Source organism: Asterias rubens, chromosome 6 (assembly GCF_902459465.1).
Source record: "Asterias rubens chromosome 6, eAstRub1.3, whole genome shotgun sequence".
NCBI classification, from domain to species: Eukaryota; Metazoa; Echinodermata; class Asteroidea; order Forcipulatida; family Asteriidae; genus Asterias; species Asterias rubens.
Genome location: NC_047067.1, coordinates 39,937 through 184,115, shown reverse-complemented (window position 1 = coordinate 184,115; position 144,179 = coordinate 39,937). Strand labels below are relative to the sequence as shown.

Sequence of the window (144,179 nt, the reverse complement as noted above, 5' to 3'; positions counted from 1 at the left end):
TTATTATTATTATTATTATTATTATTATTATTATTATTATTATTATTATTATTATTATTATTATTATTATTATTATTATTATTATTATTATTATTATTATTATTATTATTATTATTATTATTATTATTATTTCATTTTATCACAGCATGCAAAAGAAAGATCTCATTTTCCTTTGTGCCGGTAACTCCTCGAGCCAGGCTACGTCCCGTAGCCTTAGATCTCAAGGGTCTTTCTCAGGATCCTCGCTGTTCCCAAAAGCGCTGCCTTCTGTAATAGATCTAACCTCACATTTGTCCCTATTTCATCTAGATGTTTCCCCAGTGCTTTGGGAATGGTGCCAAGTGCTCCAACCACCACGGGGACTGCTTTTACCTTTACCTGCCAATCTTACGAAGTTCCCTGGCCAGGTCCTGGTACTTCTAATTATTATTATTATTATTATTATCATTATTATTATTATTATTATTATTATTATACAGAGACCCACCTCATCAAAGATCTCCAAGTAGAGTGATTCTACACCAGGCTGCACATTACATTGTATTGTTTTATTCCATCTTGGACTCTTGGATCCATTCAGATCAGTGGGGGTTTCAAAGACGGCATGACCAACACGAATACGACAATAAGGGTCCATCCGTGTCATGCCGTAGTTCTTTGCAAGCTTGGCCTGTAAAGAAAAAAAACGGTAAAGAATATAAATACTTCATGTTTTAGTTGATGTAGTCTCTATGCTTTACAGTACATTATGTGCAAATCTTCCCGTTCTCCTTCTCCACATTGACTCATTTGGACTCAGATAAAAGTGGAAATGTGATGCCTGACCCTATGATAAGCAATGGGCCTATAGTCCAAAGTCCTTATGAATCCTTCAGTAGGTGAATGGAAACAGAAGGAACTGGGACTGTAAGCTCGGTTTTTGAAAACTTTATGGGAAATCGGATAACCAAGCATGTTTGTTTTGCATCATGACAAGCCATTTGCCAATTAGATTTTATCAAAGTTTGGTACAATGACTTGTTTAGAGACAGCTGTATAGCAACCTCCAGTAGAGCAAACCCTGGAAACAGTACAAACCAAATTTACCTGTACAATTGGGCGATATCTCGATATAATCGAATATCACACGATGTCTTCCCTAATTGAGACGTCTTGCAACCAGAATGGGCCGTTTAAAAAAGTAATGTAAAGTCCCACAACCAACCGAAAGATTCCCCAATTGAAAAAAAATAACATCAAAGACTTGAGGCGCCCAGGCGATCTCCCACAGACCAGACACTTCAGAAGTAACACAATGTATCAATGGACCCTTCCCATGAAATATGCTAATTACATTCACGCATGTGTACAAACCCTGTTGGTTGGCAAACGCCATAGAGTTGTGCACTGAGCAGACGCGCAATCGCGTCTGCGTCACGCAGCCGTAAGTCGTGTACAACACAGCGCGATGTTCCCTCATTTTGCCAACCAAAACGTTTGTGCGCACGCGCTACGTGCAATTTACATATTTCATGGGAAGGGTCTATTACCTCCCCTGTGTGGGAGCGGGAACCTTGTGTGCCGCCTCACCGCCTAACTGCAGACCACAATGGGATCATATTACACAAACCACAGCCCATCCACAACGTTTTATGAATGAGAGGCCACCCCATATGCATTATGGATGCTTATTGGTTAGCTACAAATATTAATTAAGCTTATAACCTGGAGTAGATTTAACTTGAGTAAAAGCCGAGTCACACTGCAGCAATTACGATAACGATAACGGCGCATAGAGAACGCATTCTTTTGGTTGAATTGCTCCACGCAGAATACGCCAGCGCCTTGTTCAACCAATCGAGGGTGTGCATTTTTTAATGTTCTCGTTTTCGTTCGTGTTATTGAGGCCTATGTGACCGGCCGTCGTTTTCACAAAACTCTTCCTAGCTTAGGATTAATCTTATGACTTATGACGAGTCCCAACCCTGCACTGTAGCATGCATACCTTAAGATTAACATTAGGACGAGTTACTCGTCCTAACTCGAGATAAGACGAGTCCTAACTCTTTGTGAAATCGACGGCGGGCCTTTAGGATGAGTTACTTGTCTTAACTTAGGACTAGCCTTAAGTTTTGAATAACTCCTAAAGAGTCCTAGGACTAGTCCTAAGTTGGGACTATCTTTGTGAAATCGACCTCAGGTAATGGATTTGAATGAAAGGGTTAACAACTCTAAAACTGCGTCTGTAAACATTTCAACTTTGTTCTTTTTTTCTTTTCTCGTCTTGCTGTTCAATGTATGCATGAATTCTACTTTAGTCTGATTTGTCAAATTTTCGCTTAGATCTTGGAAAAAAATTGTGGTTAATAGCCTGGGGAGGCAGCTGTCCTAGGAGATGGAAAACTTCGACTTCAAACCAACCGTCTTGGGAGAGGAGTTGCGACCACCCAAGTACTACCTCCGCAATTGAAAAGCCTGAACATGAATTGTAATCCATTGATGAATCGTATACATGTACTTCCAGCGGCCGGAGTCCGCAGGAACTTAGCTGAGGGGATTCGAGCACACTCGCCCTGTGAGCATGATGAAGACGTTCCTTTAAACCCCAATGTATCATCTTTGGGGAGGGGGGCGGCTGATGGGTGCCAGAGAACCAACGCGCTACTTAGATGTAAGAAGAGTACGTCTATTGCCACCATGAATGTTCGTACAATCAGAGAGGATAGGAGTGCCAAGGACAGGACTAGGACTAGTGGACAGGATGAGGAAGTACAGAGTGGCTGTGTGTGGGATCCAGGAACATAGGAGGGTGCACACTGATGACATGAAGGAAACGGTGGTAACCAAGATGATCGAGGATTACTACCTTGTTACAACATCGGCTTGGAGAAACGAAGCCCAGGCAGCAACTGGTGGTGTTGGACTCATGCTCAGCAGGGACGCACAGAAGACGCTTATCAGTGTTACCCGGTCTTCTGATAGGGTAATTACTGCCTCCTTCAAGGGAAACCCAGTTCTAACAACCATTGTGGCTTATGCGCCAACCCTTCAAGCACAGGAAGATGAAAAGGTAGCATTTTATAATGCTCTGAGACAAGCAGTTGAGGCTGTCCCTCAGCATCACTTTCTTGCCATCCTTGGTGACTTCAATGCCCGTTTAGGACTGGGGGATGCTCCTTTCACCTACCATCAAGTTGCCAATGACAATGGTAAGCGTCTGATAGAGCTGATTGAGGACTACTCTCTTCTCGCCAATAACACCCAGTTTGAAAAGCGTAAGGGAAGGCTCTGGACATGGTTGTCTCCATCAGGTTCAAAGGCCCAGATTGACTTCATCCTTACCAGGCGCAAATGGAGGAACAGCGTACTTGACTCTTGTGCCCACAATACTTTCTCTACAGTTGGTTCAGACCATAGAGTTGTGGTGACAAAGGTGCGCCTTAGTCTCAGATCTCCACGTAAGGCAGCCACTGGAAGGGTTCAGTATGATTGGGGGAAACTCCGAGGAGACAGTAATCTACAGGAGAGGTACGCCATTGAAGTCCACAATCGGTTCCAGGTACTGACTGAGGATGAGGAATCTGCAACCTGCCGCTACGGGAAATTCGTTGAAGCAAATAAGGAGGCTGCAGAGATCTGCATGGACAAGGTTCCTAAGATGAAAAAGAGGGCAAAAGCCTCAAGGGATCCCCGTGTCGTCATAGCAAGAGAGGAGATGCAAGTGGCCTATAATTCACTAGTAGCAGATTACAGCTGCAACAAACAAGAACAATATGCTAGCAAGAAAAAGGCTTTAGCTGAAACCTACGACCGTATAGAGGAGGTACTATTCCAGAAAATCAGTGAAGTGGAACAGGCCCACGTTTACCAAAAACATGCATTGAGCTGGAAACTGATCAACGAGATCACTGGTACAAAGACATCCAAGCCCTCTCAGATCAAGGGAGACACAGATGAGCAACGGGTAGACGCATGGTATCGTCACTTCAAAAACCTACTTGGAGACGCACCAGCTGTGCTTGAAGCTCAGGGGAGGTAGAACAAATGTTCATTGATCTTGACATAGAGGATAGTCCCTTCAGCCAGGAAGAGTATGCCAAAGCACTGAACAGTCTCAAGAGTGGAAAGGCCTGCGGTGAGGATGGTGTTGTCCCAGAAGTCCTAAAGCATGTCCCCATCAACGACATCATGCTTGATTTCATCAACTGTGCAATGAGAAGGGAGAAGCACCAGATCAGTGGAGCACAATCAATATCATCCCGGTTCCACAGTCTGGTGACCTCACTTGCACGGACAACTACCGAGGAATAAGTCTCACCTCTTTTGTCTCCAAAACCTTTAACCGCATGTTACTTAACCGGATACGGCCAGTGCTAGACCCGCTCTTAAGGGCAGAGCAGAATGGGTTCCGGCAAGAGAGGTCAACGGTGGGGCACATCATCGCGCTGAGGAGAATCGTTGAAGGAGTCAGGCACAAACATCTTCCTGCAGTCATCACTTTTATCGACTTCCGTAAGGCGTTTGACACAATCCACCGGGACAAGATGATGAACATCCTCAATGCCTATGGGATCCCAAACAGGCTAGTTGAAGTGATCGGGTCAACATATGGAAACACTAAAGCAAAGGTCACTTCACCAGATGGGGTCACCGACTTCTTCGACATCCGAGCTGGAGTACTCCAGGGTGACACCTTGGCCCCCTTCCTCTTCACCATTGTCCTTGACCATGCCCTGAGAAAGGCAATTAGATAGATAGATAGATAGATAAAAGGTTTATTGACAATAGCCATCACAGCACAAAACTGAATTGCAACTATGATACAATATTTTAAAAAGATTAAAAGGACATCATTAAGAGAACAACAATTAATATACAAATTTTTTTTTTATAAAATACACAAGCAAAAAGGGGAATAAAATTAAACAGCAACCACACACCTTTGGCAAGACACACACCACACCAGCACACACAAAAAGGAACAAAAACACATGTACACACTTGGACTAAACAAAAACAGCATTTAACAAGAACTCTGCAACACAAACAAGACCAAAAGAGCTTTATAAAACGGAATGCAATAAAAAATCAATTAATATTGTACAAATCGAACCAGGTAACAAAATACAACAAGCCATGAGTCATAAGCACAGGCCGGAGAACTATGGGGTCCGGATGGGAAAAAAAAAAAAAAACATTTGAAAAATAAATCAAAGTCAAACAGAACTGTTGTTCCACATATTAGCCATATATATGAGAGGGTTTTTCTGACAGCGAGTTGTTCTACATCTAGGAACGGACAGTTTGTTTGAGTTCCTTAGGTCTCTATTGTGGATGGTACTCTTCTTTGGAGGGACCCAACTATGGAAACGCTCTGATTTCATTAGTGATTTGAAGAAATTAAGGCAAAGCTGTTCTCGTCTATCAAACAATGTGGATAACTTACAGAGTTCAAGTGCCTCATCATACTGTGTGTACTGATTGCCAAGGATGATCTTACAAGCCCTTCTCTGAACTCGTTCCAGTGCAGCGCTCTCCTTGGCAGTAAGACCAGGATGCCACACAGGGGCAGCATATTCTGCCAGGGGACGTACGAAACCAGAGAAGATGGTGATAAGATCATCCATTGGCAATTTGAAGCGCTTAAGAAGTTTCAGTAGATACAATCTGTCATTAGCCTTTTTAAGCATTTCTGCAATCTGACTATCCCATTTTAAATCAGACCGTATGTGAACACCTAGAATTTTTGCAACTTCCACAGTCTGTAAAGTAACATTGGCAATTTTGGGAGATTGTTGAACGGGGCTGTGTTTCATGAAAGATACTTGCATGGAAGCACATTTCTCAGGATTAAGTTTCATATGGTTCACTGCGGCCCAGTTCTCAAGTTCATCCAGATGATCTTGCATGACAGATGGTTCTTTATGCACTCGTGTCTCAATCAAGGTTAGATCATCAACGTACTTCAGGGATGTAAGGGAGGTATCAGAGGCTGCATCATTCACCATGGTTACAAAACCAAGTGGGCCAATGCGAGTGCCTTGGGGTACTCCACCATTTAACTTGATCCAATCGCTGGTTTCACCTTGGTAGCGAACACATTGTTCTCTTTCGGTGAGAAAACTGGCAACCCACGTAACAACCGATGGCCGAACGTCGAGGGAGATGAGTTTTCTCAGGAGAACATTATGGTCAACTAGATCGAAGGCCTTGCTAAAATCAGTGATAACAACAGAGCTTACGTGACCAGGCTTATCAGAATTCATGAGCAAAGTGTCCATAAGTTTCGCCAGGTAATGAGTGGTAGAGACTCCCCTACAATTACTGTACTGGTTGGGGTCTATAGATTTATCCAAGTCCTTGCGCAGCCACTTAGCCATGAAGCCTTCCGCAACTTTCGCAAAGTGGTCAGTCAGGGATATTGGTCTTAACTTGTCCCAAGTCGCTGGTTTAGATTTGGGAATAGGGACGACCACAGCTCTCTTCCATCGAGGTGGGACAATACCTTCATGGTAGGATTGATTGAGGATGCTCGAGAGGGGTTTGCTAAGTTCGTACGCGAACTCTCTGATTAACCGTGCAGATATACCATCAGGTCCAGGGGCTTTCCCTGGCTTTGTCTTCCTCAACATGTCGTAAACTTCGTAGTCCTGAACAATGGGACAGGGATGTTGATCAGGTCGATACACAGGGAGTTGAGAATTGTCGAGGGCTTCCAGATCGGCAGAGAAGAAGAGCAGGGAGGAGTGCCTGAAAGTTGGCCTACAGCTGAACACAGAAAAGACCCAGGTGATAGCTTACAACATCAGTGACCCTCCTGTCCACACGAGGGATGGCACAACTCTTCGTTTTTGAATCTGACTTCAAATACCTTGGATCCTGGATCAACTCCAGTGAAAAAGACCTGAAGATACGAAAAGGACAGGCGGGGTCCGTGCTTCATAGCATGAAAAAGGTGTGGTCATCAACGCTGAGTGCCCGGCTGAAAAGATCACTATTTGTCGCAACAGTGGAGTCAGTGCTACTATACGGAGCTGAGACCTGGACCCTCACCACCAGTATGGAGAAGTCTCTGGATGGTTGCTACACCAGGATGCTGCGTATGGCCCTAAACATCCCCTGGCAGGACCACATGAGAAACTCCAACCTGTATGCTGGCTGGCCAAAGGCCACAGAGAAGATCCGTGAACGCCGCCTCAAGCTCGCTGGGCACTGTGTCCGCCACTCGGAGCTTGCCGCTTGCCCAACCATCCTCTGGGAGCCCACCAAAGGCAAGGCCTCGCGTGGGAGAAGATGTCTCTCCTTTGTAGACACACTAAAACGAGACACCGGCTTGACCAGCGCTGAGGAACTTCGCTCTTGCATGCTGGACCGGAACATCTGGAGAAAAATCACTGGGCAGGCTCGAGCTTCTAGATGGCGCTCAACATGATGATGACATTTTAGGATGAAATGGTCAGGATATACACACATGTAAGAACAGTCATGCGCAGTAGACACTTTGAAAGACACTTTATGTGTGTAACTCATAGAGCTATAACACCATGGGTAGACAGTACACCTCACAGATCCATACCTCGATTTGTTTAGAATGTTGCAGCATGAAAATTAACCATGGTAAAACGTCAGAAGCTAAGACTTCAAATATAAATCGCGATTTAATCGAATATCGCGATACTTTTTTGACAATATATCATGGGATAATAAAAACAATTGTAATGTCAAGTCTTGCAACACACGGCCCAGCAGTAGAAACCATTTACCTGTACAATTGTAATGCTAAGTCTTGCAACACACAGCCCAGCAGTAGAAACCATTTACCTGTACAATTGTAATGGTAAGTCTTCCAACACATGGCCCAGCAGTAGAAACCATTTACCTGTACAATTGTAATGCTAAGTCTTCCAACACACGGCCCATCAGTAGAAACCATTTACCTGTACAATTGTAATGCTAAGTCTTGCAACACATGGCCCAGCAGAAGAAACCATTTACCTGTACAATTGTAATGCTAAGTCTTCCAACACACGGCCCAGCAGTAGAAACCATTTACCTGTACAATTGTAATGCTAAGTCTTGCAACACACGGCCCAGCAGAAGAAACCATTTACCTGTACAATTGTAATGCTAAGTCTTCCAACACACGGCCCAGCAGTAGAAACCATTTACCTGTACAATTGTAATGCTAAGTCTTGCAACACACGGCCCAGCAGAAGAAACCATTTACCTGTACAATTGTAATGCTAAGTCTTGCAACACACGGCCCAGCAGTAGAAACCATTTACCTGTACAATTGTAATGCTAAGTCTTCCAACACATGGCCCAGCAGTAGAAACCATTTACCTGTACAATTGTAATGCTAAGTCTTGCAACACACGGCCCAGCAGTAGAAACCATTTACCTGTACAATTGTAATGCTAAGTCTTGCAACACACGGCCCAGCAGAAGAAACCATTTACCTGTACAATTGTAATGCTAAGTCTTCCAACACACGGCCCAGCAGTAGAAACCATTTACCTGTACAATTGTAATGCCAAGTCTTGCAACACACGGCCCAGCAGTAGAAACCATTTACCTGTACAATTGTAATGCCAAGTCTTCCAACACATGGCCCATCAGTAGAAACCATTTACCTGTACAATTGTAATGCTAAGTCTTCCAACACACGGCCCAGCAGCAGCAACCTGTGAACCAATTTGACCTCCATACTGTAGCGCCCTCGCTGTCTGCTCATCAGATGATATCTGTAGATTACTTGGTGTACTTGGGGCTGAGTTTACTCCTTCAATTCTCAGGAAATCTGCAGGCAACTCGCCAATTAAGACCTAGAAATAGAATAAAAGATACCATAAATAGAGAAAGCTAGTTTGCCATAATAATAAAAAAATATTTATGGAGTGCCTCATGAGAGGAGATAAAGGTGCATCTTCACAAATAAAAACAGGAGAAAAACAATGTGTATAAAAACCATTGTAGGCACCTCTAAACGCCAATAGTAATTACACTGTGCAGTGATGAGAATATTTTCATGAGTTGAAAGATAGAATGGTCTAATCAAGGCAAAGCCAAGTTGAACAGAGTATTTCATCTATCAAGGACTATTTTTAAAACATATAGCGAGACCCAAAATGGTTGAGTCCTTTATCAGGTTTCATGGGAGCCTTATTAGTAGGCCTATTTACAAATGCCTGATAGGGTCTACAAGACATCACAGGTACCCATTTACTCCTATAGGTGGTGATTAATGAGATGCAAAATGATCACTAAGTGTCCAGACCAGGCTTTGAACCAACACTCCAATGACTCATCCAGACTGAGCTTCGAACCAACACTCCAATGACTCATCCAGACTGAGCTTCGAACCAACACTCCAATGACTCATCCATACTGAGCTTCGAACCAACACTCCAATGACTCATCCAGACCGGGCTTCGAACCAACACTCCAATGACTCATCCATACTGAGCTTCGAACCAACACTTCAACAACTAATCCAGACAGGCCGATGACGTCATGCTGATTCGCATATTCCAAGATGGCTACGCCGTGCACGAATCGATGAAATTAGAGTCGGCAAAGGTAGCAAAGTTATCGTAAAAAATTTCTTTTTAACATTCTATTTGTTTCACTTTTCAATACGCACAAAGCAAGCTAAGAGTTAGGTGAACACATTCAGCCGGTTTATACTGCCGGATGGCTTGAGATATGGCACCAGAATTTTTTTATTTCTTAGCTGCATGAGGAAATGGTGTGGACTCGGACAGTGGACGTGTGGCTAAGGATTCAGCTATCCTTGGCCACACAAGTAGGGCTAGGGTGCGTTATGGTTTCTAGAAGTACTGTGAAAGGTGCAAAGTTGGTACAACTATAGAATCCAGGGCAACTCCACAATACGTCAACGCATCCAAGGATGCGTGGATGCCCAGTCAGCCACAACGGACTGGCCTACCCACTTCGCATCCACACATCCGCGCATCCCCAGTCATCCAGACTCCCATTTCTCACTACTCCTCACCGCTACCTCTATATATATACATATATTCCCTATTTATGCAAATGTTCCCTATTCAAGGATTATATTTTAAAGGAAAAGAAAGCCCGAATTTAATTTACTTAACATTTATTGCCGCTATGCAAATGTTCCACATTCAAGGATTATTTTAAAAAGAGAAAGAAAGCCCAAATTCCATTATCGTAATATTTATTGCCGCTATGCAAATGTTCCACATTCAAGGATTATTTTAAAAAGGGAAAGAAAGCCCGAATTCCAATAACTTAATATTTATTGCCGCTATGCAAATGTTCCCCATTGAAGGATTATTTTAAGAAGGGAAAGAAAGCCCGAATTCCATTTACTTAATATATATTGCCGTTATGCAAATGTTCCTCATTTAAGGATTATTTTATAAAGGGAAATAAAGCCCGAATTCCATTTACATAATATTTATTGCCGCTATGCAAATGTTCCACATTCAAGGATTATTTTAAAAAGGGAAAGCCCGAATTCCAATAACTTAATATTTATTGCCGCTATGCAAATGTTCCCCATTCAAGGATTATTTTTAAAAGGGAAAGAAAGCCCGAATTCCAATTACATAATATTTATTGCCGCTATGCAAATGTTCCCCATCCCTCTATTATTGAAGTTCCCTTCTTTGCCTGCCCACTTCGCATCCTTGCATCCGCGCATCCAGTCATTCAGACTCCAATCTCTTCTCACTACTCCCCACCGCCACCTCTATTAAATTCCCCATTGAAAATACTGCCCTCTAAGTTAATGGAAGTTCCCTTCTTCGGCTGCCCACTTCGCATCCGCGCATCTGCGCATCCAGGCTCCCATCTCTTCTCACTGCTTCCGACATCAACAAACTTTGCAACTGGGAATCGACCTGGCAGATGAAATTTAATGTCAGCAAATGTTACGCAATGCACATTACGCATAAGAAAAAACCACTCCAGTCAACATACATAATGAACGATGAACCACTACAGTCTGTTAAAAGACACACCTACCTGGGCGTAGAGATAAATCATAACCTGAACTGGGCAAGTCACATTTCCAACATCACCTCTAAATCTTATCAAGTCCTGGGATTACTGCGCAGAAATCTATACAACTGCTCTTCACATGTAAAGGAGCTGCCTATAAAACCCTGGTCAGACCCAAGCTTGAGTACTGCGCTAGTGTATGGGACCCGCACCATCAAGAACACAAAAATAGACTGGAAGCGGTACAGCGTAGAGCAGCTAGATTTGTATGCAAAGACTCCCGTCGTTAGAGTAGCGTCTCCTCAATGATCAGTAGATTGCAATGGAAAACCTTGGAGGAACGTAGAGCAATCTCCAGGCTAACACTCTTATATAAATCGGTTCATCATAAAACTGCTATCAACACGGACCAGTACCAACTCAAACCACAGGGAAACCAAACTCTCACTAGGAAATCTTCATCAATTTCGTTCACCCACCCTTCAACCAATAAGGACTGCTACAAATTTTCCTTTGTTCCAAGAACACTCGTTGAATGGAACTGCCTACCAGTGTGTATAAGAGAAGCTCCTTCAATAGACTCATTCAAAACTAGTCTAGATAAAATCCAAATGACCACTTTCATAAGGGGAGCTCACCACTAATTTTTGTCCACTCGCCACACCACACCTGCAACTTATCCTGTGATGTGAGGAGTTTGTTGCAGTATTCGACAGATACAGATACAGATACAGACCGTTACCTCTTTATAAAAGAGCCTCTACTATAGTACTACTACTACACTTCATGTCATGATGCCTAACCTAGTCCCTACCCCTAGTAATATACGTAGCTCAGCTTTATTTAGTACTAGAGTAGTAGTAGTAAGTAGTATGTAATCAGGTAAGCCTCTATGATATTATTCCCCATTTTATTTGGAAATACCGCCCTCTAATATAATGAAAGTACTAATTGTATTGCTCGACACTTTGCCATATTTCCCACTCGTCACATCGCATCAAACTGCATTAAAAAACCTGTCGCCGAAAGTGGCCCTGCATTCTATAGTTACTCCGCAAAGTGCGCGACCAGGAACACGAAATCCTGCTTCTAAACTGCTCCATAGTTTGGGCGGTCACGGCTGATGCTGGCAGGTTGTTCCACAGGTAAATTAGCTGGTCACGCTGCTGTTCTGATTGATCAAATAAGAAAACACTTTCCCAAGACAGCATATAAAACAAAACACATGTCAAACTGTGAAATAATGTATTTAATCTTACATTTTGCCTCGACGGTCTCGAAGTTACTTCAGTCGCCATTTTCACGATTTGTTGATGTAATGTGAAGCTGGTTCCCTAATCGCATGTTTCTATATAACGCACTGAAAGAACAGTAGGATACACGCAAGATTACGTCTTGTTTATTTGTTAGCAATGACATCATGGTATACCGCCCTCTGTAGTCCAGCTTCGTCATACAGCATTACAGGCGGTGGATGGGGCGGGGGGGGGGGGTAGTCTTGGTTCAAGACTCTCCTGGATTTGTCACAACAGGGCGCGCTATTATGGGCGGCCAAAAGGGCCAAAACTAATAAATTTATAAACTAAAGGACAAAACAATAATCAAAGAAAGAAACTGTTCAACAAACACCAAGTAGAAACTAAGGTAACAAAACTCAACAACAATCAAAGAAAATTGTTTTCAAACAATGAACAATTCCCCAATCAAGCTTTAAAGCGCAACAACAATCAAACACTTGTTTTTTAACAAGAAGTACTCTGAATCAAACTAATAAAACAAAACGCAATCAAAAATAAAATAAAAACAAAACAAAAACCGCCAAACGCTTAAAGAATGAATCCTTACAAAAAACAAACACAGACACTAAAACGTCAAATCGGGACGAATACTAACACAGTAAAAATAAAGAGAAATCATCAATCGGCTATCGTTGAAAACGAAAATCAAACTAACTATTACAAAATGTTGAGGGCGGTTGTCAAAGCTAAGGACAAAATGCAAACCGTATCAGTCTCCTGAGCATGTAATCAACATTTACGACAAACTAAGGACTGACTGAAAATCATCGTTGGTGGCGTATGTACATGTACAGTTGTGACTTTTGTTGTAGGGCCCCGGGTATAGACGATGTGAACTGTGTCGTCACATGTTTACAAAACAGCCACAGAGTCTGGACTTCCTGCAGGCGCATTGTACCATAGAGTATGATTGTACACAGATCAACTGAAGAAAATAACAAATCTTATGTTTTATGGAGATTGCATTGTCTGATTTTTCTCAACTTTTGATATGAAGAAAGGGGGCACATCTTAAAAACTGTACAGGTTGCTTTTGTAAATTTTGAATTTATGTGAAAATTACAAAATTTAATTTTTCCCATAGCCTGTGTGTAGTATGCCCCCTCCAGGAAACGCTTTAGCATGTACAAGGTCACCATGTAAACAAAGGTAGCATGGTCTATTGCAAGGCTGTGATGTGGTATAATCATGGGAAATGGTTTAGTTCTGATAACACGAGACCATGACGAGACCAAGTGTGACGACCACTAAATGTGTTTTGATGCCATCGCAGATAATAAATATTAATGTGACGATGTAACGCAGGAAATAATGTTCTTGAATGCTAATTCTCCACCAGAGTGAATGTTGGGCAGAGCTTATAATAGGGTTTTGGTAGTGGGGGAACTCTAAATTTAGAAATGATATAAGATTGGTGACACCTAGATTCTAGAAGTGAGATGATGTAATGTTCAACGGGGGGTTAAGGGTGGGAGGTCAGGAATGTTAGGGGGGGGGGGCTAATACTGGACATGGGCTTACAGAGGATATGGGCCACCTGTTGAAGTGTGAACAACCATAGAGAAAGGACAATGGAACGATTTGAGAATTCTACTCTAGAGATAAAATAGTGGGAAATCATCCTTACCCAGTGGCTTGGGAAAGTGCTTTTGTTTTTTGTGTAAAATTGGGGTTGAGACTTGTCATGATTTGTGCCACTTGTTATATGGATGTTTACAAATACTGCTGGGAATTCTTCCTCACATTACATTTATCTGGGGGAATGAAATTGCCCTATTTTTAAGTTGTTAAAGTGAAATTATACAACTTACCGTTAATCATCAAAAAGAGCAATAGTCATAAAATCAATAAACTACGCAAATTTGTGCAAGTAAAATGTATCACGATAAAAGTGACAAAATGGAATTGTGAGATCATCAATCACAGTTCAAGAAGTCCAACCGAAGTTGTACATAATATATGAATTAACAGAAGTATAGTGAAAATTACAATACAGTTTTAGAAAAAGCAAACATTTATGGAAAGACAATTTTTAAGAACAACTAAAAAAACATCGCAAAAAATTAATGTCACTTGGATCTTGCCACGCTATAACAAGATTTCCAATGCATACGGGTAATTAGCTCCATTAAGTTTTCCCGTGTTTTGTCTAAAAAAACTCGGAATGTATCCCCCTTCTTTTTCAGCTCGAGGGTGTTTTTATATTGACATCCTTGTTGAACTATTTCTACCTCCTAGGTTGAATCGTAGAGCTAGGGTTGAATCAACAAACTGGATGAGCAGTAATCCTGCAGTCAGCAACAAACTGGCTGGCGGTTTTTAAATAATAATTATCACATGGAACTAGTAGGTTATAACAATGTTAAACCATGGTAAAAACCCACAAATGTTTTCATATACTGTGCACGAAGATTCAATTATAGATCAGAGTCCACTGTTTGGAAAAGGAGATAACAGGCAAGGCTGTATAACTCCGGCCTCTTTTTTCACTGGATGTTTAGTCATTCCTCCTAATTATAAGGGTTACACAATAGACTGACGGTCATAATGAACGGCTGTGGTCCTAAATGTTTTTTGATGAAATTACAAACAGCACTTATACATCTGGAAGCACACAAAATTATGCAACAAAATTAATGTGTTTTTTGTTCACAGGTTTGTTATTTTATGCGTGTTGGGATACATCAAGTGAAAATACTGGTCTTCGACAATAATTACCAAATGTGTCCAGTTTAAAAAATAATTGCTTTTTTGTAGACCATGGATGGTATATCTCCATGGTTAGCGATGGAGGAAGAAATAGGAGGTAGACTGGTTCATCACAACCAGCCTTGTACACCATTGTGTGAAGCGATAGTAGAAGAAAAGCAGGTTGTGTGTTCCCCATTTATTTCTCATCCATGCAACAACTATTTTCATTCCACATACCACCAGTGGCCAAAGGTCCCTTGCGGTCATCACTAATTAAGTTCGTGCATGCGCGAGAGTATTTTTCGGCCAAAAACACGCCCATTTTATGTAAATTTCCCACGTTCGGCCGGGTCTCAATCACAACTGTAACCCTTATAATTAGGAGGAATGACTAAACACTTTTCCAAACAGTGGACTCTGATCTATAATTGAATCTTCGTGCACAGTATATGAAAACATTTTGTGGGTTTTTACCATGGTTTAACATTGTTATAACCTATTAGTTCCATGTGATAATTATTATTTAAAAACCGCCAGCCAGTTTGTTGCTGACTGCAGGATTACTGCTCATCCAGTTTGTTGATTCAACCCTAGCTCTACGATTCAACCTAGGAGGTAGAAATAGTTCAACAAGGATGTCAATATAAAAACACCCTCGAGCTGAAAAAGAAGGGGGATACATTCCGAGTTTTTTTAGACAAAACACGGGAAAACTTAATGGAGCTAATTACCCGTATGCATTGGAAATCTTGTTATAGCGTGGCAAGATCCAAGTGACATTAATTTTTTGCGATGTTTTTTTAGTTGTTCTTAAAAATTGTCTTTCCATAAATGTTTGCTTTTTCTAAAACTGTATTGTAATTTTCACTATACTTCTGTTAATTCATATATTATGTACAACTTCGGTTGGACTTCTTGAACTGTGATTGATGATCTCACAATTCCATTTTGTCACTTTTATCGTGATACATTTTACTTGCACAAATTTGCGTAGTTTATTGATTTTATGACTATTGCTCTTTTTGATGATTAACGGTAAGTTGTATAATTTCACTTTAACAACTTAAAAATAGGGCAATTTCATTCCCCCAGATAAATGTAATGTGAGGAAGAATTCCCAGCAGTATTTGTAAACATCCATATAACAAGTGGCACAAATCATGACAAGTCTCAACCCCAATTTTACACAAAAAACAAAAGCACTTTCCCAAGCCACTGGGTAAGGATGATTTCCCACTATTTTATCTCTAGAGTAGAATTCTCAAATCGTTCCATTGTCCTTTCTCTATGGTTGTTCACACTTCAACAGGTGGCCCATATCCTCTGTAAGCCCATGTCCAGTATTAGCCCCCCCCCCTAACATTCCTGACCTCCCACCCTTAATCCCCCGTTGAACATTACATCATCTCACTTCTAGAATCTAGGTGTCACCAATCTTATATCATTTCTAAATTTAGAGTTCCCCCACTACCAAAACCCTATTATAAGCTCTGCCCAACATTCACTCTGGTGGAGAATTAGCATTCAAGAACATTATTTCCTGCGTTACATCGTCACATTAATATTTATTATCTGCGATGGCATCAAAACACATTTAGTGGTCGTCACACTTGGTCTCGTCATGGTCTCGTGTTATCAGAACTAAACCATTTCCCATGATTATACCACATCACAGCCTTGCAATAGACCATGCTACCTTTGTTTACATGGTGACCTTGTACATGCTAAAGCGTTTCCTGGAGGGGGCATACTACACACAGGCTATGGGAAAAATTAAATTTTGTAATTTTCACATAAATTCAAAATTTACAAAAGCAACCTGTACAGTTTTTAAGATGTGCCCCCTTTCTTCATATCAAAAGTTGAGAAAAATCAGACAATGCAATCTCCATAAAACATAAGATTTGTTATTTTCTTCAGTTGATATGTGTACAATCATACTCTATGGTACAATGCGCCTGCAGGAAGTCCAGACTCTGTGGCTGTTTTGTAAACATGTGACGACACAGTTCACATCGTCTATACCCGGGGCCCTACAACAAAAGTCACAACTGTACATGTACATACGCCACCAACGATGATTTTCAGTCAGTCCTTAGTTTGTCGTAAATGTTGATTACATGCTCAGAAGACTGATACGGTTTGCATTTTGTCCTTAGCTTTGACAACCGCCCTCAACATTTTGTAATAGTTAGTTTGATTTTCGTTTTCAACGATAGCCGATTGATGATTTCTCTTTATTTTTACTGTGTTAGTATTCGTCCCGATTTGACGTTTTAGTGTCTGTGTTTGTTTTTTGTAAGGATTCATTCTTTAAGCGTTTGGCGGTTTTTGTTTTGTTTTTATTTTATTTTTGATTGCGTTTTGTTTTATTAGTTTGATTCAGAGTACTTCTTGTTAAAAAACAAGTGTTTGATTGTTGTTGCGCTTTAAAGCTTGATTGGGGAATTGTTCATTGTTTGAAAACAATTTTCTTTGATTGTTGTTGAGTTTTGTTACCTTAGTTTCTACTTGGTGTTTGTTGAACAGTTTCTTTCTTTGATTATTGTTTTGTCCTTTAGTTTATAAATTTATTAGTTTTGGCCCTTTTGGCCGCCCATACGCTATCACCCCCAACGCGCTATCAACCACTAACCGCTATCACCCGAGAACCGCTATCACAGGAGAGTCTTGGCACATTCGTTAAATCTCCCCCCCCCAAAAAAAAAGGGGCGGGCTCTGCGGGAAACCTACGCACGCGCATTATGTTTCCCCCCGATTTTTGGGGGAGATTTAACGAATGTTCCAAGACTCTCCTGATAGCGGTTCGTGGTTGATAGCGCGTTGGGGGCGATAGCGCGCTTTCTTGTTACAAATCCAGGAGAGTCCTGAACCAAGACGGGGGGGGGGGGGGGGGGGGGGGTATACCGGTCGCTTTTTGCAAGGATCGGAACTTTTATCTATTTTTTTTATCACGAACAAAAGAATGAAGCAATAATTAGTTATTACTGAGCCTGCAGATCATTGATGTTTCTCCACCGGAACACATAATAATGTCATTATCGGGCGGCCTCGTAGACTTGTGGAAAAGTCGTTAAATCGGCCCCACGCGCTGAGATAGTGGTCTCGCGAGATCACTGCTCTCGCGCAAACTGATGGCTCCCCGATTTCGACTCCTCGAGGAGTCGAAATCGGGGAGCCATCAGTTCGCGCGAGAGCAGTGATCTCGCGAGACCACTATCTCAGCGCGTGGGGCCGATTTAACGACTTGTCCACAAGTCTAGCGGCCTCGAGGTCTGCATACATTCAGTAAAACTACTGACCGATAACATTTCTAAAAAACATGTTTGAATTTAAAGCCCTGCTTCATCTACAGACAGTCCAATTTCACATGAGCAAAAACTGTTGCTAAAAATAGGGTGTAATTCTTCCATAAAGAAAGGTAAAAACGTTCTTTGTAGAAGCACTGGCAGGGGAAGCACGGGGGGGTCACTACAATAGCTGTTAAGAGACGATTTCCTATGCGGAATGTCCTTTTAGATAGAGAATGATTCAAAATCATTTTCATCACGAGAAACGTTTACGTTTCTGCATGAAACTATCCGTAGTTACAGTACGGATCATTATTGTTTTCCTACATGTACATCTTTTTCACATGCACATCGGTCAGCTCAGCCAGCAGATTTTCGGCGATGACCTAAACAAATAAGACCACTGGTTGAAATTAATTTTTCACTGGTTAGTTTTATTGCCCGAATAAAACAATTGATCGGATTCTAAACCGAAGGTAGAGTACTTCTCGTATAACCGTCTACCGCAGAAACTGGGGAGGTTTACCAGCATTATAGATGCATCCAAGAACAAGTATTAATCATCCCTGGCAGATGTATCCAAGGCTTATATTATGGAAGCAGTCGAGGGAGCAGTACCTTGAAAGGCACAGTCTCCATTAAGACGTGTTCTGTCCAACTTATGATGAGCAGGTGGCACAAACAGATATTATTGAAAAGATGAGCCGAATTTTACCCGAATGTTATGTGAAACGGGTTTGTGTATACAACTTTGGTAAGGGTGGATGATGATCTATAGTTGGGCATTCTGGTTTGACAAGGAGCCTCAAAAACAATCCTGGGTTGTTCATCGGCGTTTCCTAAATTGATGCCTTGCAAACGTGTGAACTTGACTCTCACCTGATCGGATTATTGATCACAGTTTGCGGAGGGATGGTCTAAATCAGACCGTATCAATGGCGGATCTGATCCCTCTATACAGGTTGGCGAATCATGGCAGATGTCTTCACAGCTCTCTGTGTCAGTACCTCGTTCTATAAGTAGCCCAATTCCATCAAATTACTGATTAATCTTATCCTCATTCGGACACAATTGGTGTCTAATCAATAGTGTGACTCACATTTTAAATGTATATAATTTTTATAAATCCAATGAACATTATTTTCAAAGATGTTCCATAAAATCTAAGGCCTAAAATAAAAAATTAATTATTGTCAGGAGCCAGCATTATCTGACATCAATAAAGCAGTTATATTCGTAATTGTGTGCATTATGCTTGGATTAGAAGAAAGTTGGTTATGCTTTACGTTAACAACATCAACTGTCAAAAGTAATTCAGTGAACAAAATCTTTATAAAAGAAACTGCAAAAATCGGACAATGCAACTTTAAATAACGCACATACTATAGCTAGTGCCCGTCATGAGCAAGAGTAATTCAATTTACACCTTGTTTGATTTGCTGAATTGGGTGTATACGTGGGAATTCAATTAAAAAGAAGCCAATATCTACATTCATTGTTTGTTTTCGACGTTGTTTGTTTCCCTGTCTTTGCCAGAGGTTTGCAAAATTCACATGAGACCGATTTCTTTTATAATCACAGAAGAAACACATAAAATGGCAAAAAAAAACTTTGTAATACAAAACTTTGAACGGATGCATGATTGAGTTTAGTTTAAACTGCACTTGTTTGCGCAAGTCAAATCACGGACATCATAAAACTCAGAAAACTTGCGTTGCAAAGCATGCACAAAATAAAACCGTAGAAAAAAATACATGTACAGAATTATTGTTTCAAAATATAGTTTGCAAAAAGGTGAAAACAAATAGAAGCTGGTTAGAAAATAAGCAAGCTATACAATTAAATGAACAAACAAAAAATGTATTAAGTGGAGATATAACTCCAATACCAACATGATAAAAAAAGAAGACTATTATTCGCTCGATATAATTCAGGGAGCTGAATATGACAACAATAAAATGAAGAGATCGATGGTATTGTGGACAAGGGGGGGGGGGGGGCTATGGTAAGACAGTTTGGTTAATATTGCACGCTAAGTTCGAGGCTGAATGTGGATTTGGTTCTGATAGCAATGTCACTGCTAAAGTAACCTCTGATGCTCTTACTTTCTGAAAGCAATGAAAGCACAGTTAAATCCTAGATTGTGATATGGTTTATAAATAATACAGCGCATCCTTCAAATTTAAGCCATGGCTTTTTATGCTGGTTTCGATGGGAACTCATATAAAATTTTGACACATCGAGCACGTTGTCGTTTGGAGCACGTTTCTGACCTGAAAATGTTTAAAATTTTACTTTAACTCGGCTTCTAATTGAAATTTGACTAAGATTCCAAATCACACTGATCCAAATATGGGTCAGGACTCCGGATATCCAATCCGAGTCAGCTATTTTAAAGTGATTGGAGGAAAGACATCGGTGCAGGTGGGGGGGGGGGGTTGTATTAAGACAATACACTGATGCAATGTTTTCAGGAGTTTGTAAAAATTGAAAACTACTAATCACACCATTCATATCAAAATATCGGAAAACAGCCAACCAAAACACGGATCTCAAGAAAACAGCCAACCAAAACACGGATCTCAAGAAAACAGCCAACCAAAACACGGATCTCAAGAGAACAGCAAACCAAAACACGGATCTCAAGAAAACAGCCAACCAAAACACGGATCTCAAGAAAACAGCCAACAAACACGGATCTCAAGAAAACAGCCAACAAACACGGATCTCAAGAAAACAGCCAACAAACACGGATCTCAAGAAAACAGCCAACAAACACGGATCTCAAAGGAAACTTGTTAAAGCTGCCGGTCTTATTTCACGGTTTATTGCTAATGCTTCATAAGTCGAAAAAAAAAATCATCAGACAAAGACTTTTCAGTGTGGGGGGGGGGGGTGGCTTAGCCATTCCACTTTATCGTAAACATAAACTGTGTCGGATTCCCCTTGTTGTCCTTGGTCCGCCAGAGATTGATAAAAACATTGTTTAGTTTTCTTGCAGTAAATGATTTAGAATTGAGGCTCGAATTTCTATTAAAAAAACAAAAAACACACGAGGCTTGCTATATACGTAGAATGTTCGTCATAATTTCGTTAATTATCGTCATTCAATAAAAGCTCATTTTAATTTCGGAAGTGGGAATAATAAGTGCTTCATGTAGCGGCTACATAATGTTACGGTGACTGTTTTATTAACGTTTGAAATGGACACAATTTGAAGGCTTTTATCTGATACTCACACTGATTAATAAATTAATATAATTTGTATGACAGATGAGCTATCATCATAAAAAAAATGTACCAGTCAACCGTGAAGGAGGAAATAATAATAATAACAATAGTCTAAATATCGTTCGGAGAAAACGTAAGCTTTTTAATAATTGTTGCAATATTTTTAACGATTGTGCAATATGTCGCAATTCAGCGGCGGGTAAGCTGCGATGACATTTTAAAATAAATAAATAAACCATTAATTATAAATTCTGCTTTTCAATTATTTACCGGTTAATGTCTTAGGAAGATTACACCCTCTTTGTGTAAAAAACCCAAATGAATCCCCATATCTAATTAAAAGAGAGCAATGAACCAACCGACGTAGGTCTACTGACAATGTAATCAATTATTAGGGTTATTAAGGTTGTTTCCTCCTCACTATAGACAGTACAATTCAAATTAAGATATCTCCCTAGAGTATTAGTACTGTGTGTTATGAACTCTTAGTTAATGAGCTGGCCTGGCAGGCGGCTGTTTGGCTTCTTCCCAATATAAAATCGTGTGTTTTGTCCTAAGAGACAAAACAAACAAAAATTCATGAAAAAAATGAAATAAATGAAGAAAACAAAAATGACTGCCGCAGGTTGTTTGCAAACCCAAGTTCAATGAATCCTTTGCCAGTATTGTTTTCATTAAACAATGAACATTGTAAGACTATTCAAGCAATGTGTCCTTTCTCGATTCGCAAAGACTCATAATAAAGTTCGAACAATCAAGTCGGATGTGTTTTCCTATTATCTTTTATTACACTCATCGCGCAATGTTATCTTTTCCCCACCCCAGCACAAAACTGCGGAAACCACTGAGTTTCGCTATTAGTTGAATATAATTGTATAGCCAAGCTCTTTCAATGACTATGATTACATAGCAGCTGTAAATTAAACAATCGTTCATATTTGTATTTACCCAGCCTGAAAATACTTGATTTACCTCGAAAGACAGACCTTTTAAAATTGGATTTATGTCGTCTTCAAAGTGTTTACTTAAAAGGAAGTTTACAGAATTGGTAAGAAAAAAATCGTCTAATATCACAGATTTCCATACAACCTCGGTCTGATAGAAGAAAACCACCAATGAAATATTTCTGTCTGAAATGTCATAATATGATTTTAAAAAATAAAATTAATTTCACTTGTTTCTTATTATTTAAATGAGAAATAAATAAAATTAATTTCAAGTTTTTAGTTTATCGCTAATCAGTGAAAGTTTTTATTTACACGTTTGGTAATTACTCGAAACAAATATTAACCTAAGACTGACTTGGTAAAGAGCATCGGGGAGCTTTTGATATAAAACATTGTGGGAAACGACCCCCTCTGAATGAAGTAACGTAGGTTTTGAGAAAGAGGTAATTTCTCACTAATTAATAATAAAAGACTTCTAGCTAGAAGTCTTTTATTCTTATCTGAAAGCACACAAATTCGTCCAACTGGGGTGTGTTTTCTTTCATCGTTTTCTTGCAACTTCCATGACAGATAGATTGAGCCCAAATTTTTACAGGCTTATTATGTTATGCTTATGATTGGATATACCAAGTGAGAACACGCATGGTCTTTGACAATTACCAAACATGTAGGCCTACCTTCCCTTTAATTTTTTTTTTTTTTGCAAAGCTGCATGCAAAGTGTGTAATAATGTTGTTCACTGTTACTTTTGTGACCCATTCGAGCTTATACAGATTTGTCAGTTCATGTATATGGTGGATTAATAAAGTGCTTACACTGCCGACAGCAACTGTTTTAATAGCAAAATAGAACATTTGTTTTAATGTTCCTTTTAACCGTTTAAAAATATACAATAGACAAAACATATTTTGGAAATCTTTAATAATCCTTATACTGAATTAACTAGTTCAAAAGGTTTCATATTATGAGGTTGAAAAGAAAGAAAATTACAACCCCAAAACAAAACCAACAATCATCAGGGACCACAAATCCCATCTTAACCTGAAGTGCATAATAGTTTCCTGTTGTGAAGGAGGAAGTGTCTTCACGTAAACAACAAAGTAATTAGAACCCAACAACCTCGTGATTCCCAATATGTCCCAAACTAGAGTGAAATAAATTATTGAAATAATAATCAGTTTTCTCCTAGTAAGCCTTTACGTCGGGGTAATCATAATAACACAATAATCAGAATCCTCATCAGAATCAATGCCCACTCGCTGTGGCTTCTTGATTACAAGAATGAAAAAATAACACACAACAAAAACAGTCGGGACAAAACAGCACCTCCGTCCATCCCGCTGATATAAACCCTAGACTCTTAATTCATTTATTTATTTTGATGTACTATTTCATCCAATCACAAGCTTCCATTATAGCGCGCTCGTGCCGAATGTAAGTCGTTATTATTGGCAGGTTGTACCCGTATAAATGTAAAATGCACAATGTGAACGAGAGACGTATACGACTTACACCGATACACAGGATTTGGTATTTTCTCGATTGAAGTTTTTCAAGCAGGGAATAAAAGTGTCAGTTTACTGTGCAGATTACGCACCGATGATGGAGGCACCAAGCAACACAACATCCCTGATGGAGATGGGTAACTTCAGTGAGGATTCGTGCAATGAAGGCGGGCTATTTGTTTGTTCAGAGAGGCAGATACCTATTGCAGTCACACTCAGCCTCATCAGCATCGTAACAGTGTGTGGTAACATCTTCGTCATGATAGCGTATACCACTGATAACCGCATCAGATCAACAGTAGCAAATACCTTCATTCTCAACCTGTCAATATGTGATTTGATCATTGGTGCAGTTTCCATTCCCCTTAATTCCATATGGGTTGTTATTGGGTGGTGGCCATTTGGAAAGATCCTGTGCCAGATATGGTTAGTATTGGATTACACTTGCACCAATGTTACCGTCTTGACTATTATCTTCATCAGTTTGGATCGATACTGGCTTCTCACCAAGAAACTTGCTTACGGTACTTTCCAAACACACAGACAGGCCACTGTTATGTGCGTAACTGTATGGATTATCTATACAGTGTTTTATTCTCTTGTTACCTTTGGGTGGGGCCCGTTGTTCGGAGATGGAAATGTGAACTATTCCGAAGATTGCGAACTTGAACCGTTTGAGAACGGCCCCTTCGTTGGATTTCAACTTGCCGTGGAGTTCCTAATCCCCCTTCTTGTTATCATTTACTTGAATACAAAGGTATACATGAACATTAAGCAGAGATCAAAGGGACATTTCCGAAGTGCTTGCCCTTCGCATGAGAGTTCATTAGCTGCCAGCAGCAGGGACGCAGCATTGCATCCAGGTCCTTTCAGACAAGATTCAACTGCAGAAAGAGAACAAAATACTCACTTCACAGATCACTCTGAGGTGAAAGATAAAGGCAAGACAGAACCAATGCAACTTGATAGCCAAGAATACCACTGCAATGCAGGATACGACATAGAACTAGATGATATATCAATCATATTTAATTCTGACCAACGGCTTCCTCCGATCAGAACTGCTCAAGTTATCGGTAGGGAACGGGTCATTGAGAATGAGGAGGCAAGTAGTCCATGTCACGCAGTAAAACACCCAACTACTAACCTTAGCGCTCATCCTCCTCAAGCCCGGCGGCGAGCACGTGAGCTACAGAGGCATCGTAAGGCAGCGGTTACACTCTCAGTCATTGTAGGTGTCTTCGTGGCGACGTGGCTCCCGTTTCATGTATCTTCAATCCTAGTGGCATTCTGTGAACACTGCATCAGCGATCTAACATGGGAAATCGTCAATTACTTGTTGTGGTGCAACTCCACTCTAAACCCGTTCCTGTATGCTCTTCTGGTCGTACGGTTCCGGCAAAACTTCTCTCGCTATTTAGGGTTACACTTGTGTACAAAACGACGGTAGTTGAGAGAGGGGTGTTTCACGGGTGCACATCTTTATCCCAAATAGTCCATCTGCGTGTTATATTTGAATAGATTAACTGGTTCAGTCACGTGCTTAATCACAAGTTACCACTTGAATTTGAACTCCTCAGACTGTGTCACATTATCCGGGGCGTTGCGTTCCCAAGCAGAATAAATAGTTTATAAGATGTTCCGTTAAATCAGCACCAATCCGTGGAGTTTTTCGATTGTTCCTGTAAAAATGTCCATCTTGTGTGAAATGTAACTCTAACAATTCGTCACTTCACTTGTAGATTATAACTATTGTAATTATGTACTCTTAAAAATAAATGACCATAAAAACTTACTCTCGAAGCAGTACCGCAGCTGTGGATGCGTATAACATTAAGAGAAATGTGGTTTTATAAAAACGGATTCAAAAACATTTCATTCTGGGTATGTTTCTGGATGAAGCTAACTTGAATAATCTACATTTATATAAGATTCAAACAATCAAACGGTTCCTATAACGGTGCCTTTATGCACGTTGGCTGTATAATACCTCATTACTGCTCGCTTCAAATTAATTCACTGATCAAAACATGATCGTTTCTCATTACTGAGGAGATACAATAGTTGTTTTCAGATCATGCCATTTTATTTTTCACGGTTGTTTAATTAATATTAACCGCGAGGCTAATTTACTTGAACAGATCACCAGTACTCAAATAAGTTGGACGAATCCGTAATAGCCTGGCCAGGAACTATTGTATACATTCACTGTAAAAACGGCGTCATATTACCCAGATTCCGGGTCACACCAAGTAACCTAATCCATAATGGGTCAGGCTGACTCAAAACTGGTCAAGAAGAAAAAGATGATGGCTAGGATTCTGCTGGGCAATCTATTTCATCACGCATATGCCTACACTGGGGCTGGGTCAGTAGCTGCGGGACTCGGACACAGATCTGGGTTAATTCTGGCAGGGAGATTTTAGGCTGATATTTCAAGGTGGTATGGGATAGATAATTATCGCTCAATTGAAAGATGTTAAGTATTAAATACAAATGAATTGCAAAATGTCTCGCACAAAACAGTGTTTGTAATGTTTGTTTTTTGGTTTTCCTTCTAAGTGAATTTATCTTGTTGGTAATATCGAAATCGGTATATCCAAACTATGTTGCTAAATTCAGCGAAAATTGTGCTATAAATATGGCGGTGTACATGGTGTGTAAAAGGGGGGGGGGTAATCATTACATTGTTTTTTGTTACATAACTCAAACGATTTACTTTGAAATGGCTCATTTTTTTTAAAGTTCATTCAACCAACTTCCGGGTCTAAATTGAGCGGATTCTCTGTCTCAATCTGACCCATTTACGGGCCAAGCTGACCCATTTACGGGTCAAGCTGACCCGTAAACTCGTTGTAAATAAGATTCTGCGTTTGACCCATCTCTGTGGTTATTTAGAAACAGTTGCTGAGTTATACTGGGACCAGACATTCGGGTCTAGTCTGAGGTGTATGGATGCATGATCAGTGTATGGGGCAGTCAGGTTGCCTAAGTGGTTTCAGTTCATGCCTTTCACCTCTGGGTCTACCCGGTCCGAGCCGCGGACCGGAGCCTTCTTACACTGGGACGAGACATTCGGGTCTAGTCTGAGGTGTATGGATGCATGATCAGTGTATGGGGCAGTCAGGTTGCCTATAAGTGGTTTCAGTTCATGCCTTTCACCTCTGGGTCTACCCGGTCCGAGCCGCGGACTGGAGCCTTGTTATACTGGGACCAGACATTCGGGTCTAGTCTGAGGTGTATGGATGCATGATCAGTGTATGGGGCAGTCAGGTTGCCTATAAGTGGTTTCAGTTCATGCCTTTCACCTCTGGGTCTACCCGGTCCGAGCCGCGGACCGGAGCCTTCTTACACTGGGACGAGACATTCGGGTCTAGTCTGAGGTGTATGGATGCATGATCAGTGTATGGGGCAGTCAGGTTGCCTATAAGTGGTTTCAGTTCATGCCTTTCACCTCTGGGTCTACCCGGTCCGAGCCGCGGACTGGAGCCTTGTTATACTGGGACCAGACATTCGAGTCTAGTCTGAGGTGTATGGATGCATGAACAGTGTATTGGGCATTCAGGTTGCCTATAAGTGGTTTCAGTTCATGCCTTTCACCTCTGGGTCTACCCGGTCCGAGCCGTGGACTGGAGCCTTGTTATACTGGGACCAGACATTCGGGTCTAGTCTGAGGTGTATGGATGCATGATCAGTGTATTGGGCAGTCAGGTTGCCTATAAGTGGTTTCAGTTCATGCCTTTCACCTCTGGGTCTACCCGGTCCGAGCCGCGGACCGGAGCCTTCTTATACTGGGACCAGACATTCGGGTCTAGTCTGAGGTGTATGGATGCATGATCAGTGTATGGGCATTCAGGTTGCCTATAAGTGGTTTCAGTTCATGCCTTTCACCTCTGGGTCTACCCGGTCCGAGCCGCGGACTGGAGCCTTGTTATACTGGGACCAGACATTCGGGTCTAGTCTGAGGTGTATGGATGCATGATCAGTGTATTGGGCAGTCAGGTTGCCTATAAGTGGTTTCAGTTCATGCCTTTCACCTCTGGGTCTACCCGGTCCGAGCCGCGGACCGGAGCCTTCTTATACTGGGACCAGACATTCGGGTCTAGTCTGAGGTGTATGGATGCATGATCAGTGTATGGGCAGTCAGGTTGCCTATAAGTGGTTTCAGTTCATGCCTTTCACCTCTGGGTCTACCCGGTCCGAGCCGCGGACCGGAGCCTTCTTATACTGGGACCAGACATTCGGGTCTAGTCTGAGGTGTATGGATGCATGATCAGTGTATTGGGCATTCAGGTTGCCTATAAGTGGTTTCAGTTCATGTCTTTCACCTCTGGGTCTACCCGGTCCGAGCCGCGGACTGGAGCCTTGTTATACTGGGACCAGACATTCGGGTCTAGCCTGAGGTGTATGGATGCATGATCAGTGTATGGGGCAGTCAGGTTGCCTATAAGTGGTTTCAGTTCATGCCTTTCACCTCTGGGTCTACCCGGTCCGAGCCGCAGACCGGAGCCGTGAGTGGATTGGGTTTTTCAGTCAATAATACACGACTCACTGATCGCGTATGTTTTCCCTAAAGTGGTTTTCCTCCCATCTAAAACAGAAATATCTTCATTGTCTTCTCTACAGAAAATGTGTGTGACTGATGTTTCCGTTGGGATGCTTTGCCGACTATAATTCAGATTGAAATTCAGATTGAGATTCAGATGAAGAAAGTATGATGTTACACTATTCGAATTTTTCAGCTGAATGGCCATTTTGGAAACCCTTTTGCTTGAATCTTCTTCTTCGGTTCTGTCTACATAGGAATAGTGTATCTTAGCCATGGACGAAACCTAAGCAGTGATTTCTAAATAATGGAATTAACAGAGTTCCAGTTTCAGATCTTCTTACCGGGCGTGTGCAATGCTACGGCAGACTGTATAAGCGATCCATGGGCCATCAATTACTGCGGTAAATTGAGTCGTGAATTATGGCCATCGTCAGGGCTACCACATTTTAATTTTGATGAGGAGTGTTCATCAATTATTATTGACCCATTGTTCCCTTTTGGGACGGAAATTGCATTCTTTTGAAGGCAGTATCTGAGTCTCGTGTCACAGGAAGTCCTTGTCGTCATAATGATAAATGATGACTTAAATAAACAAATTATAAAAAGTGTAAACATAAATTAATAAAATAATAATTAATAAATACATAATTAATTTAATTAACATTACAAAATGACTATCATAAAATGGAGTTGTGTTATTGAGGGAGGTAGCTGTGACAACTTGAAATAAAAAAATGACGCAATTTTCGTTATTATAACCAGTTAGGCTATATGCTCTTAGACTATAAGAAGGTACGCAACGACACAGGATTGATGGTTGAAGTTACTTTTAATGTACGACTGATGGCGGAGGCTCTCACTGTGCTCAACTTGAAATTACACGGGTTTATAAAGGAAAGAGCAAGATGCTTTCTTACACAAATTGTAACCATATAAGGGATTGTTTCCTATTCATTAAAGGGACATTTGAAAAATTATACATACAGAATTATACATACAGGATTATGTTTGGCTGGATTAAGAAGGGGCCGTACTAAACAAATGAGAGTGTGGACGATTGCCCCATATTTGGACTGGTCTGTGCACTGACCACTACTTCTATCATTGCTTAGGAATGTGCAAGGTGGTAGAGCTGGCCCTTCCCAGACTGGCCTCACACTCACTCCATTGTAATGACTAAGAACAAAGAACTGAGTATAAGGTGTATATGGAATAGAAACACTGCCATCAGAATATTAATATTTTACAGTAGTTTATAAAATGGCACCGGTGATATTATCCATATTGGACGAGATTACTAGCGTTATCACGTGATACGATTTTCGGAATAACAAACTGCAAATACACTGGTGTTAAGTTTTAATCTTTCAACATAGTGGTGTGTTCACACGAAGAGTCAATGTCATACCTCAGTTTTTACATGGGTGGTAATCTGATATCAGCCATAGCTCTATGATATCAGCACGACAATCAGTGACCTGTTTTGGACCACAAGAGGGCGTAATCATTGTTAAATTATGATAGTCATTTTGTTCAGCTTAGCTCGTGATTTCTCTATGATAGACATTCTCAAAACGTCCTGGATGTTTCTCTTTAATCCAGAAACGCTTTCGCGTTCTATTCATAATATAACAGCAATATTATTGCTGTCTTTTGGCAGTCTGTCGTTTTGGGGAAGGTTTTGGGCTAAACCTCTGGCTGATGGGGGCACTTTCACAGATGCGCCCCGTCGGAGCAAAATAAATCAATCAGGCAGCGTTATCTAAAGGATTGTTCATACTACGACACGACGAATGGGGGGGGGGGGTACGGCAAGCTACAGCAAGTCGTTTTGATGTCGGCACAATTTCGTTGATAGTCGTTGCCCGAGTGGATGACCAGAACATGTGAGGAGTGGCCGCCAAACTCAACTATTAACCACAAACAAAGGCTTTGGTGTCGGCCGTTGAGTCACGTAATCGTCGGCACAATCCACCTTCAGCCGCCGTTCCTTGCCGCCAGCAAATCCGCTGTCAGCCCGCTAATCTCGTTCCTTGTTGTCCGTTGAGTTTTCCCCTTTTGCCGTCGCTGTGCCGCTAACCTTTTGGGATTTTTACGTTCGTCACCTTCCGTTGGGTCATCGCCGCTATACTTTGTGAGCCAGCCTTAATGCTAAAACCGATGGATATTTGTTAAAGCCTATAACTCCGGACTCTGGTTCATTATCATTATCGTTTACAAGTCAATTGTATGAAGTACAACCCCAAGTCCAAGCAGCCGCTGACGACGAACATAGTCAGTCTCATTGAATAATTAATGTTTTCAACAACAACAAAGGGATGCTAGCACACAGGCTGTATGCAGGATCAATCATTTTGTATGAAACATGTAATTCATTCAGCTCATAATATTCAGTTCTGGGCCATGTTTACCTTGGGAGAGTTGAATACAACATCTAACAATTCCATTTTGATTGCCAATATTTTTCCAATAATTCCCTTTTGCCAATGTTAAGTGGCAACTCAAAGTTTTCTCAGATAGTCAATATGCCACAAGAATTGTTGAAAAATGTGTCTGCAAGTCAACTGTAGCATTTTTAAGTTTGATTAGTAACATTCGATTAGAAGTGGATCCCTACAGGACCTTGCTTGATCTAGCCGATTTCATTGGTCGTTTCTAAACACTGACGACAACTATCTTCAGATTGTTCACACTGTCGCCCATGATTCAGAAATCAATTGTGTTAGATTACTATAAAGCAAAACTAAGTCGTTTTTACTCCGAGGTTCTGGTACCTGACACGTCAAGTGTTGGTGCCTTTACTTGGGAATATTGTCCGATAGTTCCACTGCAAAGGTGTTAGAGCACATTCACCTCTGCAGAGGACAAGGTGTTCTGGTATTTCCTAAATGGCACTCTTCCACTGGCCAACCCTCTGGTCACATTACATGTTAATTAAGAATAACAGATTTCGTCCCACTACAAACAGTTATAACTTCAAATACTTTTAAGCCCGGTTCATACTTCATGCGAATGCGAAACGAGTTTTGGTGACGCAATATAATCAGTATAACCCTGGCGGCCCTATACACTTTCGTAATACTCTGATATGTGTACAGAGGAAGGGTCCTATATAGGGCTATTCGCGCCTCTTCTTGTGTATGAAGCAAACTTCGTTTTTGCACGAAGAGGATGAACCGGGCTTTGTTTTGCAGCTTTTTAAACAATAAGCAGTAAAAATGCATAAAAGAATTTAAAAAAAAAATCTTGAGGGCACAGTGATAATTATGTTTTTTTTTCTTCTTCTTTTTTTCGGTCTTTTCTTTACCCCCCCCCCACCCTCTCCCTTTTTGTCTTTACTATAGCCCTATTGAGTGCAATTGTGACTATGTCCTCCCATCAATGTAATTAGTGAGTTTGACACCAGACGTTTTAACAATGGAAATAATTATAAAGTGTTTACGTGTAATTATTATTTTTTGGTCCACAAGGACTGCGATAAAGGAAAACACGGCTAATCGTGTGAAGTGTCCACACAACTACCTCGGGCCAAAACGCACTTGAATTGTGCTGTTTATTGAATTTAAATATTAAACAATCGCCCGACAGGTTGAGTTAAGAGTCCTGCCTTTTTCATAACTTGCAAACGTACTTTAAAGGCAGTGGACACTATTTGTAATTGTCAAAGACTAGCCTTCACAGTTGGTGTATCTCAACATATGCATAAAATAACAAACCTGTGTAAATTTGAGCTCAATCGGTCATCGAACTTGCGAGATAATAATGAAAAAAAAAAACCTTGTCACACAAAGTTGTGTACGTTTAGATGGTTGATTTCGAGACCTCAAGTTCTAAATCTGAGGTCTCGAAATCAAATTCGTGGAAAATTACTTCTTTCTCGAAAACTACGGCACTTCAGAGGGAGCCGTTTCTCACGATGTTTTATACCATCAACCTCTCCCCATTACTTGTCACCAAGTAAGGTTTTATGCTAAAAAATATTTTGAGTAATTACCAATAGTGTCCACTGCCTTTAAGAGAGCATCCGTATAAGAAAGTGTACACGGTGTGTCATTACACTGAAATCAGTGCAACTTTCAGCTCGGTGGAGCAGCCCTCGCGCGGAGCATAACGAAAGTTGCAGGAGGGCCGTTTCGCTATCACCAAAAACAGACATTTAACGACTTGTCCAAAAGTCTAAACCAGCCCTATTGATGTGCAAGCACAGCCAAGATTACTAAAAATGTTGGCAAATGAAAACAAAACAAAAACATAACTATGCGGTCTGTAAATAATATCAAGCAATATGAAAGAGCGCCCTCTTGTTGGAATCAAAATACCAAGGTGTCTGCCATGCCGATAAAGATAATTTTTGTATGAATCCCGCCTACATTCAAAGTTGATATCATAAAAAAAAATAACAACACATTTTAATAAGTAGTCAAACAGTTTTAAGAAGACTTCACCCTCGATTTGGTTGTTCAGTTTGAAAGTTGAACAAATAAATCCCTAATTATTTTGTGTATAATTGCCACATTATGTTAAACAACCAGTAAACGATTTACCAGATTACGTGAGGCAGAATGGGGGGGACTGATGAGCCGTCACGATCAGTAAAGCTTCACACAAAATGAAATTATTTAATCTAAATTTCACAGCCATAGTACAATATTATTGTCTAGGACGTCACTGGTATCCACAACTTTGTCCTTAATTATGTTGGCACGACGACCGGGTATTAAATCAATGACGTCATTGTACTTACTCAAGAAGGAAAAGGGTGAAAATGAGTGAAGGTTGCCCAATGCATTTGTGGTTGAGCCTGTGTAAATCTCCGGTGACTGCAGTATTGTGTTTTGAGTTTTAAGATAAAGTACACGCGTGTTTGTCATGAATTGTTCAGAGGCTCTAGGCCCTATATACTTTTTCTTAGCACAGAATTACTCAAGATTAGAGTGAATAAAACACTATAGGATCGCGTATACGCCATTAACGGAAGTAGCTAGAATAGGTAGTGCGGGAAGGACATAGTTTTAAAGCTGATACAAAACACACGCACATTTTATTTTGCAACTCGATTTTTGGACTGAGACCAAGTAACAAGTTTGGGTCACATACAATCAGTGATAACAAACTCGGTCGGACTTTTTGTCAAGGAAGAACGACACAATACTATTACTAAAGGCGTTGGTGGCGCTGTTCGCGATAGTGGCCTGCTTGAAATATAAACTTACAACTCAAACTTTTATTTAACAGTTTTTATTTAATTTTTTTATTAATTGTAATTCCTCGGACAATACAATAATTATAAAAACAAGCAGAGGCCGGCGGGTAAAGGCAAAGGTATATTTAAAAAAAATTAATCGGCGTGCATGCCCTCCCGGCCAGTTTTATGCCCAACCCCACATGGTTGCTCCATGTTAAAATCAACAGATTAATTTACATAATTCGGCCTACGTGTAGTCACTGTCATTCTAACTACAATCTTTACTATATAACTATGTATTGCGGAAATTATGACGAACACTAAACAGTATGTGCCTTCAACAAAAATAAATGTCGATGCAACGTTTGAGCATGGAGCAATAAACTAGAGATAGCTAGCACAGAATTGTAAAAAGTGGGCGTGAGTCTGGTGCAATGTTCAGTACCTAGACGTCAGCTTTCGTACCAGTCAGTCAGAGCGCATCATGGTTTTGTAACGCAAGGTCATTTATTGATAAACAAACCACATAAAACCACAATCGGTCTTTCGGTTTGTGATTGTTGTGACGGATAGACGTGTTGGGTACACTGCAACAACGTCGACGTAAATAAAACACAAAAGACAATTTTATATCACAAAGCTGTCGAATAAATTCAAGAAACATGGCAGGCAGAGACAGTGCAACGAATCAGATGGAAAACAACAAGAAGTTGTTGGTAAGTAAGCGCATACACAATTCAGTGCAAGCTAAACGTTATGAATGAGAGTGTACATCTTCTGCACACAGTTGAGTTTGCCCACCTTGAGTGAGTGTTAACTGTTAATGTTATAGCTGCCGGACTCTCTTTATTTTGATAACAAACATGGCCATGAAAAAACATCCAGCAGAGTATTGAGTAGGCCTTACCGACGAGAAGTAAAGACCGATGTTAAAACTCAAAAGAGATCCATCCGACACAGGCAGACCAACCAAGCCTCCGATCCAATCATATCTTTTATTTATTACTATTTAGGCCTATGTTTAAATATAAAATAGGCTATGGTTATTGGTTATCACTGGGAGGGAGGTCTAACTTACAGTCTAACTAAGCTCTTCCTACATGCAGGTATTAAATAATATTAAAAAGGAGCTTAGACCTCCCAGTAACCAGGGCTTAATAAAGACACTGGACACTATTTGGTGTATCTCAACATACGCATTAAAATTTGAGCTCAATCGGTCATCGAAGTTGCGAGAAAATAATGAAAGAAAAAACACCCCTGTCACATCAAGTAGTGTGCTTTCATGTGCTTGATTTCGAGACCTCAAATAAGTGGAAAAATACTTGTTCGTCAGAGGGTGCCGTTTCTCACAATGTTCTTTTTATTAACGGCTCCCCATTACCAAGAAAGGTTTTAGGCTAATAATTATTTTGATTAATTATTAACAGTGTCCACTGCCTTTAAACAAAATTGACATCATCTGCTAGATGACGCAGCAATTGGTGCGTTGTACTCCTTTAACTTGTCATTCAGTGACTGAAGACTAGATGACTTAAAGTTCAAGGAGTACTACGGACAAATTGTCTGGTCTCCCTTGGCCTTAGCCTTTATTCAAGGGGCACACGAAGACGGCGCCCTCAGATGTCATGCATACAAAAGCCCGTTGCGAGCAGCAAAGCCATGAAGTACCTTTGCCAACTTGTTTATAAATCTTATCAGTTAGGCTATTCATGATCATACTTTTATTTATTGCATTTTCAGGGTGTTGCCCTCAGCACGTAATTTTGTTGGTGGCCGGCTAGATCGGGGGCGCGTCCCATCTAGGTTTTACCATAGATGTTCTATTGTAATAAGGGTATTATGGTAAATGTCTTCTTATTGGCCAACAACTCATCACAATAATGCATTGCATTACTTTCTCTTACCAAAATCGGTAGCAAAAAGTAAAAACTAAATATAGGGCCCAAAACGAGTTGGTAAAGCCACTGCTCGGCTTCGCCGCTTGCTTTGGTCTTTTTTCGTGCGTGACATGAGGGTTCATGCATGACATCTGGGGGGGGACGCATGCACCTTGAGTAAGGGCTAGGTCTTTGTTGGATTAAAAGAAATAGCTCTGTGATAGCTGAGTAGTAGGGGCTAGTTATTTAAATAGCGCTGTGATAGCTGAGTAGTAGGGGCTAGTTATTTAAATAACTCTGTGATAGCTGAGTAGTAGGGGCTAGTTATTTAAATAACTCTGTGATAGCTGAGTAGTAGGGGCTAGTTATTTAAATAACTCTGTGATAGCTGAGTAGTATGGGCTAGTTATTTAAATAGCGCTGTGATAGCTGAGTAGTAGGGGCTTGTTATTTAAATAACTCTGTGATAGCTGAGTAGTAGGGGCTAGTTATTTAAATAGCGCTGTGATAGCTGAGTAGTAGGGGCTTGTTATTTAAATAATTCTGTGATAGCTGAGTAGTAGGGGCTTGTTATTTAAATAACTCTGTGATAGCTGAGTAGTAGGGGCTTGTTATTTAAATAACTCTGTGATAGCTGAGTAGTAGGGGCTTGTTATTTAAATAACTCTGTGATAGCTGAGTAGTAGGGGCTAGTTATTTAAATAACTCTGTGATAGCTGAGTAGTAGGGGCTACGTACATGTAGTTATCTAGAAACTATGGCTCTTCCATGAGCCTTAAAAGGCTCTATAACAATCCTGGCCTCCGTAATAAAATTAACACTTTAAAGTTGCTGTTGATAGGTGAACATTTTACGGTCATTGCCAGCAAGTTTTCTTTGTACAACACAACAAAAACTTTCTCCACTTTTCTTTTATACAAAATCTACTACCTGAGAGTATTTGAAATCATGCTTGTAAAATGGTTCTTCCAAACTCTGTCCTTCAACAATTTCAAAATAGTTTGCTTAATCCCACCAAGTCCAGTTAAATTTTAAGTTTTCACATGGTTCTAATAAAGTGACCAAAGAGTTTTGTCTTAAACAAAACATTTTTAAAAACAAATTTAGTCTAATAACAATATTTCTTTGACCTTAATGCTGTTTACTAAAAGGGGTGGTTCTATCGTCTGTGTAGACTGTACACAATAAATTACATATTTGCTCATTGTATCGTGTGTATGTGTTCCCACAATCAGGTGATCTACTGAAAGAACTTTAAAGGTCAACTTGCAGTTATATACCGTAACCAGAATCAGGTACTGGTGTCTGCACAAACACAAACTAACCCTTGAACTTTACAATATGAAAGCAGCATAAGCAATAAGGTGTGCTCTTTGCCAAGTTATAGGTTAGACATTTTTAGAATTTCCATAAAGCAGGTAGGCCCCTTTGTAAGTATTTGCACGCAACGTAGACCCACCACAATGTACAGGGAACAGTTTACACAGTACAAGTCATGGATTTTTGCAGTTTCATTCTTCAAACTGTCAGTGTATATAAATAATGCATTGTCCGATACACTTTAAAAATACATCCACACTTTTTTTGAGCATTGGGCCTATTCTGTAATAAAGCCCTTGCTTCAAACTTTCCGGAGGAGGTGGTCCTCAGGAGTCATCCGAGAGTACATAATGGGCCTTTTGGTGGGCCATGAACCCCTCACTATTAAAGCTTTACACTCACACAAATGCCACATGCACTCGCCCACCTTTTATTATCAAAGCTGGAGAACACTGGATCACGTTTAGTTGATTTTGTTTTAATAAAGCTGTACATTATTCATGGTAGTAAACACAAGAACCTGATGTATGCACTTAGTGAAAGTCGATACCTGACAACTAAAATGTGAATGATATCTTCCTGTGTTTCTCTACAATGTCATGACTAACTTGCAGTTTCATTTTGAAATGTTTAGTGAAAATGTTGTAACTCCAGAAGGTGCAATCATTTTAAAGCATCAGAAAGTCATAACCGCGCTTTCCTGTTGACATTTAAAGTTGAAGGCAAAATATCTTTGGTTTTTGGAACGGTTCCATTGTTTTAATGCCATACAATTGTTTAACTTAGCTAATTACAGAATAAAACTAGCTGCTGTTCTTCTTACCTTGTAAGTTTTTACATTAAATTTTAAGAGTCATTACCAACTAGTTAAAGACCCTTAAAATGTCTTTATTGAACTTTTTTTATTTGAATGTTTGCCCCAAACAAGGCTGAAAGCCATTCTCGATAAGGGGCTACAGTAAAGAAAACATTTAAACATGTTTATAATAAACTCTGGATTCCGGCAATATTTCTAAAACGTGACCATAACCTTTTTTCACATTTAATAGGATTAAAACAATCAAAGCTTCTACGGACCAATTAAGTATACTTTGCGTTTTAAGTCTTTCCCTTTTAGTAGGCCTTTCCACAGGAAAAACCTATACCACAGGAAATACACCGTACTGGCCCAGTTGTCCTATGTACATGTACTGTTGTCCCGTGATCAAGTATGCCAAGTACAATGCCATTTTGTTGATTACTTCCAAGCCGTGCTAGAGATTGCTTGTGTAACTCTGCTTGAAATGCATTGTCATTGCTCTATTGACCTTCCAGTGAGTCAGCAGAACTAAAGATAAATATTGATAAAAAGAAGTGCTTTTATATTCTAGTAGACTTCATTTGAGATCGGGCAATGTGCCAATAATAGAATCTATGGAAGGGATGGAATAATAATTAATTAATTAGTTGTAGCACTTCACCACCCCATGGTTGTTTTGGATAGCTTGATAATTTTACCAAGACAAAGTCAAGGTAAATTATCAAGAACCAGGCCTCGGCGGGTTTAAACCACTAGTTGAAAACCGATTCAACACACTTTGATTCCCATTCATAAATACCTTTTCGGTAAAAAAACATCAACACTTTTTGGTCAAAAGGTAAAATAAATGCAAAAATTATAATTGTTCAATAATTTCTTTCAACACAACACCCCTCCAGCTATGAAATGGTAAGGCCCTCGGGTAAACAACTCCTTATAAGGAGATGCTGTACACGTCGGGCGTATCGCATGATGTTGCGCGACTGTTTCAGCCGTTGCTCTCGACCAATAGGAAATGCGACCACCAAATTTGCTCTTTAAGCACCTAAATGGGATTTATACTTTTTTCTTCCTACTGAAAGTTCTATGATTACATCTGCCAAGAGTTTGTTTGGGAAGGGGGGGGGAGGGGTTAAGACTTGGGTCAAGACTTTTGATTACATTCAACATTTCCACTCTGATTTAATTGTCCATATCATCATGACGTGCACCAATTCAAGACTCATTATGGATTGCATTTATGGTCAAGGACACTTCAGACTCTGGAAAAATTGCCTGAACAATGGCAGAGACCTAAGCCAGCAACGAAGGCCATTCACCTCTGAGTTGCTCTTTTGTGAAAATAAAAGGAGAACAATTTGTACCACCAGGAATTGAACAAACTATGACGTTTAGTAAATGCATGCACTTTTACTCTTTATTAAATAATTGCTACAAATGGACAATATGCAGTCAGGGGAATTGATCATGGGTTTTATCCACATCAATGTTGATCTGATGGAATCCATTATGTTGGGCTTTAATTTATTAAAAATAGACACTCACTAAGTGACTGACAGGGACGGCTTCATTGGAGGTTTAATAAGTGTTCTTTACTGTTTTGAGTCTTACCCTAAACAATCTTGTGATTCTACATGTATCAAAGTAGGGGCAATGCTTCTTATACAGCAAGTGCTTATAGGTGGGATAAGGGGGCGTGGTCTAACCATAATGGGTACTTACTAAGTAACTGACAGGGATGGCTTCATGAGAGGTTTAAGTGTTCTTTACTGTTTTGAGTCTTACCCTAAACATTCTTGTGATTCTACATGTATCAAAGTAGGGGCAATGCTTCTTATACAGCAAGTGCTTATAGGTGGGATAAGGGGGCGTGGTCTAACCATAATGGGCACTATCACTGGTTTGCTCAAACCTTATCAAGGTTATATCTCCAGGTTTTTTTTAACTCTAGGGCAATCTGGACAACATTTTAAAAATTAAACTGAAGCATGCTGAATTGAATGTTTGCTACAACACTTAATGTTTATCTTGGTTTTAAAGGGTCTGTGCAATCTGAAATATTCAGGTTTTCTCATGATTTAAACCCCCCCCCCCCCAAAAAAAAAACAACAAAAAGAATCTGCATTTCGGCACGCAAATTGCACGTACCAGTGCAATATGCTAGCTCAAGCATAGGCTGCCTGTTGAATATTTAATTTCTTAATGATTGGACATTCAATTATTTAACATGGAAACAAACACATTTAACTAATGTAACTCATTGTATTCTTAATAAAGTACTTGGTCAAAAACCTGCGAAAAAAAACTCAGGGAAAAATGACACGGGATATGTCTCTCTCAGGTTGGCAATTATTGTTTCAGAAAAGTTAGTTAACTCTATTTAGCTTAGGATTAAATTTGTTTCTAATAAACGGAAACATGAAAGTGTATGCCTAATTGGAAATTACTGCCTATGGTCTGACAATGTTTGAAAGAGAACATTTTTGGAATTACAATGTACTATGCTTGCTAGTTTCATGGTGAGGTTATAGGAAAGCAAACCCTTTAATACCTTAAAGCAATTAATTAACTACAATGCTATCAAATATCTGTTTAAGCTGGAAGGATTTTTGAAGAAAATAATATTTTTTATAACAACTTTGAAAGACTTTCTGTGAGTAACCTAAGCATGACCAAAAACGTGTTAATAAAGACTTGAAATGTGTAATTCCCATTTATGAATAATTATAAAATAGAGTGAAAACAAGTCTGAAACTGTAAAATATACCACGTAGAATAGCCTAGTAGTTTTGAATGGCCTGGGGTTTGCACGCATAGTTTTTTGGAAAAGTTGTTTGCAGTGTAGATTAAAGATGTCAGTGGATTGTTGTCTGTATACTAGTGCAGTTTGTACAGGGTGGTTTGGTTAGGACACACACAGAAGGAAAACAAATAACGGTTGAAGGAAATGCGGTTATGTAAAACAACTTAATATCAGTGTTTCAGGTTGCATAAAGTGCTGTGTGATTTGGACCTGTCATATATCAATTAGAATATTGAAACCTTCATTTATAAAGGAGAGGATGTAAAATTACTATTTTTACTCCCAAGTTATACTGAGAAATGTTATTGCAGTATGTTTCTCATATTGTGTGTTCCAATTAAATGCATTATTCTTCCTGTGTGGACATAATATAATTTTATTATGCTCAGGATTTGTCAGCAATGTTTAAAAAAATTATACAAAGTTTGAAATGAAATGTTCACCCCAGGTTAATTTAATTGTATTGGCCCCTACATTACAACAATGGTATGGTTCCTAAAAACAAAGGTATAATTTGCCTTAAATAAAACAAGTGTCACAAAAAGAGAAAGTTTGAAAAGAATGACATTATAACATGTGTCATTGTGACAAATATAAGGATGTGCCAGGAATTAAAAAAAGGCTACACATTAGGTTTCTAATGAAATGAGGTACATTTACCAGCAACAGGAATTGTGTAATACTAGCTTTTAGTTTCATAACTGTGGGTGTAATGACAGTGCACAAATCTAAAAAGATTAGGCCAAGGTCGTGAGTGTAAGTATTTTTGAATAGTTTCAAGTAGTTTAGAGGGGCTCCAAGGCCAACATTTGTTTTTCTGAGAATGTACCAGTATAATTTTCAAAGAGAGAGAGATATAGAGTCCTTGTGAAAGTGTGATAAAGTAAACAATCTCTAATCTCTCTAGTTTTATGGTGTAAAATGCCCCTTTAAGTTAGTTTGGAACATGAGGCCAATGCTGTTTGTACTATATCCCCTCCTACTCACCCAATATTAACTAGTCTGATGCCTTGATGCATGGAGGGGCATACATACAACCTCAGACGTTTACTCTTTTTTAAAGATCCAGGTAATTCTGTTATTTATTTTTTAAGGATAAATTAATTTCTCATACGATTTTCAATAATATCACCATCTGGCTGACCTGTAAAAACTATTTCTTACCACTACATTTAACATGATGATCCCATTTTACTTTAGTTATTACATAACATGATGATCCCATTTTACTTTAGTTATTACAGGACCCTAAAGTGCTCCATCATGTCTATAGTACGTGTGTACTAGGCCCCCTATAACTATTTGAGAATAAGCCATGTTTTTTTTATTTTATTTTTTAGGGGGATGGGTTACTTTTTCCTGACAGAAACATTTCTTTTTGGGAAACTAAATCCAAATGAGCTTTAATAACCATGGAATAAAAAATATGTCCCACACCACTCGCCATCAAGGCCCATGGATCCCATTTTGCATGTTTTGATGTCCAGATTTACGTGTAGTTAAAAACTAACCTATCAGTGATGTGTTTACTTTATTACAAAATTATCACTTTTTCAAAGAGTAATTTTGATATTTCTTATATAGGACAAGATGGAGCGTCTTACGACATCCACCGGTATGCCCATTGACAACAAGCAGGCAACAATGACCGCAGGACCACGAGGTCCGGTACTTATGCAAGACTTTGTATTCAGTGATGAGATGGCTCACTTTGGAAGAGAAAGGATTCCGGAACGCGTAGTCCACGCTAAGGGAGCAGGTTGGTGTTTAAGCTTGCTTCTATTCTAACTGTTATCATTCCTGTACACTGTATGTTGTGACAGCTTGACTGACTTGTTGTCATAATTAAACACTGTAGAGGTAGACTCCTGTAAGCACTGTCATTTAAGGGGACTCCTTCCCTTAGAATTGATCGTTTGTAGGCTTTATAACGTGTTTGTTATGAAATTATTATGATTGGAAAGGTGTTTTAAAAGTAGAGTATTATGATTTACACAATATCCCTCAAAATTGTCATGCTTTTTTTGTTACTTTGTGAACTAACATGGTCCACCATTTTGTAGAGTCAAAACCTTGGTTCTTCAAAATGGTAGGCCATGCTAGTTCACAAAGTGATTTTTTTATTTTATTTTTTCATTTTTTTTAGTTTTGAAGTTTCAATGTTTGCATAGTTGTTCCTACCCATTTAAAACTCTTGTTATTCACTTTCTCTCAGGTGCATTTGGTTACTTTGAGGTGACCCATGACATCACTAAGTACACAAAAGCCTGTGTCTTTGAGTCCATTGGAAAGAAGACTCCTGTTGCTGTCCGCTTCTCAACAGTCGGTAAGATTCAAAACATTCCTTCTCTTTGTAATCATTTCCAGCAATTTTCATCTTTTCTCAAACATTCAAACAATAATGCACACTTTGTTTGTTCTTGTTTGAAGGTGGTGAGTCTGGGTCGGCTGACACAGCTCGTGACCCTCGTGGCTTTGCCATTAAGTTCTACAGTGAAGATGGCAACTGGGATCTCGTGGGTAATAACACCCCAATCTTCTTCATGAGAGATCCTATCTTCTTCCCAAGCTTTATTCATACACAGAAGAGGAATCCAGTCACTCATCTCAAGGTTTGTTAGTATGGAGTATGTCTGTTTGTCTGTCTGTCTGGCTCATAAAAATACTGTACTTTCAAATGCTAATAGGCGTGGATTTTGGAGATGAGTATTGATTTGATTGAGAGGGGAGAGAGTCAAGGCAGTTGCAGGGAAGAAATCAACATCAAGTGTACAACACAGTTCCACAAGACATCGGTTTCTTCATCACTAACATCTGGTCACCACTACACAAGCCCATCCTCCCATCAGCAGTTCACTAAAATCACACTCCAGCGTACACACATCTAGCTAACAGTTGACTCCCATGACAGCTTGAACCCTAAGTGCCCAAATGTGCATCCCTCCAGTGCTACTCAAACCCCAGCATTATAACCTGAACAGGATAACGTTTCTCCCCAAAGAGTTTTATACATGGTTGTACCCGCCAGTTTACTACTTAAGTTTTTCTTATGACCCACAAGACTCAATTTTGAAGGAAATTCACAAAACCACATGACATGTAGTTTTGAATCTTTGCTGGACAAGCTGTTAAGAGAAAGGTGATGAACTGAAATAAAACAAGACCACCAGACTTGTCCCGTCTTCAGGCCGGTGGTCCAGCATAAAACTCTGCCGCTTATCCACCCCCATGCAAAGCCAGTGTAAACTCGGCCCCTTATCCACCCCCATGCAAAGCCAGTGTAAAACTCTGCCCCTTATCCACCCCCATGCAAAGCCAGTGTAAACTCGGCCCCTTATCCACCCCATGCAAAGCCAGTGTAAAGCTCGGCCCCTTATCCACCCCATGCAAAGCCAGTGTAAAACTCAGCCCCTTATCCACCCCATGCAAAGCCAGCGTAAAACTCAGCCCCTTATCCACCCAATGCAAAGCCAGTGTAAAACTCAGCCCCTTATCCACCCCATGCAAAGCCAGTGTAAAGCTCGGCCCCTTATCCACCCCATGCAAAGCCAGTGTAAAACTCTGCCCCTTATCCACCCCATGCAAAGCCAGTGTAAAACTCTGCCCCTTATCCACCCCATGCAAAGCCAGTGTAAAGCTCGCCCCCTTATCCACCCCATGCAAAGCCAGTGTAAAACTCTGCCCCTTATCCACCCCATGCAAAGCCAGTGTAAAACTCTGCCCCTTATCCACCCCATGCAAAGCCAGTGTAAAGCTCGCCCCCTTATCCACCCCATGCAAAGCCAGTGTAAAGCTCGGCCCCTTATCCACCCCATGCAAAGCCAGTGTAAAACTCTGCCGCTTATCCACCCCATGCAAAGCCAGTGTAAAACTCTGCCCCTTATCCACCCCATGCAAAGCCAGTGTAAAACTCTGCCCCTTATCCACCCCATGCAAAGCCAGTGTAAAGCTCGGCCCCTTATCCACCCCATGCAAAGCCAGTGTAAAGCTCGGCCCCTTATCCACCCCATGCAAAGCCAGTGTAAAACTCTGCTGCTTGTCCACCCCATACAAAGCCAGTGTAAAACTCAGCCCCTTATCCACCCCATGCAAAGCTTAAAACATCATATAAAACCTCTCTTGTTTCTCATTCAGGACCCTGATATGTTCTGGGATTTCATCACACTACGCCCTGAATCTACTCATCAAGTAAGCTTCCTCTTTAGTGAGCGTGGAACCCCCGATGGTTACCGTCATATGAATGGTTACGGCAGTCACACCTTTAAGCTTGTCAATAAGGAGGGAGAAGGAGTGTACTGCAAATTCCACTTCAAAGTAAGTCATCTGTATTCTTATGAGTGTTTCCCAGATATAGTTAATGGCGTGACGTTTCAAAGTCTAAAATACAACACAGCCACACATAAACAGGTTTATGCATCTGATGAAGTAGTTTTTGATACTGAAGCTCAAATTAGTTAATTTAAGTGCTCACTATATGTTTTAGGTATGGAAGTGTAATAAACATGTGCATAATACATTAATAGAAAGCACACAAAACAGAAGGGGGTTAAACAGTTCATCACATACATGTAGATGAAAGACTTTGCCCTTGGTTTCTCCTTCTCCAGTTTTAATCATTTTGATGACAGTAATTTAAGTTTTTAATTGATGAATAATCCACTGTATTATCAACAAGCTGGCTTGTGCCTACGTGCCAGAAGCTTTCAACACCTCATCAAACCAAATGTTGTTGTTGATTTTTCACTTAGTTGTTATTTACTTGGTGCTGGGTATTTGGACTTGCTAAACTTGGGCCCTTAAAATTTGCTTAATGTGTATCATTATTTCAATACTATGGTGAACTTTGGAACGCTGACTTGTTTGTACTCAAACATTGGGGTCCAAAAGGTCGCTTTGTGTGATAACACTTTTGATCTTGTCAGTTGTTGCTGTCAATTTGTTTGTGACAGATTTTGCGGCTTGAAATATCTGTGTGTTATTAACCAAAATTAATTTTGGTATTTAAGGATGTTGAAATAAAAATGTTAAACAAGAATCAAGATATGAGTTTTGTTGGCGGCGCTATTTATTTGTTTGTTTCCTTTTTTGTTTACTTTAATTATTTTTTTCTCATTAAAAAGCAATTACTTTTTTACTTTTTTGTTCACTTCAATTTTTTTGTTCTCATTAAAAAGCAATTAGTTTCAGATAATGCATTTATTAACTTATAAAATTATGCCGTTTTTAAATACCCATGTCTTGGTTACACTTACATTATACGTTTTCAAGTTTTGCACTACAAAGTTTGTTGGACTAGAGATATTTTATTTTGCAACAGTGTTTACTCTTATCAATGTGTACTGCTTATTATCTTCAGTCAAGGTGCTATTCTGGTGGGATACACAGCGTGATATTTTGTGAACTTTGTGGGAGTTTAAAGTCACAGTAACATAAAATCATTAATCAGGAAATGACATACAATTATCAGTAAGGCCACTTGTGTTGAAATGTTGATGTTAAACTTTTCATCTGTTTCTGTTTCATTTATCCACAAACAGCAACTTCACAAATTTACAATTTTTAAACAGATCTGCCTATGAGGAAGAGCCGCTCTTCAACTGGCAGTTTGCTTGTTTTTGAACCTTATAGACTTTTGTCAGACTTTTGTGAATGCATTTTGTGGTTGTGTTTGGTCACCCTATCAATGTCAGCAGAGTTTAATAAAGTGCTCATTCTATATTACCCATAATCCCAATAAATGTATGTTGTTTTCACCTTTGACCTCAGTGCGACCAAGGAATCCGTAACTTAACCGCCTCACAGGCAGACTCAATTGCATCCAGTGACCCAGACCATTCCATCCGTGACCTTCACAATGCCATCGCTACCAACAACTTTGTAAGTCATTTTGCTGCACTATAGTTCAGCGCCTACCTGTTGTAAGGCTTGTCAGTATGCTCTGATCGTTTGATCAAAAAGTTGAGTTATTGACCCCTGGTTCTGTTCAGAACTAAAACTACTCAAGAGATGGTGGCTACTTCGAACCTCACCTAAACATAAACCCAACATATACAGTCAGAACTAAAACTACTCAAGAGATGGTGCTACTTCGAACCTCACCTAAACATAATCCCAACATATACAGTTTCAAATCCTACCACCTGTTTTAACCGCTAAACCCCCGTAAGTTTAAAGTAAAATATTTTTTAAATATTTAAGTATGACTTGTGCGTAAAGGTTCACATCCCCAAAACTTCCCACTATTTATCTGATATTTTTTACATCCAATAAAGAAAGTTAACGGTTTCCTCAAACCAGTTCATTCATAAACCATAAACTAGATATTTTCACAATATTGTTTTCTCAATATAAGTACTGCAGCTTTCTTTTTTCCATTGTTACTGTATTTATACAGTAACACTCCCTCTTAGGACTCTATTTGTTTACTGTTATTATTGTTATTGTTGTTTACTTGGCAGCCATCTTGGAGCCTGAAGATTCAGGTCATGACCTTTGAGCAGGCAGAGAAACACAGAGATAATCCATTTGACTTGACTAAGGTAAGCCTTCACACATGCATAAAGTAAACATACAAATCTGACAAACTAAGGTAAGCCTTCACATGCATAAAGTAAACTTGACTAAGGTAAGCCTTCACACATGCATAAAGTAAACATACAAATCTGACAAACTGTGTACAGGACTTGTTTTGTTGACCTGGTAAACCAAGGACATATTTTTGTTAAAACATTGTTTGGACTTGGTGTTTTTTTAAGAGATCTCAAAGTACCATTGTTGGTTTGTTAAAATATTCCCTACTAAAGTCCTTGTAAGTACCCGGTTGATAAGCTCAGCTGACACACATTATAAAGACACATGCCATGTGTTTTCCAATGGAATAAAAGAAACTCACTCTGTAATATTTATAATAATAACACAAAATTGAGGAAGGAAGTAGGCTACATGTGTGTGTGTGTCCCCCATAAAGACAAATGAGATAAATCTTCTGTTATACTGTATGCCATAGTGCTTGTTCAGTATGCATGTACTCTTCTGGTCGGTACATGTAGTAAACGTTTTTAACAATGCTCATTGTGGTTTGTACTTGTTTGACTGGAAGTCAATGGAGATGATGAGATGATGAGAAAGCTCCTATCTCCATTGATCATTATCTGTTGATTTCTCCCTCCCCCTTCGTGTAGGTGTGGTCCCAGAAGGAGTTCCCACTCATCCCTGTTGGCAAGATGGTTCTCAACCTCAACCCCAGGAACTACTTCGCTGAGGTGGAGCAGATTGCCTTTGCCCCAGCTCACATGATCCCAGGCATTGAGCCCTCTCCTGACAAGATGTTGCAGGTATTTCAAACTGCCTGGAATTTGGTTCATTTTTGAAGATACGACCATTTGTCGATAGTGGCCGACACTGCCTGGTACCACACACATGTTTGAGTGTGAGTACCAGTAAGTATTGGCCAAATAGTCGTCAGGTGCACTTGGCCTCTGATGTTATTTCACAATAGGTTCAAAAACCTGTTTACTTGTTAAGTTATTTTTTATTTTATTTTTGGGGTTGAACAAAGAATTGACTAGAGTGGGATTTGAACCAACGACCTCCGGATTAACGTGCCGGCGCTCTACCAACTGAGCTATCTAGCCCTATGTTGGCGGTGTTTTTGTTTTTTTAATGAGAGATCGCGTGTTGATTTGGGCACATTACCACCTACTCCTTATCAGTCTTTTAGGATTTAGGCATGGGTATCTCCTGCTAGGAGACTGACTAGTAGAGCAGAATGCACTACCTTCCCAACTTTAAATGAAGCAATTATGGTTATGTGCTTAAGGGCATCAGTATCATGACCGGTTATCGAATCCACATTCTTCTGCATGTTCTGCTGTCAACACCAGAGCTTGGGTTACCTCCAATCCTCCTGTTTTTGTCCTGTGATTGCAGTAAAGTATTTATTTCCTTCTCTCTTCAGGGACGTCTGTTCTCCTACCCAGATACCCATCGTCATCGTCTTGGAACCAACTACCTTCAGATTCCTGTCAACTGCCCGTACAAAGCCAAGACTCGTAACTACCAACGTGATGGGCCACAGTGCGTCACTGACAACCAGAGTAAGTCCCTACCAAAGCATAGTGAAATGATTGTTAGAAAAAATATTATAAAGGTTTTTAATACCTTTGAAAAGAAGCAAGACACTTAAAATAATGTCAAACCTAGACGATGTGCCATTTAATGTCGCACCACCAAAACCAGAACATGAACACATTGTAGGTGCCAAATTTAGGTACTCAGCTTCGAATAAGAATGGCTTACACATTGGCACAACACTGCCGAGCACCCTTTGGCAAGGGCACCTTTGGCAGCGAGCCACATCATCCATGACCATGGAGCACAGACAGATTCAAGTGTTTGATGTCACCGGTCAGATCGCCTTTTGCTTATGAGACCTTTGACATCAATCTATTACAAAACTTTTGCTAAACAAGAACTGCGCACAACCTGCTGGAAAGATCTCAATGGAGGTCGGTTTAGAAGTAAACAAAGGCACATGGCACAAGTCACTTTGTACATCAATTTTAAATCACTGGTGGTCCGCTGCTGACAAAAACATGGGCGATTTAACTCATACAAAAATGTGACCACCTGCCTGGAGATGTTAGTGTACTGGCATGGTGAATATTTCAGCCACTGTGTCACATCTCAAATCTTATGTTTATCAATCTGATATCAATCTGCCACAGCTGGAGCACCCAACTACTACCCAAACAGCTTCAACGGCCCCACGGATGACATGAAGTATGCTCAACAGACCTTCAGCACCAGCGGTGATGTGGCTCGCTACAACACCAAAGATGATGACAACTTCACCCAGCCAGGAAACTTCTGGAGGAATGTTCTCTCTCCAAGTGAACAGAATGCCTTAGTCTCCAACATGGCCGGTCACCTGAAGGGTGCTCAAGACTTCCTTCAGAAGAGAGCGGTATGTCTCCTCTTTCTGTTTCCCTGCCTACATGTACATCCCCAGAATTGGCAGCAAGTCATTTTGTGCAAGTCCAAGTCATTTTCTCAAAAGTCAAGTCACGAGCCGAGCAAAGTATCCGACGATAACACAACTTTTTAACAATTTATTGAGTCGCTATTAAAAAAGTAATTTTGTCCAAGTCAAGTCACAAGTCAAGTCACAAGTAAAAATAAAATAGCGACTTGATTCCCAACTCTGCTATCCATCATCCTATAAATCCATAAAGCCAAAAACCATGTGATGCTGGTCTCTGACTCTTCATGCCAGCCAAGATTTTCTGACTCATTTTCTAAAACAGTTCAAAAGCTTTGACCAGAAGTTCCACAACTAGAGTCAATGCCATTGTTTTAACCAAACCTGGTCAGTTTTGACCCTTAGTCTCCCATACAAGTCAGACATAAACACAGAGCTGCCAACATTTGCATCTTGTGACTGGGGAGATTTTATTCAACATCATTAGGGGGAGTTTTTTAAATTTGTTCATTAGAACATTTTTTCACATGACTCAGGGTAGTCCGAGTATACAGTGCTAACACACATCGGTGCATGGGTAAAAAAAAAAAATAACATCCGAACATGGATAGATTGGGTTATTTTCAGGGAACTTTGCAAAACTTTAAATGAAGCTGTTCATAAAAAACAATGTTCTACTAAGCAAAATTAAGCAAGGTACCAGTCACAGATGGCGCACGTGTCATTGCAGGTATTTTCTGGTAAGCTTAACTTTGTTATGTTTAGCTATTTGTTGTGCATGAGCATCTCTATGTAATTGGGCCCACCTATTATCCAATCAAATAGTCTTTTATAATACAATATGGTTGTGTTCTAAGGTACAAAGGATTTGAAATGATCTGGTTTGTGTTTCAGGTTGAGAATTGGTCTCAGTGCGACAAGGAATGGGGACGCCGCCTGCAAGCTGCGCTGGATGAATACAAGGCAGCAGCCGTAAGTTTCAAATATCCTTCTCTAGTAACCTTGTACACTTTCTGACAGGGAAGATATAACGCTGATCGTATGGGAAATGTTTATGTTTAGTATTGTAATTTCCACATACATTCAATGGGTCCGGTGATTTAGACCATTCGACCACAACATTGTCATCTTTCTACTCTACTGTTCTTTCATCCATCCCTTGCACACTTATAATTTAAGCCTCACCTCGAGTGTATGGTATTAATGATTTAAAGACACTGGACACTATTGGTAATTGTCAAAGACCAGTCTATGTACATATGCATAAAATAACAAATGTGTAAAAGTTTGAGCTCAATTGGTCGTCGAAGTTGCGAGATAATAATGAAAGAAAAAACACCCTTTTACAAGAAGTTGCGTGCTTTCAGATGCTTGATTTAGATACCTCAAATTCTAAATTAATTACGAGGTCTCGAAATCAAATTCGTGGAAAATTGTTTCTTTCTCAAAAACTATGTCACTTCAGAGGGAGCCGTTTCTCACAATGTTTCATGCTATCAACCTCTCTCCACTACTCATTACCAAGTGAGGTTTTATGGCAATTATTGTTTTGAGTCATTACCAATATTGCCCACTGCCTTTAAATAAAAAAAACTCCTACATGTTTGTTTAAGTAGGATTTGAAACTCTTCACCCGACTAATCTAAATTAGTCGGGTAGTTCTGGAAATAATTGTTGGTTTGGTTTCGACTCTATGTGTTTACCGATCCTCTCCTACATGTATGTTTACCATTCATTTTGTTAACTGTTTTCTTTCAGGGTAAAGCTGCTGTTGCGAAAATGTAGAGTGAATGTTCCCCCTAGTGCATCTGCTCTTCATCATCAAGATGCAAGACTTCCATCTGAAAATGGAGCTGAGAGGTCAGTTCTCAACCTGACATTGATAACAAGTCTGATGACACCCTAGCTTTATCAAATATTGATTTCCATAATGTTAAAAGGATGTCCAGTTTGAATTTTCAAGTAATTGCAATTTTTCCATTTTTATAAGTGAAGTTCTTTGAAGGATCTAATTTTAGCAATGCACTTGAGGCAGACGTAATGAAAGTTTTTGTCGCTGTATATGGCACTACAGGTACGTGCCCCCCCCCCCCCCCCCCGTTTTGTCTGTCTTTCATTTTTGTTTGTTCTTTACGTTTGTTCTTTACGTTAGATTTTGCCTATGCATATATGTAGAACACCTAGCGAAATGTGGAGACGGCTATAAAGTGACATTTTGATTGTATATGAAACATGGAGAAGTCATTTTGAGGGTTATTTGTGATCTGCTACAATTTTATTTTTATGCCATAAATCCAAAAGGTGCCTTTCCTGCTGAATCAGAAAGTAAACATCAGCAGTTTTTGTTTTAAATTAACTGTAATTTGTAAATGTAATTGAGTTTATGAAAGCAAGATTGTTTTCATAATACGAGTGACAGTTATATAATTATATCCCATCATAGAATGGTCTGTAACAATCTTTTGATAGAAAAATATACTAAAATTATATCTTACTTTTTAAATATCATAGTAATTATTAAATAATAACAGCAGTACCTCAATCTAAAATAAAGTTATGATCAAACTATTTCGTCAATATTGAGAAAATACACCAGAACATCAATATCAGAAATGTATCTTGCACAATCATGAAGCAATTGAAGTCGAAAAAAAAAGAGTCTTTATGAATTAGTCTTTTAGTTTATATTTTGGTTTATATTTCGGTTTGGTATTCAAATTTATATAACCAGTTTGAGATTATTGAGGTAGGATGATTGGTGATTGGTGCAGCACTGCAATTATTCTGGTAAAGGTACATATTTGTAGCATTTACTCAGTTTTAAACATTGGTTTAAAGGTGGTTGGGGTACCAAAATAAGTTAAAATACAGACGATGCTCTCACAAGTTACATAATGGTCTATGCACAATCAACACCAAGATGAATGAACTAGGAAATGGATAAGCCCCGTGCCATGGCTGTACATTTATACCAAACCCATCAAGTTCAAGTAGAAACCGTGCTGTTGATTGTGGAGGGTTTTAAGTACCAAGCAGAATAATCAAGATCATCAGAAAAGATCTCCTTTTTTAAGTTGTTTTGTTAGCTCCAAGGAAATAAAACAGTCTTGATATTGCAGGAAAAATTAACCCGTTATTTTAATGTAGTATAGTTGTTAATCATTCCAACTGTGTGATAAAATAAAATTTATCATATTATACTTTTCATCAGGGAAAATGGTGTGTTCCTCTTTTCTTCTTTATGGTTATTTCGTTTTAAACTTTACTTCACTTCAAACCTAACGCCTTTATAAAATGTATCACGATCAGGCCTGCTTTTAGTCTCTGCCCAAGATGTTGGTGATCAATAGTGGATAATCGTTAGAGGGCGCCCTTTTACACGCAATGCTGCTCGATACATTATGAACGGCTACTTCACAGATAGTGTCAACACCATGCTCTGTAACCTGGGTTGGGAGTTGTTGCAACATAGGCGAGTCATCTCCAAAGTTTCAATGATGTACCGGGTAATCAACAAACTCATTGACATCCCTGACAACCAGCTAATCCCAGCCAAGTCATCCACCAGAGGAAATAACATGAAACTCCTTGTTCCATCCACCCGCACAAACTTACTGAAAGGCTCCTTCTTCCCAGACACCATCCGCCTGTGGAATTCACTGCCCAAGCAAGTTATTGAGTCACTGGATGTCTTCAAGACCAGACTGAACGGTGTCACCTTCAGCTAATTACCCATCCCCCCACACAAAATGCTTAAATGCTTTTACTTGCACAGTATACATGTACGTATCTTTTTATGCCTGAGTTTATGTCTGCACCTGCTGGTTTGCACCTCAACCAATGTGCGAGTATACTCCAGAGGAGGTTTCTGCACAGTATAGGAAGATGATGATGATGATGATGATGATAATTACTATGTATGAGCCCAGTATACAATCCCCTACAAATCACCGACGTCTTGGGTCAAGATTAGCCCGATTTATGTCATCCTTCAATTTTCCCTTTCACCAATAAGCCATTTGCCAGTTTTACTTGAATAGTCTCTGGTAAAATAATTTGCTTAGTCACCAGTTACTGCATTAATTTAAATTCCTCAGTCTAAGGAGACAGTTGCTACATGTAGGTAAACACATGTATGTAAAATGGTTCAGAGTAAGCTTAAGTAAAGCAACCTCCAGACTGGCAACCCTGGTACCATTGAGCCATAAACAAGCACATACTTTTACTTTAGTATTTTACCTCAAAGACTTCAGTCTTTGAAAAATATGTAATATATTTATAGATTGTTAAGTGTCTTGTCTGCGATCCACTCAAAAGTTATATTCTCCTGAAATATACTCTATCTGGTCAAACCCTAGTTTAAAAATAACATAAAAACATTCTACTGTAAACATGGACGGTTTCAATAAATAACAAATCTTATGTACAAATATGCCACTGTACAAACCATACATGTATTGCTACCGACTAGAAGACAAAATTCCTGTACATGTTTTGATTTTGATTGATTTAAAATTGCATGGTAGAAATACAACTTAGTCCTAAACACTAGGGAAAGATCAGTGAAGGGCTCGACTTGGCTCTAAGTAGAGCTAAAATTGAGGTACTAAAGAGTCTTGGTGCCACTACACTATCGTGATTCCCCACTCCGCGCTGCACACTTAACTAAGCGCTGTTGGGGAAACTTCCATATCTACCACCACTTCTAGAGACCACCCTCTATTGGTGGAATAGTCATGATGTGTATAGTGTTGAGTGTATGTAAACTGCGCCAATAAAGTATCTAAACACTTACAAATGGTCAGATTTATCGGAACCTGAAATAGTATACAAAAATTTAATTGTTCGTTTCTATTCACCGTTAATTTCTGCACGTTTTGACACATCTTGTGTTGCGCTACGATGTTGTTTGGTGGATTTAAGGACACTTGAGTGGCTTAAGGTCGAATTTCAAAAGTTGCAAAAGCCCCTATTCACCCCAATTCCAAAAGGGAACTCACATAAGCATCACACTCAGACAAAATCAAGACAAAAGACACAAACTCGTTTCGTTTACATGACCATAACATTAATTGCCGTATCTTTAACTCTAAAACTGCTGTTATCCTGTCCTCCATTCTTGGTGTGTCCTCCATCATTGTCCTGAACGGCAAGGAGTCGTCTTCTCATACTCTCAATGAGACCTCTGATCTGTCCCTGGTCAATCCCCTGCCATTTCCTGATCAGGATGCGTCGCAAACCCCTTGAGAGTGGTGTCAGGCTTTATGGACTTGTTCACTTTCTTCTCCTGCTGCAGAAGTCACCCTCGGACAGCCACTCCTTGGCAGGTCGTCCACATTTCCCTGAGCTTGGTAGCGATTCCACCATTTACTGGCCGTCGCATCGACGTACTGGCTTCTATCAAACCAACGATCCGTCCTCTTTCCTGTTTGGTCGTTTGAGCCATCTTTCCTGTTATCTTGAAACACCTTTCCCTGTCTTACCATTGTTGTATGCCTCCCATCTTTGACCCCTTGGCTTGGTTACTGACAATTATTGGTGAGTATGTTCATCGCAACCGATTTATCCAAAACGCGACCAAAAAAACATCATTTATAAAAGGCGAGCAAAAGAAACGCCGATCTTACTCGTCACAATACAACGATTTAGCTTGAATAGGGGCTTTTGCAACTTTTGAAATTCGACTTTTGAAATTCAAGTGCCCGTAAATCCACCAAACAACATCGCAGCGCAACACAAGATGTGTCAAAATGTGCAGAAATTAACGGTGACTCAAAATGAATAATTATTTTTTGGCATACTGTTTCAGGTTCCGATATATCTGACCATTTGCAAGTGTTTAGATACTTTATTGGCGCAGTTTAGTTCTTTGGTTTTATGGTTATACTAACTCAATAAGAACGTCTTGCACCAAGAAAAGGTACACAACTGCAATTTAATTTAATTTAATTTATACTACACAATCGTAGTATATTTCCACGATGCTTTTGCAAATTTTCCAGCACTTTGATCAGAATTATGATGATCCACGGAATTTGTCAGAAATATTTCAGTAACCACTTCTGTTAGTTTGGTTCTTTGTTGAAAGACAAATCTTACAATGTGTCTTGGCAGAGTGATTTCAGAGTTTGTTTACACAAAACTCTCTTTGGTTTTTGCACACATGTTGAATGAATCAATGAGTCTTGGTCGAATCAGCTGCTCTACATCAGACGTCTTGAAGACAGACGGCCCAAGAATACTGTGAAGCCTCCTCAATGCAGCCTGGGAGACAAACAACCAACAAGAAATATCACTTGACTGGATATACATACAACTTGACTGAATAGATGTTAACTTTGCAATGTGATAAAGAATATAGTTTGTATTTAGCCCTACACTGATGTTTATTATGCACTGTATACTTTCTTGAGTTCTGCGAACCCTACACCCTAACCCAAAACCTAAGTTAACAACTTGACTGTGATATGCATAGCTACATAATATCTCATCTAATGCTTTAAGAGCTTCCACATTGGCTATTCCTGGATCGCTATTCAAAAGACTTGCGGTGTGTTTTCGCAACTCTAACAATAATCGCCATTTAAACCGAGACAGTTATTGGTTATGACTGACAGATCTTAGTGTAGCTGCAAAAAGCAATAGCCCCAGCCTTATAGCATACATGTAGAACACAGCCAAACAAGGCATATGGCTTTTAGTTTTATTAATGATGGTAAAGATGGTTGATATCAAACTTACAAGGCAAGCAACAAGACCCAGTCCCCATCCCTAGCCATAGCTCCATAGAACACAGCCAAACAAGGCATATGGCTTTTAGTTTTATTAATGATGGTATAGATGGTTGATATCAAACTTACAAGGCAAGCAACAAGACCCAGTCCCCAGCCCTAGCCATAGCTACATAGAACACAGCCAAACTAGGCATATGGCTTTTAGTTTTATTAATGATGGTATAGATGGTTGATATCAAACTAACAATGCAAGCAACAAGACCGAGTCCCCAGCCCTAGCCATAGCTACATAGAACACAGCCAAACAAGGCATATGGCTTGTAGTTTTATTAATGATGGTAAAGATGGTTGACATCAAACTAACAAGGCAAGCAACAAGACCGAGTCCCCAGCCCTAGCCATAGCTACATAGAACACAGCCAAACTAGGCATATGGCTTGTAGTTTTATTAATGATGGTAAAGATGGTTGACATCAAACTTACAAGGCAAGCAACAAGGACCGGTTCACTGTCATTCCTCTCTCGTCTGTTGCTACACAGCTCTACTAACCTAGGAATGGCTGAACAAAGAAACAGACATATATATTAGCAACATTCAAATTACTAAGTATTTCTTGTAACTATTGAACCCAAGGGATCCTCAGAAGCAGGCATGATATTTTGGTTCTTGAAAAAAATAGAAAACTATATTTTAGCCTTACCTGTACATGTATGTACACATGGTGCATGCTTCAATATACTTTGATGCTATTTAATAAGGGAATCAATGTGTGGTGAAGAGGTTTTCAACTTGTGGTTTAATCCCAACGAAGCCTGGTTCTTGATAATTTTACCGAGACAAAGTCGAGGTAAATTATCAAGAACCAGGCCTCGGCGGGTTTAAACCACTGTTGAAAACCAATTCAACACACCTTGATTCCCATTCATAAATACCTTTTTGGACAAAAAATATCAACACTTATGGCCAAAAAGTAAAATAAATGCAAAAAATATAATTTTTCAATGATTTTTTTCAACACAACACCCCTCCAGCTATGAAATGGTAAGGCCCAGTCAAGGCCCTCGGGTAAACAACTCCTTATAAGGGAATGCTGTGCGCATCACGTGTATCGCGTGATGTGGCACACTGTTTCGGCCATTGCTCTCGACCAATAGGAATGAAGAAACTTGTAAGCACAGGTGCAAACTCGCGTGTCACACCCATGTTTCAACACTTTTTACTGGTCATAAACATAGGTTTATACACACCCATGTGACGCGCTCTCCACCAATAGGAATAGCGAAACTGTCTGAGGTATTTATGAGTCACGATTTTGTCTGATTTTTTCCAAGGGCAAAACACTCAGAAATGAGACTAAAGTCGGAAGAATATCATGCATTTGAAAGTGATTTGCACTGCAACCAGTAGGCCTGAAGGCGTTGAGAAGATTCTGATGGAAAGATTCAGTTTTAGATGTGGGAGTAAAACCTCACAATGGGGAAATCAGTAAGTCCTTAAGCTTAAATCATTCAAAAATTCTTTAGCAATAATCAAACACCTTTTGGAGGAAATTGGGCCACACAACAATCAAGGAGATATTTAACTTGCATTTAACACAAAAAGGGGAATTTTTTCCATAATCAGTGAGATTATTTTATTTGTTCATCAGAACATGGAAAGATTGGTTAATTTTCAGGGAACTTTCTGCAGAATCAAAGAGAGTTGCAAGCTCTTGTGTAATTGTCTTGAGTTTTTGTACTCTCCTAAAAGCATTGCTGCTGTCTTGGAGGAATGTGTTGCAATCCAATTGTGCTGTGTGCGTATATGCTGTCAATAATGTCCTTATTAGTTGTGTTGTTGTCAGTTTGTCCTGTTTGTCAGTTTGTCACTGACCAGATGCTCTTACAGCACATGCTTATAAAGCAGTGCAGCTATACTCCAACAAATTAATATCAAAAACCCAAATACAAGACGTACCTTCTAAATCTAGAATGTGTTCTGCACTGGTCTGATCCCTGGCTAATCTAGCCAAGGCAATTGCAGCTTTCTGAAGCACCTTTTCACAGGATAATAAAGCCGCTTGCTGAACGTCTCCGCTATCACTACTCTGTGGACTCTCCTTCCCTGAATATGATGGCGCCCTCGCGCTCAGGAAACTCACCAGGAGTCTTGTACCGCCGGATTCAATTATTTCTTTTCGACACTGCTCTGTGACGGCCATATTGGCTAATATTGTTGCTACCTACATTTTTGAAGATAAATGCAACATTACAGCGTTATGGTTTTTGCTCACAAGTCTTTCATCTTGAGTCATATTAATAATACTAAATAATTATTGGTATTTACAAGCTTAAGTACAAATCTTGCAGCTTTGTTTCTTTAAGTGCCATTACTCAAACCATGTAAATCATTGAACAAACTACTTTAAACTTCAGATTTATGTTTTCAGCCAATCTATGAACAGTCTATGTAACGGCACATTAGCACAAGAAATAAAGTAAGTAAATCTACTTCCTTAATGGTTTATAACTCCTACCTGATCTTGACAGTACAGAGTGCTGGCTTTGCCTCCTTTACAACCTTTGACTAGCGCCCTTGTGGTGTGGTAACTGGCCAGGCATTCACAGGCCATACTGTCCATGAAGGTGATATTGGCTATTGCAGATGTTGAGATGACAAAAACAGAACTTGATGAGGCATTTTCACACAATGCTGAAAAAACAAAAGGTTCATTAGTTCTAGGTGAAGGCTTAATAATAATAATAATAATAATAATAATAATAATAATAATAATAATAATAATAATAATAATAATAATAATAATAATAATAATAATAATAATAATAATAATAATAATAAATGGCGACAAGACAAGGAACACTGCTTCAGATCGGCTCTCGATTCTATAGAAGATAAATATTGTTTCCCGCTGTTTGTTTTGCACCAAAAGTTAACTCCTTGTTGGTACTACTTGGTAGACACCGCAGGGTAAGTTTGAAGGCAACTAGTTAACACCTTGTTGCTATTTTTGGTGGAAAAAGGTTGGATTTTTTTCGTATTCGGAAAACTTTCTACAACGTAGACCGCACCGTGTGCATTGAATCAGTGAACGGACACGCGCATCATCCGCGTCCTTTGGAACATCTTGATTACAACCAGTGTTAAGTCTTCGTAGGGTTGGATATTCTACAGCGTTGCTGTATGTGATTCTCCCTGAAACTATAAACTTTCTCACAATTTTGTGATGTTAATAATGAGTGCTATGGAGCATCAATTCAACGGTGAAAGAGTGACAAACTCCCAGAGAGGAAGTCCTTCACCCGATCTGGTTGGTATGCCTGAGCAGGTGCTACCAGATCGTATCCAAACTGCTCACAACGGGATTCGTGGTGGAACCAGGAGAAAATGGAGTAAGAACGATAACAAAATTGCGATGGACTGTTATATTAAGAGTGAACCGGACAAGAGAGGATACAGAAGGAGAATGATAAGCCTATGGCAAGATAAAGGAATGTTTGAGATTAGTGAGCAGCGGCTTGCAGACCAGATAAGTACTATCAAACGGAACCAGTGGTTAACCAATGTGGAAATTGAGGAGATGAGGAGGATAGTACAAGCTGAAAGTGATGGAACAGATATTGTTAACCACCAAATACCGGAGGAGGCGGCTGCTGCTAGCTCACAGAGTGAAGATGAGGTGAACCAGCCAGGGTTGCGAAATGGTCAGGATGATGATGGCATCGACGATGAGGAGGGCGTAGAGTTCACGGAGGAGGAAGTGCAGATTAAGGCTAGGCTTCAAGAGGTGATGGAAGCGGCGAAGGGGTCAAACGGGTGGAGTATTCCAGCTTTGCGCCGGGTCCCAAGGAAAAGGCTGACAGAAATGTCAGCCGTGGTAAGTAAAGTCCTTGGGTCGGTAAGTACGGATAATTTATCGGAAACTAACCGTCTTATTTTTGCAGGGGCAGTTGTAGTAGGGGAAAAGTTAGGGGTAGAGGTGTCTCAACAAGGGAACAGTACACCATGGTGGAAACGTCGGCTGGAGGGTCAAATTAAAGATTTGCGAAGAGATCTCAGTAGAATAGAACAAATGAATAAGGGTTTATTGAATAGTTCAGACTTAAGGAATACAATTATGACAAAGTACAACGTCAAACGTAAGGGTGTGAGTGTTGTAATAGAGGAGATTAAGCAAAGGGTTAAGGCTAAGGCTGCAAAAGTGAAGAGGTATGACGACAGGGTTAGACAATTTCACCAGAATAGATTATTTAACACCAATCAGCGTCAGTTGTTTAAGGAATTGGATGGGAAGGCTGACAGCACGCAAGCGGTTCCGAGACCAACAGAGGCAAAAACTTTCTGGGGTGGTATTTGGGACAAACCAGTAAAACACAACCGACAAGCGGAATGGCTAACAGATGTGAAAGATGAATTGAGAGGGGTACAACAGCAAGAAGGGTTCCAGATTGACGTGGACAAGGTTAAGAGACAGATAAAGAAGGTGCCAAATTGGAAAGCCCCGGGTATGGACCATGTGCATGGGTACTGGTTGAAGAACTTCCGTAGTTTGCATGAGCGAATGGCCCTACAATTGCAAGACTGTCTAGTACAGGGTAAGGTCCCATCTTGGATGACTGAGGCAAAAACAGTGCTGATCATGAAGGATGTCAAGAAAGGTAACATTGCCAGTAATTATAGACCAATCACGTGCTTACCTGTGATGTATAAACTCTTGACCAGTATGATTGCAGAAGACCTATATCGCCATATGGATGACCAGCAGTTGTTTCCGGAGGAGCAGAAAGGCTGTAAGAAGCGGTCCAGAGGTACGAAGGATCAACTTATCATCGATAAGGCTGTACTGAAGGACTGCAGGAGCAGAAAGACTAATTTGGCAATGGCGTGGATTGACTACAAGAAGGCGTATGACATGGTATCGCACACATGGATAATGGAATGTCTGGATATGGTTGGAGTGGCTGATGCAGTAAAACGTCTTTTAGGTGAGAGCATGAAGACGTGGCGAACAAATCTGACAGCCAACGATGATAATCTGGGCAAGGTATGCATAAGAAGAGGTATTTTCCAAGGTGACTCTCTGTCTCCGCTGCTGTTTGTTCTTGCGATGATGCCCCTGTCGATGATTCTAAGGAAGGTGAGTGCAGGTTATGTAATGAAGAAGGACGGATGTAAGATCAACCATCTGCTTTTTATGGACGATTTGAAGTTGTTTGCGAAGAATGAGGCCGAGATCGACTCTTTGGTGCAGACCGTCAGGATTTTCAGTGATGACATTGGGATGCAGTTCGGTCTGGAGAAATGTGCTTCAATGTCCATGAAGAGGGGGAAGAGGGTACATTCCGATGGCATTGCTCTGCCAGATGGTGCACAGTTGAGGGCTTTGGGTGAGGAGGAGAGTTATCGGTATCTTGGTGTACTTGAATCGGACCATGTCCTTCACAAGGAATCAAAGGTAAGGCTGAAGGCAGAATACATCAGGCGTGTAAAGAAATGTTTGAAGTCTAAACTAAACGGGGGGAACATGATTAAGGCGATTAACACATGGGCCGTGTCTTTGATGAGGTACAGTGCGGGTATTGTCGAGTGGACTAAGGAAGATCTAGATGTCACTGACAGGAGGACAAGAAAACTAATGACCATGCATGGCATGCTACACCCGCGGTCAAATGTTAGTAGACTCTATCTTCCGAGGTCAGAGGGCGGAAGGGGGTTGCTTAGCGTGGCGGACAGTGTTAACATCGAGCGAAGAAGCTTGCATTGTCATGTCAGGAGGACCGAGGAGAGCTTGTTGAAAGTTGCACAAAGGTACACGAGGGCAGACGAAGTTGGGCCGAAAGAGTACAAGAGGGAAAGGAAGGAGGAAAGACATCAAGATTGGAGGAACAAACCACTTCATGGCCGGTTCTTGAGGTGTACTGAGGAAGTGGCCAGCAGCAAGTCATGGAATTGGTTAAAGAGTGGAGAACTAAAGAAGGAAACAGAGGGCTTGATTACTGCGGCGCAAGACCAGTCTCTAAGGACAAATGTAATGAAGGCAAGGATAGAGAAAGCAAACGTCTCTCCTATGTGTAGAATGTGCAATAAAGCAGAGGAGACTGTATTTCATATTGTTAGCGAATGCAGTAAGATGGCCCAGACGGAGTACAAAGGAAGACATGACAAGCTGGCCAAGGTGATTCACTGGGATCTGTGTAAGAAGTATGGTGTCAAAGTACTTGCGAAATGGTATGACCATGTTCCGGAGAAAGTTGTAGAGAACGACCAGGTCAAGATCCTATGGGACTTTAACATTCAGACCGATCATGTTATACAACATAGGCGTCCGGATGTTGTGCTATTAGATAAGACGAAGAAGATGTGTCATCTCATTGACATAGCGGTGCCAGGTGATATAAGGGTAGCTTCGAAGGAGATGGAAAAGATCGAGAAGTACCAGGACCTGGCCAGGGAACTTCGTAAGATTTGGCAGGTAAAGGTAAAAGTAGTCCCCGTGGTGGTTGGAGCACTTGGCACCATTCCCAAAGCACTGGGGAAACATCTAGATGAAATAGGGACAAATGTGAGGGTAGATCTATTACAGAAGGCAGCGCTTTTGGGAACAGCGAGGATCCTGAGAAAGACCCTTGAGATCTAAGGCTACGGGACGTAGCCCGGCTCGAGGAGTTACCGGCACAAAGGAAAATGAGATCTTTCTTTTGCATGCTGTGATAAAATGAAATAATAATAATAATAATAATAATAATAATAAGACTTGTAATGCGCACATATCCACCCTGCTGGGTGTTCAAGGCGCAGTAAAACCAAAAACAAAACAAAAACAAAACACAACACAAGGAAAAACAGACACAACAAAATTAGTCATTGAAAACCCGTGACATTAGATAAGTTTTGAGAAGAGACTTGAATTTTGCGGTACAAACACAAGATCGAAGATTAAGTGGTAGAGAGTACCAGATGCGTGGCGCGGCTGAAGAAAAAGACCTGTCACCCCATGAGTGTCGAGACTTGGGTTCAATGAGGAGAAGCATGGAACTTGAAGGTGTAACTGTGTATGTAGTTGCTGAGCACCTCTGGAAATCAGTGTTTTACTGAAGGTTTCCCCAAGGTAAAGAAGAAATAAATAAATCAACTGTGGTTTTTATTCCTAAAATTTTAAGTTAACAATATTTTGTTGTCATATGATGAATTTAACATTAAAAATGAAATGTGACAAACTCTGCCTTTGAGCCAAGCCCTCGCGAAACCTCATGTCCTTCTGGGAAAAACTTTCTGAGGTTGATATTGTGTTTGAAAAAGCTTTGAGCTCCATGGAAGCCAGGGGCTGTACGTATACCTCAAGGGAGCTGAGAAAGATTAAAGAAATGGTATTGGCCCAGTGTCCAGGGTACTGTAGTGCATTATTGTAAAAAATGCTATATAAGAACTAGTTATTATTACTGTTATAGTTAACATGAGAATCGTGAGCCATAAAAATGTTTATTACCGGTTAATTCTTTAAGGAGGTCCTCCATGTATTCAATGAAGCCCAGTAAGTGATGATAGTTGTCAATACTTGGAGATGTGATCTGGGCTATGACAGAGGCTGCCTCCGCCTTCACCGACTCTGTCGATGTTGGAGATGATAAAATTTCACTCAGGTATTCTACCCCACTGGCCTGTAAAACAATCATAACAAACAACTTGTCATTCTCCAACATACCCTACCCCACTGGGCTGTAAAACATTCACAATGAACAGGATGATTGTCATTAATTGTACAGCAGGGCAAAGAATAGGCCTAACACTTTCTAAACCTCCACTGATATAAGTAACACTGTTTAATTAACATACTGTACTATAAGCAACTGTCAGAAATAACTGTTTTTGTTAAAAGTAAAAGTCACATTCTAGAGAAATTTGCCTATATCAATTTTACAACTGGCAAATTTATAACAAAACAAAGTTAAAAATATTCTGAAGTTTGTGGAAATAAACATTTTGACCTAAAATCTCAACAAACTTTTCTTTATTATGGGAAACTATTATCACTTGACAAGAAAGACTACAACGTTCCTACAAGTATAGGCCTATTGACTACAAGTAGGCCTATTCAACCAAATTTTAAGATACATTTTACATAAAAACTGTTTTGCACAGCTAAAAAACACATATGTACCACTGTTTATTAAATTAAGAATAATACGGTAAAATAGTTTGGTTGTTCAATAGTTGTCTCCTTGTGTCATAAGAAACCCCAAAACAGGGTATTTTTACAACCCCAAATCTCTTTAGTGAATGAAAGGATACTTTCTCACTCAATAGATCAAGCAATGGGGAATTGAGTGATGTTCCATCGTTGATGTTGTGTTGTCAAGCAACAGCGTATGGTGTGTACTATAGGGAGGTCAAACCTTTCCAATCAGTGTCCTTGGTTTAGAGTCAGTCGTACATAACTCACTTTACCACAGTTAAATAAATTGGTAATACCTGCATAATTTCAACATAATCATGTGCACAATTGAAATATTAAAATATAATGTAAGAGAATTTGAATATAAGTTTGACTCTGATGGTGCTCCTGGTAAGCCTGGTACCCTGCAACAAATAATCAGTTTAATGCTGTCCTCACACTCCAACAAAATCGTACAAAATATGCAGCTGGATTTAGATGGGTTGGACATCTTGAGGTTATATGAAACAATGCATATTTAAGTAAACGTAAAACTTGTTGAAATATTAAAATATAATGTTAGAGGATTTGAATATGAGTTTGACTCTGATGGTGCTCCTGGTAAGCCTGGTACCCTGCAACAAATAATCAGTTTAATGCTGTCCTCACAGTCCAACAAAATCGTACAAAATATGCAGCTGGATTTAGATGGGTTGGACATCTTGAGGTTATATGAAACAATGCATATTTAGGTAAACGTAAAACTTGTTGATTAAGACTTGTCAATTAACACAAAGTTTCTCGCTCACTCTTTCTAGCTCTTGCCTTCCCTCGGCAACATTGCATAAATTAGCCACCGTTCTTAGAGCAACTGGCTTCATGGAATTAAGAGATGCCTGCTGGCAGAGTTCAAGAAGAGATTGTATAGCGCCCTCCTGTGACAAGAAAACAAAAGTCAATACTCATTATTAGAAAATGTTTTCCTGCCCAGGTATTTTCCTTGGGAGGGTGTATATGGAATCTAATTTGCTGATCCACTGACTGCCAATGTTTTTCGCTACTTGTTAAAGAAAGACTCGCACCCAATACACAACCAGAGATTACTGAGCCTTGAAAGCACAAGTAGGGGAACTGATTCATATTGGAACGAGAAATGATCATGAATGCCCTTTCAGAAAACAAATATTTCATTATTCATACAAGGCAAAGTATTTACCTTTTGGAACCATTCAACTATTTTAATCCTGTAAAAACATAACAACAATACTATCCTGTGAAAATTTGGATTCAAAATGTGATTGTTACAAATCCAGAGCAGGAAGAATGATTCGTAATGTATCTCAGATTCATATTTTGGGGATAAAAACTGATATATTTTTCTATAACCACATTACTTCAAAAGGAAATGATTCTCATAATTCTTAAGTTTTTATTGGCACTAATTTTTAGGAGTGATCACCAAACATTTAAGAGCAATGGTCATTGATCTATTGTTACATCAAAAGAGTTGCTTTCTTGAATGGACATTTCAACCTGACCTCCCAATCTATAATTAGATAAGTCAAGTGTATGGGGAAATAAGGGGAATGAAGAGAATGTGAATAATACAGAAAGGAACAAGTAAAAGCAGTCAACTACATGTACACTCACCTTTGCTAATAACCGGCACATCTCATTCCCATCCTCTGACAAACAATGCACTGAGTTGACTGCAATTTTTATGTTGTATTCACTGGCAGAATCTTGAATACTTTTCACGATGGTCTAGAATAAGTTAAAATAACAACAAACATATATTCCATCTAACTTTAAAACTCCTGATCATGACACTTCATTCTTGGGCAAGGTACTTCTCTTAACTTCCCTAGCTTCTCTTAACATTTGGGTTGTATGCTCCCCATGGAGTTGGCAGTGTCTAAAAGTATGCCCGATAAACAAGGATAATAATGTTGTTAATCGCCTTGATCTAGTTACTACATAAGTGTGCTATATAATAAACAAGCATAATTATGATTAATTCATAACTTATTTTAAGGAACAAAGGACCGATTAACTTAGGTATTCTATTCGTTTTAACTCACACCATTTCCATTTGATAAAAACCCAAATTAACTGTACAGTACCTGAATCAGGATTGCTTGCACCATGTGGACTAACCCGTTAAATGTCTTGCCAAGACCACTCAAGACTTTCAATGTAGGCACAGCTGGGGGCAGGGTCCCATTCATACCCTCAAAGCTAAACAACACAGAAGAACATTGTCAAAATAAAGAATGAACTATACAGGTACAGCCAATTATAAATAGCTCCAGCTTGTCATTATCAACCGTTTAAACAGCCCCCAACGTGACACGCTCTGCACCAATAGGAGTGTAGCGAAACTGTCTGGGGTATTTATGAATGTAGGGTCATAGATAAGTAAATACTCTATAAAATTGTTGCTGTATGATACAGATCTATAGCAACTAAGGCCTCGGTTTCAACAGTAACAACGGTCTGATTTGAAGTCATAGTACCCCACCCCATCAATGCAATTGTAGTATTCGCTCTACAGGTAAGTAGAGTGAAGCAGACCATGTAGATATTACTTAAATCTTACTGTACACCATGCATGTCATGTGATTAATTTCTTGAGGAGGGACGATGGATCTGAGATGAAACAAACTTGATTGATTCTCAACATTTTGACTTTTGTAATTTAATCATCATTGAGATGATGAAGACAAGATATTGATCCATATCACAAATTATGAAGTTGAGATGTAGATCCATATCACAAAATAATTATTCCACACTTGGCAGCGTACCTCTCAGCATGCTTGACTAGCCTGGCGCACTCCTGTAAGACTGTGTGTTGTTGCTGTATGAAACAAGAAAAGTGTAAGAAGGTAAACCCAGGCTATGAAATCATTGTACAAGTTTATTAACCTATGTTGGAAAGAAGGCTGTTTTCTCCTAATTGCTTGTGGTTGTCTAAACTTGTCATCACTTTCAATGAAATACTGAAGCTCAATGTAATTATAATGAGGGAGGCTAATAATCATCCTTTACCAGAGCTGAGAAGCTGAAATGCATGGGATGCGGTAGGTCTAGCTGTAGGCATGTAAGGGCACCTTTTGGCAGCCAGCCACATTGACCCATATATGACTGTAGAATATATAACCAGACATTGAAAATGTTTGATTTTGCAAAGGGAGGGAAACCAGAGAGCCTAACAGTAAACCATTTATGGTATAAGAGAGAACCGATACATGGCCCTAGACAGGTATTGAACCAGAACAAGGTTGGCTAGAGGTGACACTTGAGACATTCATTCCACCCATTTACTTCTGAGGGGTTAAGGGAAGTCCAAGTAATATTGATGTACATTCCTTGAAGACCAGACATACACTATTCAAGTACCAGATAAGGGGAGTAACTGGAATGCCCAAATTTCCAAAACTTTGCCACAGTCATTCTAACTCATTCATCAGAGGTGCAATATCTTTATTGAAAACAAAAGGAAATTGCAGGAGCACACACTACAAAAGGTTGTCACTACAAAAGATAGTGCAGGAAATCCTGAGCGACTATGTCCATGCAGAGGAAATCCCTACTAGGAATACACAATCTATGAAACATTACTGACATTAACGCTTCTCAAATTCAAATTTTGGGGCATAAAGACTGATTTTTATTACTATCAAAATACTTTCTACTGAAAGCAGCTGTAGGCTTCTTACAAAAGGTTTTTACTGCCATTAGTTTTAAGAGTGATTACCCACTGTACATGTATATATTCCCTTAAAATACTGTGTAATAATAACCCAAATTAAAGATGAAATCATCTGATCAGCTGAATTCCTGAATCATAAAGATCATTATGGAAAGTCAGTCGGGCATCTAAGAATTAACAGAGCAGATAATAGAAAATCTAATCTTGCGAGTAGTTCAATCTAGCATGACCAACAAAGAAACCACATACCTGAAACAGATGCAAAGGCATTGAAGGAACAAACGAGGTGCAGTCATGAAGGAATGTGCGCAGGCGTATCGTCAATGAAAGACATAACCAATGAATCTGATCCCATACACCAGAATCAAGTTTACTGTGGAGGAAAGAATAGCGAGACAGTCAAAACATTGGATTGGTTTATATGAGGCAATAAATTATTTGTAACCCTTTTGAGACAATATGAGAAGCAGACAGCTTGTATTAAAATGCAACATTTAAATACACTGGACAATATTGGTAATTGTCAAGACCAGTCTTCCCACTTGCTGTATCTCAACATATAACAAGACAAACCTGTGAAAATTTTAACTCAATTGGTCGTCCAAGTTGCAAGATTAATAGTGGAAGAAAAAACACTTTCATCACACAACGTTGCATGCTTTCAGATGCTAGATTTCAGGACCTCAAATTCTAATTCTGAGGTCTCAAAGTCAAGAACCCAAAGTCAACATAACAAACAGATCGTGGTTGGTTGGAAGATCACTGTAAACAATCACTTCAGTACAAATGTTATTAAAACCCTTCATAAATGTAAAACTGAAGTGTTTATCCAGCAGCGAATGTCCCATTTTATATCAACATTGCTTTGTACCGAGTCAAGCACTCAGGTTATTTCACTGGTACACGATCAAGGACAAATTTGCACAATATTAACTAGTATTACAAGCCTACTTTCAGTCATGGCTAATGCAAGATTTATGAAATATTTGTATAATCTTGGCAAAATTGCAAAGAAATAACATGAAGTGCAAAGAACTTACTTGTAATAATACATAGCAAAAGTAAAACAGACAGAAAGTCTATCTAAGATTAAACACTGGTACTACATGTACCCGATACACTACTTTTGAGGCGTACACAATAATGACTGGGAAAAGAGACAGACATTACAAGACATGTCTTCTTTTAGCTGGCTACAAATTTCAGGAAGAAATACTACAATCTTAATATCATGGAACCATCACCTACTGGAACACCCTCATAGCCTATGTAGTACAGTCCAAAACAGTTTATTTTTATTAGACTGTATGATGAATATGATTGGGCTAGGAGGCCTGTTAGGCTCACCATCGTCTGTCTATAACTTACCAATAAAGCTTGGCAAAGTCTGCTGATATTGAACTCGCCCGCTGTCTAAGGATGTAGATATTATCTATGGGAAAGATGGTAAACAGAGAGAAATCTACATAATTAAGCTTCGTTTAGCACTTTAAAGAATTTGAATTATTTAAATAGTTAAAAAAACACTCAGCAGGAACTTATCAACAAACATTTCACATTTAAAAAAGAAAATAATTATATCAACATTTTTTGGATGAGACATTGTTGAACAATACGACAAGGCTGGACAACCACTTCAAGGTGAAGGCTACACCTAACCAATTTGGAATGTTGCCCCAAACATGTTCCCACCTATGTACTCATGGGGCTGAAACAGGGTGACCCATTCAGTCTGTAAGGGGATCAAACAATAATAGTAGTAATATCTAAAATTTATGTTGCCCCCTAACTTACAAAATGATCAAAGGCGCAGAACACATGTTAAAAAGCACAGAGTAGACAAAAAGACAAAGAAAAAAGACTGGTCGCCAGGCCAGTGCCCAAACAAAAGTATTGGGATACGTCTGTCCCTCCAACAGGGAACTTTAACAATGAAAACAGAATGCACTACCTTTCTAACTGTTACGAAGCATGGTTAAGTGCACAAGTGTTATGACTGGGATTTGAACCGACAACACCAGAGCTTGGGTCCGGTGAATTATAGCTCGGCCAGGACAAACAGCCAAAATATACTCAAGTAAAAATAAAACAACTAATATCAACAAAGAGATGAGCAAAGGCTTACCATCTTTGGCCTTGATCAGATCAATCTAATGCTGTCTTTGACAAGATAAATCTAATTATATGACGTGATCAATAAGGACTGTGTCCTTGATGGGGTCTTAGTCAGTGACAAGATCATGCTAATCAGCTGAATCTTTAAGATGAGCATCAAAAAGACAATTGGTTAAACCTCTCACTGTTACAGTAATCTATCCTTATAAACAGCACATCACTCTGGGTGAAGTATGAGATAACATCAGGATCACAAAGAGAAAAACTGTTAATCCAGATAACAATTGAGATTAAGGTTTTCATACAGGATCAACCACATACAGCACATTAGAAAAAAAGACTTTTTAGACAGATGATTTATACACAAAGGGTTTGCATTTTTAGGGAAAATCTACAAGACCATAGGACACATGGCAGTGGTACACCATCCTGAGGAGACTACTGGTTTCAAACTGGACCTATGGCTAAGCGAATGTTTGTTTGTTCTCAGGAAGATTATTCTCGATCATACATACTGCAGCAATAGAAAAAGCACAATCCCCCAATAGCATTTGCTCCTTGCTCAATCTTACGCTATCTACCACTCAACAATGATCACTCGACACCGTAACGGACAGTCTTAGATCAGATTGTTATTGCCTGGCCTAGTCAGTGATAATCCATTCTTATTTGTGACTGCAGTTTTCAACCCTCTGCAATCAAACATCATCCCAAAGCAGATTCTGGAGAGTTTATTCCTGGATTTTGGAGGGTTTATACCTGGATTTTGGAGGGTTTATACCTGGATTTTGGAGGGTTTATACCTGGATTTTGGAGGGTTTATACCTGGATTTTGGAGGGTTTATACCTGGATTTTGTAGGGTTTATAACTTCTTGATTTCGGAGGGTTGCATAATGCTTGCTTCACTTGTTGGTGCATGGCGGTTCTGCACAAACGAGTCTGCAAAATGTCTGGAAAATGCATTAGAAGGTAGTCAGGTTGGCACAGTGATTTCTTGCTCTGCCTTTCACCTCTGTGGACCATGGGGTGGATTTAACAAAGAGTTAGGACTAGTCTTATCTCCAGTTAGGACCAGTTACACGTCTTAACTTAGGTTATCCATGCAATTTGTATATCTCCTAGGACTAGTCCTAGTAGTCCTAGTAGTCTTAACTCTTTGTGAAATCGACCCCTGGCTCAATTCTGGACCGTTGCCTTGCATTGCATGATTGGGGTTTTCAGTCCCTACCTGACTGCTTGGGTTTTCCCTGAAGGGATTTTCCTCCCACATCTAAAACTGAAACTTCTTCATTGTCTTCTTAACAAAAAGTTGATTCAGATGTTTGTCAGTGCTAATCCAGTATTCAGTTGACTTGCATTCTTTTTTGGTTATATGAACATATGTTCATAGATCTGTGGATTTTCATCTGTGATATGGTTCGAACACAGGTGGATTTGGTCTTTGTTTGTTCGCCGGGGTGTTTGTTTGCTTTTTGTTTTTTGCCTTTAAATGCTAGTATGGTTTGCTTAAAATGTTACATTATAAAACAGGTACATGAATTACAAAAAACTACTGTAACCTTCTACTCTGACAACATTTTTCCCCAAGAACAAAATAGGACTTTGTCGTTTATGCTAGGGATAGGTGCTTGGTGCATTAGAGACACTTTTATAAACACAGTCTTTGTACAACCAACTGGAAGAGTTGCTGAGTAACATTGTATACACATTTCAGCCATATCAGTGATAAAAAAAGCCATAAACAAAATTTGATTTGGTAGATATAAATTGATACAGTCTAAAAACTCGTTCACGCTTTTGTAAATAAAAAACCATCAGCACTGAACCATGTTCTTAACAATCGCACTATTCTAACCAGGGTGTGTAAGACTGCCACATCTCTGAAAACCCTTCTGTATCAACTAATTACACTTGATACAAATGAGCTACTCCCCAACCGCAGGTCTGATCTGAACAAAAAAGGTCACATCAGGTTTATTGGCGTTAATCTAGCGATGTTTCAAATCGATTAAATATTGTTCAGCCAGAAAGTTACTGTAATAGTCTCATTTGCCCTTACTGACCTCCCTTGACCCAACATGGCTCAATTCAGACCATTACGTGTGACCATAGAGCAAGGAACCAAATCAAAAGACCAATACTTTGGAAGGCAACTACCAAAAGACATTTCCAGTTTGTACAAAGAACTCCTCCATTAAAGCTTCAAAAAGATTGAATATTAAGCCTTTTGAGTTAATGAATAGGCTACCAGTCTCGTCTTACCTTGACCCACCTTGGCTTAATTCAAACCAGTATTCTGTGTCAAAAAAAACAATCTAATGGAAGGTATTTGAAAGACGGTTTGTCAATTTTCGCAAAGTGCTCTCAATCTTAAAAGTGACTGAATATTATGAAGCCTTTTTGAGTTACTGAATAGCCCATGTTGTATTCCACCTTTGCTGACCTTCCATATTTTTTTTAATGTTGTGCTTTCTTTATACAGATTATAAATTATATTCATCCTAAATTTCCATTTAGTTTTCCATAGAGAGTATCATACATGTATGAATTGTTTTTGCCTCCCTATGTGACTGGCTCCAAAGGCTTCAAGCTACAATGTTAGTTACACTTTTGTTGATCCTGGCCATCACATTTGGGTTGTTTTTTTTTGTAAATTTCTTGTGCTCTTACAGTTCAGGTTGCTTTTTGATTTACTTTTCTATTTGTATATTCACTTTACATACTGTCTGTTTGTAATTGTTTAATGGCCAAATAAAGAATAACAATAAGAATATCAAGACACCAATAACATGAAAGGTCTTTGTTGCAAAAAGCTATTGAAGAAATACAAAAGAAGTATAAAGCTCCACAGGAAAACACTGAAACATTGCAACATGGTGCTTTAATTATACAAATTGCAGGTATTCAAAAAGAACCATCATACTTCAGTACTGAATATTTGAGAATCCTTTTTTTTTTTTTTTTTTTTTTTTTTTTTTTTATTATTATTATGCAAGTCGCCCCAAACAAGGCTAAAAGCCACTCTAGGTTAAGGGCTACAAGGAAGAAAACATAAACATGCAGAAACTCAGTGGAGCTGAAGGTAGGAATTGACATTCCTCTTAAAAGATGGAAGATCATAGGATGAAGGGAAACATGCACCAGGCAAGGAGTTCCAAAGAGATGCAGTACGAGGGAAAAAGCTACTGGAGTAGCTCTTTGTTCTACATCTTGGCATAGCCACAGTATAAGGATGAGAACAAGCAGAAAGCCTGGTCTCGCGCTCAAACACCCTGACAGGAGGAACAAGGTTGGATAGACTGGTGGAACATTTACCATGGAAATATCTGTAAAACAGGCAGAGGCTGGCTACAGACTTGGGAAACTATGTTTATAAGAGCAAATAAATATTGTGGCGTGGTTGAGTGGTCAAACACTCTGAACTTAAGCTCTTGGTTCTCACACGGGTCTCATTACTCAAAATATATAAGAAAAACAGTTAATGGGCAGTTTAATACACACCAAAGGGTGTAATAAAGTGCTACATAAGAACCCAGTATTAGTTATTAGAGTTTGACAAACCTCTTGCACTGGAGGTGACTTTGGCAATGTTATGGGCCGATGTCCTGATAGGTTTGCCCTGCAGTATGCACATACATTCACAATCTGTCATCATTCTCAAATCCTGCAACCACCGTTCCACCGAGTCAGCCTCTGTCAGATGCATCCTAAAGATTGAGAAGGGATTAATGGAAGAGGAGGTCGGGGGGGGGGGGGGGAGGTTATAACATTGAATCATTAATATTAAGAGCTAAAACTGACGAAGAAACCCAAATGTTTATTGACAGAAGAATTTATCAAAGACATAATATGGCAAATTGAGCCTTGGTTTTATGAATGAGCATATGAAATGGCATTCGCACTGTCTGATCGTTATTAAGTTTTAATATGAATAAAGTTTGAGACCAAATGTTAAATTCCCCATGTGACCAGTAAGGTGTCTTTATGCATGATATTTGGTCCCCAATAATCCTTGATCAAGTACAAACAAGGGTTACCTACATAATGGTGAAGGCTCTAAAGAACTTGTCAGGCCTTGTTACTAACAATTTGTCAAATTTTTCGATTGGCAAAGATATAAAGAGACAGACTGACTACAGTAGGAATTGGGTATCATGCCTGTGTCTTGCCTGCCAGTAAACACAAAGGTTGAGTGTTCTATAGGGTTAAGACACTTACTCAATAACATCATCAGACAGCCAAATTCTCAGCGCACTCGTTTCACTGAAACCATTCATTCCCCTGCAGAAAAAATAAATAAAAATATGATTATTGTGAGATTCTTTAAATAATACTTGAAGTTAATTGTTTAAAAGGTTAGAGCTTATAAGACTGAAAAGCAAATGTTTTGTTATTGTATTGATACATGCGAGTCCAACAATAGACATTTCACACAAAATTACAAGTTGAGCAATTCAAAATTTGTTTACCGCGTTGATATAAAGATAGAGTTTAATGTCAAGCAATTTGAATGTATACGTACGCATGTAAAATCCTTTTTACAACTAGAAAAACAGCACACAATACAAATAATTCAATCAGTGGACTCTAAATAAAGGTCCACCTATGTAATATCTCCACAATCCTCAGGCTTCATTACTCACGATTGCTTTCCTTTTTCTCTTTTCACTTGAACAATGCCCCCAACAGTCGCTAGATAAAAGCACTTCTTATCCACTATATAATCCGATCAAAATTTAACTATGTTGCTATGCAACCTCTGCAAAGTACGCTGCCTGGAATAACAAACAACTGCAGGTACATCAAACCTTTGGGCTTAACTTCTCCACTCTGTAGTAGCAGCGATGTATGAATGAGGGAAGATGATTAAATACAAAATAATTGATGGGAATGACGTTTTTCTAGCCGGGCGGCTCTTTAATGTTGTATTGTATCAGTCCATCCAAAGTCCAGACAAACTCAGGCAGCGTCCCAACAATTAACAGCATTCGGAGATGATGATTGGCAGAATTCATCTAGCTTAGTAGCTAATAGTACCCCCAATGACATCTTTTATTTAAAATAGGGCATTTTGTTTTCTAAAGAAGGCACACTTAGTGTACTTGTTAGGAACTGGTGACCTCTTTATGATTTTTGAGCACTCATCTTGAATTATTGGAGCTGTACTTCGAGTGCTACTGCCATTGTCTCTTATAAAAGCGTGAATCAGAATGTAGTTTATTAAGATCCAAAAGTTGTGTTTTATTAGTTTACGGTTCACTTATGTATTAGCACACATGCTACACAAGGAAAAGGTTATTATGATACAAAACTGTGTTTTTAACTGGTTAGATGGTCACTTCTTCAGTAAAGTGTGGACAAAAGGATGATGCATTACATAATATGATGATACTTCATGAAGGCAACAGAGGCAATTACCTACATGCCCCTAGTCATTGCCTTGGTGCCCTTGAAAATGTGCATATAAAAATCAATATTTTTGTAATAAAAAAAATAAAAAAATGCCAAGCCTTCAGAACAATGTGACTTGGGCCTGTTCTTTGGGGCATTACTTCAAACCCCTACCCCCCCCCCCCACCCACCCAAACAAAAACCTGGTCAGTAGGGCGTAACAGTTTGTTACTTTCCAGCAAACTGATGAACTTTATAGTGCACCATATCTGTCAAAAAAGACACTCTTGGCAAATCAAAAAAGATGTTACTTAATGCCAAGACTGAACAAGTGAGATTTAAAGCTATTTTTGAAGCTTGAGAGAGTGTCTACTAGTCTTGGAATATTCCAAAGAGATGGTCCAGCATGTGAAAAAGAACAGTCTCCTCAAGTGTGTTTAGAATGAGGGATGTAATTAAAAGGAGCATGACTGTAGTTCTGTAACCAAAAGCTGTTTAGTATTATGGAAAATCAATTCAGACAACCCTAGAACCCAAGGTGTGTTCATACATTTTAAAGAATTGAAAGTTTTAAGTTTGTCATTTTAAGTAACAAATTTAAGACAATCAGAGAAAGATAAATAAAGAAATAATAAAACACTTCATTGTCTTTCATTATCATCCAACAATGCATATTAAATTCAGCAAAAGCGATCTCCAACCTCCCCTGTTTAGGGATTTAAACACAAGACTATGTCATCAACCAAATGTACTTTATTTTTCATTCGGGGTCAAGCAAAGCGACTGTAGCAGCTCTCTTAGAGGGAATGTTCTTTTCTGATATAGTCAAGAGCACTTTTAATAAACCAGAGAGGTTCGTGTGTGTGTTCTGGTTTTAGATTTCCCCAGCCAGCCAAAAGGAGATACGCTAGTCGCTCAATTAAATTCATCAGAATTGTGGTTTTGGTTGTTCTCCAAACCTAAGGGCCAGTGGAAACAAAATTAAATGAAGTGATCCGGAGCACTTCATTTAATTTTGATTCCACATTCGTACAATCAACTTTGCAGTAGATCCCCCTCGCATACAATTACAATGTTGACAAGGTATTATATTCTTTCCCCCTGTAAGAGTTTCTCATTTCCTTCCAGACCAAAAACCTGATTACAGATCTACTTGTAAGCACGCATCTGTATCAATTACACTGCCTCACTGTTATGCACAATATAAGTTTCTGGTATGACCACATATTGTGCAAACAGTTGTTGAAACTTAGTGGGTTAGCGTGACATATGCCTTGTTGGTTTGTTTTTTGGTTCAGTCAAGACATTGATAGCTTCAGGGTGCTATGTTAGATGCCCTAATATCACATGGGAGGGTTTTGAAGAGTTTGCGAAGCTGCAGTTTAACCAGCTTTTAGCTAGCTTTTGACTGAGCTGAAGTGTTTGTCTAGTTCCATGGATGAGTACCAATACAGCAAACGAGGATACGATTTGGATGGAGGGGGGGGGGGATGGGGGAGGGAGTATGCTCGAACAGAGATGGTGTATGTAAACACATTACTTGTGCAATCATTAAATCTTGGTGTCCATTTCAAACATGGCACATCAATGACAATTCTGACAAAGTTGAAATAAATGACAACTGTTCACATCCGCAATAATAATAATATTAATCTATTGATTTTATATTGCGCTTTCTCCATGACCAGCCTGTTCGAGGGCGCATAACAGTAAAAATGACAACAGAAAATGACATACATGTAGTTAACAGCTAGTGCAGGGATAGGGAGAATGGTAGCATGTGACTAGCTTTTATTAAAAGCACTTGTCTCTTACCACTGTGGCCCGGGTTCAATTCCAATAAGGCCATTATTATATGAATGGAGTTGTGCATTGGTTTTCTTATACCACAAATCTTTTTCTCTGGACTGCTTTTTCTGCTGGTTTTTGTCCATTTGGAAAAATGAAACACTTATGCTCCTTGGCTGTGCTTCGGGGTCATTATAGGTTAATGTGGCTGATGTACCAAAAGTGCCTTTGCATACCTGCAACTTGAACATGTTTAAGCCGCATCAGTTCAGCTTCTCAGTAGTCACCCAAACTATTTTTTTTGTTATTCGAATATTGACCCCTATGTCCACTTGCCGCTCATGTAATACATGTGCCGCTCATGTAATACATGTAGACTCACATATTATTCTTTCATGAGTAACTTAATTCACATTTTAGATAGTTTCCACATACCATAATACAACAAACCTGTGAAAATTTCATATAATTTTAGTGAAATCAAAGAAAGATCGTATGTCAGGCAGCACTTGATTTGGGGGCTATCAAATGATAGTATTTCAGCAAGATTATTTCACTGTAGATTATTTCACTGAAGAACTTTTAACCTGTGACCTTTTTGACTGAGACTAATCAATTTGTATTTCCAATAATTGCTACTGCTGCACTTTGTTTTGAAACCAGACCAAGTACAGTGTATTCAGAATGCAATATCAAGTTGCACATCTCCAGAGCCCAAATTACCTATCTGCTGAAAGGATCTATCAGCAACTACTGACAATGAAAGCTAGGTCAACCGGTCATAGCATAGTCCCATTCCATGGTGAAAGGTCACCAGGGAGGTGAAAGGTCACCAGGGAGGTTCAATCACAAACAGACCCAAATCAATCTTATTATCACAAAAATTGCTTCAAGAAAAGGCATGCAATGTAAGTTTGTTTAAAAGAACAAAAAGTGCCAGGCACAGCAATAAAAATGGCACAGTTGATCTGAGAAACTTGAAATACTAAGGCGATCACAACTGCTCAGCCGAAGAGTTCCTGCAAATATTGTATGATTGGACTTCTCATTTGTTGGGGGGGGGGGGGGGGAGGGGGAATGCAAACTATCAGCAGCTCTTTGAAAATGGGCCCAAATTAGCAGTCAGTCGTTTGGGGGAAGTGGGGGGGGGGGGGGGGTTCTCACATTGATTCTAAATGCATACTGTAGCTTGCAATATTGCAAGATGGATCAAACCACTGCTCTATTATTTTGTGACGACTTCACTACAATAATGTTGACAAATCAACTGACATTTGGCCAGAATGGCAATGATAGTGCGTTCGGAAGTTTTTGTTTACCCTTGAAATGGAGGTCATGGAAGTATGGAAGTAAGTCATATAGTAGATGGGCATTTGTTGCATATTTCTATGGAAACTAGTATGGTTTGCCATGATGAACCATCAACTTCCAAGAATACATGAGCAAAGAAAGTGTTTTACAATGCATTTAAAACCTTCACACTATTGATTCAACCCTTATGTCCGGAGAATCTAATGTGAATGTGCAACAATTGTAAAACAGACAACAACACTGTCAAACTTTCAAGGTACAAAGGTTTTCCCCAATAAATAAACCATAATGACAAGCAAGAGTCTAAATTATGTACACTGGCTGGCCACCACCAACCCAGGCCAGGCCACGCTGCCTGAAACTCACAGTGGGTGACTAGATACAGTAGCATCTATAATCCCCACCCCCAAACAATGACAGTTTAGGTTTTAATGACCTATTGATTAACAGATACAGATCAATCTCTAAAGATTATACCCTAAAAGTCTGATAACTTGTCAGCTTTTGTTGTGTGTCTGTTCACTGCAGCCAGGTTACACCCTGCCTGAACCACGGGTAGTGAACATCAGTCATGCATTAGGATTCATCAAATTGCACACCGCACTTCAAGCTGACGTCTCTTCAATGTCAATGCACTAAAAATAATCTGGTCTGCTGGAAAAAGGGACAGCGCTGGCATAATTTTCTTTTGTGACAAGTTGTTGTTATAAATGATTTTGTTGATAGGAAGGGGTGGTTGTTGAGATATGGTAAATACTGGGTCAGTCTGTTAACAAAATAGACACCAATCTCAAACATCTAATGCAATGTCAACAGTAAAGTGAACTAATTGTCACAAGTTGTTCCCAGTTTAATAGAGTCATTTAAAATTCTGTATTGTGTCATTACAATAAAGGCCTATAAACATTGTATTTAAACGTTCCAAATCACAAAATAGGATTAAAAGGTAATTTTTTAAATGATTTTGGTATGAACAAAGAACAGCTTGCTACTAGGGAGTAAGGAGACTGCTAACATTAGGGTTACTGATCTTAGTTTGTGGAGCGCCAGCATGTCAAACACTGATCTTAGTTGGTGGAGTGCCAGCATGTCAAACACTGATCTTAGTTTGTGGAATGCCAGCATTTCAAACACTGATCTTAGTTTGTGGAGTGCCAGCATGTCAAATACTGATCTAAGTTTGTAGAGTGCCAGCATGGTTAAACACTGATCTTAGTTTGTGGAGTGCCAGCATGTCAAATACTGATCTTAGTTTGTGGAGTGCCAGCATGGTCAAACACTGATCTTAGTTTGTGGAGTGCCAGCATGTCAAACACTGATCTTAGTTTGTGGAGTGCCAGCATGTCAATTAGTTTGTGGAGTGCCAGCATGGTCAAACACTGATCTTAGTTTGTGGAGTGCCAGCATGTCAAACACTGATCTTAGTTTGTGAAGTGCCAGCATGTCAAACACTGATCTTAGTTTGTGGAGTGCCAGCATGTCAAATCCAGAAAGTTTTAAATTTGTGACTTGTGTGTGTATCTTGTCATTGTTCACTTCACAGTCACATCATCTTGCTCATGTGTGATCCTTTTAGACTGGTTCACAATGGCAGCCTCTGTTTAGGTGAAATTATAAACCCATATCATCAACCCTACTAACAATGTCCAGGAAATCACAATACCAACACGTCCACAACATGAAAAGGCACTCTATTAGTTTTGCCTGACTTCAACAGAGCTTACATTATAAACACAGTGGGTACAAACATGCCACACTGGTAACCAACACATAATGGATTGAACTTGCACTCTACATCTGCTATGCATTTCTCATCTGTCTCAGAAAGCATGGCAGCCTAATTTTAAAGAGAAAGGCATTTCATTTATTATTTTGTTTTATTTTACCACCAGGCTAGCCCCATCAGTTGTCAATGAACTGCTCTCCCTGGCGGCCCTGGATACAGACAATACAATACTATTAAATCCTATAAACAAAAAAAGTCTACAATAAAGTAACCTTTGTAAATTCTTTCAGACATTGCCTATGGTTATGTCCAAACAGAAAAAATAATTCTTAATTTGAAAACGCAATCTGAGAGTTGATACAGCCAGTAAGGTTTCTCAGCAGATTCAAACTTTTGGGGATAAATACTGATATTGAAATGATTCACTGAATGCTTTATAAAGCTGATGTACTTTCTTACTAAGTAAAACAAAATTTGTCATTATTTTTAAGAGTGATTTACCTTACTTATACCTTACTTTTAAGACCCTTGACTAAAACTTGGCTTGTCAGTGACTGTGATATTTCTGGAACCAATAATAAACGCAGTGTGCCAGAAATTTCGTTTCATCTCTAAATATTATTTTAAATTTCGTTTTTAAATGAGATTGTTCACACATATCTCTGCAACTTGAAGTGTCTGGGCTGTACCTTTAAAGGGTGTATGTACTTTTTTAGGACAAAAAACACAATGTCCACAGATTTACACTAAACTTACACAGTTTGAACATAATGATAGTAAAAAGCTTTCCTGAAAATATTACGCCTGGTGCTGAGGTGCTGTAGTTTTTGAGAAATGAGCAAAACAATGTCATGAAAATAATTTGGGTCTCATGAGACCAAACTTATTTTAAGCATTTACAAACGTATTTTCTTGACATTTATGGTTTTTTTAACACTGAAACAAAAGCAAATTTTGGAAAACAGTGCGTACTGCTTAGTGCACGAACTTGGCTTTACTCAAAACATACTAAATTACACAGTATTTGTATTATCTAGTCCCCACTTGAGGTACGTAATTACTACCTAAATTGACCCAAGTCATTGCCTTGGTGCCCCATTGAAATGCTCCGAAATAAATTAACAATTTCCTCATCTTGGTGCCCTTCTTTACCAATGAGGAATGAAACATTACTGCCCTTGCCCTTTCGCGAACATCAGGCCTTCATGTCAGCACATAAATACCCACAGATGAATTGGAGATACATTTTGTACTAAAAAGAATCGTGGTTTTAAAAATTCCATGGGTGGTTGTTCGTGATAACTACCTGGACCATCCTCTACACATGATCACACTGTGTACAATGTTTGGGAATTATCCAAAGGTTAAACTTTGGGTGCTCAACTATTCTGCAATGTAAATATTACTGCCGCCTGATAGCCACCTTGTTTTTCAGGTCATCTCAACTTTCACACAGGTCAATGGCTCATCAAGATCACAAATTAGACTTGTGACAAATCTCTCATCAAAAGTCAATCATCACTATTTTTTAAATAATGTACAACTCAATGCTTCTTAAAAAAAAACCTGATTTAAGGGACACAAACATTGAACTCAGATTTAAATTAAACTATGTATGGTCAACATTCTTCCCTCCTCATATAAAGAGTAATGCAGCTACTGCACTCTTTCTAAAAACAAAGGAAAAGTGAAATAAAAACGATGGTTGAATTTCTCATTGAAAGACTGGTGCAAGTCTAATCCAACCATTTGACCATTTTAATCAATGGGGGTAAGGCAAGGTGTAGTATTGATTGGAGGATCAGTAAAGGGTCTGGGATTATTATTGAGAGAGATTAAACAGCCCCAGGGAAGACAACACAAGAAGGATGCTGGGGTTAAGTTAAGATGCGGGCAGAAAATACACACACTACATTGAGTCAACATCTGCTTAGCCATTGAGTCAAGAGCACTGTTATCCTTCAAGACACATTGAGGCGCAGGGTTCAAAATTCTCCCTCAAAACAATTCGTAAACAAATAATTACATTTCCGGGGTGTAAGTTTCCATGTGAAAGAAAACAAGCTTTATCGATCCTAATGGGGGCAAGAAGTTGAGAAGTGGTGTTTAACTTAAAACTGTGCAAACTACTTGTTTCAAGTGCTCATAATTTGCCTTTGCAAATGTTAATAATACATTAAAAAATACATTGTTTTTTTCCATTGTGTGAATTTAACTTTAATTAAACTTAATGGTTGTGATCACAATATCACAAAGATACATTTATGATGCTTAAAACTTTCTGGGGACAAGTAAAATGCATAGTTTACTGCTAAAAGTCCATAGGACTACTTTAAAACAAAATTAAAGCCCAAGGTCTCTAGGCACTTGCCAGCTTTTACACAAAGCTAGTCCTGACTTAGTGGAGTTCAGATTTAGTTCGTTGTTACACATTATCTTGAAAGTGAAACGTCAGTTGCAAAGTACTCTGAGGCCCTCATTGTTCAGTGTTTGAAAGGATTGTTTAAAGGGTAGGGTTAATCAAAAGTAAAATGTTTTTAAAACACAAACTGTGTTTCTTGCTAAACTCACAACAAACATTTTGTTTACAATGCGAACCCCATTTACAAAGCGAACCCGTCAAGCTCAGTTTTAGATTGTCATGTGTTTTATATTCTCCTGTATTGTAAGTGAAGTACACGTAGGAAAGGAGACCTAAGCCTTCATTGTCTTGATCATAAAGTCGTTGGAGAGGTAAAGATGAGGTTATCATCAAACACTGAGACCTATTTATCCTTTGGGTGAAAATCAGGAATGAAATCACAGGTGTTCCACACCATTTTTAAAGTAGTTTCACAAACCATCCAGCAAAGTCTCATCATTTAAAGCTCACATTATTTTAAGTCCCCCGACGTCATCAAGATACATCATCTTGGCCATTTTGAGAGTCAATGTCCCTGTGTGGCAGTGGTATACAGTGTTGTACAGTGATTTTAGACAAGGTGGTGTTTGTAAACATGCAAGAAGTTAATAGAAACATTCAGACTTTTCAAACAAATTTTAACTGCAAATAGCCATCCTTGAAGATGCAAGGCCATTTCCATTTACATTAACTTCCATCATGTACATTGAAAAAAATGTGAAAGATGGGATTTCTTTAAAGGGTCACCATGGCCAAGATTAGGGCCAACAGAGGGCATTATACATATGGCCTGTGTGTAATTCCAGCCTGATTTGATATGCCTCAGTCAACAAATAACCCAATTTTGAATTAACAGCTTCAGACTTTGACAGCAGTCAAACAGCTATCTGGAACACATATTTGGCATACTGATTACACACATTGTACCACCAGCTTCTGTTCTGTTGACTCTTTGGATTTGCTACAATTCAAGAAACCAGTGGGAGTTTTTTGGGGACAATATGGAGCTTTGCAAGAAGTGTTAAAGCATTGATTCCAGGAATTCAGACTGTGATATGATCCCATATGGTGACTGCTATGTACTCCCTGCAGGGATCAGCAGCTTTGCTTCAGTTCAAGCTGTTGGTAGTAACAGTAACTATTTATGACCAATGCAGTCGTTTCACAGTACAGTTTACAAGTAAGATTTGAAGCTTGACAAGGTGTAGGGATTATGTAGGAGCTGAGTAGGTTTACTGGGATAATGTTGGCATGGCTCAAGATTTAAATGGACCATAGGCCGAAGCCAACGATTTTAGTTTTGGGCCAGTATTTTAGTAAAGTATGATGGTCTTATATATTTATGTTTCACAATGGGGTGATAACTTTAATTTGTGTGACAACTTTAAAAAACACAAAGGTGATGATCAAATGTTGCCTTTGAGTCTAATTCTGTTCGGTTTTGAAGTAAGTAGTCCTACCTGTCAAAGTAAGTAGGCCTACCTGTCAAAGCCTATCAATAAGACACGTGGAATCACAATTCTCTGTGTTTTCGTTCTTATACTTTTTTTCAAATCAAGACAATTAATCTCTTCTACAATCTCTTGTCATATTGATTTGGGTCTTGTAAAAGAATTCCGGTGCAGTGAAAATTAATGCTAAGCTGAATGTACAAGTCTACTAGTCTTTAGGAATGTTCAGCCAATTTGAGCGTAGCTTTCAGTATAAACGGTTGGTTCTGATAAGACAGGGATTAATTAGATGAAGTGTAGTCTTGAACCTACTCATATTTAGAAAATTACACAAATCTTTAGACAGTCTTCATCACACACCTAAAATCTTTCTTTAAAAATCCTATTTGAACTAATGTAATTGAATTCAACCTGTCAATAATCTTCACAGTAATTAACTAAACTTGTTTTGTTTTTTTGTTTTGTTAAAGGAGGGCTTTTGTTTGTTATCTGTCAATTAAAACCAAGTTGCTGCTATTTCTAAAATTGATCAACATCTGTGGTTTCCCAGGCCTAGTTAAGAGTAATCACGTTTTATTTATACTTTTTTTATATTTATATTATGGATGTAGCCTCTCCCTCTTTTTTTAGCTTTAAGAAGTTCAAGACAAATGTGACAATGCCAACTTGACAAACTGCACTGCACTCTGACTGACTGGAGGATGCTCAGCTGGACAAACATGTCTGAGATGTGAATGTCCTCCTTCAAAAATTGTTGAGACATCTTCTGAATGGGGTTAAGATCTAAAGGAACTGATGTATGGTTTCTTGTACATAACAACACATCCTTAACAATTTACTCTCAACAAAAAAATGTTGAAAGGATCGGCAGCTTGAGACAAACACAGCATGTTCTCTTTCTGTGAAATGATCACAAAATATCCATTAGCCAGATTTTAGGCAGGAATGTCTCAACTGAACAAAAAGAGGTTCACATTTAGAAGGATTCCCTTTAAACGGAAGAAAATGAATTGGCACAACCTTTCTATAACTCTTGTATACAAGTGTAAAAGTGTGGAGCTTAAGACCTGTAGCTGCATGGTTCAGGCCCCATATGATTCGTTTCTGAATAGGCAAGGGCACCAAGGCGTTTTCTCCTTGGTAAAGGAATCTTTATGAATAAAAAGCAAATATCTAGTGGAGCATTTCAAGGGGCTACAAAGCAATGCCCAGGGGCAAATGGAGATATTTGCATCTATTCCTCCATGAAGTATCAGACATGATGGTTTAAAGCCATAAACAAGAATTTGTATTCCTATGGAAAATGAGGTAAAGTGTTTGATATCATCAAGAAAATAACATTAATTTCTGAGCAAAAAGCACCCAAATAAAATTGGAAATACATTGTTTCTGAAAACAAAAGTCTTTGAAATGTTTTCTTGCAGAAGTGCTGTCTTTTCCAGAAAAGACTGTGTAAGTACATTTATTTCTTAACTTGCCTGTGGAAGGCAAAACAACACACAAAAAAACACAGGTTGATCCTGATTTGTATTCTTGGAAGCTTCAAATTTGTATTTTGTAATCTCTCAACTCTCCTCGTACCTGTGCATACCCCCATTGCCTCTTAGTATCACATATTATGCTTGGCACATAATGGCCATAAATGTCATTCTTTCCTGTAGTTGTTTTGGTTTTTGTATTTGCAAGCGTTTGAGCATGTGTGATTATTAGTGCCACAGATTGCCACTGTAGAAATTGACTACGGTTTAGAACTTCATCTCAGTAGAACCCCATCTCATTACAATTGATCACTTTGGGTCTTACAGCTGCCTCAAAAGGTCACTAACTGTGGCATAATTAGGTATGGTGTGGCTGTCTCAAGAAACACACTCATCTATAAGACCTGCCTGATAATAGATCATTGCTTTGAATCCCATCTGAGTACTTAAAGGAAATTTTTTCACAGAACTTAAGAAAGTACTGAGTATACAGTGCTTACACACATCAGTGTATGGGTAAACATATTTGTTATCCCTGATGCAAATACTGACTAGATCTTATGTTTTTTTTTTTACTATAATGCTAGATTTGATTTAATAATGATCTTATATCGACAGGTTAAAGGTAATTTTCAACACGGCTAGACCCTTGATAATCCAACAGCTTTCTCATCAGCAGCAATAAAAACCTGATCAATAAAATCATCAGACTATGCAGGTCACGTCAACAGTTAACTAAGGTTTCAGTGCCATACATCTCCATCGGTGATGCTCGGATAGCTCCTTCGCTGAAAGCTCGGAACTTGGGGGTTATTTTTGATTCATCGATGACACTTCAGCCACACATCAACAATCGTTTATCATCATATCACATCAGGAATATAGGTAAGATTCGCAAGTACTTGGACAAAAGTGCCACTTCTCTACAGTCTTCCTAACAACCAGATTTCCCGACTTCAACGGCTCCAAAATACTGCTGCCCGCATTGTGACACTGTCTAGAAAATCCTGTTCTATCACCCCCATTCTGAAACAACTACACTGGCTCCCTATCTCTCAACGAATCATCTTCAAGCTGATGCTCATTGTTCACAAAGCTCTAAATGGCAAGGCTCCCAACTATATTTCTGAACTGCTACAAGTTTACACTCTATCAAGGAATCTTCGATCAAGTTCCATGCTTCTCCTCATTGAACCCAAGTCTCGACACTCATGGGGTGACAGGTCTTTTTCTTCAGCCGCGCCACGCATCTGGAACTCTCTACCACTTAATCTTCGATCTTGTGTTTGTACCGCAAAATTCAAGTCTCTTCTCAAAACTTATCTTATGTCACAGGTTTTCAATGACTAATTTTGTTATGTCTATTTTTCTTTGTGTTGTGTTTTGTTTTTGTTTTGTTTTTGGTTTTACTGCGCCTTGAACACCCAGCAGGGTGGATATGTGCGCATATGTGGTATCTGTGTATGTTGGCTATGTGCGTCCTTCAGTTGAGTATGCGTCTCCTGTGTGGCATGGTTGCATCAGTAAACAGCAAACTAATCAAATTGAAAAATTCAAAAAAGAGCGTGTCACGTGATCCTTGGGAACAACTATACTACATACACAGATGCTCTTGACCTCATTGGGTCTCCGGACGCTTGAAGATAGACGTGATCAATTATGTACTAACTTTGCTGTTAAATATAGTACCTCTGATAGATATGCCGGTTGGTTCCCTCATAACAACAACACTCACAGAATGGGTCTTCGCAATGCTACTAAATATATGGTGCCTAAACATAGGACTAAGCGCTATGGCAACAGTGCAATTCCATTCCTTACTAAACTTTTAAACCAATCCTCTTAGACTGGAGCTTCCATATTTGCTTTTGTTTTATTGGTGTGCGTGTGGGCTGTAAATTTTATTTTCAATGCTTTAGTATGCCCTCTTAAATGAGGGTCTCCCACATCCTGTAACTGTTTGTTAATCTTTTCTGTTTTATCAAATTTGTTTTCCCTTTTTTGCTATCATTGTTTTTGTCATATGTAGAGTTTTTAACTGCTAGGGTTTCTCTTTTTTAGCTGGTTTATTCCATAGTGGGGTTTCAATGTATAAGAGGGTTCCCCCAACATCCTGTGCATTTTTTTAAGTGTCTTTTAGTGGTTTATCTAATATTTATTTTTACTTATTGTCGTCTTCTTATATAATGTTCCTTTGTACCCCGCGGTGGTGCAATTTTTTTTTTTTTATCTATGCTATTTTTATCAATATTGTTATCTTGTAATGCCACATTATTCAGCTTCGTGCTGCCAGTTTGTTTTTTAATAAAAATGAATGAATGAATGAATGAATTACAAGTCTTTTTATTATTATTATTAAGAACTTAGGAATTTATCAAGTTTACAGATTATTGTGTACCATTACGCCACCCCAAGCAAAGCAAACAAGCTTGTGGCATTCTGTGAGTTGTTAAGGTGCAACGTACCACGAGTACAACAAAACAGCAGAAGAAAAGCTTTCTTTCATTCAGTTTACAAACTTGACTGATGCTGAAAAAGCATTTATTTTTTTAATAAAGTGTGATGAAGGAAACTCCAGGAGGGAGGGATTTTATCAAATTGAAAAGTCTTGAAAAAATAGTATTTTAATTGGTAATAAGCTGGTGTGTTAAGTGGTACGCTCCCTATGTCATGTTAGGTTCACAATACACCAGTTACCATCATGGCAAAAACAATACATAAAACTTGAGTCAATATAGAAAGTTGTCGAATAGATTAGATGGCGAAGCAGTCTTTATGTAGGCCTACACTGTATGGTTTTGATCATTAAACAGCGTTTCAAAAAGCAAACAAATAAAAAATGCTGAAAGATTTTTAATTGGTACTAAAAGATGGAAGCAGTCTACATGCTTCTCATTAGTTGAACTATAAATTTATTCTGTGATGTCACATTAGGTTTACATTACTTGTCCATTACCATGGCATAACACTAAAACAAACATAATTTTGAAACGGGGTAAAATTTATTGAAAATCATTTAGGTTCAAGTGGAAACCTACTGGGGGTACTTGAACAAAAAACAATTTGCGAGTTACATTTGACTTAGTTAGTCACAAGTTACTGCTTTTTTGGCCTCGAAACAACATAAAGATAAAATAAAGCACCTCAACCAATAAAAATGCTCTGCACTGGTAGCTTTATTGGTGTACTTAAATCCTTCTGCATGTTTCCCGAAGTTTGAAACCACTTTGTCTTTTAAACATGTATTATAGTTTATACAAGTCAGACAAAAATTTGGATAAATAAAAATGTTGATAAAAAACATTTGCAGCAAAAAGTATCCAATCTCAATAACAACCTGGATCTACATTTCAAGTACCTTGAAGTATTAAGAAAAGATAAGATAATATAAGAACTTTATTATCCCACACTGGGGAAATTAAAACTGGCCATGATTCAAACAGTACAGACAAAAACATTAACAGTTGTATAACAATAAACAGACAGATAAAAATATTAATTAAGAATATCAGGTATAAAAATATGTATCTTGCATGGATTAAAAATTATGCACAGCAATATTTATATACAAGGTAAAATGTACACAAGAGAAGTCCTTAAAACCGACAATGCATACAACTCAGCAGACTTAAGAGCCATTGTAAAAACGGATTGTCAAGGGTATAGGCCTTGTACATCTAATAGTTACATTACATAATAAGTGATTCTTTGAACATACCTAATGACTCCAACACGACTCATATTTCCAACAACCGTTCATCTGCTCCAGGAAGAGTTTTTAATAATCCAATGGCCATAAACCTCCGTTAACAACTGCCTCAACAGAAAACAAACTACATAGAGCAACCTAACTGCAAACCCAGGGACGAGACCAGAATGCCTACGTTCATTGTGAGGGAGAGAGAGAGAGAGAGTGGTGAAAGTTCAGCGGTAACAGTAACAACTTTTCTTTTATAACGTTCCAACCTGTAGGCCCTATAGATGACAAAGTGAGGAGTTGTTAGAAGAGATTACCAAACCCAATAGCCACCCTGGTCTACCCAGAGGGTGACACAAAGTGGTAAGTCCCATTCAGCTTTTGTTGGTCCTAATGGGGTAACAGGTCCTTTGATGTATTGAGTCTCTTTGTCAATACCATACACACCTGGGGAGCAGTGGGATAGCCCAACTGGTGAGCATCAACAGAGTGTGTTGGTTATATGCTAATGAGAGTGAATCATTACACATGGAGGGGTGTTCATCACGTGCAATATTATGTCACATAATATGTATCATGTACACAATAGACATAAATAGAGATGATGACAAATGAGGCAAGATCCAGGAAACTGTGCATATAAGAGATAACAAGTTTGTTTTTTTCTGTAGTGCTGATGATTTATTTATGACTTACTAGGATAGGGGCCTACCATTTTAGGTATATATATTGATGAACATTTAACTCGGAAAAATCATATCAAAGATGTATCAATTAAAATATCTAAACATATAGGTATAATGAATCGTTTAAAGTTTTTCCTACCTGGTAATATCTTATTGACCACCATCTATAATTCTTTTGTTCTGCCGTATTTAAACTATTGCATTCTCATTTGGGGGTGTTCTTCAACTCAGTGTAAGAAACTATTTACTTTACAAAAGCGGGCTGTTCGAATCATTTCTATTATGCTGGTTATCAGGTTCATTCAGCTCCACTTTTTGAACAATTTAAACTTCTAAAATCAAATGATCTTTATCGCCTTAACTTAGGTAAGTTTATGTATAAATACAACCATAATGCATCACCCTCTTGTTTTAACTCTTTCTTTACCTTAACTTCAAATATTCATTCGTATGATACTCAAAGTACTCGTAAGAAAAATCTTTATGTCCATTTCAACAGAACATCTTTATTTAGAATTAGTCTTCTCCAACGTGGCACTACATATTGGAATTGTCTCAGTGATTCACTTAAATCTGCACTTACTTTGTCAGAATTTGCAAAAAAATTAAAAACAGTCCTTAATTCATAGTTAATAATGAAAAGTTATGATATATTTTTCGGATGATGTTTTGTCTTTATACCCATACATGTACATGTTTTTTTAGGTAAGTCAGTGTTGTGATAGTTTGTTGGTGTGTTTGTTTGTTTGTTCGTTTTTTGTCTGTCCGTAGGTGCAGGAACAAAAGCCTTGCTTCACCCTATGCCTTGATGTTGTCCTGTTTGTCATTATTTACTCAACTTCCGTTTAAATTGTTATTGTCTTGACTACATCTGTGGTTTGCCATTATTCATTATCATGTATTATTAACTTTAAGTATATTTTGGCCTACTGAATACAATTTCAGAATGCGTTTCATTTTGGCATTTTTCCATCCCTGACAAAAAACTTTGCATCCCTCAACCCTCATGTCCACTAAGTCCACAAAATGCAATAAAACCAATCAAGACCGTCAGACTTCAGACTTTAACAAGCAACTTTAACTAAAACTACATAAAATAAGCTACAAAATGAATTATATGTGTCAATCTATTTTTAAGCAAAGTCTTGTGTCAATAATACCAATCACTCTGTTTAAAGAATAAGATGATTTGTATAATCCAGCCCAGGGTAGTACGTCATCAACAACTTGAAATAAGGATTTTATAAAGATTTGCATGCAAAGGTACAACTAGCCCCCAGGACCTGCACAAAATTCTTGTCTTTTTTTCAAGGGGGGGGGGGGGGGGCAGGGCATCAAACTTCTTTTCAAAAATATTGCTCACAAAATCATTTCTGCCTAGCGTAAACACACATGTTTGAGAAGAAGTAGGCAATCCTGCAAGGGTGCCTTTGGCAGCCACATCAACTCATTATGACCACTGGGCACAACCACAGAGAGACAGATCAAAAAGTGTTGGAGTTTTCCCAAGGGCCAAGGGAGGAAAACCAGATGGTCTGGAAAACTCTTGTGACACAGCAGGGAACCAACACACACATCACACATGGTCCTGGCCGGGTATCAACAATTTGGCAAAATAAGTCATGGAGTTATTCAGGTATGGAGCGTGACTACAGATTAGTATTTTTAATAATTAAGTAAACTTCAAGCTATGGATACTGGGTAACATCAAGGGCATAGAGCAGAAACATGGGGGCCCACTTCATGTTAATCATTGCTGTTCAGTCATCTGCACGTACATCCGAAATGTGCAGTAATTCACCAGAACAAGAACCACAGCTATACTTACCACAGCAGGCCCTGGAAAGGACCTCAGTGAGAGTCAGTGCATTGGTCTGGAGCTCTAGCTGCCAGTTGCGGGTTGGACGAGGAGCTCAACCAACTGTATGCAGGATGCTAGCTCCCTGGTAACTGAGTAAACTAATATGACTAATACAGCTCATACACAAAACTCAGTCTCTGAGTCTATGATTCGGCAATCAAAGACCAGCCTTTCTATTCTGATTTATGTAGTGTTGGAGTCATGAGTAATGAGTCTATGATCCCACCTAGCCTAAACTTTAAACTAAACTTGGACTTGTTGGAGATATTTGGAAACTTGTTTGACCACAACATCGTCATGTTAATTTCACTCATTATCAATGCCTGTAGTGTTACTGTTAGTATACTTACCAGCAGCATCAGCATGCATCAACTGTTCAGCTTGCAATATCTTCAATTAATCCTTCAAGAAACCAAGAAACAGAGGGCAAACAGACTGTGCAATGATTCCAGCTGTCAAGAACGTGTATGATACTGCAGCCACCGGTCCCGCACGCTGCATGCTTTGCATTATAAACTACATCACACACAGAGAGACGGCGGACAGAGCATGCATTGGAAGTCTGCCACTCGCAGCTCGCGCAGAGGAGGTTAGCGCCCTCTTGAGTTCAAGATGAGAAAATTTAATAATATTGTTTTTCAAAAGTGTAGGCCTATGAATAGATTCAGGGCAAACTTTGTTTATACTATGCATAATAACAATGTGGGATCTTGAGAACTCCTGAGACGGTAGGTTGATTGATACTGAGAGAGGGGTTTCATGGTTATGAGTTCTTGAATGTATGTTGGTGCTAAACCATGAATGACTTTATAAGTCAATAAAAGAACTTTAAATGCTATTCTTTGTCGAACCGGTAACCAGTGTAACTCATTTAACAACGGACTACATCGAGATTATCTAGAGGAATTACATAATATATCAGTCCAGCACAAGCATTCTGAAACCTGTGCAGTTTGTTAATCTGTGTGTCAGGCAAACCCCAAAATAAGCTGTTACAATAATCTAACCTGCTTGTTACTAAAGCATGGATAATTTTTTTCTGTACAGTCACGATCAGTTGTTAAGTATTTTTTACGGACATGACGGATATTGAACAGATAATAATATACATTCTTACAAACTTCGGCAATATGCTTATCAAATGTTAAGTGAGGATGTCACATTATAACGTATGGTGAAGACATTGTACACAATTTGAAGTCAACCTGTTTATGATAGGCAGCCAGTGCAATTTCTGGTGACTGTTGTCATGATGACCTGAGTGTCCTAAAACATTATATGAGTCCGTGTGTTTTCATTGGATAATAATTGATTGATTTTGTACAGTGACGTAGGCTTTACATATCTTCGGCTCGATTGGTCAGAGGATGCGGGTGCAGCTGAAAAACATAACCTCGGACCAATCAAAATACAGAACATGCAGTGTGCTGTGGTTTAATTTGACTCGATTCTCCATGTGAAAGCATTTAGGTGAAGTATGGACGGGAATTGGCGTAGGCTCATCCAACACCAGAGCTCCGAGCCTCGAAGTATGACGTCAGATGTTTAAGCTAGGGTAGGCCTATTCGTCACACATAAGGTTTTGAATTTGGTGGAGGAGGTTTGGCAATCGCCTTCGAAGGAATTCCTCGCTAAAATAAGAATACGGACAGATTCAACTTTTATCTGCATGCAACTCAAAATTGTTGCAACTAATCCTTTGGCCGGTACAATAACAAATAATCGGTCAGAAAATTATTTTTACCACATGTGCTGCACAGACAATACATTACATTACAATAAAACTGTATTGTCCATACACAGTACAATAATTGCATAGTGATAACCTTGATAACACTCTATGAAACAGAAAATGAATCACGGAGGTTTAATGGTGCACGGGACTCATTCACAGTTGAATAATAATCATAATTACAATGGTCAATTGAACAAAGCAATTTATAATAGTGCGATGGGCCTTCGGCATTAATGACCACACAATGTATAGTGCCTATTACTGGATGTCAGAAAGAGGACCAGACGCAAGCAACGGCAAGCAAGGAAAGGCGAATTTATAATGTAAATAGTAATTATAATAATATTTATTCTGGTACAAACATAATACTTTTGTATACGATATACGACAGTGGGATACCCATCATGAGATTATACAAGTAACAAGTTAAGACACCTTAAGGCGTATGTTTCCACATGCCCCCAAAACGATGAAGATTGAAATCAGGGCCAAGACAAACACAAAAATCACAAAGATCATGTAACAAATAATCTCAGAACAGTTCAAAAATCCCCAAAAGCAGAAGGACGAGCACGCATTGAGAACTGCTTAAAATACAGTCAAACCATTATGTTTCTGTTGCAATTCCACAGATAATACATTATTTTCAAATCTTGTACGGAGTTAATTTTCATTTTAACATGTATTGAGATACTTTGTGTGCAGTGAGTCAAGTTGCACGCAATACACGCAGGGGTTGCCTGGAGATCTTTCTACAATTAGACCAACACATTATCAAAATTACTATATTCTTGATATCGAGAATAACGAATTTATTTTAAACTCATGTCATGGCACGGCGAAACGTGCGGAAACAATGCTGGGTTTTCCCGTTATTTTCTCCCGACTCCTGACTGATTGAGCCTAAAGTTTCACAGATTTGTTATTTATGTATAAGTTGTGATACACGAAGTGTGGGCCTTTGGACAATGCGTGTTTACCGATGTTGTGCGATTGCTTTAACCATTTCTACCTCCATGCTTTAACAAACATCCACGATCACGATCACTTACTAGATATCTGGGTCAACAGGACAACAACCACCTTAAATAGCGACGACAGTCTGCAATAGCGTATGGCCTACTGAGTCCCTTGACTCAAATTGACAATCATTGCAATGCTCATTATTATCATGAGATGTTAATCCAACGGCATAATGTTAAGTATTAAGCACCATTACGTGCTGTACGATTCGAGCAAAGAACATCAAATTAACCTCGTTTCGAGCATAGACCCTACCCCTAGCAGGAAATCAAATAAACATTTTGTGCTTGACTGTTTCCAAACCACCACCCTTTACAGCAGCATGTGATCACCAACATCTCGCACTACGAGGTTGTTGATAACGTCCTACTATGCGCCGCTGATGAAATCTGCATCGATTGTATTACGCATGTCAAATGCCAAGAGTGCAAGGGAGCAGTTACGGCTGGTCTCCGGCAAGCGGACAGCTCGTCAATAAGAACGGCCGTGTCTTTTCATACCGGTGGCATAGCTAATGGTCGGGCCACTGTAGGCTCTTTTACGGGCGATCTGTTTCGATGAGCACCTTCACGGGATGATCAGAATTGATTGAAGACGACTGACATTGTGTTCAGGTAAGAAAATTGTGATTTTTCTCTATAATGTTTCATGGATGACGCGTGGGACGCCATGTTTAACCATGTCCATTATTTACACTGTCATCCACTCTCACTACAAATCTCAACTCATCGTTGTCATGGTTTGAATTCCTTTCAATAAATTCTTCAAGCTTTCCATGTTAAATTTATTCGAATATTGTAACGCATAATTGCGCTTAGTAAAAAAAAAAAAGAAAAAAAAAAGTGTAGTTTGTGATATCAAATTATCATGTTTTTTAATGAATTGAAATGCTCCTCCGAACATGGGGTAATAGCTCCCGTCAGTTGTGGAACTCTATTTTACCATGCTGAGTTTGCATCAATGAGCTATCGCTTGTTATATGTGCAGGATCGTACAGTTGAACCAAGCGGGAAAAGAAGAACAAGTTAGATACACTAAAATCGGCAAAACAAATCAAACAGATTAAGAAAATGATGCCACACAGCCATCGTATCGTACTTGGACATCGCTACTTTGTCATCTCCTTGGCCTTCTCGTTCCTCTTCCACGTCGCCCGTGTCCTTCCCGCCACCACGGGGACAGATATCTGTGAGATCCACATCGGTGCTATGATGAACACAGTAGAAGACATGGAGACCTTACAGGTAGCGGTCCGGGAGGTGAATGAGAACAGCCGGATCCTACCGGGAAACTACAGGCTCAATGTTACCTCCATTATTATGACCAACAATCCCATCCAGTCAGCAATCAGAGTGTGTGAAAAGATTATTCCGAATGAGGTAAGTAACCCTGAATACACAGTGACTGTACCCGGACCACAGCCTCCATTTCGACCAGATCCGTTTTCCGGATTAACCCCAATCTGTGGTCCGGACGATAGCCTTCATTTCGCCCAGTCAGGAACCCTTATAAATCACACAATTCTTTACCAGGACCACAGCCTTCATTTCGACCAGATCCGTTTTCCGGATTAACCCCAATCTGCGGCTGTACCCGGACGACAGTCTTCATTTTGGCCAGATCCGTCTTCCGGATTAACCCCAATCTGCAAAACTATATTTTTTGGATGATTCATGGCCAGGCTCACAAAGATCTGGGTCTCATGTACCTATAGCTGCATTCAATAATAATGAGTGCGATCCGGAATCCGGACCAGAGAAACGATAGTCAAACACAGGTTCACACTTTTTATCATTACCTTACTTATTGTCAGTTCAAATGAAATGGGTAAAAACACCGACTTCAAATCCAACCGCCTATATTGACCAACGCACTTTTGCTTTCCAATTTACAAAAGAAGGATTTTTCACCTTCTAGTGTGACATCACCCTATAAATTATGACATTTTACATTGCAGAGGGAGTTTTTGGACCATGTTTGGAGTTATACGATCAAGACCGTTCATTTAAAAACAGACTGCTTAAAGTACACCGTGTATATGAAGTGATAATCTCTAGAAATGAGTTCAGGTGGTTCTGCTAATGACTGCCCATGACTCGATTTCCCTAAGAACTAAACATTCACGTTCAGCGATTCTGCACTTACGGTGCCCCTAATACACACACACGGTATGGGCAAAAGCAGATCGTTCCATGATATTAGGCCGGTCCCAGATGTCATGAATGTCTTTCTTGTTTGGGTCTATATTTACGTATACGCTGTCCTCTTGTCACCATGTCATGGTTTTAATGATGTATTTCTTTTGGGGTCAATAATAATATTCAGGTGTTCGATGTCCTCTTGTCACAATGTCATGGTTTTAATGAAGATCTTTCTTTATTTGGGTCAATATTTGGGTACGATGTCCTCTTGTCACCATGTCATGGTTTTAATGAATGTCTTTCTTTTGGGGTCAATATATTCAGGTATACGCTGTCCTCATGTCACAATGTCATGGTTTTAATGAATGTCTTTCTTTTGGGGTCAATATATTCAGGTATACGCTGTCCTCTTGTCACAATGTCATAGTTTTAATGAATGTCTTTCTTTTGGGGTCAATATATTCAGGTATACGCTGTCCGCATGTCACGGTTTTAATGAATGTCTTTCTTTTGGGGTCAATATATTCAGGTATACGCTGTCCTCATGTCACAATGTCATGGTTTTAATGAATGTCTTTCTTTTGGGGTCAATATATTCAGGTATACGCTGTCCTCTTGTCACAATGTCATGGTTTTAATGAATGTCTTTCTTTTGGGGTCAATATATTCAGGTATACGCTGTCCTCTTGTCACAATGTCATGGTTTTAATGAAGATCTTTCTTTATTTGGGTCAATATTTGGGAATACGCTGTCCTTTTGTCAAAATGTAATGGTTTTAATGAATGTCTTTCTGTTGGGGTCAATATATTCAGGTTATTTGTCACAATGTCACGGTTTTAATGAATGTTTGTCTTTTTTGTTGGTCAATATAATTATTCAGGTATACGCTGTCATCTCGGGTTACTCTCCTGAGTTGTACATGTCATCGGTATCTGTTTCTTATACCTGTGGATTCTATGGTATCCCCGTGATTGGAATATCAGCTAGGGAGTGCATCTTCTCGGATAAGGTTAGTCCTTATTAAAAAGCCCTTTTGTTTTGCAGCAAATCTTGCAGCACTCTGAGTCACAATACAAACATCCCATTCTAAAGTCAAGATGAATTTTAGTGCCTCGTGAAATCGTACAATTTCCCGTCTTTTTGTTCAATTAATTTCCGGCAAAATCTCAAAAACGCTACCGAATGAAATGACATTAATATAACATGATGTACATTAATTTCATATTAGGGTTAAGCTACAGTCGAGCGGTTCCGAAAACCAAAGGTATACTTTGCCTATGATCATGCAGTCATCGGAAAAGATATCTGACGGTTCTTACGTTCATGTCATTGTGATGTTTGATCGATCGTTAATTTGATTATTTATTAACTGTGTGATTTATACAAAAATATTGGTAACTTGAGACATCACATTGAACTCAAAGGCTGGCCATCTTTGAAATTAAATGCCGATATAAATTTAAATATATTGCTAAAGCTTGGTGTTCGAACTTTATCAACAGACCTTTTCATACGAGACCGATTTCACAAGAAGTGACTTGGCTATTCGCATTAATTTAAGCAAACCAAATCTAAGTCGAGTGAATGGTATACTAGGGCCTAATTATTAATTAATATCCAATGATTCTTGTGACTTTTAACAAAGATTCAGACAAAAAACCATGAAAAAACGACGTTAAAAAATGTCCTGTAGCTGTTCCCAATTCTCCCACTGCTTTGCCCTTGTTTGAGAAGACAGTCTTCCCCCTTGCTCTCCCCTCGAGCCCTCTTGGCCGATGACTGAGGAGGGATAAACACATTGAGGAATGGATCTTGTTAACGTGATAGTATACGTCGTGTACAAAAAGCTGAAGTGTGGATTCATCCAGTTGATGTCCAACAATAGCAACATGACCTTTATAAATTATATAATGTGATTATCAAGTCAAGATTTCGCATTATTTGCTTTAAAGCCATTGGACACTTTCGGTAAACAGTGATGTCCAAGGCTCACACTTTGTGTATCACAACTTCTATATAAAATAACAAACCTGTGAAAATTTAGGTTCAATCGGTCATCGGAGTCGGGAGAAAATAAAGGGAAAACTCACCCTTGTTTCCGCACGTTTCGCCGCGTCATGACATGTGTTTAAAATAAATACGTAATTCTCGATATCGAGAATTTATATTGTTTTTATGTTTTCTCAAAAAGTATAAGCATTTCATGGAATAATATTTCAAGAGAAGTCTGTCACCATTACCTTCTGTAAACCCTGTAAGTTATTTGTAAATCTGTGAACTTAAAAAAAAAAAATCTGTACCGAAAGTGTCCGATGGCTTTAAATCGTTCAGCACTTATACTCAGTGTTTGGTATTATGAATGAATTGACAACGTATCGCTTATAGTTATTAATGGTGGTACTCGAAAAGAAAAAAAAATTAGACAACTATTTCAAATAATGAATTGCATCGACATGACATCCCCCCTCCAAAATATATAAATTTAAAACGGCGCCTTACTGTAGGCATACATGTCATTGATACCCTTCACAATATTTGCTGAGACTGTTTAATACGACGGACAACCATTACGTTCCCCGAACTGCTTGTCCTTATCTCTATGTTCATCCTTAGCTTCATACTGATGAGGAAGTAGGCATTCTATTGCACGATCTTACAGTCTCCTCATTTCGTATTCCCGCTGTTTCTCGCCGGAGCCATCGGGGCATATATTGTCCTCTATTTGTCCATCTGCATCTCTTGCTTCACAGTATAGGCTTCTGTATAGAAGGAGCATCATCTTCCTCTCGCTTGGGGCAACGATAATCACGGTCTGTACCGGTCACTTATGATCATAGATGCACACAGACAAAGCAGGATGTGTCTTAATTGAAAATGAATTAAGAAGCAGAGTATTACACAACAACTAGAATAAGACCAAGGAGAAACGAATATGGTGTAATTATTTGTAATCGTTATTAAAGTAGTAATAGTAGGATGTTGTTAGTGGATTGGTGAACTTAATTTTGGAGGTTCTTCAATTTTGTTACATCCCGTCTGGAACCAAGGTATTTGTATTACAAGCATCACGAATGCTATATTATAACCGTTTCTTGAATGCTAAATAAAGTATACAGTATTGTTCCATGCGGCAGGTAACGTTTTGTTTTAACCGAAATTATTTTAATCTGTGTTACGCAACAAGAACTCAATTGGCATTAATAATGATGTGTGTATGAATAGGCCTATTTCAAATGATCATTATGTATAATTATTATGTTTAGTTACTTGAATTGCCTTAATTCCCATTCCTGGAAAATCAACTCGGTATAGACGAGCTCAGTTGTACAGAACATCCCACTAAAGCCATCTTCACGCAAGGTATTTGTGTATTGAGGAACACACTATTATACTGTTAATATTCATGAATTCGTCTACATAATTCTGAACGTATTAAAACGTGGCGACATACCCGCGGGTAATTGGTGGTTTGTCTATAAATTGCGTTTGAACGATATGTAATTTTCAGACCCCGATTTCAGCATAACACAGCATTAATTATTATCATAACGAATGCAGACCTCATGCCTTAGTTCGGCAATCTCTCTTAAAATGTATGGCAATTAATGGCAAATAAGCCGTTTATTTATAGTATGAAGCATTTTAAAAATAATTTCACTTCGAATATTGTGGTTATGGAAAAAGATATCAGAATTCATCCCCCGAAATTTGAATCTGAGAAGCGTTTCTGTCAGATTTGTTTCACAGATTGTGTCTTCCAATCATGGAATATTTTAAAGTGTTTAATGTATAGTATATAAATGTGAACTTTTTATGAGCTAGGCATGGGAGGGCACATCTTTTTTTGATGACATTCTTTTTTTTTTTTTACTTTTTACTTTTACCTTCCCTGGACGGCCTGTGCTTGTTTTATTGTTTTGTCCGAAGAATTAAAATAAAATAAAATAAATAAATATTCTTCCTGCGTGGACATAACCGTTCTGGAAATCAGGCTCTCTCACGATGTCCATTCACAGATACCCAGTTTGTCAAACGAATAGTGTTATTATGGTTTTGCTCATGATACGGACGTTGAAGTTTTAGTTAAATATAAAAGGAACACGTTGCCTTGGATCGGTCGAGTTGGTATACAAAAAGCGTTTGTAACCGTTTGTTATAAATGCATGTGGGTAGAAAGATGTTGTAAAAGTAGAATACAATGATCCACACAAACATGCCTCGAAATTGCACGGTTTTCCTTTTACCTCGTCGACTAACACGGTCGGCCATTTATGGGAGTCAAATTTTTGACTCCCATAAATGGCCGACCGTGTTAGTTCGCAAAGTAAAAGGAAAACCACGTAATTTCGAGGCAAACTTGTGTGGATCATTGTATTCTACTTTTAAAACATCTTTCCAACCATATGCATTTTAAAAAACGGTTACAGACGCTTTTTATAGACCAACTCGTCCGATCCAAGGCACTGTGTTCCTTTAAAGTCAACACAAGACTTACACTTCGAACATTTTGTATGATCTCTAACGATTTTATTTCTTGATAAGGTATTTTTTATTTCTACAGAAAAACTGCTAAGATTCATCATCAGATATAAAGCGTTTTAAATCAATCTGTCAAATACAGTTACTTTTTTTCGTCGTGGCAATTTCATGAACCTTTTTTCATTGTTCGATTCCTCCAATCCTATGCATCTTATCTCTCACAATCCTTCTGACTTTACTTGTTTGAACGACCTCCATATCTTTTCAGTCAGCCTTGATCATGAAACGTGCTGATTACATTCACCTGTCACAAACGCCATACAGTTGTGCATGCACTAGGCAGACGCACACACGCATGCGTTACGTCACCATTAGCCCTAAGACAAAAGGCGAAATTTTAACCCATTTTGCAAACAAAATATGTTTTAGTGCGCACAAGCTTTATGCTAATTATTTGTTCATACCCATCAAGAAATTTAAAGGCTACCCTGGGTGATCGGGCATTTGTGTACGCCGCTCCAAAACTATGGAATAATCTCCATCTTTGTATTGGAGAATCATCTTAACTTTTGTATTTTAACCAAATTTAAAAAACAATTTGTTTACTTTACTCATTTAGTTCCTTTTTTATCTGTTTTGGGTATTTATTTTTCTTTAAAAATGTTTTATATATTGTAATGCGCTTTATATTCATATAGGTGTTGATCAATATGTCTGTTCTTATTGTTTACATGACTTTAAAAATGTTTTATTTATTGTAATGCGCTTTATATTCATATAGGTGTTGATCAATATGTCCGTTCTTATTGTTTACATGACTTTATTTTGTATACCTTCCTGAATCAAATCTGCAGCCGTTTCCTTTTAACAAGGACTCTCTGCTAGTGCGTATGCATCTTAAATAAGCAAATGCACCTAAGATTGTTTAAACACTTCTTGTCGTGACTCAAACATTCTTCATTGTCCTCGTTGTGATCTATACTGCATAATACCTAGTTTCAATATCGTCACTTATATATCCACCCATTTCAACTATGTTTCCTCCCTCCATTGGTAAACAGCACATCCACAAATCGTATCTCCGTACGGTACCAGCCTACTCCCATCAGGCCATTGTATGGGCAGATATTGTGGAGCATTTTGAATGGAGCAGTGTGGTTATTATAACTAGCAGTGACCAAGATGGCCGTTCAATTCTCAGCACGTTCAGGAAACGCATGGTGGATTACCACAGATTCAAGGTAAGATTCGTAATTGGACATTACGCTGAGCAGGGAATCGCGTAGACTGGTCCTTGCGGATAAAATACAGGCACCGGTCTTACAGGCACAATGCTTTCATTGGATAAACGTGCTGTGACGTAAGCTTTCCTTGTGTTATGATTGGTCCGAGGTGAAAGATGATGGCCAGCTTGCACTTCGGTCGTCTTTATGCATCTTCGTATGTTTGGGTGCGTTCGTTTAGCTTCCCTGGGTCATCCCCGGTCTGCCCCGGTGCGTTTGAATAGCTTTTGACGTCATTCCGGGGGCTCAACCAGGTCAGCCCCCTGTGCCCTGCTTGTGGAGTTGGTCACTTGGGGGCTGGCCCCAGGTAAACGACGTCACTACGAGAGCGGTGAGTGGTCGTTCGTTTAGCTCTTGTCAGTGGCTCACCCGAGTGAGCACCGCGGGGGAGACACAGGGAAGCTAAAAGAATGCACCCAATGTGCCGAGGTCATACAGCAAAGGTGGCAGGATCTCGAAGTGTGACGTAAGATGTTCAGTTGAGCAACCCTTTAGCCGTGCGTGTCTGTACACAAAAATGGTGCGATTATTATTTATTATTATTATGCATGGTTATTTCAAAACATTCAATTTGGTTGCCACATGCAAAATTTTGAATTTACAAAAAAAAAACAGTTAAAACATGAAAATTACCAGCAGAGTAAAATTGGGTTTAACATTAAAAAGGGAACATTACAAGACACAAGCAGACAACCTTGACTCACGCGTTAACATAAAAATGTAGGCTTTTGTAAACCATTGATCTCCATTGATACGTAGATCTGCAATGGTAACCAAAATGAACCCCTCAAAAATGTTTAGTTCTCAAATGGTGCTTTCTTTTAATTTTAAAGGTTTTATTTCGTCTCCTTTTCACAATCATGTTGTTGCAGTCCGTTGGGATTATTGTTGTTTCGTTGCTCTTGGTCTCGACCAACCGATTATCAGAATTTGGGGGGATGTTGGCTTCGGGTGTCTAGGGGTGTCAATCATGATTACGAGTCCATGATGATGATGAATAATTTATGTTTTGTTCTAGATGGAGAGATCTATTACGTATAAACCTGGAAATAACAACATGACAGATGTACTTATTGAAGTCAAGAAATGCCAAGCTAGAGTTATACTTCTCTACGCGAGGTAGGATAGGATTATCGCATATTAATTTAGGCAAATGTTTTCTGCTGTTAAATATAATGTATTTTTATCATCCGAATTCCTGACTTCAGTTTAAACTATTTCCCTAAACAATATTGCTGATATCAATCCGAACCAATTTAAATCAAAATCTGCATGCAAGATTATTGAATTTGACCAATGTGTAAAGACTGAACCCCAATCTCCATAGACCTTTTATTGTGCAAACATTGGTATGCGCGCATTGGGCGTTGAATGAGGTGCATGCTGGTCTAGCTAGCGATCAAACGTTAGCTAGACCAGCGTGCACCTTATTCAACAATTGTAGGCCTCGGGTTAAAGAAAAGCTACCACGCAGCTATAGTCTAATCTGTTCTATAATTGAAACATTACATTGGGTTCATTTTCATCTTCTCTAAAGCTCTTTTACATCACCAATGTTTTAACTTTACAGTGAAAAAGACGCATGTACTGTCTATCAAGACGCACAACGTCTTAACATGACACAGAGTGGTTATGCCTGGCTCGTTACTGAGCAGGGAGTTACTGGAGATGCATTGGTTTCAGCCCCAGAGGGTGTGATTGGCATGCGTCTCAAACACGGTGGAGACACCAAAGCCCACATCAAGGACTCCGTAAGGGTGGTGGCCAAGGGGATCCACAGCTTCGTCCAGAATAAAGGGACTCAACCACCACCATCCGATTGCAGACAACCCGGGGAAAGTTTATGGCCTAGCGGTTCGCTTTATTACAAGTACGGAGCAATTTTATTCAGTGTACTTCGAGAAAAAGAGGCTTGAAAAAAAAAATTAAGACTATTCGTGTTCACTTCCCCTTGTTCTTTAAGGAGCTGACATTTGTATGTAACTCGTTCCCTATGTTTCAACAAGAAAAGTTTGTCTCTGTTCAACCCCGAATAATTAAAAAACATATAAACAGTAAAAACACCCAAATTGCTAAAACAGTTTAATAAAATTGCTTTATACGGGCTTACTCTGTGTTTGACTTGGTTCTTCCAGTGCTTCTAATGTTGGAGTACATTCTTCCACTGGTCTGTCTTCTTAATGCGAAAAACCATCTAAACATGACCATTCAGACAAGCGCTATGGGACAACATTCTACCCCAAACAATTTACCGAAGTTACAGTGGTTATTATAATGAAGTATTTTACAAATCTGTATCTACAACATCTTGTTTTAGAAACCTCCTAGATGCAATCATTTTGCAAGGAGAAACAGGCATGATCGACTTTGACGCAAATGGCGACCGTAAGTCTGCCAACTACGACATCATCAACATTCAGGGCGGTGAAGAAGTTTCTATTGGAGAGTGGTTGTCAGCGACTGGGCTTGCTACCAACCAGAACACACCAGTGTGGCCCGGCGGGATACGGGACCGACCAGAAGGCTACGAACTCCCCACTCATCTAAGGGTAAGTATGTGACTGATGGTTTGGGGCCTTTAGTTTATAATGAGATGCTTATTGGAACTAGAATTTACAAAGGTATCTATCGAACAATAAATGAGGAGGGAACTATTAATCAATTCATACGACTGGTGTTGTTTTCGGTAATGAATTGGTCATACTAACAACATAACTATCTCGTGATTTCTCCTAAACTATTGTTACGCAGTGGTATGGAATGATACATTAATTTGGTAATTACTTCGAAAAGCAAATTACCATAAAAACCTTACTTGTTAACAAACATGCACATCAACTGTTGATAAGGTATAAGTATCTGAGGTTTTAGAGAAAGTGATTAAACAATAATCGAACTCAGATTGTCGTGTCAATTACGGACTATTACTGCTAGTCTCTAGGCATTTATATACATGGGTATAACTGCTTTGGATTTTCGGTGATTATGGGTTTGTTCATTGGTTAATCCTGTTCATCGGAGGTTCATTATTGGTTGACCTCTTTAAAGGTGCCAGCCGGTTAACGTCAAAACATCACTCTATATTGCTGCTCGTATTGATATGTCACCACACGATTTGTATTTGTCTTGTTCTGGTTTGTTTTCTTTCTCTTAGGTGGTAACGCTAAGAAACCCTCCGTTTGTCTACATAAATGACAGTGATCCAGTTACCAAAAAATGCGTTGGGAATGATTCAGTTCCATGCTTAGCAGCAAACGGAAGTAAGTCAGACTGCGTCCAATAAGGCGACTACAGCTCATGACTACGGTTGGACTATTGGGTCTTTATGTGTTGAAATTCATGACGTCCTGAGCAACAGTTGTAGCCATAGCCCTAGACTCTAATTCGAACACGGCATAAATACTTTACAAACACACATCTATATGCCCAACGGTCGCGCTCCCTCTGTGTCGAATTCAAATACTTTGTTTGTTTTCTTTGGTTAAGAATTTAGTATCGTGAAGACACTGGGTAATGGAAAGGTTTGCGGTAATGTTACCGTAAACCTAATGACTATATCTAAAGACACTGGGTTTTCTCTGAAACCTCCACCTTAGTTCCCGCATATTGTAACATTGAAATTCGGATAAAAAGATAAAGGACTATTTAAGATTTGTCTGATAGATCCATTGAAGTGCGAATTCCTCATAAGCGATGCGATAGGTGGCTTGACGGTCTCCTTGAAAGCGTGTATTTTTTTTGGCGGGGGGGGGGGGGGCTTTTGACGGATTCCAAGCCGGAGAGCCAAAGCACAAACCCTGTTTCATAAAGGACCCCATACAGCATGACCGAGCCCCGGTCCGAGCCACGTGCTTTCAATGATGCGATAATTTATTTTAGTCGGGCAACAAAAGGAGGACAGCTCTGAAACATTTCTTGTATTTTTAATTTATAGACTTATCTTAGGCCTACTTTTCCCGTTATAGCAGTAGGGGCGCGAGGCAACGCCCCGCCCCTCCACGGCACGCCCCTGTCAAACTCATTATCGTGATCCACCCCTTGTAATAAACCCTTTTGATAGCATGGTCCGAAATATGAATTTCAACTAAATTAGTTATATTTTGAGTGTTATTTAAAAAATCCACATCTAGGTCTCTGGCAGTGCTGCTCAGGTTTCTGCATTGATCTCTTAAACTCACTCTCCAAAGAGTTAAACTTCACCTTTGACCTACATAGCGTCTATGACAACCAGTTTGGAAATTACGAAAAGGTAAGGTATTGGTTGTCGTTTGTGGCTTTTACATCGTATACACCTTTGTAAACATGTTTGGGTTTTTTTTGCGCTATGGTGTTGGCAATGTGTAATGCTATCCAGCTATGGCTTTTGAGCTATGTTGTCACTCCGGTGATGGCAACGTATAAGTTGGCAACGTGTTATGCTTTTGCACCATAGTGTTTGGCAACGTGTAATGCTTTTGAGCTATGGTGTTGGCAACGTGTAATGCTATTGAGCTACGGTGTTGGCAACGTAATGCTATTGAGCTACGGTGTTGGCAACGTGTAATGCTATTGAGCTACGGTGTTGGCAACGTAATGCTTTTGAGCTAATGTGTTGGCAACGTGTAATGCTATTGAGCTATGGTGTTGGCAACGTAATGCTATTGAGCTACGGTGTTGGCAACGTGTAATGCTATTGAGCTACGGTGTTGGCAACGTAATGCTTTTGAGCTAATGTGTTGGCAACGTGTAATGCTATTGAGCTACGGTGTTGGCAACGTGTAATGCTTTTGAGCTACGGTGTTGGCAACGTGTAATGCTATTGAGCTACGGTGTTGGCAACGTAATGCTATTGAGCTCATGTGTTGGCAACGTGTAATGCTATTGAGCTATGTTGTTGGCAACGTGTAATGCTATTGAGCTACGGTGTTGGCAACGTGTAATGCTATTGAGCTTAATATGGTGTTGGCAACGTGTAAGTTGCCAACGTGTAATGCTGGTGTTGGCAACGTGTAATGCTTTTGAGCTATGGTGTTGGCAACGTGTAATGCTATTGAGCTATGGTGTTGGCAACGTAATGCTATTGAGCTATGGGGTTGGCAACGGGTAATGCTTTGAGCTACGGTGTTGGCAACGTGTAAGTTGGCAACGTGTAATGCCAGTGTTGGCAACGTGTAATGCTTTTGAGCTACGGTGTTGGCAACATGTAATGCTTTTGAGCTACGGTGTTGGCAACGTGTAATGCTATTGAGCTATGGGGTTGGCAACGTAATGCTTTTGAGCTAATGTGTTTGCAACGTGTAATGCTATTGAGCTTTGGTGTTGGCAACGTAATGCTTTGGAGCTAATGTGTTGGCAACGTGTAAATGTTATTGAGCTATATATGGTGTTTGCAACGTGTAAGTTGGCAACGTGTAATGCCAGTGTTTGGCAACGTGTAATGCTATTGAGCTATGATGTTGGCAACGGGGTCTTTTTCAAGCACAGCACCCCATGCTCTTGAATTTACTTCCTGAAAATCTCGGGGAACATCTCATTATTCAGCAGCAACTGAAGACACACACCTGCAGGTACCTGTTCACAATTTCTTTTCCTTCCACATGATAATCTTTGAATGTTGTTTTAGCAGAATTTGTGCGCCTTTACAAATGCTGTACACGTCTTAATGACTTCCTGGGTTATGGCTTTGTATGCTGTCCTGGAGAAGGGGTTCTGTTTCATGATTTGTACATACCAAGGAGAACGTTAAAACAACTAAATTGAGTTTAACAAAGACGAATTATTTTGTATCATAGTGTTTGTTTTATTTCCCAAGATCAACGGCACAGAGAAGCGATGGAATGGAATGATCGGCGAAATACTTGACGGTAAAGCAGACATGATAATGGCCCCTCTGACCATCACTAACGAGCGAGCACGTTTTGTTGACTTCTCCAAACCGTACAAGTATCAGGGCTTGACAATACTCGTCAAAAAGGTTAGTGTTGGGTGTTTTCCTTAATCTAAATATCATGTCTATTGTGAAATGAGGGGGTGGGTGGCGAAAGAGTTCTTTTGAACTTGTCCCCACTCTATTCGGCGGAACCCGTTTGTAAATAATGTGAATGAATGAAGTATCTCTCTCTACATTTAGTTCCACGTATGTAGCCCAATTGCTATCAATTAAAATAAACTGAAAATCATTGAACTTCATTCCCTACTCATTTTTAGCATACAAAATCGAGATGCTACCACCTTGGTGATTGCATATCTTTAAACAAAAACGTCATTCTTCTTCCAGATGGAAATGAACACCAACCTTCTGTCGTTCATGCGTCCATTTGAGATCTCCCTCTGGATTCTTATCGGCATCTGCATCCATGTCATACCGGTAGTAATCTATCTACTCGATAGGTTCAGTCCGTTCTCACATCGCCGGAATGATGAGGAGCAGACGGCATTGAATCTCTCTCAGGCAGTATGGTTCTCATGGTCAGTGGTGCTCAACAGTGGAGTTGGAGAAAGTAAGTTACTGTAGCCAAGCGTCATTGTGTCTTCTCAGACACTTGACGGTTTTTGTAGGCTGAGCAATGTTACTTGGTTCCTATTGTCAAGGAGCCATCAGCGTTTCGTACTCATGGTTCGAGATGACTATTACTGAACGACGAGTTGACAATGAAAATGGTATAACGAGTTTATTGAACTAACGAGTTTACAAAGCGAAATCGAGTTGACGTAAAGTTAAATATCGAGACCGTTAACAAAGGAAAAAGAGAGTTAACAAATGAGACTCGAAAAGTGAACAATAAATTCAGACAGATCAATGCAACATCATAAATTCACTATATATATAAGGTAAAATCTGCATGAGAATTGGAAAGCGGAAATGTCGAAAGGGCCCAGTGATGCTGTATTTTATTGCCTTCAACCTTTTGTCAGCAACATTACTTCTTGTAAAGAGCCTGACGCCCTTCCTCCGGGCACACTCTTCAGCTGTATTATACATAGTAGGCTTTGAAATGCATTTACCTTTTTATTCCACTTTAGGAACACCACGGAGTTTCGGTGCTCGAGTTCTGGGTGTGGTCTGGGCGGGGTTTGCCATGATCATGGTCGCGTCATATACGGCCAACCTCGCTGCATATTTGGTCTTAGACCGACCAGAGGCTCGCATAACTGGTATCAATGATGCAAAGGTTAACAACTATTCAAAATGTCCTGTCATTAATATATTGTTTTTCCTCCCGACCTTGGTGGTACATTTAGATTGAATGATTGCAATCCAGGTATTTGGTCAATCAGTTTGTTACACAAGATGTGCACGAAGTGAAATTAAAATGCGTTTCGTTGGCCGTATGCAAATTGTTTTACGTTAATGACCAGCTGGACATATGTTTCCAGATGTTTCAATTGTTGCATGTAGTCCCGTGTAGACATTGTTTTACCGTAGTTGTACTTAGAATATCCGTTTTCTATCTGCTTTTTCTAACCTTGCGAAATAAGAAATGAAGTGAAATGAAGGCGTTCTTATCACATTATAGATTCGAAATCCATCGGATTCTTTTAAGTATGCAACGGTAAGTAAAAGCTCAGTGGAGATGTACTTTCGTCGGCAAGTTGAGCTGTCCACCATGTATCGATTCATGTTAAAGTATAATTACGACGATGCTGATGACGCTATTCGTGATCTCAAGAGTGGGTAAGCAGTAGTTTCGAATAAATATCTTATTGGCTGCACCTTTACTATCAATCCGTATGGTTTGAAATGACAGACACTATGCCAGCATGGATTACAACGATGCTGATAAAGCTTTTCGTTATCTAATGACAGGATAACTGTTTAGAATATTGTCCTGCCCCTGTAGGACAGATCCGTATGGTTTTGACACTATATGCCGGCATGCAATAATATTACATCTTGCCGAATGGATATCTGAAAAGGACAGAATGCACAGAGTTTTGTATGTGAGCTGTGTTGCACAGCACAATAATGTTTAACTTGCTGCAATGGCGTGTACGCCAATTTCGCAAGCCATTTGATTTCAACATAATACTATCGTGGCCCTTGGGGCGGCTGTGTATTAAACTTAAAGGAACACGTTGCCTTGGATCGGACGAGTTGGTCTATAACTGAGCGTTTGTAACCGTTTTTTATAAAATGCATATGGTTGGAAAGATGTTTAATAAGTAGAATACAATTATCCAAACAAGTTTGCCTCGAAATTGCGTGGTTTTCATTTTACTGCGCGAACTAACACGGTCGGCCATTTATGTGAGTCAAAAATTTGATTCCCATAATGGCCGACCGTGTAAGTCGACGAGGTAAAAGGAAAACCGTGCAATTTCGAGGCATGTTTGTGTGGATCATTGTATTCTACTTTTACAACATCTTTCTACCGATATGCATTTTATAAAAACAAGTTACAAACGCTTTTCAAAGACCAACTCGTCCGATCTAAGGCAACGTGTTCCTTTTTTATAATTGAAAAGTAAATTGTAATTGTCACAATCAAACCACTAGGGCAGTAATTATTGACAACTCATCTTACGATGAATCCTAATTCTTTGTGAAAGCGAACCGTCAAGGCACACATTGCAAATATATTAGCATAGATTTGCCATGTCGCAAAGATTATCACAATATGTCTTGCAAATATTTGCTGCGACTATGATGTCGCAAATGTTTTCGCAAATATATTTCAAATATTAACGATGTCGCAAATATATTTGCACATAATGTGTTGTCGCAAGTATACTTTTTGCCAATTTATCTCTGCAAAGTCAATGAATGTGTGATGTCCCTTTAGAGCCAAAATACTATCCACTGAAGCTTAAACCACTAATAATTTCTACAAATTCTGAAACGTAATTATTAAATGCATCAAGTCTCAGAAAACTATTCTCTTGTTCTTATCTTTTAGTGTCCTAGATGCGTTCATTTGGGATTCAGCAATGCTTGATTTCCAAGTTTCTCAGGATTGTGGGCTTATTACTGTTGGTGAACTATTTGGTAGATCAGGATTTGGTATTGGACTCTCCAAGAACAGCATGTGGACTCAAAAAGTGAGCTGCATGCAACGGTCGGTTTCCTGACCTTTTACATTGGTTTTGGGTTTTCTTCTGTTGATGTTGTTGCTGTTATTTTGTTGTTGTTGCTGTGATGCTGTTGTTGTTGTTGCTGCTGTTGCTGCTGCTGCTGCTGCTGTTGTTGTCGTTGTTGTTGTTGTTATTATTGTTGTTGTTGTTGTGTTGTTAATGTTTGAGTGGGGCTAAAATAAAAACAAATTGCGTCTAAACAATTATCTTGTTCATTTCAGGTATCTTTGCGCATCTTGGAGTTTCACGAAAAAGGGAAAATCGGTGGGCTGGAAAATACATGGATCACCTCCCAGCAATGCGGGGTGAAATCCATTCAGCCAACAACACTTGGGCTTTCTAGTATGGGAGGTAGGTTTACATCCAGCGAACGATAGGAAGTACAAAACTGAAATCTATTTATGAAGCGTCTTTAAAAATTTCATGTAAAAAAAAAATAACCATAAGGGAAACGAGGATGAATGGGAGCGGGACGATCAACCTGTGACCGCTGGATTAACATGGCGGCGCTCTACCAACTCAACTATCAGCTATCTGTCCCTTAAGGGCATATGTCACACCATGGCGTATCGCCTGAACGTATACTTATGCTAACGTATAGGAAATACGTTGGTGTACGCTGACATAAGTTAGGGTAGGTTGATGATATTTCCGTAAAAAGCACGCTGTGATACTCTTTTAAAATTTGGAACACGTCGAACCCGAGAAAAATATTGAGCATGTTGACAATTTATCGGCGTACTGAACGTGTGCGTTCTGGAACGTTGCCCGAAAGTTCGTGGTACGCTGGCGTACGTTGACATACGTTAGAGGGAAGTTACTCGTATGTTGTTATACGTTGACGTACGTCGGCTGATGTCTAATCCATGACTGACGTACCTCCAATGATCGTCCCGCTTCCATTCATCCTCGTTTCCCTTAATCCATGAGTGACGTACCTCCAACGAGTCTCAACGTATTCTGAGGTTATGCCAGGAGATCGTGTAACATTACATAACTATTTTATAAGTAAATTATATCCAAAATACTGAGAATATGCCTACACTTCATGTAGGCTAAGGGTAAAACACAAATTACATGTCCATGAATATTCTTTATACCCTGCATACATTAAATATTCTGCCTTTTCATTGGTTTAGAGCGCGTCACATGGTATGTCTTAGTTTTAATAGACGGCGGCCGTGTGATAGTGCGTCGTTTGCCGTGTGATATTGCATCGTTTGCCGTGTGATTGTCCGACGAATATCAAACGGCGTGCAGTACCCAGACGTCTTTTTACCCACCTCGAACCCAATCAGTTGTGCATCTGTGTATCTGAAACGCGCGTACGAGCGTTACGTGTACGAACGTTACGTGTACGAGGATGATAATTAGTCTGTTGGGGCGTTATAAAACAAATATTGACTGCTTTAACTCGTGCTAACCCGGACCGTTCCATTTTCCATCGGCTGCGCCTCGGGAAAATAGAACGCTCCGGGGATCACCTCGGGAGTCGTAGTTTTAACCACACCACGTGAATTTTGTGGGATATTTACTGGTGAAATGTGTGTTTTGTTGTGCAGGGGTCTTCCTTCTTGTTGCCGGTGGGTTCCTGGTTGGTTTTGTTATCAATCGCCTAGAAATTTTCTGCAAGCGTCATCAGCAAGCCAAAGAAAGACAGAGTGAGCTTGCCAGGGTCGCCGTGTCAAACTGGAGAGGGACAGTAAGGGTTAGTGCTTGTATCCTAGGCAGTTCTCGTTTCATTTGACTCCATGAACAAGAGCAATTTGCAAATCCGGTTTGTGTGATCATGCTATAATTGTTGTTCTACTACTCTCTTTTCAAAAAACATATACTTGATTGTTGAAAAAATAAATAAATAAGGGACTCCATTGTTACATTGTGAAAGGTGCGTTAGCCCAAACCATCTCTATGTGTTCCCTCCGTTTCGACTTCGCTTCGCGAAAGCCAAGCGATGACGTTTCCCTTGTTTTTTTTTTATGTAAGGAGCAAATGTGAACAATAGCCCAACAGACATTGACATGGTCAATGAACAGAATGACATTTGAATCAGACTGAAGGATCTTAAAAGAAGAACTCTGATGGGCTAATCAAATGGTTCACTGCAGCTCAGAATAACCAGAAAAGAATAACAGAAAAACAAAGATATATGGTATAAAAACACACTGAATTATGTAAGAAGGATGTGTCCATGCATACGGCATTTAAATGGTTTCCTTGCCTTAAGAAACCCAGTCCCGTTGGTCCCGCAGTGCCTCCGTAAGTACCAAACGTGAACGTTTATACAATCTTAAAAAGTTTAAACTGTTGTCCATGCGTCACACAGTAATCTAATCAATCCAAGCTTTGTCTTTATACAGAGGCGACGCAAAAGGAACAGTGCACGATATATGGTTCCAGCCCCAACGCCAGAACCAGTCATCAAAAGCAACGGAATCCAGGGACCTTCTTCACTGGAGAAAGGTACACAGTAATTATAAAGATCGGTATATTGTAACATTCTTATTTATATCCTCTTTACCAATGTTGATGTTCCTGTGTCACGCTATATTGATCCCAAATGGGATATTATTTGGTTCTCATTGGAACCCTCGTCTCCCAATGAATATACAACGACCTACGACAGGACTCCTCAGGTTTTCTCTATTATTCGTTGTTTCATTACCAGGGTTGAGCCACTGCTGACGAAAAAGTATTAACTCATCAAAATGATGGCATTTGCACTTTTTGATAATTCCTAGAGTTATATATTCCAAAGAGCTTTTGGGAAAACATATAGTATCATCAGTGCTAAAGAAGTAGATCAAAGCGCATGACTTATTTGATTTAGAGAAAAACACATTTTTCGTTTATCTGGCAGAGGTTTAACGAATATGAAAATGTTTCATCCGTGCATTACAGAGATGGATGGTGCAATCCCACTTGCCGTTATCCATAGAAGGAGCCGACATGTACCAATGTTACAACCTAACTCTTACCACTGGCCCCCAAGTGCTGAACCATACAGATCATCACCAACCAACAGTCTTCAATCCAACTAAAAAAGGCTTCAAATTTTTATAGGTTTTCATTTTACAGCTGAATTTGTTTGTGTATACAATGCGTATAAGTATTGTTTGAAGCTTTGTATGGTGTGGAGAAATAAGAAGAAGTTATAAGTACAAACACATGGTTGTACCCGCAAGTTTACTATTATTTATAGGTTCTTCTTACAATGCGTATAGTTTCCTTGTAATTTAAATATAGTTCTGTATATCAGGTGGATCCCATATTTTGTTTTATCAGCGGGCAGTGATTGCTGTGTAAAGTGAATTTAATGGTATGCTAATCATTTGACCAAGAAAAGGGGGTAATTTCTTTTAGAAATCGCACTTGTTGGTAGGCTAATGGCAGTAATAAGCATCCTGCTATTAAATGACTTCGTCTGATAATTATTATATCCTTCTTAGAAATTATTGTATCCTTTGCTTACAAATCCGACGATGACAAAACCAAAAAGTTACCACCTTTAAGATACCAAACCTCTCTAGTAGTTAGTTCTGTAAACCGAGTTTAGCAAGTTAAATAACCAGCCGTCGATTTCACAAAACTATTCCTAACTTATAGGACTAATCTTTAGGACTTAGGACGAGTCCCAAACCCTGAACTGTAGCATGCAGACCTTAAAGGAACCCGTTGCCTTGGATCGCTCGAGTTTGTCTTTGAATGGCGTTTGTAACCGTTTGTTATTAAATGCATATGATTACAAAGATATTTTATAAGTAGAATATAATGAACCACACAAGTATCACTTGAATTGCGTGGTTTTCCTTTTAACTTGCCGACAAACACAGTCGGACAGTTATGGGAGTCAAATTTTCTAGTCTCATAAATGGCCGACAGTGTTAGTTCGCAAAGTAAAAAGAAAACCACCCAATTTCGAGGCAAATGTGTGTGGATCATTGTGGATTTGTATTCTACTTACAAATCTTCTTTCTAACCATATGCATTTTATAACAAACGGTTCATAAGTTAGGACGATAAACTCCCCAACTCGAGATAAGACGAGTCCTAACTCTTTGTGAAATCGACCGTTGGGCTTTAGTTATAGCGGTTGAACTTCACATCAGAATCCGAGACAGCCTTACTTGGTGCTGTTTTCGTTCAATTTTGAGAAACAAATTTTTCTCTGTACATTAATAGTTTTCGGTGTGTTGTGAGTCGAGCGCTTTGGAGATCGGTTTTTGCAATTTCAGGGGACTCAAATAAAATGTATAAATTTTCTTAAATATCTTCCTTCATGCTGAAAATCATTCTGCTGTACAAATAAACCCACTTTTGATTGCAGATACATGTGATTGAATATATTAAATATTGTGGTTGTTACGGTGATAAAACTGTTCTTGTAACTGTATACATGTACATTTACATGTATACCTTTTTATTACATTTGTTGCTACGTTTCGGCCGTAGCTTTTGCTGAAAGGTTTTCGGCGGTTGATTTGGCGGCTATAAAACGAAAATATGACAACGGTACTTTGAAATTCCAATAGCATAGTTTTTATTTTCTTTGCAAAAGTATGTCACTACATGTATAACTTGGACTTTGTCATTTTTTGCCAACGACAAAAATTACATGTATTAAGAAAACTAAAAATAGCACAAACAATAATGTATTCGTCTTGACTTTGTAGTCACTTTATGCCCCCCCCCCCCTGGAACCACTATTCCTCACATACATTTTGAAAATGTGCGATTTGAGTCAAGACTTCAAACCTTTAGGCGGAGCGTTTGAGCCCGTCCTCGAACTGGCAGACGGAACCTATAAGCCAGACTTCAATACTGCAAGGTATTGGTCAAGACTACCAAAGTGAAGCTTAACAGGGTATGAGTTACAGGGTACAATGTATGTGTATTTCAGAATTATAAAAATATGAAAGAATACAGTATAAATTATATTAAAACACTGTTCGACTTTCTTATGTCCAGAACTTCCATTTGTAAATTTTGCAGAGCTGCTCAAAAAACGTGCTAAGCACACATATAATGTGTAATCCAAAGCAGGGTAAGTGTGGTACATGGTTTATGCTATAAGCTGGTGGCTGGTCCAACGTTGATTTTGCATAGAAATTTAAATCATTGAACTATTTTACCCAATCGAGTAACTCCATAAAATTGGGCCCTTATTTTCTGTTTGTATTTTTACAAGGAAATGTGCAGGCCTGATACTTCACGAAGGCAACAAAGGCAATTGCCAATAAGCCCTTGGTCATAGTCTTGGTGCCACTTGAAATATTCAAGTAGAACCCAAAGGAACACCTTAACAAAGGAAAAAAACTGCTGCCATAACCTGTGCTTGACTTGAGTGCGGAATTCTCTGCTTTCATAAGCGCTGTGCTTACAGTAAGCAGAGCAAGATACATGTACATGTACTTAAGAATTGTTGTTTTTATGTAAAATCTCCAAAATGATACTGAAATTTCTGAAATTGCTGTGCAATTGGCACAAGGGTAAACAAATCATCCAAAGTTGCTTAGCAGATACTGGCAGGAAACCAGTCACAAATGATACATGTGACATAGTATTCAAGCTGGTAATCTTCTTCTGGGAAGTATAACTTTATTTTGCTTAGCTAGTTGTTGTAACGCTCTATGAAATTTGGCCCAGATGGTTGACAACACATTAAACTATGTGTTATTATGACGACCATTATGAATACTGTTTAAAACATTTTTTGTATAAAAAAAACCCCACAAAATTTTACAAAAGTTTAAGCAATAAATTAGCGATGTTATACGTTTACTTCAAAGATACTCAACTATAACTTACGAACAAAATTGTATCGTAGTTGTAACTAATGATACACAAAGCGAGGTATACTCTACCCGTGATTAAAACTCATATCTCAAAATTGTGGCAAACTAAACTTCTTTCCTAAAAGTTGTGAAAATAAAACCTTCTGCATGTGATTTCCAACCAAAGAACGTTCCTGTTAGACACCAATTAAATGTTTGAGTGTCTGATGATTAATATCAGCATCCCATCTCCCTTTTACAGATTATAAATGGTGATACATAAATGGTGACTCTGTAGTTATGCTTCTGGTAAAGTGTCATCTTTGGGTACTAGCTCACACTACATACATTTTGGGTCTTTAAAGAGACGCAAAGCTATTGATTATTTATTGCAAATAATTTAAGGCCAAATTTTGGTTTTCATGATTCTGATCAATTTTGCTATATATTCCCGTTGCAAAATACTTAGCTATAAATTTGTTTGAAGAAAAAAGTAAAGGCTTCAAAATATCATTTTAAATATAAAAAATAAAAAAATAAAAGATGAACGCATCGTTATGTTATATGATAAGATGTGTTTGTGCAAAAGCCACCTGCTGCAAAATATCAAAACTACTCTCCTTCAAAACCTACAATAATTACGATTAACATTTTTACGACATCCTTATCAATCATGTTATATCTGAAATCTCAGAATTATGTGCATGTGCAGAATTTCGTAACCCGGTAAGATTCCTGTGACCAAGAGTTCCAAAGTCTCCCAGTATACTATATTAACTGAAAAACCATTGCATTTGGTTGAACTTTTATAAAAGTGAGGGATCAGATTGGGTCAGTGGATTCTTTATCAGCCTTTCACCTCTGTGGACCCTGGTTTGAATCCCACCTCAGGCTGGAGCTTGTGTGTGATTCCAATCCCTACCTAATTGAGTGGAATCTGCTAGTGCTCATGTGTGATGCCTAAATACAATAATAAAACCCAAGTCAAGACAGTGTTGTAAAACTCACTGTTCCTTGTCTGTAGGCCTGTCTCTTCTTGCTCCTAACAAACTAAGTAGGTGCATCGTTGACCCTCTATAAAGTAAAACAATAAGAAAACATCTGTCAGGAGGTGAGCTTCAGGTTCACAGTGGTGGCTTTATTGAGCGTTTTATATGGTTGCATCAGTGAACAGGGATCTGTTATAAATATAAATTGATATTAAAGATTCAGTTTTGTGATCCACTAATTTTTCAACAGATAAGAATCCTCTAAAGACAATCAGAGCATCTGATCGAAAAGCTAAGTTGAAACCACTGGTTGTTCTCAGAACCACCACAACTCATAAAGAGAGTATTTTATACACGATGTCACTACAAACCTCACTTGATTGTACTCCTACCATGGGAAGTTACATTTCCTTCTTTTGACTACACCCAATAAAACACAACAAGTGACAGTAACACAATTCCCACATACCTATAGTGGTTGGTTCATAGGTTTGGTGCCTGGGGCCTGGTACACAGTGTCTCCTCATCATTAGTAGCGATATCCTCCTCTGACTCTAGCTTGGCAATGATAACTTTCTTAGCAGCACATTTTGAGGAACTTTTTGTGAGAGCAAGAAAATGTGGAAAAGCAGTTAGTGGAAGGTAAAATGGGCAAGTCTTCCTTGTCGTGTTCTGTAAACATGGCTGTATGGCACTTCGGATCTTTCAAATTCCCCTTTTTTATTTTTGTTTGTATGGTAATGAAATCTCCTCGTCACAGACAGAAACCATTTATTTCATTTTGACTCAACAATAAGATACATACATTGTGGAAAGCAAATAGTTAAACAACACTGTGTACCACACTACATGTTTATGATTTAATTTGATGGGTTAATATAATACTATTGACCCAATTCACCTGATGTCATCATCAGAATAATCTCACTGTCACCATACGTAATTCAGTGAAGTGCGCAGCATTTACACGTAAACCTTTGCCCACCAACATGGTGAGCGTGGCACAGTTGCCTCATGTGATGTGCATGCAAGGGGTCAATACCTTGTTTTATTTTACCATCATTAGAACATATCTGATCTTTCCCTTTCTAATATTTGTAAAAAAATTGGTAAAGGAGGATAAACTTTGACAAAACAACAGCTTTTAAACAAGTAGCCTTTATGCCCAAGCTTGAGCATATCTTGGTTGACTAAAGTTGCCATTGGGGATCAAGCGTAGTATAATGCAGTCAACTATAGAGAAGTTAACACTGGGGGTGAAAGAGTTAATTGTTTCACAGATAGGTCGACAATCAAGGACGCATTAACTGTTCCAAGATAGAGTGGACCTCTTATTTTGCACACACACATAATGTACATGGTACGTACCTGATTGCAGCGTGCCTGTCCATACCACATGCTATTTTCTCATCTATACGCCTCCTTCTCCGGATCGCTTCAAGATGTTTTTTCATCCTCTCGATGTAGGCCAATCTCTCCTTCTCTGCATTGCCCACAACCTCATCAGCAATACTTATGGACGACACTGTTGCCAAGCTTTGGTTGTCTTGAGTCTCCTCGCACACGGATTTCTCTTGGTCTGTTTTTTCATTACTTGTACTCCCCTGTTCCCGCTGTCGCACAATCGGAAACAAATTCACATGACTTAATTTAGGATCATTCATGTGCTCCTCTGATTCTTCTTCTGATACTGTCTCCCTTTTGATGAAAACCCCCTGAGACCTTGATTCTCCTTGTGGAGTCCCTTCCTTGATGTATCTTTGACTGAACCTTGCCTTGTTTCTCACTGTGTTTGTTTTAAGCAACTGGATAGAGCGTCGTCTCTTCATGATTTCAGTCTTTCGATACTCTACCATCTCAGAGTACGACACCATTGAGTTGGGATTCTTTGTGGGAACCTCCCTAGGTACCCCACTTGGTTCCTCAACTGAAACAGTCCCCTTGTCTAACTCCTTTTTGTGAGAACCACGTTTGAATGTACCTCTACCTGAACGTGGCAACATGTGTGCCACCCTCTGATGTGCTGGATGAGATGGTTGTCGAGCCATTTTTAGTCGTTCCCGATATCTTCTCATTCCTTCTCTGGCCCTGACTCGATTCCGTTCACGCAAGCTCATGCTTCTGTAAGGTTCCTGTGTAAAATCAATTTGGTCTGATGCTGGCAATGAATGAGTTGGTGAGTTTGTTGGCATCTCAAGCAAGGTGGCATTCTTCTCAAATCTTTGTTCCGATTTTAACCAGCCTTTTCTCCTCCTGTCCCTCCTATTTGGCGAGACATGTGTTCCTGGATTAACAGTTTGGACAGCAGTAGCATCAGCTGCCACTGGCGAAAATAGACGGAAAGCTTCTTTGCCAAGACCCTTGACATGTACTTCAGGGAGCTCTGTCTTAAACAAACCTTTATGCAATGATGTTATGTTTGACTCGGTCTCAGCTACAACTGGTGTAAATACCTGGAATGTTTTCTTATTCAGATCCTCGCCTGACAATACTGGCAGGTCTGACATTCTTATGGAGGTGCTAACATCAGTCGCAATCATGTAATCTTTACTGTGGGTAGAATTACCTCTGGAACCTTTCAGTGAATCTGATTTCAGCCTCTTACCCCCTTTTTTTTCTCTGGCAGACAAATAGCCTCTATGGACCACAGTCTTAGAACCTGGAGGTATGGGTGTCTTCTCCACAACAGGCGAAATCCCTGGCATTTCATGGCATCGCCAACCTTGGTTAGAAAGCTTTGCCATCTTCAACTTTTCCCTGTGCCTCCTCATTCCCTCCCGAGCTCTGATCCTGTTCCTCTCAATTTTTGTCAGACCCTCCAACTCCCAAGGAAGAACTGATGACATCTCCACTTGTACCACCTTACCATGATGCTGCTCTGCATTCATTCTGCTGGTAGCATCACTCACAACTTGTAAAGGGGAATTTTGGTTGTCCATTCTACAATCCAAGGGCTCTTGCCAATCAACAGCAGTTTCAGATATTTCACCTGCCTGAACAAAGCCAGAATTCTCAGGGGGAATTTGATAAACGTACTTCTTTGCTTTCTTCTTTTTGGGCACGAAAGAGAGTGGATCTTCGTTAATCATGCTGAGTTCCCTCAAGTCTTCTTCATTGGTGGAATTGGATCCAGCACCTCCAGTCCCTTCTCTACGCTTGGCAGACGGTGAAGCCTTCCTACAAGCAATTTGTTTCCTCTTGATTGAGTGAAGCCAATAGTTGCCAGGTCTGTTTACGATTTGACACTCTTGGTTAGGATCGGTTCTAGCTTCGATATCAGAGGAAGGTTGTTGCAGCATTTCACTCCGGTGAAGGGGAGTTAAAGAATCCATCTTATGGATCTCACTTTTCTTTACGTCTAGAGCTAGTAATGTATCAAGAGGATCTCCTGAACTGTATTTAGAAAGGAAACATTGACAAAATGGATAAAACATGACAAACTTTTAGTTTTCTACATCATGTAAAATGACCATTGAACGGCCATTATAACCAAAGTCTAAAAATAGATGTCAAAAATGTATAGAATCAATGTGTGGCAAAGAGGTTTTCAACTAGTGGTTTAAACCCAACGAGGCCGGGTTCTTGATAATTTTACCAAGACGAAGTCGGGGTAAATTATCACGCACCAGGCCTCGGCGGGTTGAAAACCAATTCAACACACTTTGATTCCCATTCATAAACACCTTTCCGGTAAAAAAACATCAACACTTTTTGGTCAAAAAGTAAAATAAATGCAAAAATTATATCGTGTAAACAACTCCTTATAAGGAGATTACTGTGCGCATCGCGCATATTGCGTGATGTAGTTACAAACAACTGTTCCAGCCGTTGCTCTCGACCAATAGGAATGAAGAAAATGTCCTGTTCACAACCGGTTATAAACATTATCAAAGGTTTAAACACCCCCACGTGATGCGCTCTCCACCAATAGGAATAGCGAAACTGTCTGAGGTATTTATGAATATAATTTTATCTTCTTCATTAGTGTTTTTAAATGTAATTTTGTAATTGTAAAATCTAGAGAGCTTCAGGTGCACAACTATTTCCGATGCTTTGGGGAATTTAACTTTTTAACGTTGGCTGAATAAATAATAAGGGAATCAATATGTGGTGAAGAGGTTTTCAAATAGTGGTTTAAACCCGCGCCGAGGCCAGGACTTGATAATTTTACCAAGACGAAGTCAGGGTAAATTATCTTACACAATGAACACTCTTCGCTATCATGGGCCCCGCCTCTGGAATTCAATTGATAGGCGAATTCGCTCGCAGTCCTCTGTTGGTCGATTCAAAGCCTCCTTCAAAAAACACATTGTCTCCCATTATGTAACATAGTTGTGATTCTGTCATTATTTTGGTTTAGTTCTATCGTCGTGGCCGTCTTGTGGTATTTGTATTGTTTGTTTGTTTGGTTTTGTTTGAGGTGTTAGTTTGAGGTGTTTGTTTGTCTGGTTGGGTGTTTTGTTTTTGCGTTTCGTTTATCCGTCTCGTTTTGATGTTATTGTTATTACTATACGCTTTGTTTTATAATTTAAATGATCTTATTACCTTCCTTTGTTTTGTAAAAGGCATCCCAGCTTACAAGCTTTGCTTTAATGGGCCATGCCTCCATACAGTTTTCAGTCTTGTAACATCCTATTGTTTGTATTTGTATATTGTGTTTGTATGGAAATAAATGTTGATTGATTGATTGAAGAACCAGGCCTCGGCGGGTTTAAACCACTAGTTGAAAACCGATTCAACACACTTTGATTCCCATTAATAAATACCTTTTGGTGAAAAAACATCAACACTTCTTGGTCAAAAGGTAAACAAAATGCAAAAATTATAATTCTTCAAAATAAATCCAAAAATTTTAATTCTTCAATGATTTCTTTCAACACAATGCCCCTCCAGCTGTGAAATGGTAAGGCCCTCGGGTAAACAACTCCTTATAAGGGAATGCTGTGCACGTCGCGCGTATCGCATGATGTGGCTCATCGCGTGATGTGGCACAACTGTTTCAGCTGTTGCTCCCAACCAATAGGAATGAAGAAACTGTCATATAAGTGCTGTGTGTGATGGTGCAAGCTCGCGTGTCACGCCCATGTTATTACACTTTTTACTTTTTATCCGTTCAAACAATCCCTCGTGATGCCCTCTCGACCAATGAGAATGGATAAACGGTGTTTATGAATTATAGTTAAAATTATAACCAGGACCCAATTTAATTGCATAAACGAGGTGAGCATCATGGGAAAGCTTTATGCAACATACGACATTAAAGAAACCCTTTTTTTGTCTTCTTTGCATTGACTCAGTATATGTAGGCAGAAGCATATTTTTATATCAGGCATGATATTTGGTTCTTGTAAAAAAAAAGGAATATTTTGTGGAGAACAAGGGCTGAACACACGTACACATGGTTTATTATAAGCAAGTTCTGTGTATGCCAAAAGGTAAAAAAAAAAGACGCCTGGAAAATAAGTGTCATTAAGGCACCTTGTCAAAACCTCCCAGCCGTTCCATTCCGCGTGCATTCTGCGGGAGTCCGCGAATTTTGGTAACAAAAGAACCCATAGCAACCGGGCAGGTTCATGGCCACGACGGCTCATTTTCATGTCAATAAACATGAATATTCAGGCGGCTCCGCGGAGCGACCGGTCGGCCATAGTGAGGTCCAGCTTATTACCTGACCGACGGAACCGCGGAGGAACGCAAGTGGTTCACAATGGTTTTACCTTTCCAGGTAAAAAGGCAAAGTAAGGGTGGATGTAAAAGCCATTTCCTCCAATGTGTGATTTTTAAGACTATGTTCGGCCTACATGACCAAAACATGTGAATTCTAGAAATGGTTTTTCTTTATTCCCGGCTTCGACTGACAAAATTTTCAAGCTATACGTGCAAGCTCCGTTCAAGTGGGCGTCAGAGTATAGCAGTGACAGGGGACAATTCTAAAACAGTTATCTTTTGCAGCAACCATGATTAGCATAAAACTACCTACATATTGTACATGTATAGTTATCATACGGGAAAATGGAACGGAAATGTGTTTATTTACAGGACAGGGATACGGGACGGGACAAGACAGGAATTGGTTTATTTACGTGAAACAATATATATACGGACACATACGGGGCTGGGATGCGATCAATTTGGGAATTTGTTTTTTTTAAAAGGGAAGATGGGAACGGGTAGTGTTTATTATCGGGAATATCTGGGAACATAAATGGCAAGGATATATTTGTCATAGGGGAAGACGGGACGTATGATGCAGTTAGTAGCATAACTGAAAATCGCCTTTAATTATACTAATTATAATTTTAGCAAATATGTGGCCTGTCGACGATTGGAGTTTAACATATACCTTGTAGATGTTCTTAACACAAATAAACAACTGTTTGTTCTGACTTTCCAAGTAGAAAACATCAGTTTCTTACTTATAAAATCCCAAGTCACCGTCGCCAATAAACAAATCCACACACGTGTGTGACTGTGTCCACGTCAAAACAACCATGTAGTCTGGTTTGTCCAATGCCCGAGGGGAGAAAGGCACAGTCTCAGATACACGTGTTTCTATTGGCTGGTGAATTTCCATATAGCGCGTAACAAATGTTTTCATTGGTCGATTTTGCCCTACTGCCAGAGCGGTGTGTAAAAGTTATCAACATCACGGAAGAAAACGTTAGTCGTCGGCGGTGATTTCTTATCAATTTAGCATCGTTTTTTTTTTGCGGGAAAATTTATTTGAATGTGAATGGTTTCAAATAAAAAAACAATATTTTTGTATCAAGCATAAATGTTGCAAAATATGCATCGCAAATTGGATCGCAAAATCGCAATGCACTTTTTAGAATTGCATAGCAAATCATCCAAATTGCAACGCAAGCGATACAAACGAAATTGTTCCCTGATTTATGAAGTGCGCGATTATCACATTTTTGTCGGTGCGGCCTGTCCGCTTCCAGGACGGTGGTATTCATGACCTGAAAATACCACTTGTTAATTCATGAGACTTATTGTTATACCAACAATAGCGCCCAGCATGGATAGCTCATTAACTTCGCCGCGCTTCACCGCACATGACCGTTCTTCCGTGAACTGTCCGAGGTCCTTAGCAACGGCGGTATTTGCTGTCAAGTCCGCGGCTTGGTGGCGGAGGAACGCTCGGGAGGTTTTGACAAGGCGCCTAAGTGTCCTTCCGACCCCCCTGAGTCTACAGAGAACTCCACTCTTTTTAACAGGGTTATTGCTGTAGATTATGATTCCGTAATAAGTAAACAAAACAATGCGTGGACATTTTTTAATTTCACGCTGTGCGCCATTTTTTAAAGAACTTAATTTGTTTTTTTTGCATAATAGGATAGCCTGGGGGCAAACACCCTACTATCTTTGTTGTTCAACATGAACTCTCACCACTTGTTGTGAATAAAGCTGTATTCTGAAGAGAATTTACAGGGAAGTGGCAAAGTTCTGCTTGTGAGCAGACCTGTTTTTCAACATTGTTCCAAAGTTTTTTAACAAAATATCATTTCAGACAGATGTTAAAATCTAACAGAAAGAGGCTTGAATATAAAGACAGCAAAAAAGTAACGCAGCTGTTAGAAAAGCACCTATAATTTTAAAATTGTTACCTGAACTCTAAAAAAAGAAAATACCAGGAGACGGAAAATTTAGTTACGGTGATTTTGACACCTCGTTTGTTACAATCGGTTGAGTATTGTTGTCGTGGTAAGTGATTACAGGTGAAAAGTGCCCATTTCCATTGTTGCAGTGACTCCTATTGACAAGAACAGCTTTTAAAAATTCCCGCTGTTAGCCTCACGCTGAATCAAAGGAGAGATCAATCATGTCAATAGCAGACCTGCCAACCTTGTAAAAAAAATTTGAGTACCACATTATCGCAGCGGCATAAACATGATCGCCCAGTGCACAACGGCATATGGCTCAATGCTTACGGTCAGTCAGCAAAAACCATGGACCACTTCATTTTAGATGAACCATTCATTTAATGTAATTATATATCATAATCACACAAAATACAGGCTACTTCATAAAACAAAAAGTTGTATCATAATATCAGTGTTTATCTTGGGGGTGGTTGATGTGGCCTTTTCTGACTTTTTGAGTGTGCATGTGACCTTAACAGTCTGAAGAAAAAAATGAAAAAGAAATTTAACCAGTTAACTGCTGGAACTATATTCCAAATGCCTAGATCAAGGATTTAAATCTGAAGGGGCAATTTGTTCACATTTTTTTTAATTTTTTTTTTAATATCACAAAAAAATTGGCCAGGGGTTTCCCTACTGGCGGTGAGCCCATTTTGACACATTTCTGATCCATAACATATATTAATTTCATTGACAAGCTCTGTTGAACAATGTTCCTAAATTATTAGTAACTTAAACTCGGCATGCAAATATTATAACTTGGTATCCATCTTTGGTTGCCCAGTAAACGGACAAACGAAAGCCCACCGTAGAGTTTTCCAGTTCCACTTCAATTCAGGCATGCTTCAATTCATTTGTTTCCCTTATCAGGCTTATACAAAGATTACAGGCCATTAAATTCCCATTATTCTCCCCAAATTCTCGGGAGTTGGGAAAAATCATGACGTAAATAATAACATGACTACCTCCTGACCTAAACTGCTGCCGCTCTTTGAGTGAGATGTCTAAATCAAATGAAGTGTGTGCACTGCCGACTGCACACGTGCACTGTGCAAAATGCATTATTTTCCACGTTTAGGAAGAAACTTCTTCGGAGCATGCATTCTCTTTTTTCCGGGTGGAGGAGTACTTTTTCCCCCATCACTGACACTTCGCCTTCGATCGGCGTCCATGTTGCATAGTATAAGGGACTTTTCGTTTTCGACGACGGATGGTTCTGCACCGGTTGTTCAGCTAAACGTTGTCGTTTTCAGCACAACGAAGATTCATCCCAAGTACTGTCGTAGAAATTGAGGGACGACCGTCCTCAAAGCCGACGCATGCGCAGATGACGCCAAATGTCATCTTTACCGTCGCAGAACCATCCGTCGTCGAAAACGAAAAGTCCCTTATAAACACATGGGACGCCGAACGAATTCGAGCCGAACACGTGCGTTGTGTGCACGTACATGTACATGTACATCCATGCATAAGGCTGTACATGTACTATACCAGGTTGACCAAACTGGTATGCGCCATTCCCACCCCATCTGTTACGCATTGGTTTATTAGTTTTCCAGCGGGAGTAAGAATTTAAAAAATAATTCTAAGCACAACCTCTTTTTTATCGAAGCGCATAATTATCACTCAGATGTGGGGTGTTTTTGATCTGTTGTTTTTGCACTTGGGGTCGAACGAATAACAGTTGATTAAATTGAGAACAAAATTGTCCGTTCGTGCTGCAGTTTTAAAACACCGCGATATACATGTAGATATAGCTTTTTGCGTACGTTCTGCAGAATATCTCGTACCACCGTACTCAGGGGTGAAAATGCGTGCATGGTACGCAAAATGCGTACAGGTTGGCAGGTCTGCAATAGGAGTTACTGCAACAATGGGCACGTTTCACCTGTAAGAACATACCGCGACAACAATACTTGACCGATTGTAACAAACAGGGTGTCAAAATCACCACAAGAAAATTTCCGTCTTCTGGTATTTTCATTTTTAGAATAGGAGTAACAATTTTAAAATTATAGGTGCTTTACCAACAGCTGCGTTACTTTTTTGCGTTCTTCAGAAAATAACGTAACGGAAATCTGAGGAGCACCTTGTAACAACTCTTTGTTGTATTTGTCCAGAGGCCCGTCTATTTCTCTCTGATTGCTCCATTACTCCCTGTGTAGTCTGCCACAACAGGTTGGTCCTTGCCTTGACCAGTCTTTCCTCAGCATGACCCCCAACAGCCAAGAAATCCTGTGGATAAGTTTGAGTCGTCATACTTGAGAAAGACTTTGAACTCACTGGCGATGCTCTGCAGTGAAATTTAGACATAAACTCATATTACTTATGAGCAACATTTTGTTTGAATGTTTTAATTCTACTTTGATGTAGACATATAAAACACTGAAAGCTAACCTGTGAAAAAATCAATTCAAAAGGTGGTCTTGTTTTTATTTCACCACACCCAAATCTTTGGAATACACAATCTTGAAAACAGCAAAACTTAGCATGGGATTTTTCACTTCTCTCTCTCTCTGTTTCTCTCTCTCTCTCTCTCTCTCCTCTGATGACCAATCGACCCTATTCTTTCACAGGTTTGTTATTTCATGTATATGTTGGGTCATATAAAGTGCAGATTCTGGTCTTTGATAATTACCAATGTTGTGCACATGCTTTAAATGTTTGATTGCAAAGGCCATACTGGTGCCAACCCTAATATTTTCTCAATGCCATTCAAAAATAACATTTGCAGACTAAATAAGGGTTCATACAACACATACATGTACATGTCCTACAAATCTTGTACAAGTGATCGAAATTGAAGTGTGTGCTCAAAGCAGTCATTTCTGGGAGCCAATAAGCTTTGTGTGTTAGAACATCCCTACCAGGCATTTGTGCCGAGATCTTTGGACACAGCACGCTGCCCATGGTAGCAAGGCTTGGGTTTATAGTCCTAACACTGCCCATTGTAGCGAGGCTGGGGTTTATAGTGCTCATGCTGCCCATTGTAGCGAGGCTGGGGTTTATAGTGCTCACGCTGCCCATGGTAGCAAGGCTTGGGTTTATAGTCCTAACACTGCCCATTGTAGCGAGGCTGGGGTTTATAGTGCTCATGCTGCCCATTGTAGCGAGGCTGGGGTTTATAGTGCTCATGCTGCCCATTGTAGCGAGGCTGGGGTTTATAGTGCTCATGCTGCCCATGGTAGCAAGGCTGGGGTTTATAGTGCTCATGCTGCCCATGGTAGCGAGGCTGGGGTTTATAGCGTTCATGCAGCCCATGGTAGCACGGCTGGGGTTTATAGCGCTCATGCTGCCCATGGTAGCAAGGCTTGGGTTTATAGCGATCATGCTGCCAATGGTAGCAAGGCTGGGGTTATTATAGCTCATGCTGCCCATGGTAGCAAGGCTTGGGTTTATAGCGCACATGCTGCCAATGGTAGCAAGGCTGGGGTTAATATAGCTCATGCTGCCAATGGTAGCGAGGCTTGGGTTTATAGTGCTCATGCTGCCCATGGTAGCAAGGCTGGGGTTTATATAGTCTAGGTTCCTAGACCATTGGTGTTGCGTGGTCACACACAACCAACGTTCCGATTATGCACGGCAAAAACTATACACGCTTGTAATGAACGAACGCTAGCGGGCGCTCTGTTTCTCTGATTTCCGGATCTCCATGTCCTGTGCTCACCAAGGTCTAGGACATTTGCAAATTGAAGGCGTGGCCAGACTTTGCAAATGAATTGATTATTCATATCACGTGACGGGTTGAAGATGACTATTCAAACTAGACCGAGTCAAAGGTCAATGTAATCGGCACGCTATTTTTAATAATCTTTGCTCAAAGAGTAATTCCGTGGTCATTATAGGCCTATTAAAAGGAAAACAGTGAAATTTTAAGTATAGACTACCTATTCAGATTATGGATACGTGACGATTTGAAATCGTAAATAATGGTCAAAAATCGAACGTAAGATTAGCATTCAGAGAGTCCGTGTAACGGACGCTTGTATGGCCCCACGGCGTGGAGCAATCGGAACGTGAAATAAGCCTTGTGGAATATCACGTACCGCCTATGCCGTGTCTCGTGGGGGTTGGAGGTGTTAAATCCCGGGCGCTATGAACTCCCAGCTTGCGGGTGTCGACTCCGTTGTTTCTTATGATCGCAACATTCCAATATGCTCCATTTTGATTCATGGCCCCCTAATTTGTTTTTGTTATGGGTTTCAGGTAATTTTGAGGATGTCAAAACGCAGGAAAATCGCATCTACCTCCATGGTTATATTGACAGTGTTATTGTGTGAGTAGCTTAAAAATATTATGAGAATTTTTTATAAAAGGTTGAAATAAAAATAATGCTAAAACAAAATTCCCTCAAAGCATAATTTTGCCAAACAAAGTATTGTTTTTTAATTCTGTGAATGAAGAGTTATTTTTGAGGTAATGATTAAACTGGGCAACTAGTGGAATTTATGACCTGACTATTCGCCTCAAATAACTGGGAGTTGAATAGCAGTAGTCGCCACCCGACAAGCAATCAAAATTCGCAATTTCTCATGAGTTGTTCCAAAAGATGTTCCAAGATCTGCAGCTACGGTTACGTTTCAAAATACATTCTCACAAAGACGCTTTTGAATCCCTCAAGATTTCCTTCCCCCAAGATTAAAAAACTTTCACTGTGAATAACACTACAGGGCCCACCAGTTAATATCTGTTTGGCAGAAAATACTGTACAAAATTTCTTTACTATCCAAAAATTTAGGTGGGCACTAGGCATAAGTCTACAACATTTCAAATTTAATTAAAAATTGGCTGGTAACCAGTTTCTGCTAAGCAATACTATTTTGTGCTAACTATAAGCAAATTGTTTAGCCAATACAGGCTTCATCAGTGTGGGCCCTGGCACGTCGGGAGCATAACGCCACGATCGCATTTCAAGCTGCATCATGGCAATGCAGTAGTCTGGATCTGGATATTATACATAGAAAGGTTTGTGGTGGTACCGCAAACCTTTCTTTATCGTATTTCCACCATGTGGCAAAGTTTCAAATCCTACTGGACATTATTATACTCTGATAAAAACATATACCCACACACACATGCAGAGTATAGCAAAAGTCATGCAACGCATTACTGCATGCATTTACACTGCATGCACAACACTGATGAATTATTCATGAGCCAACCGCAACGCAGCCTCTGATTGGCTCCACCGGAAAGTCGGGGGAGATTTGCCGAAAAACAATAAAAAAGTTAAGACCCGTCGTTGCAAATGTCCTAGACCTTGGTGAGCACAGGAAATCAGAGAAACAGAGCACCCGCTAGCGTTCGTTCATTACAAGCGTGTACAGTTTTTGCCGTGCATAATCGGAACGTTGGTTGTGTGTGACCACGCAACACCATTGGTCTAGGAACCTAGACTAGGGTTTATAGTGCCATGCTGCCCATGGTAGCGAGGCTGGGGTTTATAGTGCTCATGCTGCCCATGGTAGCGAGGCTGGGGTTTATAGTGCTTACATTGCCCATGGTAGCGAGGCTGGGGTTCATAGTGCTCATGCTGCCCATGGTAGCTAGGCTGGGGTTTATAGTGCTCATGCTGCCCATGGTAACAAGGCTGGGGTTTAATGCTGCCCATGGTAGCGAGGCTGGGGTTTATAGTGCTCAGTAAGGTACCTACCCAGCAGTCAAAACCTGTAGTTTAGCAAGTTGTTGTTCAACTTCTCTGAGTCGATCATTTCTATGCCTTTCCCTCTCCAAGAACCTTCGCCATGTCTGGGGGGATGGTGATTCATCATCGACTGGGTCTGTGGGGCACTCTACATGCACACCAAGAATTTCTGTATTTGTAGCACTGCAGGGGAACGACATGTGTATAGAGTCACTTACTTTACAAGCAAATCCTTTTCAATATAACAGAAAAAGCACATGTCGGTTCATTCATTTCTTTATTCTTCTAAAATAAACTAAGAAGAGAAAAAACCTCCTGGGTGTTATGCAGCTGATATGAATTTTAGTTTGCAGTAAAATCATGAGGCAGGGCTAAAATTTTACACTTGACAGCAGGCCTGAACTCAGTGGCTTTGGTGTTGAGCCAGTGAACTTATGACTGAATAAGTCCTGACTAGTGGTCTTATATTTTGTGATTTAATATTAACGAGTAATAATACCTCGACAAAAACAAGTGTTCAACAAAGTTAAAATGTTCACCTTGAGTCAGATAAAATACCTTTCAATTATATTAATGGGGCATGCTGCCTTTGATCGGTCGAGTTGGTCAATTAAAAGCATTTGTTATAAAATCAGATGATTAGAAAGATGATTTTTAAAAGTAGAATATAATGATCTACACAAATATGGCTCAATATTTTATGGTTTTCCTTATAAGTCATGAACTAACACGGCACACCATTTTGTAGAGTCATGTTTTTGACTCCATAAAATGGCCGACCATGTAAGTTCACAAAGTAAAAGAAAAACCACACAATTTTGAGGCATATTTGTGTGGATCAAAAAACAACTTTGAGTCACCATATGCATTTCATAACAAATGGTTTGAAACGCTTTTAATACATGAAGACTAACTTGACAGATCCAAGGCAACGCATTTTATTAACTAATTTGATATTTAAAGTACTTTTAAAGACAAGAGATAGAGTCTTACATGCCTCAGTGCTTGTTTATCGACTAAGAATGGTTAAAATGCAAGAGAAACTGCGTCAGGAAGTTTTTTCTCATTTTTAATCTTGCATCGAAACAAAATTCTGGACTAGTAAACAGTTTGGCCTGCTGTGGTTGTTTTAATTAGAGTTGTTTTGTGGTGCAGACATGATGAAGACATATCACAACTTAAAAATATAATCATCATGTTCTATTTGAACTTGACTGAGGTTTTCCATACAAAAAGACAACATGGGATCAGGCATACCCAGTCAAACAGTTTAAGGTGTTGAGTTGAGTTATCATTTGAATTGGTTAGATTGGGGAAAGATTTTAGCACAAGGTTAAGTTGGTTCTGTTTCAAATATCCAATTCATTCTTTTCCATAACCTCCTTACCTCAGTAACTCCTCTACCTTCTTTGAGAGTTTTGAACCAAGCTTTGTAGAGTTTGTTGTAGACTTTACGCACTCAGTTGATTGCATAGCAGGTAATCTAGTGTCAAGATCAGTACTGTTTTGCTGTCCTTTTGCCATGTTTTCTGCAAATGAATATGTCCACAAAAATAATTTGCGAGTTTGATGCACACAGAACCAAGTCTTTTTCAAAGGCTTAATTGCACGACACGACACAACTGCACGGACAAATAGCCAAGTATAATTATCACTGCAACAGGGAAAAAAAGTAAACAGAAACAAGCAAGAAAGCAGTTATAGAAGAAGCAGCAAGGTTGTGAAGAAACAGAATGTATTGGACATAACTGAATTTAGCTGTTGCAAAATACTTACCAAACTGAATTAGCTGTTGCAAAGTGCTTACCAACCATGACGACCAGACGGATGTGGTGGTATAAAAAGCTAAAATATTGCAATGGCCTCTCACGTTTCAACCACACAGCATCTTTCTCAAAGGCTGTATGACAACACAACACACTTCAGGTAAAGTGGAATCATTGAGGAATGGAAGCAGTCAAGTAGAAAGGAATGACAAGAGAGAGAGAGACAGGGTGCAGTCTGGACAAGCAAGGGATGAACAATGACAAAGGATACAAAGGAAGAAAGTGGTAGAGGGAAGAGGCCTAAACAGCATGTAGTTTAACCACCAGAGAATGGATGATACTCAAAGAATTTCTTAGTTTTATGTTTGGTAATTGTTAAAAAAAACAGTCTTCTCAATATCCCAATTATAAAAATAAAAACCCTGTGAAAACTCAAGAGCTAAGCTGGTCATCGCAGTTGCAAGAAAATGATGAGAGAAAAAACAACCTTGTTGGACGAATTTGTGTCCCTTCAGATAGGAATAAAATACTTCTGGCTAAAAGTCTTTTATTATTTTAGTGAGAAATTACTCTTTCTCAAAATCTACATGTATGCTACCTCAGAGGAAGCCGTTTGTCACAACTCCAATGTCTTGTTACCAAGTCAGTTTTTAAGTTAATATTATTGTATAAGTAATTACCAAACGTGTACCTTCCCTTTAATGGAACATTACAGAATTGGTTTTGCTAGCAAAAATGTTGCTGGCAGGGTAAGCACTTCATGTAATCCACCATATACATAAACTGACAAACCTGTAGAAGTTCGAAATCGCGGTGGCCATCTGGGTCATGAGAGAATAGTAAAAAAAAAGAATAACAAATTTTGCATTGCATCGATGACAAAACAAAAATAAATAAAACGCTCACTGAGCGATAAACTACAAACCCGAAATTATATTATTTATTTCTCATAAAATATGAAATTTCAGACATAAATATTTCAAGGGATGTTTTTTACTATCATCATTAGACTGTGTAATTTTAAGGTTAATCTGTGATCTTCATGATTTTTGTTTCGTACCAATTCTGTAACGTTCCTTTAAGGAAACAAGGGGGAAGAGTTAAAAGAAATTCTCTGGTGTAACCTCCAAAAGTAATGCAAGCACACACAGAGAAAGGACAATTACAAGTACTGACTGCAAGACTTATAAGCAAGGAATGTGTTAATCTATCACAAATTAGTCCTAAACCAGAGAATGTTCAAACCTGTAACGAATGGCCATCTGTAACTGGGTCCATCTTCTTCTTCTTTGCCTGAATCCTCTTTTGATTCAAAAACCAATGTTTTCCGTTTAGAGATGCACCTGGGGCTGGCTTGTTTCCGTCTTGAACTTCGACCCTTACAATCAGGGTAAAGCTGTTTCTTTTCTGGTGTACACATTTGAAGGTCTGGTTGGCTGGTATCATTTGGGTTGGAGCAAGTACATGCACTGCTGGTCAGTGTAGGGCTGAAAGAAAGAAGAATGATTAGATTTCTGTGGAAAACTGTGTATGAAGTTCTTCTCTTTTTTAGGGGTGGTTGGGGTGGGGCAAATCATTCTCAAATCACCTTCAAGTGAACAAAGAATGCTAACATTGATGACATTTTATAGTATCAGGGAATAGCAAATTTGCCTAGACTCTAAATTTACATTGAAACACAGGCTCGAGGCCAGTGATTTTAGCATCAGACATGTACATAGACTCACGACTGGTAAAGTCCAGTGATCTTGTGTTTTTTGTCAAACTTAACTTTCAGCCCGATAAGTCTCTTTTAGCTCTAAAGTCAACCCCCCCCCCCAACTAAGAAAAATCTGGCCCACAAAGTTATAAGCCCTATGGTCTTGTGGATTTCTAGTTTTCATCCCAAAATTCAAGCCATGTTACATGGCTGAGTATTAGAATAACTAACATTGTTTGCACACTGAATGTAAATATATAACATTCATAAAGTCACGACTGATACAACTTGTGAAGCATTTCGCTTTGTTTACACAAATATTGTTTTGTGGGAAGAGTGTCAATATTTTAAGGGTAGATTACTCTAAATGATCTCCGTTGAATATACACCGATAAACTTCCTGCCAATTGACAAGTTCGAACACACAAACAGAGTGCATGGAAGAAACACGAAACCACATTTTTGTAAGCACGCAAGTTCTATCAAGAATACTTGCACATTTGTAGCATAAACTTGCAATAAACTGTGTTATTGTCCTCACCTTTTTTCTTTCTCTTCCTTGATTGACTGCTGTTCGGGATCACTGACAACCCCATTACTAGTGGCTGGCTCAGGGACCTCTAACTGATTGATTGTGGTGTCTTGACCAACAGCTCCCATGATACCAAGCTGACCAAGTGTCCCAGCTTGAACTGAGAATCCTGGTTGAAGTGGCAAGGCTCCTGCGATAGCTTGTAGACCTGCCAAAGCCTGCTGACCATGCAATGCTGAGATTCCTACTCCTTGAAGACCTTGAATTCCTTGAAGGGTAGATAGTGTCTGAAGATTGACAAGTCCTTGTAGACCTGTAACCCCTTGGAGAGCTGGGATTTCTTGAACTGTTGCCTGAAAATTTGACATACCTTGAAGGCTTGGGACCATGTTTGTAACACCTTGATCGTTACTCTGCAGGCTCGATAATCCTGTTGAACTTGTAGGTCCAGCGATTCCTGTGATGCCAGACAGGCAGCCGATTCCCAAGAGATTTGAAATCCCTTGGAGACCAGAGATCCCATTTATACCATCTAAAAGCCCCTGAATACCTCCTGTACTATGGAGTCCTGCAACTTCTTGGCTACTGCCAGGATTTCCTAAAATGCCCTGAACATCACTCACTCCATGGATGCCACCAACACCTTGAACATTTGCTAAACCAATGATACGATGTATGCCTGTCGTCTGTTTAAGATCGTGCATGCTTAGCATTCTGGATTGGCCAGACGCCTGAAGGGTGTTAAGGGCATGGATGTTACTGACAGCCTGGATCATTTGTTGCTGCATGACACCTGGCATATGAGCAGTATTCTGACGAGTCTGTGGGAATTGCAATCCCTCCATTGCAAAGGGTTGCCCTGATGTGGAATCAATAACAATTGGCAATGGAAGCTCAGCTAAGGGAAGCAATGGAGACAAGGTGGCTTGGGGGCCAGACGTACCTGCCTGAGGCTGGCTTTGCTCAGTCTTTCCATCTGGCTTTAAAGGTGGTATAACAACTCCTGACAATATCTTTGATTCAACTGGCTCTCCCACTGACTGACCACTATGATCCCCTTCTACGAGCTCGCTACCTATTGTCATTTGCTTTTTCAAAGCAATATCAAATTCTGCTTCTGCTTGCAGATCACGAATATTTGATCTCAATACATTTGATCTTCTCACTGGATTAACACAATCGACTTTTCTTTGCATTCCCAAGTTGCACGTGCTGAGAGGGATCTTACCATCATTCTGATTTGAATGTTCAACTGGAAACAAATTGATGAAATCTTTGATGTTCTGCTGCTTAAAAGGTTTCTTTTGTCCCTGTGGGCTTTCTACCAGTTCATCATCATCTTTGCTGCCAGATGGAACAGCCATGTTTGTGATTATTCTTTTGCTTAAGTTTACGACATCCCTTGAAGACTCCATGGTTTCAGAAAATGTCTTAAATTTAAAGTCTTTGGCCTCTGGTACCTCCATATTCTTGTTAGACAATTGACCCAAGTTATACAAAGTTAGCAAGTTCCTATCAGGTAAAGAAACTGCACCTCCTTTGTTCAACAGCCCAGCATCTTTGTATAGAAGGTCAGTTTGAAGGGTTGGCACCAATTCATTGAGGATGGCACCTGGATTAGGGTTCCTGTCTGAAAGAAGAGAGTTGTCAACTACTTTTTTTAAAAGATGTTCTTCAAGTGACAAGTAGATGGATATGAAAGAAAGGCAGAGGGTTGCAATGTATCACTTAAAGATCTAGCCTGCTCTCCTCTTCTACTAACAACCTCTTTTGAAAATGATGCAAATCTTGAGAGTTTCCTCCTCTTTCTCCTTGTACATGACCGCTTTTGCTGAACACCTCTCGATTTATGCTCTGCCAGCCCACCTCGGCCAGCCACTGCCTTAAAAAATGATTCAACTGCACGTTTTCTCTCGCGATACCGACGAGCCCTTTCTCGTCCTAGGCGTTTCTTTTTCAGATGTTTCTCATCTTCGCTGAGATGGTCAACATTCATGCGGGTTCTCTTCACCTTTTTGAAGGAGGGATGGCCTGTGTCCCTGAAACACAATAAAAAATATCAATGTTATTAAAAAAGAATAAATCAAATGTGTATTATTGATAATGATTTTTATAGCAACAATAACAGGCAAGAGCACTCTAACATTGGGTACTACAATAGCACTTTTACAAATTACGGCACTCATAATTGGAAATCAATCAGTAAACAGGAAAGTTATTTCTTGAAAACTTCTACTTGTGACTCTGCGGAACAGATTTTATAAAGGAGACAAAGGCGCATGATTAAGGATTGCCAAAAAATTCATCAATGCAGCAATGGCCATTCATAAATACCTCAGACAGTTTCGGTATTCCTATTAGTGGAGAGCGTGTCACGTTTTTTTTTTTAATCCAGTGATAATGACCAGTGTTTATAACCGGTTGTCCGCGCAAGACGTTGATGTAAGACGTTTCTTGTTACGGGCGATGCAGGCGCTGTCGGTGATTTGGCCGCGGTGTGTGTGAAAGGAAAACCAGCGTTTATGCACCAAGACTATATATGCGCATGCGCACGAACGGAACCGGAAAACATATGTGTATGGACATCGTGCATGTACATTCAAAACGTACACTGAACATGCCATGGAGGTGGAAACATACAGAGCTCAAGCACTCGGAAACGGATAAGTTTTAGGCGCCTTGTCAAAACGTCCCGGGCGTTCCTCCGCTGACAGTCTGCGGACTGGACAGCAAATACCGCCGTTGCTAAGGACCTCGGACAGTCCGCGGAAGAACGGCCATGTGCGTTGAAGCGCGGCGAAGTTAATGAGCTATCCATGCCGGGCGCTATTGTTGGTATAACAATAAGTCTCATGAATAAACAAGTTGTATTTTCAGGTCATGAATATCAGCGGCTTGGACGCGGACCGGCCGTGCTCTCCCAGAATGGTACATTTTCAACGAGTACCATCGTCCTGGAAGCGGACAGGCTGCACCGACAAGATCATTGTACCACGCACGTTGGTAGTGCCAGCCGACCATCCTGCTCACGTGATAATCGCCAGCTACATGTTTAGACATTATAGTCAACCAAATCGGCGACTTTGAACCTAAACATTCCAGAGGCATTCAACAGGCATCAAACAGGCATTCACGAGGCTTGTATTTTTGAAAAGGCACAATATGTTGAGTCCCGGCTAAACAACTCAAAATGTTAATCACTTTATGAGTACGTCATCACCAAATAAATCCCTTACTATAAAAAAAACAAGTTTGATTCGATGTAAAATATTTGCCACCCTAGTTAATAAAAGTTTAATTTTGTAAAAACAAGTTTGCACTGGCTGCCAATTCCGATCATTTTAATGGTTTATTCACAATAAAAGGTTTTCGCGGCCAGAGGCCGAATTAAAACATTAATTTGTGCATTACACACGTTGGACCATCATGTAATTGTTTGGTGTTTAAATTTTATTTAGGATGAACTGCAGTTTAGCGGTAGTTTTGCATAATACGTTGTGGATGGGTCATTGATACAGTGATCGATACATGGGTATGGGGGAGGCTACGATGCATTGTTTGGGAAGTCAGGTTTTCTATTATAGCGAAACACTATGAAGCGGCGTGGTAGTCACAGAGAAAGGATGTTTTGACCTTGCTCCAAAATATGGAAATTATTATTATTATTACTAAGATTATTTATTATTATTATTATTACTTATTCTGCCATTTCAACATTAGATGAAAATACAACAAATACTTCCAGATGGGCTAGGAGAAACAAAAGCAAAATAATTAATGTGGTCCATAGACCTGCCTAAACAAACCATTTCTACAATTCACATGTTTCGGTCATGTAACCAAGCCTTAAAAATCACTCGTACGAGAAAATGGCTTTACACACCCTTAGTTTGCTTTTGCTATGCAAAGGTAAAGCCATTGTTCACCACCTGGGTTCCTCCGCAGTTCCGCCGGCAGCCGGTCCGCGGAGCCGCCGTATGATCATGCTTATTGATATTTAAATAAGCTGGGCTTCACAATAGCCAACCGGTCGCTCCGCAGAGCCGCCGGAATATTCATGTTTATTGACATGTAAATGAGCCGTCGTGGCCGTGGACCTTCCCGGTTGATACGTGTTCTTTTGTTACAAAAATCCGCGGACTCCCGCAGAATGCACGCGGAATGGAACAGCTTGGACGTTTTGACAAGGCGCCTTACAGAGTTTCTTACTTTATTAAGCCTTTTAACCAAAAAGGTATTTATGACTGGGAATTAAGTGTGTTGAATCAGTTTAAACCCCCCCCCCTTACATGTTTAAAGCTTGTTGATTCAATTATCACTGTTTATTTATACGCTTTATTATCAATATTAAGATAAGAAAAAACACACAAAAATCAGATTTGAAAGCCAGTAATTATTCACAGTAATTTTTTTAAATTTAATAAAAAAATATTTTGAATAAAATGAAGACAACTGCTGGCTAAAGAGTCATACACAGAGTCTCAAAGAACACTTGTAGTCACTGCAGATGTTTCTTCCATGTATGGCTTCACCGGGAAACCAAACTTTCTCGTTTGCCGTGAAAAAACAGGAAACAGGAAAAACTCAAAACAAATGGGGCCAGTTGAAGTCATCGAAAATCGGTGTGTGGTGTCAACATTTCAATGTCCATAGTTTTAATATATTATGTCATGTATGTTTGCATACTTCATATTAAAAGATGAAGATAATTAGGGCATCTGTTGTGGCACCATTATTTGTTTCCAAATTCAAAGAAAAAGACATAAATAGGCCTACCGTGAAAACTGGTATCTGGTATATTTTTACGAGAGGATATATTAAAATAAAAATAAGATAATATCATGACCCCAAAAGGATGTGATCCTTTTTTTATTATTTTTATTGAATCAGACAGTTTGATAACAAAAGTGCACACAAAGTACAAATCAAGCGTGCAGTTACAGGATCTAATTTTCTTCCTCCATGCAGTAACATATAACACGAAATCCTATAACACGACAGTAGGATAACAGGAAAATTGTTCACAATCAAAAACTTTTTTCTTTTTTTTCAAATCATCTATCCAATTTTTTAACAACTACAAGTTTTCACTTCATGGTGTGTTGAAATTTTTAAAGTTTTGGTTTTACGTTGCGAGAGACAGTCCGCCATTAACAGTGCTTATGCATGCACGACATTGGAGCAACGTCATATGTTTTCACACCTTTCATTGGTTGGTATATTATTGAATATGCAGAAGCTAGTATGGCGTGCAAAATAAAACAAAAATGTTATTCAATTACTACTTAACAAATTTAATTACATTTTGTCCTAAGGCCAAACAAAATAAATGTTGTGTTTACGGTAACCCGACCGACCTGAATTTTTTGCGGCCGAATTGCCGACCTCAAAACATTTTTCTAAATATTTTGCGAGTTGGTAAAATTTAAAATGACAACTTATAAACTTTTATATTTTACCACTTTCCAACATGAGGGTTTATTTAAACTTGATGAGTCGAACAAGGATCAGCCCTGATACTTCACCCACGACGGCAACGACAGCAATTGCCGTCGTTGCCCCTTCAAAAACCCAATTTTTCACGGCAATGATTGCCGTGCCCTTTTCTCATCATTGCCACCGTGCCCTTCCTCCCGAAAAAAAATTATATTCAACATTGCCCAAGTTCGAAAATAAGCCAAAAAGTCCCGATGTCTGTGTAAATTTTTACGCAAAGAAATATACCCCAATTTCACGCACGTAAGGCACAACAGCAGATTTCAGGCCCGTTAGTCGTTGTTCTTTGCGTGCGACAAAAAAATACTCGAAACATCGAACGCTAGAGGGCGTTTCGGAAAAAAGCGATAGCGTGAGATTAAACGCCCTCTAGTGGTAAAATTACGCGAACCAACGCTAAACGCCTTGAGACGAAGACTCGACGTGTCTGTGCATGCTGGGATAGTGGTTTTCCCCATGCTTGGTACATGTGATGTACCATCATGTACAGCATAGTCGTCGCGCACCGCATGCATTTATTCTGTCAACATCGTGTCAAAATGGAGCAGTTACGTGGGAATTTTAGCGTCTCTACGAAAAACTACACAACGTGCATGACCAATACTAGGATTACGTATGAACAAAAATTATTTATTGTGTATTGTAAGTAGTTTATTTTGTTGAGTTAGATGAATGCTTCCTTTTTTCATTGGGTAACAGTTAGAAAATGGAAAAAATTGGAAGAACTATTTTTGGCAGGCAACTTGGAGTTTTTTTTTTAAACTGCCGTCGTGCCCTTCGCAACTTTTTTATGATTGCCGTGATGCCCTTCCAAATTTTTGACAATTGCCTTGGTGCCCTAAATTTTTACAAAAAGTCAAGGCAAAACTGCCGTGCCCCTTAAAAGCCGAAGTATCAGGGCTGTAGTATAATGGTAACGGGTTTTAAATATTAAAAAATAACTCAAAATTCAAGAACTTAAAAATAAAAATAAAGTTACAAAATAAAATTATTTTCCTACCTACCTACCTGGAATTTTTTCGGGCTGTTACCGTAAACACAACATTTATTTTGTTTGGCCTAAGGCATTAAGGCTACTAATACTATATTAGCATCCAGAGATATCATAAGGCATGAAAGTAAAACACCCCCCCCCCCCCCGCCTCGATGCACTCACACTTCATAACAATCTGTTTTCCCCCATTTCAGACCAGTTATGTTTGGTTTCAGGAGATAAGAAACCAATCTATGATATTTTCTCTTTAATGTAGACTTAGTATTTATTACGCTTATCGGAATTTATTACAGTATGCAGTAAATAAAAATAAATAAATTGTCATTTTCACTTAAAATATTTTAATATTTCCCCTACATTCGACACCATAGAATCCCAAATAGTAACCACCTCACGTGATCCATCTTGTGACTAAAGCAGAATGAAACTCAATCTAGCAGATAGTAATTTTGTTTTGGCGCCACCACTTTTTCATTCGATATGAAATAACATAGTATCTAATTTACCTCAACTCAATGGGATATCCCTTGGGTATCCCTTTTTGTAAAAATGAGTGACAAAGTTGAAAGTGGTGGCGCCATACGGAAAGTTATCCTTTGTTTTGAACTTTCGAGGTTGGATGATGTTTCTTTGACTCATTTGAATGTTGGCATAATTAATAATGCACTAGTGATTAGCACCAAAAATCAATCATTTTATAAATGTTTGAGCATAAACCAACGACAGGAAACTTTATTCTCAGCATGATTAAGCCTGATGAAAATGCAGACCGTGAGTAAACTGCATAGCTTCTGTCACCGGTGCAGCTTGCACAATTTCGCGGTAAACGGGAATCAAAGTTGGGGACCGAAAACATATGAGGGTCGATAACGTATGACGCTACGATATCACAATATTATTAATTTAGGCCTAGCCCTAGTAAGTAGAGAAGAGTAGCAGTAGGCCTATTTTTTTAATGATAATATTAAATTAATTTTTATATAATCACCTTAAAATGTTTGAAGATTCTTCGTCGTTATCTTCAGAACTCAAAGAGTCCATTTCTCGGACATTGCAGCCACACAATCATTCAGATTTATCTATTCGCAGATTTAAAGAACAAAGCCAAGGCAGCAACAAAATAGAAATGACATTATGTGACGTATCGTCGTACCCGCACATTTCGAACCATATCGAAAGAATTCATTCAGCACATTGTACAAACCGTATGCAAGTAGTCTAGGTGCAAGACACATGCTGATTTTGCTTGCATCAACACCGGCAGAGGGCGCTGCAATAATTGACCGTGACTGGGCCCCGGCTAGTCTTGGTGCAAGACGTTTCTCGTTTCCCTTTTCACGCACACCGCGGCCAATTCACCAACAGCGCCCGCACCGACTCAATCCGCACCGACTCACGTGACTTAGTTCACTCACCGCTCCCCCGGAGAAACGTCTTGGTCCGTTTACAAATCGCTCGGGAAATTCCGAGCACATTCCAACCATGCCGCTGCGCTTGGCCTGCATAACTCTGACGTAGCAGTATCGGCATCAGTCTGGTATCTGTACGTCTTTGGTGGGAACAGCTTGACATGGCATCTACTTGTACAATACAACGACGACAACAAAAGCGTCGCGCATGGAAAAGCTTCGACGGTGCATTTGTGCGTGGGGGCCCTATAACCTCTAGCCCTCAAAGTATAAACTGGCGTTTGGTAGAGTAGACGAAGCTATCGATTTTGCTGCAAGAAAGTTAAGTCTTGATAAGTTTAAGAGCCAACAAGTTAACGCTCTTCGCCCAGGGTAATGATATATTTATCAATTTACCAACGGGGTTTGGAAAAAGCTTGATCTTCCAAGCTTCCACAGTTATTGTGGACTTTTTGAAAGTTGTTGTTGGTGGAAACGATAACCATGATAACGACGACATCGGCGCTGACGAGAAATCATTGGTTGTTGTCGTCTTGCCGCTTAAGGCTCTGGCTGTAGATCAGTTA

At 39.3% G+C, this 144,179-nt stretch overlaps 6 protein-coding genes across 10 annotated transcripts in view; 3 read left to right on the top strand and 3 right to left on the bottom strand.

Moving 5' to 3' along the window:
• The window catches only part of LOC117291444 (toll-interacting protein-like), a 20,524-nt gene extending 8,191 nt beyond the window's left edge, over positions 1 to 12,333 (bottom strand). Inside the window, exons 1-3 of one of the 3 annotated variants that reach the window (XM_033773129.1) lie at positions 12,228 to 12,333; positions 8,613 to 8,804; positions 488 to 670 (exon numbers count right to left, since the gene is read on the bottom strand). In XM_033773129.1, coding sequence (XP_033629020.1) covers positions 488 to 670; positions 8,613 to 8,804; positions 12,228 to 12,266 — 414 coding nt within the window. In that variant the 5' untranslated portion in view covers positions 12,267 to 12,333. Of the gene's footprint in view, positions 1 to 487; positions 671 to 7,742; positions 7,828 to 7,974; positions 8,044 to 8,612; positions 8,805 to 12,227 lie in introns of those variants that run through there. The other 2 variants (XM_033773131.1, XM_033773130.1) reach the window with 2 other exon arrangements.
• Positions 12,334 to 24,027: 11,694 nt separating this feature from the next.
• On the top strand, positions 24,028 to 25,520 carry LOC117291259 (octopamine receptor 1-like). The gene has a single exon (XM_033772886.1). The coding sequence runs from the start codon at positions 24,028 to 24,030 to the stop codon at positions 25,378 to 25,380; it is 1,353 nt and encodes a 450-aa protein (XP_033628777.1). The 3' UTR covers positions 25,381 to 25,520.
• An 8,651-nt stretch (positions 25,521 to 34,171) lies between these two features.
• LOC117291479 (catalase-like) lies at positions 34,172 to 52,653 on the top strand. Its single transcript, XM_033773211.1, has 12 exons — positions 34,172 to 34,380; positions 42,051 to 42,225; positions 42,682 to 42,792; positions 42,897 to 43,078; positions 44,601 to 44,780; positions 46,233 to 46,343; positions 46,925 to 47,005; positions 47,648 to 47,800; positions 48,424 to 48,562; positions 49,193 to 49,431; positions 50,341 to 50,418; positions 51,205 to 52,653. Exons 1-12 carry the CDS (start codon positions 34,327 to 34,329, stop codon positions 51,229 to 51,231), a joined length of 1,530 nt encoding a protein of 509 aa, XP_033629102.1. The 5' UTR covers positions 34,172 to 34,326; the 3' UTR covers positions 51,232 to 52,653.
• A 2,694-nt stretch (positions 52,654 to 55,347) lies between these two features.
• On the bottom strand, positions 55,348 to 92,452 carry LOC117291950 (protein inscuteable homolog). 2 transcript variants are annotated; one of them, XM_033773972.1, is made up of 14 exons: positions 92,302 to 92,452; positions 74,380 to 74,442; positions 73,723 to 73,868; positions 69,414 to 69,477; positions 68,295 to 68,418; positions 67,138 to 67,190; positions 66,454 to 66,568; positions 65,981 to 66,094; positions 65,140 to 65,265; positions 63,665 to 63,836; positions 58,697 to 58,872; positions 58,138 to 58,402; positions 56,664 to 56,740; positions 55,348 to 55,710 (listed from the first exon to the last, which is right to left on the bottom strand). In XM_033773972.1, the coding sequence occupies exons 2-14, from the start codon at positions 74,436 to 74,438 to the stop codon at positions 55,579 to 55,581; spliced, it is 1,623 nt and encodes a 540-aa protein (XP_033629863.1). In that variant the 5' UTR covers positions 74,439 to 74,442; positions 92,302 to 92,452; the 3' UTR covers positions 55,348 to 55,578. The 2 variants fall into 2 exon arrangements, with proteins under 2 accessions (XP_033629863.1, XP_033629862.1); XM_033773971.1 differs by lacking the exon at positions 92,302 to 92,452 and adding an exon at positions 89,426 to 89,497.
• A 2,347-nt stretch (positions 92,453 to 94,799) lies between these two features.
• On the top strand, positions 94,800 to 115,307 carry LOC117291603 (glutamate receptor ionotropic, NMDA 1-like). Of its 2 annotated transcripts, none has more exons than XM_033773421.1 (18): positions 94,800 to 95,323; positions 95,697 to 96,088; positions 97,732 to 97,860; positions 102,392 to 102,571; positions 103,632 to 103,732; positions 104,184 to 104,483; positions 104,931 to 105,162; positions 105,768 to 105,873; positions 106,744 to 106,862; positions 108,405 to 108,566; positions 108,870 to 109,092; positions 109,616 to 109,764; positions 110,110 to 110,267; positions 111,490 to 111,631; positions 111,886 to 112,015; positions 113,227 to 113,366; positions 114,025 to 114,127; positions 114,566 to 115,307. In XM_033773421.1, exons 2-18 carry the CDS (start codon positions 95,780 to 95,782, stop codon positions 114,703 to 114,705), a joined length of 2,823 nt encoding a protein of 940 aa, XP_033629312.1. In that variant the 5' UTR covers positions 94,800 to 95,323; positions 95,697 to 95,779; the 3' UTR covers positions 114,706 to 115,307. The 2 variants fall into 2 exon arrangements, with proteins under 2 accessions (XP_033629312.1, XP_033629311.1); XM_033773420.1 differs by having other exon boundaries at positions 94,801 to 95,323; positions 113,227 to 113,372.
• Positions 115,308 to 117,164: 1,857 nt separating this feature from the next.
• Positions 117,165 to 143,372, bottom strand: LOC117291235. Its single transcript, XM_033772847.1, has 10 exons — positions 143,193 to 143,372; positions 137,480 to 137,753; positions 135,724 to 137,344; positions 134,729 to 134,970; positions 133,105 to 133,246; positions 131,727 to 131,900; positions 128,163 to 128,366; positions 119,796 to 121,820; positions 118,897 to 119,025; positions 117,165 to 118,512 (listed from the first exon to the last, which is right to left on the bottom strand). Exons 2-9 carry the CDS (start codon positions 137,532 to 137,534, stop codon positions 118,911 to 118,913), a joined length of 4,578 nt encoding a protein of 1,525 aa, XP_033628738.1. The 5' UTR covers positions 137,535 to 137,753; positions 143,193 to 143,372; the 3' UTR covers positions 117,165 to 118,512; positions 118,897 to 118,910.
• Positions 143,373 to 144,179: the final 807 nt, after the last annotated feature.

Coding starts and splice junctions, on each gene's coding strand:
- LOC117291259 (XM_033772886.1), top strand. CDS start 24,028: ATGGAGGCACCAAGCAACACAACATCCCTGATGGAGATGGGTAACTTC.
- LOC117291479 (XM_033773211.1), top strand. CDS start 34,327: ATGGCAGGCAGAGACAGTGCAACGAATCAGATGGAAAACAACAAGAAG. Junction 44,781..46,232: donor ACTGCAAATTCCACTTCAAA/GTAAGTCATCTG, acceptor CTTTGACCTCAG/TGCGACCAAGGAATCCGTAA. Junction 48,563..49,192: donor GTGCGTCACTGACAACCAGA/GTAAGTCCCTAC, acceptor AATCTGCCACAG/CTGGAGCACCCAACTACTAC.
- LOC117291950 (XM_033773971.1), bottom strand. CDS start 89,448: ATGAGTCGTGTTGGAGTCATTAG. Junction 68,419..69,413: donor GACTTTGCCAAGCTTTATTG/GTAAGTTATAGA, acceptor TTTCCTCCACAG/TAAACTTGATTCTGGTGTAT. Junction 66,569..67,137: donor CTAGTCAAGCATGCTGAGAG/GTACGCTGCCAA, acceptor TGTGTTGTTTAG/CTTTGAGGGTATGAATGGGA.
- LOC117291603 (XM_033773420.1), top strand. CDS start 95,780: ATGATGCCACACAGCCATCGTATCGTACTTGGACATCGCTACTTTGTC. Junction 109,093..109,615: donor CAACAGTGGAGTTGGAGAAA/GTAAGTTACTGT, acceptor ATTCCACTTTAG/GAACACCACGGAGTTTCGGT. Junction 113,373..114,024: donor ACTGGAGAGGGACAGTAAGG/GTTAGTGCTTGT, acceptor GTCTTTATACAG/AGGCGACGCAAAAGGAACAG.
- LOC117291235 (XM_033772847.1), bottom strand. CDS start 137,534: ATGTACAAGGAGAAAGAGGAGGAAACTCTCAAGATTTGCATCATTTTC. Junction 128,367..131,726: donor CTACAGGTTTTGACTGCTGG/GTAGGTACCTTA, acceptor ATTTCACTGCAG/AGCATCGCCAGTGAGTTCAA. Junction 119,026..119,795: donor GACAGGCACGCTGCAATCAG/GTACGTACCATG, acceptor TCTCACAAAAAG/TTCCTCAAAATGTGCTGCTA.